Below are 144,179 nucleotides of genomic sequence, written 5' to 3'. Positions count from 1 at the left end.
TGCAATTCATCTAGATGCTCATGGTTTTGCAGCCCTTCTGGTCGTTAGTCTAGATGTGTGTGGGGATTTGTGAGGCGAGTCTTAGCACACAGGAGCTGTGGCATAATAGTAGTCTAAAGTGTAAACGAACGTGTGCCTTTGAACATTGTGCGTTTCCACCTATATCAGCATGTGAGTCAAATATTTGCAGGTGGCGGAAATAATTATGACTTAACAAATTTCAAAGGCAGAGCAGCCAAATTATTTCCTTTTGTCTCCTTCTCGGGGTTTTGAGCTCTGTGTATGGGCACATGGAACTTAGAAGTGAATAAAGACCCATTGTGTCAGGTCAAAAAGGCACAGCGAGATGTCCCCAGGGTGCGCTGCAGGCAGAGCTGGACATTCGATGCACGGCAAAGGCCCCTGATCGAGCACATTACAAAAGGGGATCTGCAGGATGGGAGTATGGTTTGGAGACAGATGATTTGGGTTCGCACCACAGATCTGTATGGACATTACACAGACCTTTTATTTATTTGTGTTTTACTTGCAGTCACCTTATTCATGTGTTCTGCAACCCGCACACCTATGGGGTTCCAGTTGGGATTTTCATTGGCTGTTCCTTAAGCTTTCTGCCACAAGCACGGCTTTGGCACATCAGCCTAGTGACCAATGACAACTATTACAATTGTCTAAGCGTTTGTCTTACTCCATAGCCCTCAAGCACTCTGAGGTGGTTTACAGTGCCACACAGACCCTACAACAGATTGTAAATACATATGCATGAACAGGCTGGCCATTTCAAAGTACATTAAGCTCTGAACAAAGGTGTCCTTTCGTGCACATAAACAGTCCAGAATGCCGATTTTAAACTCCTATGTGTGCTACAAATCACCATTTGTTTAATGATTGTTTATCTGCAGGAAGGAACACCTTCCTGCACATACACAATCATTCATGGTGATTTGCTGTTTCTATGTCTTCTGCACAATGCATCATACTTAGAAACAGCAAAAACAAGGAGAAATTAACCATTTCTCCTCGTTTCGCCATGTTAAGACCAGGTTTTCACTGGTCTTAATTTTGGCGCTGACTCCTATTTACGCCACCCTTGTAAATAGGTGGCTGCATCAAAATCAATGGGTGTTGGGGCAAACTGGCCAACGCAACACCCATTGCCCACCCCTTTCATGCTTAGTGTAGCATGAAAGAGGGCTTTATTTACAAGGCAGCGTTAAGCCACGTTAAGTGGCTTAACAGCGCCTTGTAAATAAGGGAAAGAAATTATCGCCACAGGAACATCGCAAAAAGAGACGTTCCTGTGGTGATAGGGGCTTATATATATGTCCCCTAATCTTTCTGAAATGACAGCGATATATAGCGAGGAGACACGAACATACAACATTTTAAAATGTTCCGATTATACTAAATAAGCAGCTACCTACATCATTATTATATGAAATCTCTTTATTGATGTCACAGCTACAATTTCACAATTGCCTTATTACCCTTCTCGCTTTCTCAAATTTACTTAAAAGTGCACCATTTTCCCACTCTTTTTTCAAAATTTTCCTGGGGGGGAGAAACCCCACACCCTCCCGAAAACACCTTATGATGGTCGGGTTTGCTCACTGGCCACAGGGCACTCATCCCAAACGTTTACATCACACCACTTTCACATGTCACCAGCCCCCACTGCCACATTCTTCGTATCAATTTCAATGGAAGCAGAATTGGAATGTAGTATGGGATGGCATACCGCTGTTAGCATTTGAATTTGGGTGCTTTTTTAGGAGCAAATATAAAGAACAATATCGCACTGGGGTTGAAATCAAATGTGATTCATGCAAATAACTTCTTCCTAGTTTCCCCCGAAGATGTCAGTAGAGAGTATATTTTAACCAATATATTTTTTTCTTGGTGTATGCTCTAAAACCCACCTAACAAGTCAACAATTCAATGAATATGTGATCAGGTCTATGTTTACTTTTTATTTAGGAGGAGTATACCAGAAATGGATAGTTGGACATGTTGGTAGCATTTTATTCCAAATGAATTTGAGGTGTGCCGTAGGAGTGAGGCCTATGGGGCCAATTACGATGTCAGACAGACTTGCGTCCGCCCGACACCATCACACATACGGTTCCGACCGGCCTCTGGTCGGTGGTCCCAACCCCCTAATTTTGATGCGACTGCACAAGGTGTGGGCGGAAGCTCCCCTTTTCTGTATGGGAGCTTTTGCTATGGCTGTAAACCAGCTGTACCATAAGCTCCATACAGAAAGGGAGATTGTGTTCATCGCTGCACCGTGTGGCAGACACCTCACGGTGCAGGGCCCCCAAACATGCTTTCAGACAGGCTTTCCATGTCAGAAAGCCGGGCATGGAAAGCCTGCCGGAAACCGTGCATCATGATCCGGACAGCAGAAAATGCCGTCCATATAGATTAAAAGCCGGTCTCCGACTGGCTGACGGGCTTCTTGAGCCCGTGGGAATCCAGCCGGAATGACAGTCCGGTTTCACTTCCGACCTCTTAAATTTAAATTAGACGGTCGGAAGTGAAACCCATGATCTCGGTCAGAAAGACTCCGACCTTAGATCGTAATAGGCCCCTAAGTGAGTTTTTACACAGTCTACTTAAACTCAAGTCATAGCCCCTCATTGTGAGTAGCTGAGTAATTCTATTTTGCCTGAAAAGGAATTACAAGTGGCTAGGTGTTACTGCACCTGGTATCTTGGGTGCGGTAAAATTTCATGGAATTCATACGACAAATCTGCCTACTAAAAGCAGGTGCAACGTAAACTATGAAAAAGCAGAGACTGGTGCAGTAAGATTGGAGTATGTTACTCCGCAGTCTACATAGTCTTATTGGGGGATATACCAGTGACCCTAATCGTCCTGGAATTACTAATCCTCCCGGTACCAGTAGCAAGTACATTAAAAACATGTTACACATTCCATACAGATAAAATACCTCGAATACATGTGTATAAATATGCCTAGGAACTATACTATAAATGGAAATATGAAACAGTGCAGACATATCATGTCTTTCTTGTTTCTAAAGTAAATACATTTAATAGTGTAAGGATGGTTTTTTTTTATTTACCTAAACCATAAATGTTGGTTAATTCAGTTAAAGCACACAGTGTATATATATATATATATATATATATATATATATATATATATATAGTTTTAAAACAGCAAGAAGTCGCCACAGTGAGTTCTCCTTCCTTTTATTGGGATATTTGATATCCATTAATGAGTCGTCTCTGCGTGAGAAAGCAAGCTGTTATCGGAAACGCAGGTATGTGGAAGGAGCAAAGAAAACTACACAGAGAGCGTCAAAGCTGAGAGTAATTTTGTCTAAATGGACAGAAATGCATGACTTTTTGGTTTTAAATTAAGACTTTGTTGTGATGCTGTTCCACAGTTTAAGGACTTTAATAAATCCAGTCCAGGTTTTGCAGGCAACATGAAAATGCATGATGAGACTTTTTAAGATAAAAAACGAACTGATGGACATATCTTTTTTAAACACAGCTGGTAAATAATCTCGAAGCAAGGGAACTTGCAGGACATTACTCAGTTGTGATTTCCTTTAATTTAATTGCAGATAAGTTTGTGTATTCATATAATGATAATATCCCTGCATACAAGTGCATACCTTATCACTGTGGAAGGAAGTGCATCCTCTATTTTTATTATTATATGAACTTTAAAAGAAGCACCAAAATGGCGCATAAACAGGTTGAGAAAGGCAGAGAGACTGCTGAAACGCGTCCCTGTAATGTTCGAGTGTATGATGCAACAGAGGCAATAAACGGGAGAAACCCCATGTGGTGATTCGTCAAGCGGGGGCTGAGAAAAAAGGGGGGTCCTAAAACACTTTTTCCCCATGCAATTTCCCATAGGACCTGTTGACGCAGCTACAACCCGAACTGCTGAACGGAATTACACCAAATTTGGCAGAAAGGTAGACCTTGGTTCAGAGTCGTGCCTTTTGCTTAAATGGTGTAAATCCGTTCAGTAGTTCATGAGAAAATCAAAAGTAAAATCACATATATATCTGGGCGGAGCCTAACCACACATCTCATCGTGAGATCTGATTGGCTGTCAGCACTTCTTCCAAGAAGTGTTGGCAGCCATCTTAGGACCAATCTACATAATAGTGCTGGAGCAGGTATAATAAGCTAAAGTGAAACTCCTGTTCCATTTTCGTATGTTTATATTAAAATTACTAAGTAATAATCATAATGATTAATTGTGTGATGTCGTTTTGATTAAACCAACCTTACTAACAGAAAGACTATACGTGGGAATGCATCTGCATGGCTAGAATAATAAGTAAACTAATTTTGTACGCATACTGACTAAGATATACGTTGCTTATGTGCAGCTATTGTGAATTGCGCTTAAAATAAACATGCACTAATGGCTTTAAATGTCGCATATGGCTAGATAAATGCATACACATATGGGTATTAGTTGGGGAATAACACTGTTTTAATTATTTCCATGTATTAATTATGATTTTTCGTTTGTTCTGCTTAAGTTGCCCATTGTGGCCTGCTACAAGATGGCCACCATCCGAAGCCTGTATTCGAGTAGATGATTTTTAAAAGAAAAGCGTTCTGCACTGGGTGAAACCCTGCCCTCAAGTTGAACTGAAAGCTATGTCATGGTGACTGTCTGGGAGAAGTGCCAAGACGACCCTGAACATGCAGAAAAGACAAAGATAAAGAACATTTAGAGATGTCAAACCGGACCTGTGCCGTCTAAAGAAACATTTACTAGGGTCATGTCCCTTCTGCTTGCAACATTTGTTGTTACATTAGACAAAGACAATCAAGACTTTACGTGAGAGCGAGCCTGAGAAATTTTGCACATGTTGCAGTGAAATCCGGTCACCAAATTTGTGTTAGCCAATAGGATTTACAAGAATTCGGAAATGTAACTTTAATATTGTAATTTTCTGTATAAAAATGAGTAGCTTAGAGAGGTTAAGTAGTCGTCATCCAGGAGAGAGCTGTCGTTGAATTTATGACCCGAGGTCCCGACGCTGACGGAGAGGACGGTGACGCCTATGACAGAGCCAGAGATGCTGACAGATGCTTTGAGGACCAGTTCTGACTTAGAATACGACAAATAGTCAGAATAGGTAAATACGATAAAGATGATGCTGCATTTTGCTAGGTTTAACTTGCAATTGATTTAGATAAAGAGAAAGCATTATTTAATAAATGTGTCGGGTGATTATTTTAGTGAATGATTTATTTTCAATATATTTGAGTGTATATTTTATTATCAAACCAGCAACTAGACGGTCTAGTCGCCCTATCAGAAGGAGGGACTGTTAGGATGTTTAAAAGAAGGTAGTTCTTCCTTCGGAGTGATAAATGCAGATTTGGATAGGTTTGTTGTGATTTTCCCCTTTTACAGGCACGGATAGTTTGATTAGAATGAATGTTGGTGTTATGAGCTAAAAAACGGTGATGGATTAAAACCATGATCTCTTGACTTGGTAAGAGTATTCTGCATCATTCAGAAACTCTGTCCATCACCACCCCCTTTTTCCCACATCGGTGTTATGGGCCCCACCAGCGTATGATGTGTGAGTGTGCGTGTGACTGTGAAATCATTCCGTCCGTGGAAGTAGAGGGGATTTGGAAGCTCAGATCTGCATCAATAGCACCTCATTAAAAAGCATTGCAGTTAATAGAAGGTTTTAAGACTTTAGTTACATTATAAATCATTTGTAGATGGTACCATACTCATTTTAGGAATTGTGGTATGTTCTAAGGTGATTTTATCATGTGAAAAAGCCTTCTGCTGGGATATCATGAATCATGTTTGAGAGAAAACTATTTTCACATGCTTTTCCCACAGAGGTTTGGAAGGTGATCTATAAGCTAAACTGAGAGCATATTTTCTATAAATTCACATTATCTTTCTTAGTCATGTGAGAATGAAGTCTGACATTATCAGTAAAACATGTACATCCAACAAGGGCAGAGACTGTCAGTTGATTCCTTTGTGTTCTACTGCAGCTTCCCAGAGTGTTCCAAAGAACAACTAGAGCGCTAACACTCCTACTTATGATAAACGTAGGGCACATCTGAAGCCATCTTGATTGGAATAAAGTGGTAACTCTTAAAACATTTAATTTAAAAAGGAACAAAATGAGGGGGTTCATTTTGCCATAGAATGTATGATTAGTGATGCAGAAAGAAAAATTAGGGCACATTTTGAGAGACTTCTCAAATCCTCTTCTATTTCATTAAAGAATTCTGACATGCAGAGTGAAACATGCAGTTTCAATACCAGCAGCAGACTTCCCTGGAGAGCAGTAGCTTTACTACAGTGATCTAATGAGCAACTAGAGTGCTAACATTCTGAATTTATGGCAAATGTGTGACACATCTGAATGCCTTCTTCATTGAATCAAAGTAAAAAACTAACAGTATGCCTACTGAGGAGATTTTAGTAAATGAGGAAATTAGGAAACTTCATAACAAGTCTCCCAAGATGGCCACCAGAGACAAAAGTGCCCAAATGTAGCACAAATATCACCGAGATGTAGCCCAAGTATAGCCCAATGACAGAAATCCCAGAGTGTTTTAAAGAACAACTAAAGCGCTAACCGTCTTACTTATGACAAAAGTATGGCACACCTGAAGCCATCTTGATTGGAATAAAGTGGTAACACTTAAAACATTTAATTTGCAAAGGAACAAAATGATGGGGTTCATTTTGCCATAGAAATTATGATTAGTGCTGCAGAAAGAAAAACTAGGGCACATTTTGACTTCTCAAATCCTCTTCTATTTCATTAAAAAGTTCTGACATGCAGACTGAAACATGCACTTTGAATACCAGCAGGAGACTTCCCTGGTGAGCAGTAGCTTTACTACAGTGATCTAATGAGGAACTAGAGTGCTACCATTCAGAATTTATGGAAAATGTGTGACACATCTGAATGCCTTCTTGATGGAATCACAGTAAACAAGCATTGAAAATGCAATAGGTCTCGCCCTCGTTTAAGTTAAAGCAATTCTGTTTGTAATTAGGTGGCTTTTTAGCATTGCTTGTATGAGAGTTTTTCAAACTTTCATGTACATACCATGCATATGTATGCATATATGTATATGTATATGTTTGCATGCATTTATATTTATATAGATATGCAGATTATATTTGTATGTTTATATATGTATAAATATATATATACACATACATATCTATAAATGCATATGTATATATATATATATATGTGCATATGTGTGCATGTACAGAGAGGTAGAGAGGTAGAGGTGTATAGGTAGAGGTGTAGAGGTAGAGGTAGAGAGGTAGAGAGTAGTAGAGAGCGAGGTAGAGAGAGGTAGAGAGGTAGAGAGTAGAGAGCAAATAATAGAGAGTAGAGAGTGAGTAGTAGAGAGTAGTAGAGAGTAGTAGAGAAAGTATCAGATAGTGAGTAGTAGAGAGTAGTAGAGTGAGTAGTAGAGAGTGAGTAGTAGAGAGTGAGTAGTAGAGAGTGAGTAGTAGAGAGTAGTAGAGAGTGAGTAGTAGATTGAGTAGTAGAGAGTAGTAGAGAGTGGGTAGTAGAGAGTAGTAGAGAGTGAGTAGTAGAGAGTGAGTAGTAGAGTGTAGTAGAGAGTGAGTAGCAGAGAGAGAGTAGTAGAGAGTAGTAGAGAGTGAGTAGCAGAGTGAGTAGTAGAGAGTAGTAGAGAGTGAGTAGTAGAGAGTGAGTAGTAGAGAGTAGTAGAGAGTAGTAGAGAGTGAGTAGTAGAGAGTGAGTAGTAGAGAGAGAGTAGTAGAGAGTAGTAGAGTAGTAGAGAGTAGTAGAGTAGTAGAGAGTGAGTAGTAGAGAGTAGTGGAGTAGTAGATAGTGAGTAGTAGAGAGTAGTAGAGAGTGAGTAGTAGAGTGAGTACTAGAGAGTAGTAGAGAGCGAGTAGCAGAGAGCAAGTAGCAGAGAGTGTGTAGTAGAGAGTGAGTAGTAGAGAGTAGTAGAGAGTGAGTAGTAGAGAGAGAGTAGTAGAGAGTGAGAAGTAGAGAGAGTAGTAGAGAGTGAGTAGTAGAGTGAGTAGTAGAGAGTAGTTGAGAGCGAGTAGTAGAGAATGAGTAGTGGAGAGTGAGCAGTAGAGAGTAGTAGAGAGTGAGTAGTACAGAGTGAGTAGTAGAGAGTAGTAGAGAATGAGTGGTAGAGAGTAGTAGAGTGAGTAGTAGAGAGTGAATAGTAGAGAGTAGCAGAGAGTGAGTAGTAGAGAGAGTAGTAGTAGACAGTGAGTAGTAGAGAGTAGTAGAGCGTGAGTAGTAGAGAGTGAGTAGTAGATAGTCAGTAGTAGAGAGTAGTAGCGAGTGAGTAGTAGAGAGTGAGTAGTAGAGTAGTAGAGTAGTAGAGAGTGAGTAGTAGAGAGTAGTAGAGAGTGAGTAGTAGAGAGTGAGTAGTAGAGAGAGAGTAGTAGAGAGTAGTAGAGAGTCAGTAGTAGAGTAGTAGAGAGTAGTCAGTCAGTGTCAGTCAGTGTCAGTCAGTGTCAGTCATCCAGTGTCAGTCAGTCAGTCAGTGTCAGTCAATCAGTGTCAGTCAGTGTCAGTCAATCAGTGTCAGTCAGTCAGTGTCAGTCAATCAGTGTCAGTCAGTCAGTCAGTGTCAGTCAGTCAGTGTCAGTCAATCATTGTCAGTCAGTGTCAGTGTCAGTCAATCTGTCTAAGTCAGTGTCAATCAGTCAGTGTCAGTCAGTCAGTGTCAGTCAGTCAGTGTCAGCTAGAGCAGCTCTGCTGACCTGGTTCTCTGGCTCTAAAGCAGCTCTGCTGACCTGGTTCTCTCTCTCTAAAGCAGCTCTGCTGACCTGGTTTCTCTGGCTCTAGAGCAGCTCTGCTGACCTAGTTCTTATGCTACAGAGCAGCTCTGCTGACCCAGTTCTATGGCTCTGAAGCAGTTCTGCTGACATGGTCCTCTGGCTCTAGAGCAGCTCTGCTGACCTGGTTCTCTCCCTCTAAAGCAGCTCTACTGACCTGGTTTCTCTGGCTCTGCAGCAGCTCTGCAGACCTGGTTCTCTGGCTCTAGAGAAGCTCTGTTGACCTGGTTTCTCTGGCTCTGCAGCAGCTCTGCAGACCTGGTTCTCTGGCTCTAGAGAAGCTCTGTTGACCTGGTTCTTAGGCTCTAGAGCAGCTCTACTGACCTGGTTCACTGGCTCTAAAGCAGCTCTGCTAACCTGGTTCTCTGGCTCTAAAGCAGCTCCGCTGACCCAGTTCTATGGCTCTGAAGCAGTTCTGCTGACATGGTTCTCTGGCTCTAGAGCAGCTCTGCTGACCTGGTTCTCTCCCTCTAAAGCAGCTCTACTGACCTGGTTTCTCTGGCTCTGCAGCAGCTCTGCAGACCTGGTTCTCTGGCTCTAGAGAAGCTCTGTTGACCTGGTTCTTAGGCTCGAGAGCAGCTCTACTGACCTGCTTCTCTGGCTCTAGAGCAGCTCTGCTGACCTAGTTCTTAGGCTCTAGAGCAGCTCTGCTGACCTGGTTCTCTGGCTCTACAGCAGCTCTGCTGACCTGGTTTTCTGCACTCACGATGCACGCACCCGACTTCGCGAAAATATATTTAAAAATAATATAAGTTTATTATAAGTACAAATATATTATTTTGATGAATATCTTACATAATCTCTTGCCTTAATATGTATATTAAAGACACATACATATCATTTTGGAACATAATTTTTTTTTGCGGGAGTCGCGCACCCAGCGCGCCCCAGCACATATATGATGTCACGCGGGACCCGCAACCGTGCAAACATCTCGTACCGTAATGCGCATGTGTCGCAAATGCGCGGGAGCAGGAGTCGCAGACTGGTCGCATACCAATCGCGCATATCACGTGATATTAAATGTATATGATGTAACTGAAAAACACGCAGCCGTCACACACCATACCCGGATCCTTCATGACTTTTCTAAAATGGCGGCTAGAATGTGCGCACCCACCGTGATGTGTACACTTTGAGTGAGCGAAATTGAATTTTTTTTAAAGAAAATAATATAAATATATTAAAATACAAAATGAAAACAAGAAAATTATTCAATATTTCAGTTTAAATTAAAAAAAAATTTTTTTTTGCAATTTTCAGAAAAATATATAATGTTATTTAATGAATAAAATGTTTATTAATAAACAGTTAAAAAACTGTAGAAAATCAGTACAAAAAAATAGATATAACTACTATCACACTTAAAAGTTAGCATTTAAAAAACCTTTGAAATTCACTGAAAAAAAACATAGGTATCAGAGACGTTATAGTTAGAAATTAGCATTTAAAAAACCTTAGAAATTCACAGAAAAAAACCATAGGTTTCAGGGGTGTTATAGTTAGCTGCCCATTTCACTCATACAAAACCATAGAAATTCCTCTGTTATAGTTAGTTCTGCTAACTATAACTCACGTGCCCGCAATGCACTGCTGATGATGTCACATATTGCATCATTCATGACATGGTCAGTGACATCACTGATGACATCACTGATGACATCTCAAATGACATCACTGATGACATCATCCACTTGACAATCTGATACACCTCATCATACACTAGTATAACCTTTCATCACTCACTGTAAAATAGAGTACCATATTTGAAACCATTGACACACCAATACCAGTTACTACATACCCACTCACTGATTCCTAAGTCTACACACACAACTACCCACTCAACAACAGAATCATCTATACATGCAGTCATTAATTAATAGAACACTATCAAATGCACTTATACACATATATAGACATTGACACATCAGCAGTCATCTTAGTCGGTTATGCAGTCATCCAACTCACTCATGAAAAAAATTTATCGCACTTAAATTTACTCACTTACACAATTATCCAACAACACCTCATTTATTCAAACACATAGTAACTCATCGTTAATATGTTTAAAAAGCACCATTACAATTATACACTCATTCATATAGTTACTCTCACAATCACTGACTCTTACACATACTTATTTATATACACCAACTCTCACATACAATGCCATTTATTTTTTACTTTGTTGAAGATGTACAACTAAAACATATATTCACTCACCAACACACAAATAAATACACTCAGTCACCAAAACAACTGTTTCCACATGCACTCTTAAACCTATACACCTAGTCAATCAACCATTCACACATCTATGCATAGTTACACACACCCATTCAACCACACACAAACTCAGTGTCCCATACAAATACTCACCCAACTAATCAATAAATAATATACACACTCATGTAGTTAGTGACCAACTGATGCAGCATGTTATACAACAACAGAGACAGTGCTGCACACATTCACATAGTTTAGTAACTAATCCATGTATTAAGTGAGACACTTTTAATTACTCACTTAAAAAGACAGTCAGACAGCTACTAAATCCTCCATCCAGACAGTTATATATCCACTCAATCTTCAAGACAGATTGGTATATATATGATACATATTTAAATTTCAAACTAAACCACATTCAGTGGATGATGTCATCAGTGATGTCATCAGTGATGTCATTTGAGATGTCATCAGTGATGTCACTGACCATGTCATGAATGATGCAGTATGTGACATCATCAGCAGTGCATTGCGGGCGCGTGAGTTATAGTTAGCAGAACTAACTATAACGGAGGAATTTCTATGGTTTTGTATGAGTGAAATGGGCAGCTAACTATAACACCCCTGAAACCTATGTTTTTTTCTGTGAATATATATATATATCTATCTCTAATCCTACAGTGAATGCACCTCATTAGTGATGTCAAGTGCAAAACTTTACATTAATAACGTTAGGACACATAAGTATGTAGTGCTGACACATAAGTATGTAGTGCTAAGTGCACATATAAATTGCTAATTTGTGACGTTTAAGGGTGGAGCCAAAATGATACTCCTCCATGTGCAATATTACTGCTTCTTATTTCCAGGCTACACATAAGGATGGCCACAACATTTTATTGGTTGGTCCTGGCAACCTGGACATGTCCTCTCCTGTGCCTGTCCCTTCTCCTGAGCTCACATGAAAGCACATGCCAAAAGTTAAACACTTGATGCTGACATCAGGATGATCTTCGGATCACTCTCCGAAATTTTGGCAGAGCCAATTCAAACTTTCATTCTCATGCGGTGGATACGTTGAGTATCACTACATTGGACAGTAATTACACCTGTTGCTTACAGTGCTTCAAAATAACATAAACTATGGGGACACTTTGCTCAAATTGTTTGGACACTAAACGGAGGAGTTTAGCACTGCCAACTGCCGGCTCACCTGTCTCTCACTCGGCGCCCTTCCACCTCTCGGCGCACCCGCTTCGCGGGTGCCCCTTCGCCCGTCTTGAGGAGAGGATCACACCTGACGTTTGCGAGGAGTACTGAGGAGGAAAAGCGGCATCAGGCGTGTGGCTGCAGCAGGGCTGCGAGCGTGCGGGGACTTCAATTCCCAGAAGTCCCTGCTAGACCGACGGAGAGCTTCCGGTCCGCTCTCCCTGCTGGCCCGCCCCCCGCCCTCCTGAGGATTCAAAACACCTGTTTGCAGCTAAACGAGTGGGACACTTTGCTCAAATTGTTTGGACACTAAACGGAGGAGTTTAGCACTGCCAACTGCCGGCTCACCTGTCTCTCACTCGGCGCCCTTCCACCTCTCGGCGCACCCGCTTCGCGGGTGCCCCTTCGCCCGTCTTGAGGAGAGGATCACACCTGACGTTTGCGAGGAGTACTGAGGAGGAAAAGCGGCATCAGGCGTGTGGCTGCAGCAGGGCTGCGAGCGTGCGGGGACTTCAATTCCCAGAAGTCCCTGCTAGACCGACGGAGAGCTTCCGGTCCGCTCTCCCTGCTGGCCCGCCCCCCGCCCTCCTGAGGCTTCATAACAACATCCTACTCCCGCAGCGCGGGACGCAGCCCGGGCGAAGACGGGGCAAAGACAGGGCCGTTTTAGGCCGTTAGAGACCGTGTAAGACCGGACCGGGCCATTCCTCTTGGCTTTTAAGTTTTGTGTCACATTAGTTGACCTTTTTTCCCTACTCACACACAATTGTAAAACCCCTCTCACACAATGTTCTCGCGAGAAACTAGGAGTAAGGCTACTAAGATCTCCAAAAAGGCTACAGGCACCCTAGATGATTTTATCACCAGGACCAATCTCTCAATTGATAATGAAATAACTAAACTTCAGCACAAAGTCTCAGTAGAACTTGAGAGTGCTAGGAGGCTCTCATCTGAATTTGCGCTTGGAAAAAAATCTTCTCTAGGCAGTATTGCAACCTCTAAAACGCCTGATCGCATTACTGGCACAAAACCAATTATAATTTCGGCTGAGGTTCACTCAACAGCAGATGAAATAACTCCTCTTAATTATCAGGAACCTCCTGGGCCTTCTGTTAGAGCCGAAACTGGAAGCCTATCACTGCTGAATTTTCCAAAGGAGAGTGCTGAGGATATCGTAAATGAGGAGACCTGTCAGCTACTAGCTGAGATAGAGTCTAATAAAGGCAAGTCATCTGCCAAGGTTGCACCAAAACACAAAAGAAAACGCAAACACCTAACCGCTTTTGCTAGGAAAAAAGCAAAAGTAGCTCTTAGCCATAATATCACGGGGGGAGCTCCAAGTATGCCTATTGCAACAACTGACATTGTACACGATGTAGCCCCAGCAACTGTAGAAAATACTAATGCTATCACAGATGAACAAATCTTTATCAGCATGTCTGATCACTCAGCTAGTGAGGGGCAAAGAGTCTCGTCTGATATGGCAGAACAAGATGGTGGAAGAGAAGAATTTTTAAAAATAGTTTGGGAGACCCTAAAGAGATTACTTAAACCACTAGAAGTCAGGCTTACTGACATTGAGAACCAACTTCTTGAAGTTGAGAAAAGTGTTATCACTTTGTCAAGTTTAAGCCTTAACTGTACTGATGTGCCTAGAGCCATCCAACAAACTCCAGTTCTCGCCCCGGACCTAACAATAAACACATATTCATCGATTGTGCAGCAAAAAAAGGAGGGGATAGTAGGGAATACTAAAGCCAAACAACCAATTAGTAGTACTAAAGATAAACCTAATTCAACCCCCTCAACTTCTACTGCTGTAAATGCTACCAGTAAACCTTTTCAGAAAAAGCAGGTACATAGTAAGACTTCTCAAATGCCAATTGTTCCCTCTACCCACTCCTCCAACCAGAGCGTATTAGTCCCAAATAAATCTCGACCTAATCCGCTTGCATTTTCCCATATTCCTTCTGTAAGCAATCAATCCCTGCCAGATAAATCTTCTATAAATACTACTCATAAGTCAAACCATCAGTCTAGCCACACGCATAGTAACTTTAGAGGAGGGTATATAGATCTGCCCCCAGACGCTAGTCCATTTGTAGTCGTCCTCACAGGGGTACCAGAATTGGATAGCCAATATGAAGAAAATTTTCAATCTTTAAAAAATAAAGTGATTTTTTGGCTAGACAAATATAAACCCATTCCTAACCAGATGAAAAGTAAGATTCTTATGGTTAGGAGGGTATCATGGGTAGGGCCAACGGCCAAATCAACCACGGGTGACTGTATTGTCATATCCTTCGAAGAACCCCAAAGTGCTGAACTAATATGCAATTGGAAATCGTACGGTGTGAATCCTTCCATCGAAGCTAGACCCTTACCATTTTTTTACCCTTTACCTAGACCCATTCATCATGTCCCCAAGTGGAACTATGTCAACCATTATTATGGCAGTGCTCCCAATTTGGCTAGACATGGTGATTATAATATGTGGTCTGGCATTACCACCTCCAACAGATTTAGTTGCCTTGACGCTGTCGATTGACTTGCCACTATGCCTGACTGTATCTCTAATTTATATGACACCTTCTGTAGCATGGATAAAGGTAATACCAAACTAAAAAATGTACTACATTTGCATGATGAAGATCAGACCATTAAGGTTAGGATGCATAGGACGGTCTCAAATCCCCAGAACATGGAACTATCTTACAAAGCCAGAGATGTATGTTATAGTAAAGCTAAGGGTGGCCCGGCTGGGGGATCTAATACCGTAGTGAAAGAAAGAGTCAGGGATGCAGAGAAAGACATGCTAAATTCACAGCTAGGCATTTTATCTAAACAGTGTGTAGTCAATCCCTCCAATGTCACCCAGAGTCTATCACCTCGTCTACTTATTTTATCTTGGAACATCGCAGGTGTTTGTAAGAACTTAAAAGACCCTGACTGGGCAGACTATATTGACATCTGTGATATTTGTCTGCTACAAGAAACTTGGGCGATAGAAGTTCCACAGCGGGTAGGATTTAAAACTTATGGCATTGAGGCAGTACAGTCCATTCGAGGAAGACCATCGGGGGGCCTATTAATTTGGCTAAAAATCACCTTGCCCATGCAGGTTGATCTTGTTGACACAGGCTCTCCGGATATCTTGGCCCTAAGGGTTACTCCACCCTGTGGAAACAAATGTTACATAATTAATGTTTATAACAGACCGATTGGCCACTCCAAGGTTTCACCAACATTTGAAGCCCTGGATCTCCTCTTGAAAAACGTAGTTGGAGACATCCCGGTTATCTTGGGAGGAGACTTAAATTGTAATTACGAACCTGTTCTGGGCATTTCTGATGTGTTTGAAGATGAGGACCAAGCGTATAATATCCCTCAGCTTGGTACCTCAAAATCTGTAAAATACTCCACATTGGCTAGCCAATTATTAAGACTCACCGCAGACCACGGCCTTAGAGCAGGAAACGGCCGTCTCCCATCGGACTTGCAAAAACAACCAACCTTCTCTAAAGCTAAAAGTAGTCTAGATTTTGTTCTTGTTTCTCTTAGCATCTGGCATTTTTTGATCGATCTGAAAGTAGTAAGCAGGGGGGAAAGCGATCACTATCCTTTAGAACTTTACATCAATATGAATTTGTTTAGTGATACTTCCATAACATCAACTGTAAGTACGTGTGAGGACGTCCATATAAACAACAACAGACGTGCAGTAAGATGGTCACGTGTTCTGGCGGATGGTAAGGCCTTAGCATTGGTATACTCTCTTTTTGAGCAAACGTTTGCACACACAGTTGACCATGCCTTCTTACCTGAACATTTTGATCATTTTGTTGATCTCCACAAAATCTTCTTTTCAGAACTAAAAACGTATCTATCAGATATGCCGAGAAAAAAACAACAATCTATAAGAGTGGCTAATCACGGAAAGTTATGGTATGACCACTCGTGTAGGATTGCTAAAAGAAACTTATTGCTTGCCATTAAAAACAAGACAAAAGAAGAAGTTAATCTTGCAAGGGTTGAATACAAACGTATACTTAAAACATCTAAAAGACTATGGGAAGAATCAATTTGGGCTGAAATGTTAGCTGCAGCAAACATTAATGATAATGTTGGCTTCTGGAGGCTGGTGGCTAATGGGGGGCATGCTGGGAGAGCTGTGAAAGATGCATTCCTGGATGAGATGACCTGGGTAACTCACTTTACAAATCTTTATAAACAATACGATGGCGACAGTAAAGCGAGTTTAAGGTGCCCCCCCTTTATTGATTCTCCCATTATTGAACCCCTCAATTTTACACTGGATGAGACAGTAAGGGCGATCAACGAACTTAAAAACACCAAAGCCCCTGGTCCTGATAAAATACCGGGGGATCTTTACAAACATGAAGTTGACGTCTGGGCCCCATATGTGAACCGCCTTTTTAATGCTTTATCATCAAACTGCAACTTTCCTGATAGTTGGCGTGCAGCGGAGATTGTGTTAATATTTAAAAAGGGGGATAGATTGACACCCTCTAACTACAGACCCATTAGTCTGATGGACACGCTCCAAAAATTATATGCTAAACACTTGCTATTCAGGATCAACGACTGGCTGGAAGACTCGAACATAATTTCCAAATTTCAAGCTGGTTTTAGGAGTAGGACCAGCACTATTGACCAAATTTTTCGATTTTGTTGTTTGATTTGGAAGTATGTGCACATTAAAAAAGGTCACCTGTATGTTGCCTTCGTTGACCTGAGGGCTGCATTCGATCTTGTCCCACGCAGTCTACTTTGGAAAACTCTAAGAGAAATGGGTCTACCGGGATGCCTCCTAGCCCAAATAGTCGAGCTACATGCTGATAACTTTGCAAACATTAGGTGGGGCCCTAATGGCGAGTTGACACGTAATATTCCCATTGAACGCGGGGTTCGCCAGGGATGTGTCCTGGCCCCTACCTTGTTTTCGCTGTTTATTAATGATGCTCCTGCTTATCTGAATGTCTGTGTTAACGATTCGCCGCGGCTCAATGGTGAAAGGGTGCCTGCGTTGCTCTTCGCAGATGATACATTACTTATATCTCAAACAAAAAAGGGCCTCCAGGCACTCCTTAATTCCTTCAGTCGCTATTGTCAGATAAAGGGCCTGGAAATCAATGCTGACAAAACAAAATGCATGTCATTAAATCCCAGTATGCCAGATAGAGGGTCTTTAACCCTGAATAGCCAAAAACTAGATATTGTGGAAAACTTTTCCTATCTGGGTGTTGTGCTTGATTCCAAACTTAGTTGGAAAGCCCAAATCGAGAAAAGCAAGATAACATATGCCCAAAATGCTAAGCCAATTTTATGTAAAATGAATACTAGCACGAGTAAAAGTGTAACCCCGGTTTTAGAACTTTTTAAATTCAAAATACAATCTGCTGTGCTTTATGGAGCAGAGATATGGGGCGCATGGGCCAAGAATAGCTTTCAAAATCTGGACAACAAATTCATGCGTGCCTCTGTAAGGGTCCCTAATAGTACACCTCTTTTACCTCTCCAACTTGACCTGAAAATTAAGAGAACAGACCACCTAGCTATCTTAAGACCATTAATATTCTGGGTTAGGCTTTGGTCCACCCCGGAATTGATAGAATATAGAAATGGTCTACATGAACTGATGACCCTTGATTCTTTTAATTCCATCCAATGGCTAGTGCATATTAAAAAATGGTTTACACTCCTGGGCTTATATTCCATGTGGGAGGCTCCCGACAAATTGCCCACCTCTTCTAAACTAATAGTTAAGCGAGCTTTTTGGACCCACACGAACAGAAATTTAGTGGATGGAATTAGTGTAGGCTCCGCAGTCCAGTTCTTTTTGTCATTTAAGGATGAGTTTCGTTTTGAACCATTCCTGGACGAGATAGAGCCTCCTATTGCAAAAACCCTTTATTTAAAGTTCAGATATGGGATACTTATGCTTAATTACAACACCGAAAGATGGGCACAAAAAAGAATGGGAGAAGCGAATGTTAAAAAGGGGTGTTGCCCTATGTGTTCCAATGTCTGTTCTGAGAATGAAGCTCATATGTTTTTTGTCTGTAGCGCCTACATGAATGCTAGAAAGAAATGGCTAAAACCAATGTGCAACCTTTTGGGAACCAGGTCCTGCGTTATAGCCTTTAGGATCATGAAAAGTAACTCAACCCAGTACATTGTATTTAGCATAAGTAAATTTCTATACTCTGCCTACATAACTCGTAAGAAACAAGGACAGGTACTTTGAGTTGGAAATATGTATATGTTTACAAATCTCTTACATTTTTAATATTTTTATATATTTTTAAAAATTTGAAATGAGATGAATTGTAAAAGGTATTCATTTTTTGTGCACTATTCTCTTAAATTGCTGCTATGTTTACAGTTTGATTTTTTTTAATGTATGTATGTGACTTTTATGGCCAAAATGGCCGAAATAAAGTAATAATAATAATAATAATAATAAACTATGTTTCAAGCATGATATAAAAAAATAACTATTACTTGTCCTTGTGGATTGTGGAATGTAGATTTCTAACTATGCGTTGGCATTGAATCTTCTTCAAGAGCTTCACTGGTTGACTGCAAATAAATACATGCAATTCAAAGACTTGTGCTTTATGCATAACGCTAGACATGGTACCACACCACGCTATATTCAAGATCTGGTGGTGCCTTATCAGTAGGGTGACCAGAATTGTAAAGCCAAAAACCGGGACATTTCACGAAAATAGAAGAAGGACTACAGTTTTACTTCGAACGAGCGCACTGATGGCCCCACGGGAAGTAGGGACACAGACCATTCTTCCCCCGGGGTTATTCGTGCAGGAAGGACATGCTGGGAGGTCAAGGGGTGGAGTTGGGGAGGGGTATCAGGGTGCAGGGGAGGAAGGCTCTTCCTCTTTCTGCATCCTGCACCCAGCACCATAAGGGAGGGTCGTGAGGAGTGAATTGGAGTTGTAGTGTAGGCCCAGAGTTGTTACAGCTTCCAGTCAGATGATTGGCGGACATTATTTAGGCGTTTAAGCAAGTGTCGGCGGTAGACGACGTGACTCACACTCAGGTATGTCAGCACCTGATGCGGTGGCCGTGCGGGTGGCACTGTGCGTCCTGGGGTGTTCGGGCCGAGAGGATCTGCTCCGGCCCGGCCTGGCGTTCTGCATGGGTCGGAATGGTCAAACCCTTCTGTCCGCGTCAGCAGGCATGGCTGCGGCGGTGGTGGCGCGTATGGACAAGCCACCACTGGACTGTGAAGGTACATTTGGGCAGGGGCGGGGCCTAGTGAAGAAAGAGGCAGCGAAGCGCGGGGCAGGCACCGGAGCCTGCCCTTGCCATTGACTGAGACCGCGGTGGCACTGGAAGTGCTTCCATTAGAGGCAGGGAGGCCGGGGGGCCTTCAGCTGCAGCAGCATGCTGACAGGAAGCCTCAGGAGACAACGCGGAGTGGTGGGAGGGTGCCGGCCTTGTAGAGGCTGCCTGGTGGGAGCAGGGACCGGCGAGGGGGCATGCCTGTTGTGTGTGGAGGGCAGGGGGAGAGGAGCATTTCAGCGGCCTGCAGGCCCTAAATTTTTCCAGGCACCCCACTTTGGGGCCAGAGGTGGGTCAATGGGAGGGCGCTCCCATTGATCTTACGTGGCGGGCACCTGTTCGGCAGGGGGTGGGGGTTGGGGGGCTGGTGCTGGTGCAGGAGCTTGGCCTGAGAGGGTGAGAGAGGCCCCCCCCCCCAATTTTGCCCAGGTGGGAGGGCATGTCCCTGGAGGACAAAATAAGGGAGCAGCGCAGGATCATACAGGAGACTGAGGCTATTAGATTATGGTGCAGAGAGTGACGAGCTAGAAGAGGGTGAGCTGCTTGACGATGTGACGGGATGACCGGCGGGTGGGGGGGAAAGGCAACCAGACATGTTGGTGTTTTTCAGGAGACAAGTGCGGCACAAGGCAAGGTGAAGTTGAGCAATCCGAAGAAGAGTGGCTTAAAAGGGAAGGACGGAGAGACACAAGCAAATCTGACAGGAGAGGATGCTTGGTGGGCTGCTTAGGACGGCAGTCCAAAAGGAGGGAGGAAAAAAGCCTGCAGGTCAGTGGGTGTGGGAGAGGGGTCGGTGAGGGACACGTGGTGCTACCATGCATTGCGGCGGCGCCAGTGTCAGGGGGAAAAGATGCCAGGTCCAAGAAGTTAGTGGTGGCCAGTGTCCAGACAAACAAGACAGAAGGGCCGGATGGAAAAGAGGACAAAGAGGAAGACAAATATCACAAAAAACTGCCTTACATGGGGCCGGCCATGCCGCTAGCGTCTCACTTATCGGACAAAACGAGAGGCCGGATTTGGCGACACAAATACGTGGATGTGTTCAAACTCTTGCATAGAGAGATCCAGGCAAAAGGGGGTTTTAAAGAGGAAGAATGGGAACTCACTAGGAGACCTAGGGTCCCGACTAACATGGAGAATTGGACTTCTGCGTTTCTGATAAATGCTAGCATATATTGTGAGAAGCATCTCGACAGGGCCATAGCGTTGTTCAAGTACATGGACATTATCAGGAAGGCCCAGATGCGTTTTGGGGGGTTTGCGTGGTTAAGTTATGATGAGGAGTTCAGGGCTAGAATTAGTATCAACCCGGACAAGCCTTGGGGGGAAGTCGACCAAGAACTATGGATGCAGCGGATGTCATTAACACAGTCGTCTGCCTCAACTCACACAGCTAGCGGTCTACCCATGACGTACTGGTCTTTTCCGACGTGTCCCACCCAGACAGGGGTGGGAGGAAATACCGCTAGTAACACAGGGCCACCACCGAAACAGGGGGGAGGTAACACAGGAGCCTGTTGGAATTACAAGGGCTTCTGTTCCCGATACCCTTGCAAATTTAAGCACGAATGCTCAAAATGTGGGGGGCCACATGCGCTCACGCAGTGTTTAACCTTGGCAACACCGTCTGAACAGTGGCGGGCCACTAAGGGCAGAGGACAGGCTGGGCCAAAGGGCTCCTACCCCAGTTAGAATCGAGGCCATGGGCCCGTGGCTCTCGAAGTACCCTGATAGAGAAGCTGCGCTGAAGATTCAATGGGGATTTACCGAAGGTTTCCGGGTGGGGTATCAGGGTCCTCGGGAAAGGAGGTGGGCAGAATTTTGAAGTCAGCCAAAGAATTGCCAGAAATGGTAGCAGCCAAATTGAGAAATGAGGTAGAAGAAGGCAGAATAGCGGGTCAGTTTGTCGACTGGCCTGTTGATGATCTGATTATCTCACCACTGGGGGTGGTCCCTAAGAAGGAGCCGGGCGAGTACAGGATGATACATCACTTATCCTGGCCAGAAGGGAAGTCTGTTAACTACTTCATTGCGGAGGAGGACTCGAGGGTGCTGTATGCTTGAGTGGACGACGCGATCTGCCTAGTGCGATTGTGTGGGCACAGGGCGGAAAAGGCGAAATCTGCTTTTCGTCTACTGCCTATATACCCCGCGGATTTCTCGTTGCTACGGATGCAGTTTGAAGGGGGTATTTTTGTAGACAAGGTCTTGCCTATGGGCTGCGCAATCTCCTGCGCATTGTTTGAGATATTCACATTTTAGCAGTGGGCTTTCGTGAAGATCAGTGGTCATTGGGCAGTATCTCACTACCTGGATGATTTCCTGTTTATCGACAGAGAAGGTTCAGGAGAGTGTGGGTCAGCGCTGACACGGTTTCAGGACATGCACGAAGATTTGGGGTTTCCCTGGCGCCAGAGAAAACCGCTGGTCCCAGTTGTAGGTCGACATTTCTGGGCATCGAGTTGGACTCGGTCCAGTGAATGGCCCGGTTGCCAGCAGGTAAGGTGATGGACATTCCGGCTTTCCTGTTATGGGTGATTGGGGAAAAAAAGATTGATCTGAGGGCTGTACAACAGCTCATGGGCTTCTTGAACTTTGCTTGCCGGGTGGTGAGAGCTTGGAGGAGTTTTTTCCGACGCCTCGGCATGGGCATGGCCATATCGGGGCGGTGCTGCCACATCACAGGGTCAGGATCTCTTTGGGGGTCAGGGCGGATTTGAGAGTATGGCAGACCTTTTTGACCGACTTCAATGGGGTATTGTTGGATTTTGATGACAGGACGATTTGGCAGGTGAAAATTTTCTCCGATGCGGCTGGGGTGTCTGGTTTTGGCATCGTTTGAGGTGGCCGATGGTGCGCGGAAGAGTGGCCTACCCATTGGGTGAAACAAGGGAGGAGCATCGCGTTCTTAGAGTTCTTTCCGCTGCTGGTGGCATTGGCGGTTTGGGGCACAGAGTTCCAGAACAGGTCGGTGCTGTTCCATGTTGACAACATGACGGTAGTGGAGCTTGTGAATAAACAGAGAGCAAAGGACTTGAGGGAGTTGAGGCTGCTGCGTAGTTTCATGATGAAATGCTTGCAATTGAATGTGGTTTTTCGGGTGAAGCATGTTCCAGGCGCAAGTAATGACATTGCTTACGCTCTGTCTCGTTCGCATTGGCGACGATTCTGGGGACTGGCACCTGGAGTGGAGGCATGCAAGACAGAGCTGCCGGACGGCATCTGGGGCTGGGGGGAATGAGAGTGATAGGCCTTGTTGAAAAGTCTATAGCAGAATCCACGAGATGCAGCTACAGGCTCACTTGGGTGGAATTTGGATCCTTTATGGGATGGACACTGGATAACCGGAACATTTCTCAACATGATACTGAACAGGGAGTGATACGTTTTGTTGTGAGTAGCATTGATAAAGGCATGTCACAAATAACGATAGGGGGGAAACTGGTAGAGATCTCCTTTTACAGTATTGTACATGAGGTTTGACCCTGCAAAGGGGGAGATCCTCGGCAGGATACTGAAAGGTTGGAGTCGTGAGCGGGGGGAGGGGATGGAGGGGGGCACCAAGGGAGGCGATTACATTTGAGTTACTCCAAGGTTTGCTACGGGTGTTGCCCGGTTGTTGTTTGGACGGTTATGAGGTCTTTGTGTTTCGTTTATGTATGGTGTGGATCTTTTTTGGGGCGTTTCGGGTTTTTGAGTTGTTGAGCACGAGGGGGCGGGAAGGGAGAACATATGATGACACAACACCGGAGGGGGATCGCTTTGGGATTTGGTTGGGACATTCTAAGACGGATCAGGCAGGGAGGGGAAAATGGGTGTGGTTGAATGAGAGTGGATGTGAGGGAGCGTGCCCGGTGAGGAAGTGGCGAGGTTTCTTGAACATGTCCAGCAGACAGTTGGGGGCAATATTTTGTCATGCGTCCGGGGTGAGGTTGACTGCGTTTCAGATGTTGGCGGTCTTACGTATGGCGTTGGGGTGCCTGGGTATGGACCCATCTAGATATGGCACACAATCATTTCGTATTGGGGCGGCCACGGCTGCGGCTCAACTGGTCTGGTCATGGGAGAGGATTCATCAGATTGGGAGGTGGAGGTCTCGGTGTTGTGAGCGGTATGTGCAAAAGTAGGTAGTTGGTTTTTGAGGGCAAGGGTGGGGATATGAGGATGGCGAGGGGAGTATTCTGTGCACTAACATATTTTTCTTGCCGTAGGTGGTGTGGGAGGCCCGGGGACCAAGACGGTCACCTGGATCGTTGGACATTCGTTCATACATTGGGCAGCCAGATATGCAGATCAGCAGGTATACGGCCGTAACCTGGGTCTGAAGAGCAGTCATCACGAGGTGCATTGGTGGGGAAAAGGAGGGATGCTTTGGGGGCCCTCTTGCCCTGGCTGACGAAAATGTTATCGCAAAGAGGTTGCCCTGATATGTTGGTTCTGCATTTGGGCGAAAATGACTTGATACGCTTGTCGGGTTTGGCGCTCCTACAGCTGATGCAAAGGGACCTGGAAGTCAAAAGGAACATGCCGGGGACATGCATTGTGTGGATGGAAATTCCTGCCACGAAAACAGTGGAAAGGGGCAGTGAAACATGCGGCAGTGAAAAAAGCCCGCAGGAAACTAAAAAGGGCGATTAGGGTTTTCTGTGCGACAAAGGACATTAAAGTGATTTCACATGTTGGGCTCCGGTTGGAGGTGCCTTTGTTGTTCAAAGACTATGGGGTGTCCCTTTTGCAACTTGGGAACGCATATTATATGATGGAAATGCGTGATATAATAAGCAAGTTGTGGAATGAGTCGATCTGGTGTCGCAGGGAGGTGAAGGAGTGAGGGTGAAAGGTGCACAGGACTGCAAAACGGGGTGGCACATAACCGCCCTAAAGTGGGTTCCCTGGTTGGCGGTACTTTGGAGGGGTGGGGGAGTCACTGACGGGCAAACCCATCCCTCAGGGGGGAGAAGGGTGAATGATGGGGGTGTGGGATGCATGAGTGCGATGGAAGGAGATACAGGAGAGGATGTTCGAAGATAAGTGAAGAAGTGGATAGAGAATTGAAAGGGGTCACGGAGTGGAATGGGAAGAGAGATTTGGAGCAAGGTGAAATGGTCTGAGTGAATGAAAAGTTAATGTTGGGGATTGTTTATGGTTAATTGATGTTGGGGTTAATGATTCTGTTTATACAGCCTTGTCCTAATAAATGGCCTTTTATGCTTTAAGAACAGCGTGGAGTGGTTTATTGCGCGAGGAATGACAGCGCTCCTCAGCAGACAATTACAGAACACAGACAGTTAGAACATACATAAAACATTAAAGCCAGAAGCTTGCCTGTTAATTAAATTGCTTTCTTGAAACAACTGCTAACTATCTATGCTTTGTAAAACATAAAAAAGCAGCTCCCCCCCTTTTCAGTCGACCCTCTCTAAAAACCGGGACAGGAGCTAAATTTCATGGAATCTGCCAGGACAGCTGGTGAAAAACCGGGACCGTCTGGGAAAATCCGGGACGCCGAGTCGCCCTACTTATCAGCCTGTACACCTGCTTCAGTCATCTAACCAGCCCTAGTGAAAGGTGCAGAGAATTCATTGAGCACGCATGGGGGGTGGGGGGGGAGGTCGTGTCATTTTCATACGTTGGTCCAAAGCTCTGGAATGACCTCCAAGAATCTCTGCGAAACTGCTCTGCTCTCACGGTGTTTCGCATGGGATTGGAGACTTGGCTGTTTAATTATAAGGGCTGTATTCACTCTACCTTGGTCTAGCGCAGAGAAACCCCCTGGGGTAGCAGAGCGCTTTATAAGACGTAATAAAAATAGATTGTAAAGCATCTACCATTAGAAAGAGAAGTAAAATTAGACAACTAACACAGAGACACTGCAAACAATATTACTATTCAGACAACTTTGTTATGTTGTAAGGTACTTCAGACGCTGATGAGAAGAATGCACTTCAAAGCCAACCTACATGCAGCAGCCAGTCTCATCACAGTCACTAACAAATCAAATATTCACTGACGCCTGTAGATGCAAGAATTACCTTATATAGTCCTCATAATACATAAAACGTTCTTCTCTGGCTTTCCAATCTAACAAAAGGGCAAACTACACACTACAGGAGGCAGTGAGAACATAAGAATCACTTAACCGCTTCGATGCGGCCGGAATTCCTCACCGGTGCTGGAGAATTCCACGCATGCGCGGTTTGGACGGCCCCCGGCCGTCCTCTGCACACGCCCACCGTGACGTCAGACGGCGGGCGGCCGTCCGATGCACAGTAGAGGTTAACAATCTCCGCGGATGCTCTCAAAACCCCCAAAAATAAATAAAGATTAGGTACCAAGCATTTTCCAGAAGGTGAAATCATATCCCTGAACACATAAGGCTAATACCGGATCTTATTCTTCAGAAAAATCTTGAAGACTCACCTCTCCAGATTCCACCTTCCAAGTCAAGTATTTTATTTCTCGCCTTTCCAAACCTATGGTATTTTAAAACGTAGTTCTGTGAAAAGCTTTCCGCTGCCCTTTTGTCCACCTCCACGTTGTAAAAAAATCTCTGATGAACATATTTATGACAAATAAAATGAAAGGATAAACTGAATTTCAGCTGGGTTTGGTGGCTTAGTGGACTAATATGTCCACTCTAGGGGCCTATGCTTGACCTTATGGTCACAGGTTGAAATCCTGGCGGGTTCACTCAGCCTTTCATCCTCCTAAGGTAGATCAAATGAGTACCGTTGGGTAACAATAAACATCTGTTGTTTAGTGCTAAGATGCCCATGGCGGTTTAACGTGTGCTGTACAAATACACATGTTATGTTTTCATATCAGGGATCTGCATTGACGCGCAGCGGGCGCGCCGATTGTGCGCCGAAGGTGCGCCAAAGGTAAGCCCATCTGCGCCCGTCCGCGGCCGGACCGCGCCCAGCGCCAGGACCCCTGGCCCCCGCAGACCCCACCCTACCCGCCGGACGTACGACACCGCCACCCTCAACGCACTCAACGCCGGCCGAAGCCCAGGATGCTATCGAGCCACCCCGAGACGCACCCACGGACCCTTCTGCTGCAACTCCTGCAAGTTCACCTGCATCCGGACCTGCACGACCCCAGCACCAACCAAGACCAAGACGAGCAACAGCAGCAGCCACCTGAAATGCATCCTGCTCAACACCCGCTCCGTCCACAGACACGCCGTCGAGCTATGGAACCTGCTCGACACCACAGCCCCAGACGTCGCATTCCTCACGGAAACCTGGATGAACGCCTCTTCAGCGCCCGACATCGCCATAGCCATCCCAGACGGCTACAAGATCATCCGAAGGGACCGCATCAACCAGACCGGTGGAGGCATCGCCATCATCCACAGGAACACCATCCGCATCATAACCAACACCAACGACACCCTCGCACCCGCCGAGCACCTGCACTTCCAGGTCCACATCAACCCCAAGACCACCCTCAGAGGCACCCTCATCTACAGACCCCCGGGACCACGTACACAATTCAGCGAAGACATCGCCGACTTCAACAGCCCGCACGCCCTCCCCTCCGCTGACTACATCCTCCTCGGGGACCTCAACTTCCACCTGGAGAACAACAACGACCGCAACAGCACCACCCTGCTGGACAACCTCGCCAACCTGGGACTCAAGCAGCTGGTCACCACCCCCACCCACTACGCCGGACACACACTCGACCCCGTCTTCTCATCCAGCAAGGACATCGCCTTCAGCCACACCACCGGACTCCACTGGACGGACCACAGCTGCGTCCACTTCAGCTTCAGAAGGACCACGGTCCACCACCACCAGCAACAGGTTGCACGCAGAAGCTGGAACAAGATCACAGCCGACCAGCTCGCGACCTCCCTGAGCATGAACCCTCCCACCAGCGCAACGAACCCAAGCCAGGCGGCCATCAACCTCGCGAAGTGGATCAGCAACTGCGCAGACGACCTCGCCCCTCTGAAGACCCCGCCTAGCAGACCCGCTAGCAAGAAAGCCCCATGGTTCACCGACGAACTCAAGAGCTCCAAGAAGAACTGCCGCACCCTCGAGAGAACATGGCGCAGAGACCAGACAACATGACCGCCCTCAAGCTCGCCACCTGAAAACACCACCAACTCATCCACGCCACCAAGAAAACCGCATTCAAGGAACGACTGGACAACAACGCACACAACAGCAAGGAACTCTTCAACATCGTTAAAGAGCTCTCCAACCCCAACGCCGGAAACAACGACATCACCCCTTCGCAAGACCTCTGCAACTCCCTCGCCTCCTTCTTCCACAACAAGATCGCTGACATACACAACAGCTTCAGCACTCAACCAATGCACGCCACGGCTGAACCACCGCCCCCCACCACCACCCTCCGCGCCTGGACCCCGGTTAGCACCGAAGACACCGTCCGCACGATGAACTCCATCCACTCCGGATCTCCTACCGACCCCTGCCCTCACCACGTCTTCAACAAGGCCGACGCTGTCATCGCACCCCACCTGCGGGACATTATCAACACCTCCTTCGACACCGCTACCTTCCCGGAGAGCTGGAAGCACGCCGAACTCAGCGCTCTACTAAAGAAGCCATCAGCCGACCCCACCGACCTCAAGAACTACCGTCCCATCTCACTGCTCCCGTTTCCTGCAAAAGTCATCGAGAAGACCGTCAACAAACAGCTGGCCGCCTTCCTCGAGACGAACGGCTCCCTCGACCTCTCGCAGTCGGGCTTCCGAGCCAACCACAGCACCGAGACCGCCCTGATCGCAGCCACCGATGACATCCGAACACTGCTTGACAACGGAGAAACAGCAGCCCTCATCCTCCTAGACCTCTCCGCGGCCTTCGACACTGTCTGCCACCGTACACTAGTGCAGCGTCTCAGCAACGTCCGAATCCAGGAAAAGGCATTGGAGTGGATCACCTCCTTCCTCGCAGGAAGGACACAGAGAGTCCGCCTCCCCCCGTTCAGCTCCGAAGCCACCGAAGTCATCTGCGGCGTTCCTCAAGGCTCCTCGCTCAGTCCAACCCTCTTCAACGTCTACATGAGCCCTCTCGCAGACATCGCACGCCAGCACAACCTCAACATCATCTCCTACGCCGACGACACCCAGTTGATCCGCTCCCTCACCAACGACCCCGCCACCGCCAGAGCCAACCTTCACGCAGGGATGAAAGAGGTAGCCGAATGGATGAAGAACAGCCGCCTGAAACTGAACTCGGACAAGACGGAAGTCCTCATCCTGGGGTCCTCACCCTCCGCCTGGGACGACTCATGGTGGCCCCCCGCCCTAGGCAGCGCACCCAAACCAACAGACCAGGCACGCAACCTGGGCTTCATCCTGGACTCCTCCCCCTCCATGACCAGACAAGTCAACGCCGTCTCCTCGTCGTGCTTCAACATCCTGCGCATGCTACGCAAGATCTTCCGGTGGATCCCCACTGAGACCAGGAAGACGGTCACCCAGGCCCTCGTCACCAGCCGTCTGGACTACGGCAACTCCCTCTACGCCGGAACCGCCGCCAAACTCCAGAAGAGACTCCAGTGGATCCAGAACGCCTCAGCACGACTCATCCTGGACATCCCCCGTCGCAGCCACATCTCCGGACACCTGAGAGACCTGCACTGGCTCCCGGTCAACAAGAGAATCACCTTCCGACTCCTCACCCACGCACACAAAGCCCTACACAACCAAGGCCCAGGATACCTCAACAAACGCCTCAACTTCTACGCACCCAAACGCCAGCTTCGATCGACCGGCCACGCCCTTGCCGCCGTCCCCCGCATCCAAAGAGCCACCACAGGGGGACGGTCCTTCTCCTACCTCGCCGCCAAAACTTGGAACTCCCTCCCGACCCATCTCCGCCTGACCCAGGACCACCTCGCCTTCAGGAAGCAGCTCAAGACCTGGCTGTTCGAGCAGTAGCGGACCTCCCTCCCCCAGCGCCTTGAGACCCTCTGGGTGAGTAGTGCGCTATACAAATGCTTGATTGATTGATTGATTGGTTTAGATTTTTTTCATTTTTGAACTTTCATTGGACTGCAGTATTTATGCATTTTTTTTTTCTCCATTCTTGTTTTACTGGTAAGCACATGTTAAATATGTAAGGCATTACTTGAATTTTAATGATAATGTATAAAAGCATTTTCCACTGATGATCGAATCCTAATTGTAATGAGATAACGTTTGACATTTCTGGTAAGCACGCTGGTTAATTGGTTCCTAGAATGTTTCTCTCATGAATAAGATTGATTGCATTGTGCTTCCCAAAAAGGCGTGTGACGTATCCACACATCAGTGAAATATTTATTATATATATGAGATTAATAGTTAAAACAAAACGGTGCCTTTAGAAGCACAGCAATGTTAATTATTCATTATTAGGGCTATTTGTTTCTCTTTACAGTTCTTTATCATGGATAACAAAAAGGGCAGTGATCAGAAATATGAAGATAATAGACATGTTTTGTTCTGCCTAAAGTCGTTTTTATGCATTTGGGAATGCCTGTCTGCGATTATCAAAGTCACATAACGGGTGGATATCACGTCTAATAATTGCCATGTTATTGTTGTAAGTGTGCCAAGAACAGCGCATTCTATAATTGCAAATTAACTCTGCCAAAGGATTACACGGACTTTGCACAGCTGTGCGAGGTTCTATTTTGTAGGCACGGGAATAAAGTAGGTCCCTTCTGGCAGATCAGTGATGCACAAAATCATCAGTTAAATTCAAAACAATTAATGCTAGATTTACAATTTCATTGTATCGGTTTAACCTGTACATTTGTCATGATACATTGCCTGTATTTATGTCTGCCTATTTTTGCTCTTGAAAATGCATGAATAAATAAATTTAAAAAATCACACAGCGTTTATGATGTTTGCAAGAAAGCTCCATGGCACCAAAGTTTGCCTATCATTCCAGGAGAAGGGTCACCTGTTAGCATGAGATACATCACATGACAAATATATTGCATCCACTATATCAACCACCACTATTTTATCAAGGCAAGCAGATGTGTAGTTAAGAATTGTAAATCTAAACATACCTATATACACGTACCGTAACCTTATAGTGGATGTGAAAGATATGTAAGTAGATATTGCTAACCTTGATATAGTACCATATAACCTTCCAGGTCCGCTGTAATGCAGACGTTTATGCCTAGATGGCACCAATGGTGCTCATGGCAAAACATGGCATTTGTTGATGGTAATGTTCAAATAAAGTATGAAAATAATACCAGTATGGTGTAAGGTCAGAGGTATCTAGGGTGCACTGATCAAGCATATGTAGCCTCGTCTTGCCATAGACAAAAGCAATTCATGAACGAGAATGGATCTATATTTAAGGGGAAACATCCTTAACAACGACTCCGGAACAACGAGTTCCGGAGTCACGCAAGCCGAACAACGACTTGCACAAAGAACGACTTAGCCTGAACCACGTATGTGCGTGATTCAGGCTAAGAAGGTCTAGTGTTCGGGATGGGCAGTTCCAAGAAGCGGCGGAGGAACAGGAGAGGTAAGAGGGGTTCATATTCGTTTTTATGGGGTGGGGGGAGCTCATGATAGATTTTAGGGGGTGGGAGGGGTTAGTGTTAGTTATTAGGAGGTTTTTCAGGAGTGGAAGGTGGGAGGGTATGGGGTAGATTTTAGTGAGTGAGAGGGGTTGGGAATAGATTTTATGGGGTGGGTTTACCATGCATTCCTTTATCACTAAAATTTGTGGTAAAAGAATGCGTGGTAAAAAACAAATCGTTGTTGAAATGTGGTCGTAGTGCAGCCTGCGTGGGTTAGGGAGTTGTTATTGAGGAACCTGTTGTTCCAACATACAACCATATTTCAGTGTGGGTTTTGACATCGGTGAAACAGACCCATGTCCTTTCAAATACTGGGGTAATACAGTAGGGTTTGAGTCCACCCCTTTAAACCATTGCCTCTTTTTGGCCAGCCTGTTTCTGCCAGTGGCTTGAGACTATGTCATTCACACGTTGGCCCACTCCAAAGGAGCATTTCTCATTGGGTGCTATTGGCATTTATGGTGGATCTTTCCTCTTCCAATCAAGTGCTTGCATCGAAATGGATGAGGGACTCTTTAATAACAACATCTGCAGCTTCCTAAAGTTTGGGGCTGGTTTGAACATTTTTGCCAGAGCTGATTTTGGGTTCAAGTCCACCTGGAAAAAGAAACAAGGATGGCCTGCAGACGGTAATTTCACAGTGGTCCATGAATATTCGTCAAATTATTAGTTTGCAGCAGTTCAGGCAGTTTAGACTGGGCATTTTATCCAGTTAGGGCTGCGTGGGCTGAATATCTGCCAGTTTCTCTTCTTCGCCGTCTGTATCTAACTTGCCACTCTTTAAAAAGTGCCTCAATTTAACTAATCAGTGCAAATGTTTTAAAGAACCATACACGATTATAATGTGAACTTTTTAATATTTCCTTAGGTTGGTGTGACAATTTTCATATTTTGAAAGAACATAAACAAGCTTATACACTGGTAGTGAAAGTTGTCCTTCACAGTTTCACCACTTAAAGCCGGCCATAATGACATTGAACAATATGCTGCCTTCTCACGCTGCAGTTACAGTGAAAAAATAGCTTGCGTTACAGCATCTGCATATGGACAATAAAATATAACAATGCAACAAACATAAAATAAATTAAAAGCATTTTAAACATTTCTTTCCATATACAAATATACTTTTATCCAGAAGCTTACTGTACAGGCATTTACTCCTAACTCGTCATTTACAGGCGCAGATATATTCATTTTATTTTACATGTCAAAGATCAAGCACAAAAATACATCAACAAACTTGGATAATACATATATTATACACTCAAAATAAAATAACAATGGCAATGTTATGTGGTGCTGCACAATGTTAAATCTAATGTTTAAAATGTATCCCCAGGGTATGTGATACTGGAGCTAAGGGTATGCTTTGGCTCACAGCAGTTGATAAAAATGTTCCATTCTTATACATTGTGCGATACAATCCATGGACAGATCAAGGTGCCAAGGCAAACAAAGATAAAATAATTTGCAAGGAGCACTTATTTTGCCCCAGAGTGGAAGCTGGAAATATATATACCATTAACGTTGAACACAAGAAGCTGAACTACTGGTCCTTACCATCTCCCGCACCACTGCGGAGAACGTGAATTCAAAGCCACTGAATGTACTGTATTGCTATTTATACAGTGTTTTTCATACCCCTTACTAAGCCAAAAGCTTTTTTTTTTTAAATGATTGAGTAAGTAGCTACTCCTTATGCATTATTTATATATACGCCTGACAAGGACACACAAGTTCTCTGATTTTCATCAGGTTCCTTGGCACCCTTATGGTGTATTGCTGAAAGAGTGTTGGTTGAAGCTGTGTGTATATGGGTAAAGTTTGAAGCAGAGCGTGAGATACTGAGCCCAGAGTAGAGATGTTGTAAAGTATCAACCATATATAAAGAGGTAATTCCAAAATAATTTGGAGAAGGCATGTACAGTGCCATTTGAATATGTGCCACAATGAGATTGGATGCACATCACAGAATCATGCACAAAAACTTGTTACAAATGTAAGTTGGGATAATCGACTCTGAAAGTATATCACAATCTACTGTAGGTAAAACAATAACATATATAACCTAACTGGTGAATGGAATTAAAATTACAAACTGAAAAAATAGCATGCTGCTCATTTGAGAATACAGAAATAACGAAACGTTATAAAAACTCTTATTATGAAGTTAATGACGTGTTCCCTCCTGAGCACCTCCCCATACAATCCAATTATTTTGTACTTGTTTTCCAGAAAACCCAAGTCTAGAAATGTTGGTATTGTTTTCTCTTGCTTTACTAAGGTAGATAGCCTTATATCATTATTTTATAGTTTTTTCTGCCAGTGCTGTAGTGAGGATTTGCAGCATGAAACTTAGTAACCAATGCGTCCTCACTACGCATGTGCAGGAGCTGCGGGTAGAAGGAAAAACTCCAATGAAAGTGTGTTGCCATTTTTTAATGCATGCTTCTTAGTTACCTAGAATTTCTTTTTTTTTCGTGATGCGATACATGGTATTTTTGCTGCAAACTTTACAATGAACCAATTCTGAAAACAAAAAATATTTTGGCAGGTGAATCAACATTTAAGAGACAGTGGCACAAAGCAACAGTAGGGATGTAAACTAAAGAATCAAAACTGATTTTGTCAAATTCCAAGACCGTCTAAGAAAACACAGTGTCTGGAAACTCCAACACAAACAATTAACTTTTGATCATTCACAATAGCCTCAGTGGATTCAGAACCTTTTTTACTGCTAGTATAGTAGACAAGAGGTTTCCCCAATCATGTTTAATTTCCAAGAGAGGTTGGTACCTCGTTTGCCCTGATGAAGACCCTGTTGGAGAGCAACTGTGTTGCTGGTCAAAATGCTGACCCATTTCTCACTTTAATTGATGTTTATATTAGTCATAAAACCTTTACTTTGATTGTGAGTCTGTTTGCTAATAATGTTTGACTAATTAGGTCAATATTAAGCCTTTATTGTGTTAATCACCAATGCACTCATTGTTCACCTTTGTCACAAATCCCATTCACAGCACCATTTGCTGGGGCACCTACTTTCAATCCCTGTATAGTGACCAACTGTAACAGTAATTATATATTTGGTTACTTTGTTCCTAAGCCTGTACAGTTTGTTTGCCCAGGAAGGACGGACTGATAAGCTTCTTCCAAGTGAGACCCATATTTTTTTGTGAATAGTGTATCATCATTTTGTAGGGTCATGCACCAGGCATGCCTACGCCTACAAAACGTTGCAGGAGTTTTTTTTTCTATTTAGTTACTGATCTGTTACAAAAGTTCTAACTCATAAGAGTAGGCATTCCATATGAAGGTCCCATCTGGTAACAGTAACTCTGGCTGCTGAAATTTCCACATGGCCATATGTTGTGTTAAAAAAGGCTATACTTAAATGCAAGAAGACTTACATGGCCATGCTGGGATTCTGCTAACATCTCATATCTGATGACTTTAGTTTCATTTGAACCGTTCACCCAAGTACAATGTTGAATCTTAAATGATTTGGCATATTTGTTAAAACATACAAAGCTATCACAACCCACTTCTCAGTTGCCCGGCTGGTGATTATATACAAAAAATTCCCTTTCATTCACTTTGGGCAAGATCATATCAAATGTTTGCTCCAGTCCATATTACAAAAATAATTTTGCACAACTATATAAAATTATGTAAGGGAACAAATGCAGGTTCCTTTACTTTTTTAAATGTTAAAGCTGAAATAAAGATTGAGGAAGAATCAGTAAGCTATGTTTCTTATTACAAACGTTATATTACCCAAAATGGATCATGTTTTACATTATTGAGCTGTACAAATTGATTTGCAAGCAAAAGATGTCTTGTATAGTTTTTGCAATTGTTTTGCAATTAGTTTTCTCCAATTTTCCCCCAGCAATAAAATAAATGTGTAATACTGGACCATGGCCTATTACACAGTGAGCAAATCAAGCCCATGAAGTTTTAAACCATCTCTTGATTACTTGCCCATGGTAATAATTGTTTTCAGAAGTCAGATTTAAATCACTATCCTTTTGGGTTTTGTGGATGTAAACGTTGGGTGCTGATAGATAAGATTTCCCAGTGGGAAAACAATGCACAATGACCTGGTAAAATAAAAATATCAACTGAAACCAAATTACACAATTAGGCGGCACAAATGCCCTCTTCAAAGATGCAAACAACTAAAATCAACTGGAATTTTCACGATGTAGTCGTAGGTGCCCAAAAGCCCATGTGTCAGCAATTGGGCTGAGTGAAACTAATTGTAAGTGGTTAACTAAAATCTCCCCAAGAGAGACGTGTTATGATCAATAATTCTTATTTCATTCTTAATTTCTATGCCCCTCAGGTGTAAATATTGATCCATGTAAGGATGTTTAATCAGAAAAACAGCTGAAAAAGTATTTCTATATAATTTAATGAAAAACATTAGAAGGCGTACAAGCAAAGCTAATTTGCCCTACAATTATAAGGAATTAATGGTCAAAGTATGCCCCCAGTCCAGTGATACGTTACTTTATGTCACTTGATTTAGAATCAATCGGCATACATTTATCTAAGAAGGACAAACCCTTGGGAGAACAATCATTAGAGGAAGTCAGCCTTTATAATTTATGAAGTAAAATGTGTAAAACAATTCTGCAAAGGCAGAACAGTATGAAGTCCATAAGACAATCATGAAATAGAGTTTCAGCTTTAACTACTGGCTGGCATACAACCAGATTTAATACAAAGACATTAAGGATGGTCCAAATGATTTTCAGTGTCTGATTTCGTATGAGAACTAAGGGGAATAACTTTGTGTTCACTAGATATGATATAATAGATATTGTGGTGACCCAAGTCAACATTAAGCCCCGAGTTTGTCAAGGTCACAATTCTGTAGATCCTGATGATCCAATTTGAAGGTCCTGTAGATGAAATGAGCAGTGAGAAAGTGAGTGCAATCAGGCCTCCAGATTCTGAGCTTTTTTCCAGGAATAATTGTCTAAATACAAATGGGAAAATAGGTCTGCATCAAACAGTCAGGTTAAAGAAGCAATAAGGACAATCTTTTGAGATTTTTAGTTTTATGGTATTGCCTGAAATGTATTCATCTAAAAAGAAAAAGTACTATAATTGATGATTTAAAGTGTGATTGTTGGAATGACTTAAAGAATATATTAAAGAGCAGTGAGGAATAAGACGACAAACGTGTACTACATCTTAAACAATATCTTGTAGTTTTACTTTTGTTTTAAATTATTTAGGAGGACGCTGTTGAAATGTTTGAGTCATTTTTGATCTGCAGCAGTGTTTTGTGTTGCCCTCCAAAAAACAGGTAAGAACAGTTTCCAGGCTAAATAATGTTGTGGAGTTTGTACAAATCCATTTCCTGTTTTTAGGTTTCTTTGGGAGTCTTTGCCTATGAAATTAAAATGACTAGGCTTTAAAGATGTTACAGAGGATGGTAGGTACAGGCAAACATAATGAGCATGGCAGAGAGTCAAGGAGCAATCTGAAAAGTGTGGAAACCTCAGGATCATATCAATTAAAAACATGACTTTGCAAACACATATAACAAAATCATAAGTGCTTGTAATAATACCTGGAAAAAATTGGTGGAAGAAGTAAAGATGATTATACCTGTACAAATGGACCGGTCAGAGCACTATTATTAATTTAGCCTAACTAGTGGGCTTTAGTTACTTTAAATGGGCATATGAATGCAGATAATACACCACCATTCGTCCTAGACATTAAAATCTTCTTCTTGGTACTGTGTTTGTTTCTAAAAACTAAGGGGCTCATTACAATGACGGAACGATCGCCACCGCCAGTCCAACGGTGGCGATCGTTCTGCCATCGCAATGAGAATTACCGACCGCTATATTAGGATGGTGGTGGGTATCGTGGCGGACGCAACGTCCATCCGCCGCTTTTCCACCGGTGGCAATCATAACGATTGCCTGGCGGGTGGAGCAGGGCCACTAATATGGTGGCGGTGCCTGGGAGGCACCGTCCGCCATATTAGGATTTGGGACAAGAAAGGCCTTTCCTTGGCGTCGATACCGCCATGGAAAGGCTGCTGGGGATTGGGTCTAGGGGCCCATTGTGGGCCCCCCTTGTGTCTGGGGGGTGGGGTGCACTTGAGGGGTACCTATGGTACCCCCCCTACATTTTACTGCACCAAGTGGCAGGCACAGTGTGGTGCCTGCCATATGGTGCAGTGAAATGCTAGACTTGCGATTTTAACATCGCAGTGGGTGCTGCTGTCAGCAGCACCCACCGCAATGTTAAATTGCAGAATGCGACCGCCATGGTGGCGGTTGCATCCTAATTCGTGGTGCGGGACCGCCGCTTGTCTGGCGGCCGATCCACACACCTCAGGGATGGCGGGTGGACTCAGGTCCGCCCGCCATCCTAATGAGCCCCTAGGTTCCTTGACCGTTGCTGATCAGACATATCTAAAATCCAGGTAGGTACTTTAGGGGATTACAATTTTAACATTGTAGAGAACATCATGTACACACCAATATGCACCTTCCAGAAACATCTATGTCTTTTAAAGTAATACATTTCCAATATAAAAACTGGTATGATCGATTATGAATAAATACAGTTCATATAAAAAATAAATCTAGTATTTATACGACAGCGTTAGAAAAGTCCAAAGCACTGAAGGCACATGCCTCAACATAGGGCAACATAACTAAATTATAATACCTTGAATTACACAGTGGATTTTGAAGAACCTTCCATACACTAAAACTATACAAATGAAAAGTGAATGAACTCAGTAAATGTCTTTAGGACCAATGTAAAAAGCCCTTGCCTTTGGTTATCCAAGACAGTGAGAGGGCAAGCTGTTCAAGTTGGAGAGGGGGAAGGCAGTATGCTTTCAGACATTAGCCATCTGTAAAATTATACAGGCTGCTCAGGTTCACAAAAGGTATTGGAAAAGAAAAGAAGTGCCTGCACAATGTACATATTAAAACAAAATACATAGGAGGTAGTCAGCCATAAAGAACTTTAAAGTGCACTCCAATTTCACAGAAGAACCTCCATTTACTCATATTGTGATATATTTGGATGGCATAACACTGGTTTCCAATGCACAGCGGTGTTAGTGTTGATCATGAGTGGATAGTATACTCTCTGCCAACTGCTTCAGTTGTATGCGTTTCTGCCATTTGTAGGTGTAATGTACGCATTGAAATGTTAAAACAGAAATCTGGCCAACTATCAATGTGATGATGTACTTAGCAATGGGGTTTGGTGGACGACTCAAAATAATGTACAATGAATACGTGGGAGATGATGGAAGAGCGCTCGAGTTATCTTTACCGCATGACCGAGGTGCAGGAGGAGCTCACTATCAGTAGTGGATGTGGTGCTTCTTGGAGAGACAAGTTTTCAGCAGACCATAGTATGCATTTCTACAGATTAAGTAGAGACAGACTTAATCTGAAGAAATGCTTACTATGGGCGGTTTCACAGTTGAAGGAAGCCCCCCCTGCATCTACCTAGCCTGGCCAGAGAATCAAGGTAGCTAACACCTCATGCACTGCACAGTCTGGCATTAGAGCATGGTAGTGATTGCAGGGTATGTGTAGTTTTCATTGAAAGCACAAATACCGCACATCACACTAGTTTTAATATATCTTTGCCACAAAGTGTGCCAAAATGTCCAGAAAATGTAAACTTAATTTCACTCCTGCATGAATTCTCGGCAAGCCCACACTAATATTTGTTAGCGCAGCAGAATTGCACTACTGGGCACAAATTGAGAATCCAGTTTTAGAGACAAAGTTAATCTGTAGAAATGCAGATACAAATTCCTGATTACAACCTGGGGGATACATTTGATCACTGTGCAAACGGAAGCTCTTCGATTGGAGTCCCAAGTATTGCACAGCTGCTGTGTTTCCCAGCCAAATTTCTATTTGCTGAAATTGCTGAGCGCTACATGAGGAAAGGCCAGGAAAAAAGGCAAAACAGGGATAATTCAGTGAGTTAAATACCGATTTTACATATTATGCAAAACTGGTATTTACGTTAAAAAAACTGAAAATAGGAGCTATTTTCCACAACTGGCAAATACCTCAATCCAGGCTACGGTTATTTACTGGGTGCAACAAATACCTTATCCCAATCTGACCAACTTTTAATCATGGTCAGAATGTGCAAATAAGACAATAAAAGCACACAATGTGCACTCATCCTACATCATGTATCAGAACATTGAACTGTTAGCTTCATAACTTGCTAATATAAATAGAAACAATATATGAAAATTTGCCAGACTTGAATCATGAAAAGCACACTCTAATTGGATTACTCAATATAAATAATGCCTTCTGTGTGGTTGCAATGCTGGTTGGAAGAGCTTATGCACTGACATTGAGTCAACATTATTTTTTTCTAGTAGACTACAGGCAACTTGAGCATTATGTGGAAGTGTTTGATAAATGTTAGCATGTCTCTTTCAAGGTGGGCAGAAAGATGGTACTGGTGGATGACGTTTGTGGTGTACCAAAGCATCTCCCTAAATACCTTAGGGTGTTGTATTACCACCAGTGTATGCCAGCAGCAATACATCAGGAATACATGGCGCCATGTTCTTTAACCGGCAGCAGTATATCAGAAGGCACCGGTAGCCAAAACATTTGTACTGTATTAATGCAGTCTGTCCTAAAATATAACCCCATTAGAGTTACTGATTGAAAATCAATGTCCTTGAGGAAGACATGGGGACCAAAAACATGCAGTTAGAAGTAAGACATGGTTGATTTGGGACCAGACTGCAATCAAACTAAAGGCCTGACAAATATTGTTGTGCTGAACTCCTGTCACTCAAGAATTTTATATTTTAACCTGTTCTTGCATACTGAGTGATACTTGTAATCTGCGTGGCTCTCACTAAGACCACACAAAACTCCAATTTTGAATCACTGACTTAAAGAAGATTGGAAGTGAATGAAAACATGTTAAATGTTCTAGAAGTGGATTACAGTTCATATCTGAAATAAAGCAGCATTCCTGCATTATAAATTGTGGTAATGCCGCAGATAGGGGTGCATAAATATATAATGTGTTATTTATGATAATACAGAGTGCACTTTATGACCCAAGCTCTTTTTTCAATATTTCCACACATAACTTTACAAATCATGTCCAATGTGTGGCTATGTTTTTAACATAACATAAGTCAAAGATATAGAGGCTGTGTAATGTACGGAGGTGTTACATACATTAAGAGAAAGTGAGTCACATTCATGTCAATGCGCTAATACATGTGCACAAAGGTTGAGCCCAGGAGCATTATTAGGCAAGAGAAGCCTATCCTTGAGAAAGGGCCAATATATGAGTTATTTACTATTCAATTTACTATGATTATTATCAAATGTACTTTGACTCAATCATCAGTCCACAATCATGTAAAGCAGTGATTATGAGTACACTGTTTACAAATGGGCACCCAATCTGCATTTTGATTAGCTGGGCCGAGGTAAAGGGACCTTTAGATGGGAATATCTTCGATTCTCACTATTCACGGCATATGAACCTCTGTAAGAATGGCAGGAGCATATCTTGTAATAAAGACCGCAGTCCTATGACTGTCTTTTGAAATTATACCATAAAGTATAGTAGCACCGATGAACTCCAGTCATTGAAAACTGAGCAGGCTGATAGACTGAAATAAGGGCAATGCTGGGCCAAAATGTTACAATAGATTTTCCTTCAATCAGAAAGCTCCAGTTGAAGGGCTCACACCATCCAGAAAAAATGATCAACTCATCAGCAATGTGCTACTCTCAATACCAAGCCTACATTCCTTGATGCCCTAGACCTGTGGTTCCTAATTTGGGTTCTGTGGACCCCGAGTGTCAGCAACTCCTACTCACGGGGTCTGTGAATGTTCAGAAAATTAAATAATGTTAGTAGAATAATAATGTATTCATGCAGAGGGAGAGGGAGAGGTGTGGAGCAGCAGCCAGAGTGGCCAGAGCAGCTGACTCCAGAGCGCGGGGCTCATGGCTCGAGCCCCGGCGGCAACGCAGCATCATGTGACTCGGGGCAACAGCTCAGTTAATCTCCCCTATGGCCCCCAGAGCCTTGAAACCTTAAGGGGTGATTTGGTCGTGCTTTACAAATAGGAGTTAATAATATTACACATAAAAAGCAAAATATAAAACTGAAAACTTTAAAACACGCTGTAAGTGTGAAGGAAATTGAAGGCTAAATATTACATTGGAATTCCTAAATTGATTTATGGGAGCAGCAAAGTACAACAAACATAATCTAGTATGTTCAACCGTTAGCCTATACTCAAGCACTGGTATAAGCCAAACAAAAAGCAAGGTTGCAATAGGAGCAAAAAAGCACTAAGTGGCATGGTAGTGTCAAACATATTGCTTTATCTTTCCAAATTAAACTTTTGAAAAGCTGCATACTTCCCATTCAAATAAAAATATTGATGTTTGTACTTTTTCTGTTTGTGAATTAAATGGAGTAGTTCCTAACTTCTGTACTTGTTTGACATATACAGATTTGTGTATAGGGTTTTGAAGTTCAAATTATAGAAATTCCATGGGCTGTGATCACTAGCTTCGAGTAGTGACTAAGTGAGGAGCCCCACAGTGCTAAGAGGCAACACCCGTGGCAGATATGCTTTATACAAGTATCACGACCATGACATAAAATAACCATAAAAAAGGATAAAGGTAACCTTATCACACAGTCTACAGCCAGTGGGTGGACTTGCTATAGTTAAGCCCATAAAATAAAAGTTCACAAACCCCTACATAAGACTGTGTTGAGACCTTGTGGGAGAGATGCCTGTATGTTATTTCAACACAGGCATTGCATTCACTGATACGTTTTTGTAGTTCTGTTTTCATGATGATATACATGAGTTTGAAGGTCCTCTCCTAGTATCCAGCATTCCATATGTTTTCCTTGTTCAGACATTTTTCTTTGACTCTTTTCTAATGTACAAGAAAAGCAATCCATTTCAGAGATGAATCAGGCTATGTCAGAAGACATCATTGCAGTCTGCAATGATAGCACCTCCCTTGCTGTAATGAACTCTGTAAATAGTAATGGACACAAGTAAACATACCAAAATAAATCATGAGCCCTGGGTTATGATCTCAAGAAAGAAGTGTAAATCTGACATGCTGTATTACATGTCATACAATGCGGACAAACATTTGACAAACATGGTTTTGTTGAGCTACTCAACACACATAGGGCAGCTCCATTTACATGTACCCCTTCAAAGTCAATAAAGAATTGAGAAACCAGAAGCCACCGTTCTTATCTAAATCTTTTTTTTAAACTTTGTACAAAAATAAATCAATGTGTCCTTCAACACCTTGAAGCAAAACATGTCTTTTCATTGAAAATCCATAGTATTGTCTGTTTTTCTTTCAGTTTTATCCAAAGCCATGGTCAACAATATAGTCTTTTTCAAATCCATAGCATGCAAAGTTTGTATCTGTAGCTTCTTGCAATTTTAATGTTTGTGTTTCTTGTTTATAGTTCATAGATCATTTAGAATGGAATGCAGAAGTGCAAAAACAGAAAAAACTGAAGAAATACATTTACACATCAGGTGCACTCTCAGAGGTTTTATCTGCATGCGCAGGACTCGACTGTCATATTAGGGTAGACCTTGAGTACCACGTTTTGATTTTCATCGAAGAATAAGATGCTGAGAGAAGACATTTTTTCGGGAACACAGCATGGTTCCGGGATTCCAGGCACAACGCCCACGGCTCGCACAATGCTTTGTATGGTGGCATGATTTGATGGCTTCAGTGACTGAATTAATACAGAAAGGAAAAAAAAAAGAAAAGATTATAATCAGCCCATGGGTTGACTAAAATGATCTGACAAACACAACTGTGCAGCATCAACCTATTGGAAATCAAAATAAACCAATAATTTCCACTGAAACGATTAACCACTATATGGATATTTTGAGCATTCATATGTGGTATATAGCAAATTGCAGCTGATATATTTTCTAACATGGATTTGCTATTGTTGGACCTGACCCTCTCTGCAGGGTCACCCCCAAACGTTTTGCCTCCCTGCTCCTATTTTTGCTAAATTCGTACTTTGTCACTGCTTACCAGGGCTAAATCCTTGTGCTCTCTTCTCTAAACCCTGCAATATTGGCTTTCCCCCAATTGGCATATTTAGTTTACTTATAAGTCCCTAGTAAAGTTGTACCATAGGTACTCAGGCCTGTAAACTAAAGGCTACTAGTGGGCCTGCAGCACTGATTGTGCCACCCACATAAGTAGCCCTTTCAACATGTCTCAAGCCTGCCATTGTAGAGCCTGTGTGCAGTTTTAAATGCCATTTCGACCTGGAAAATAAACCTTTTGCCAGGCCTAAACAGTCCCTTTAAATACATATGCCACCCCTAGGGTAGGTCCTGGACAACCCAGAGGGCAAGGTGCAATGTATTTGAAAATGCCCAGGAAATCAGGATTTAAGGTACTTTTTTCAGCTGGCCTAACTGGGTCCCTGTAGCTGGCCCGTGCTCCATTGTGGTTAGCCTGGACTTGTGACTTTGTCCCAGTCCAGTGCAACCACGTAGTACAGTTGGCGCATTGTGCTTTTTGGTTACATTTTTACCTAGAGCTTTAAAATTACATATCTCCGTTTCTACTATTTGAATAATTGTCGTTTTGGTCTTCCTCTATTTTTCTAACCTAGTGTGGGATCTTTTTGTGTGGTATTTTCAATGTTTTACAAATACTTTACACATTGTCTCTGACTCAAACCTGACTGCTCTGTACCTGAGGGCTGAGCACAGGTTAAATTTGGGTTTATTTGTGCCGAACGCTGACATGGCTCACCCCCAGTCAACGAGTAACCAAATTTCTTACAGCAATGCCAAGTATTTCCTTATCTTATATGTTTGTTTATTCTCTATATTTCATTAAAACTATACTTTACATTCAGTCGACAATTTGTTTCTGGAAATATTTGTGTATATTTTTTAATTTGAAGATTGGTAATCTACAATTTGATTTTAGGGGTGCATTTCATAATATCAAGTCCACTACTATCGAACTACAGTTGTATTGTGGCCATAATATTGACTCCAAAATATTGCCGAGACAAATGTAGATTTATATTATTAACTCTGTTGTGATGATATTTCAGGAGTTTATATTCTGGCCTTGTTATAACTGTGGATCAATATTTCGACTGCAGTATTGTACTTCAACACCGCCTGAGGTGTATGTATTACAATACGGTCTGGGTTTACATTCTTTTTAAATGCTACAATAAAAATGTAGTTGATCCCTGTTGCATCTTGTAGATGGGTGTTGGTTTCTATGTACAGCGGATATTTTTACGATTTTTTTTAACTGTACTCTTATAATTTAATGTTAAAAAAACAAACGGCACAACGGGATCAATTCACAGCCATTCGCAGATGAACTTGGATTTCCACATTGGCTCTTCACAGACCAGTGTATTTGTGTGCACCATTTCAATTTCCATTAACTTATCATTCTGTAAACTAAAAATGTGTGAATGGCACTTTAAATTAGCTTTCCTCAATATATTTCAGTGAACATATCAGCTTCCAAGTCAGTATGAAGGAATACATGATTACGCAACACAGCAACATGCCTCAAAAGGCAATACCAGAATCTAGGCATGCCTACTATAGTTTTATCTTTTAACATAATGAGGGTACTAAAAAGTGGAGAAAATTGACGATCTTAAATTTGAAATAAGTTTTACAGATATAATATTGATGTTTATATAGGAGAAACCAATGTTCTTTAATACTAACCAGATACCTGTATACAAAAGAAATATGGTAGGAATGGCAATGGCAGCGTTGTGATTGGCTGGGACGCCGACCGCACAGGCGTCTATGGGGAGGCAATTCTCTCCATGCAGGCTGGAGTGTGTGCATGGCTGGTTTGGTCGGCCATGGGGCCAACCAAACAGTCAGTGCCCACAACATTGGGCAAGCGACTCCTCATCGACCCGCCCACCCGCCCCCAACCAAACCCTTCTTCTGCTTTTATGTTTCTGGTTCTCACACTGCGAGATAGCAGTGGGGTGACGCTCCTCTGCCCACGTGGAGGACCCGCCCCTGGTGTATGTCTACACAGAATTATGGGTCTCGTTTTGATGAAAACTGGAGGTGCCAAAATCTCTGTCTAAGAAGGCAGCCCGTGTACCATGAGTGGGCTGCCTTCTTGGAATCAAATATCCTAACTGTGGAATGCTTACTTAAGGTCAAATACTAAATGAAGGGAGGACAGCCATGTGTAGAAATAGTTTATGGGCATCCATTAAAACTTGAGCTTGAACGTGTCAAAATAAATCACAAGAATTGATAAAGAAGAACTACAGCGAAATATGTGGTGGCTCTTTTTACATTCTTGTTAAAAAATGTCAGGTAGCCTATAAGAAGGCACTTTGGAGTAGGAAAAGGGTAATTAGAGATGCTGAATGTGAGGCTTTGTTAGCTACCAGCTCCCTGAAAGATGCCTGAGAATTCTGGCAGGTGATCAATCATCTGTATTTTAGAAACTCCACAGAGACAGGTTTTGAAACAGTTATCACGCCCGACACCTGGATAGACTATAAGGTGATACCCTTCCCCCAGATTAATTGCCTGCTAACAATATGGGACAACCTAAAGGACATAAATAGGCCACAAAAGGCACAGCCACAGGCACGGATGGGGTCTTTGCACATTTACTTAAAGAGAACATTACATAGCAGGCACCACATTTACAAACATCCTTAATGCTTTTAGCAGAAAGCGCCCTCCGAAACTGTGGTCACCTCATATTAGTACCACACTTTAAAAAGGGAAGTAAATGTGACCCAAAATGTTATTGCCCTATATCAATTCAACCTCAAAAATGATGGGTCGGATTTTATTGGAATATCGTGAAGTTTGGGTCCATGGTAAAACATTATCTTAGATGTGCTGTTCGGCTTTCGTGCTGATCTGAGCATTTTTGAGCAGTGTCTTAACCTCTACCTATTAATAAATACTCTGTAGCTTCGTTGGAGCATTTACTTAGCCTTTATAGACCTGAGATCGGCTTTTGACCATGTGAACCGCTCGAAGCTCGGGGTTATTATGATTGGCATAAGGGGGAGGACTCCAACATTGTCAATTCTTTAAGACAACTGCATGTGTGGGGTTTGGTAATAAGAGCAAGACAGAAAAACCAATTAAATTAGCAAGGGAAGTATGGCAGGGTTGTCTGCTGGTACCATATTTGTTTACACTTTACATAAATGAACTTGAACGTGGACCTTCCTTCATTGGGACTCATCCACTTCCTGTGCTACTCTACGCGGATGATGCTGGGATTATAGCCGGATCCCACTTGGGCTTCAGAAGCTACTCGACCAATTCACTATTTTATTAACAGATATAGAGTTATCTGTAAGCCAATTGAAGACCCACATATTGGTCTATGGCCCAAGGGGGAATACAAATAAGTCCTTTATTGACAACATTGGGCAAGCCACTCCACGCCCGCCCCCCTGCAACCCCAACCACACCCTTTTTCTGCTTTCTCGCAATGTGAGGAGCAGAAACATAAAATGGCATTTATACCATTTTATGTTTCTGCTTCTCACACTGCAAGAAAGCAGTGGGGCGACGCTCCTCTGCCCACGTGGAGGAGCCGCCCCTGGTGTATGTCTCCACAGAATTATGGGTCTTGTTTTGATGAATACTGGAGGTGCCAAAATCTCTGCCTAAGAAGGCAGCCCGTGTACCATGAGTGAGCTGCCTTCTTGGAATCAAATATCCTAACTGTGGAATGCTTACTTAAGGTCAAATACTAAATGAAGGGAGGACAGCGGTCATCATGGAGAGAACAGCGTCCCCATAGACACCTGTGCGGTCGTCGTCCCAGCCAATAACAATGCTGCCATTGCAGCATTGTGATTGGCTTAAGGGAGGACAGGGAGGCTGTCTGCTTCTGCTTTCTGTGAGCAGAGAGAGGAGACGCGACGTGGGACTGGAGGCGAAGGTAAGTATAATTTAAAAAAAAAAGAAATTAACACCCACCTCCCCGCACGACCCCCTTCCCCCCATCCACGAGTCATGCCGACCGCGACTTCCCCTCCTGCAGAAAAGCAAAGAGGAAAAAGCAGACCATGAAGAGACATCAATCACTTCTCCAGCCTTCAAAGTTTCCATCCGAGCGCTGCATGTGTTTGGGACATTTAGATAGAGGGGACCAGAGACTGTGAAATTAAGCTTGCCTACAGGTAAGGCTTTTTGGTTCTGCTGTGCTCCGTCTTTTGAGCTTTATTGGGTGATTATTATGGTAAATAATCGCAAAATCATGGGACGCACTATGACAGCAAATCTTGCGAGAAGTGTGGAGACACTAAGTTTGTGTTAAAATTAGACCTCAAATCTTTTGAAGAGCTGGTGGAGGTATATAAAGGGAAATGTCTATCAGCTGTAACCTACGGTTTAGGGTTATGGGGAATTAAGGATTACCCGCTAGTAAAAGAATAAATAACGGGTTTCTCAGAAGACTCTTGGCTGTCCCTCAGAGTACTGTAACATACATATGCCACACAGAATTAGGACTTGATTACAAATCAGACAATATTAGACTTCACCCACTCCTCCTTTTGTTATCAATTTGGACTAAGCCAGAAATCAGCTTTAACCATAGGGTACTGTCGGACTTTATGAAGCTAGATTATGTGATGAGGATCCCATGGCTATCTTAGATAAAAAATGTGAGCTGCAGTCTGAATATCCGTGAATTGTTTAGTAATTCGGAGGCTTGCTTGCCCTCTTGCAAATATACATTAAAGGCCTGCTTTCTGGCTTGGAATAGATATAATAGATACCACACCGAAAGTGCCAAAAGTATGATTTCATACTAAGGCCTTGAAACTGTAATCCGGGTATGGAACTATCTCTCATAGGTCTCCAATAACCATCACAGAGCTCTACACACTAGATTGAGACTGAACATGCTGCCATTTATAGTTGCTTCCCCTGGACCGGTTCTGTATGCCACAAATCTAGCAATGTGCCCATGTGATTCTTCCTCTTCTCAAACAACATTACACTTTATGTTCCATATATAAAATTTGCAAAACATAAGGAAACTATTTTTGAAACCATTTTTGAGGAAGGCGAATTTTAGACATTTTAGGCAAACTATGTTTTATATAAATGGTTACCTTCAGCCCTTATTTGCCTGGCTAATTTTATCCAGTATGCAATCATATGGAGAAAAAGTGTGGGGCAAGCTGTTGTTTGCTAATCAGTTGTACGTACTGCACATTAGTCCAAATATGAGATTATCATGATGATTTTATCAAGCCCAATAATTTTGATGTGATTTTTGTTTATTCATGAGGTGTTTTTAAAATATTACATTTTATAAATTTGCTTATTGTACAACTTGTTATACTCTTTTCTAAAACATTTGATGTGGAAAATCTGTATTATATTTTTATCTATGCATTTCACGTCTATGACCTAAAAATATAGGAAAAAAAATTAATAGGGTGGATACGTTAACTCTTGCAGACCTTCCATGCCACAGAAATCTATGCAGGTTTCCTTTTCAGATGTACCCTCCTACATTACCAAGAATGAATAACGCAAGTTTGTACAATGATAAATATCTGACAAATTTAGCACTGCTGTCACATTCTAAAGTATAAACCTGGCACTGTGTTTGGACACCATAATCATTTGATATTGTTGTCCTTCTACTATGAGGGGGCACGCTATTGGTCTCTCAAAAACGTGGTCTATTATTGGGGACACCTATAAAATTGCTAATGATTGAAAAGGCCCTTAAAGTATAAGTAAGAGAATAGGATTCTTCTGTCAACAAATTATATTCAAATGGCAACAGCTGTGATGGCATGCAATACACTCCGAAATAAAATATAATTATTAGTATCATAATCTTTCCACAGGATATGCCTTAAACCTGCACCTCTTTGTAGGTTTTGCCTGTTGTGAAATCTATTGTATTACATATAAATCTTAAAAGGGGCTTACATCCCGCCCTTACTTTTCATTTGTTCGTGTGCTTGCCACTTACTTTTCCTCCATTTTTAATGGTTGCCGCATGCCCTTTCTTGTTGTTCTTTGTGTGTTTTTCTGATCAGTGACCCATGGCCCAAGTACTACTTTTCATTTGGTTTTGTTAAACTTCTTTCTTTTTTGTGAGCAAGCATGTCAGCTCCCCTGAGCTCTTCCCCAGGCGCAGTGGCTTGACCGCCCGTGGTTTGCTCAAAAACACTAGGCATACTGGGACTCGCACTGTGAAGCCTTATAACTGAAAACACATCAGTGTAATAATCTCTGTTAGCATAATATGTGTGCAGTAGGTACACTTTTGAAAATATACTTTTATAATGCAGCAAGGGAAGCAAAAGCCAAGGGTACAAATGCTGTGTGTACGCTCCCAGTCACTACACTCACTCAAACTACCCAGAATGGTGGCAGCTAAGACGGAATGTGCCAAGACTGATTTTTGTTCCCGGGTCGGCTCTGCCTAGCAACCCCTCCAGAACTCTCAAGTTTCCCTCGCCATCGAGGATGTCCCTTTGACACACGTCATGGATTCCACAGTGGATTCCCTCAGATGAGCTGAATGTTCGTACCAGTGACCCACCTTTTAAGGGCCGAGGAAACTGGAGAGATCTGTCTTTGTTTCACTTTATTCCAAGAACCTCCTCCTCCCTCGCCCCTCCCACACATCCCCCAGGGCGGTGATCCATGTAGTGGCATTGAGCACAGGTTGCACACATTGTCAGGAGCCTGACAGCTGATTAGATATGCAAAAGACCCGAGGGAGAAGCTTGTGTTTGCATGCCAGGCCTTGCTGGAAACTTATTGGAATGGTTGGCGTTAAATATCACCGAGGCAGAACATTTCTTCAGGATCTAACATGGAGCACCATTTTTCCTAGTTTGGATATATATATTACAGTTTTGCATCTTTTGCAAGACATATGTTCAGCATTTATTACTTTATGTATTCATTTATTCATTCATGGTTTGTGTCTTACAAACTTCTGTCTACAAGACTTCAGTGCGCTTTACACAACTTAATGGATTTGGGGGTAATTACTTTAGAGGGGATGTACTGACCGCTACAACAAAAAATCTGGGACACTATTCAATTTGTTTGAAGACAGGTGTTCAAAAGGTAGCACCTTTTCGCAAGTTGTGGTTTAATCCAAGCCTGGTTCTTATATTTAAACCCTGATGTACTCTAGGCAGCATCAGATCCCCGTGCACCTGAACGCATCCATAGGAGAGCTTAGAAGCTATGTATGCAGCATGTAGGCCAGATGCCTTTGGGGAACAATGGACATGCTGCAGATGTGTGTGTAATTAAACGTTAGTGTGACTTAAAGTGTTCGTATTTTGTGTGAGGGGCATTGCTCTAGTTGCAATGATGGCTTGCGAGGTGGTGGTTTCATCAGGGGAAATCTAAGGAGTTAGCCAAAACCTTTACAGGATGGAGGATTATCTGGAGGGGACCGCAAAAACATTTTGTAAATGGGGACAGATGGTGCATTACAACACTGTCAGTATCCCATATGTTTCCTAAAAGGATATATTGTATAAGTTATACTAAGAAGGAGCTCACAAAACACCCTACCTCTTTAGGATTTGACTCAGTACCCTGGGGCATTCTCACTCCACAGCAGTGGTTTTGAGAGACGGTACTCCTAACAGTCTCTGGCAGGATGCAGCGAGATGGCTTGAGCCGAGAAGTGATGCCATTCGACTGCCAATTCTGCACAGTTTGGCCATGTTCACTAGGGTTTGTCTGTAATGCTGGGCAAGGGATGTGCTTTCTTATGCTTAGTGAGTACCCCCCAGTTACCACATTGTAGCTCTGAACCAGATTCACATTGTGCGCCGCTCCCCTCTAATCCTCTCCTCCTGATATCAGACATTGATAGACTTCTAAATTGACTCACGTTAGGTGGTAGCACTTTTACTCCCAGTGCTGCATTAAAACAGTAAAAGCAAAATGACAAGTACTCGAAGGGCATCAGCAAAAATATGAGCGAGCTGCCAGTTTCAGACACGGGATTCCTTGAGAGGTCTGCGCACGCAGAGACACCGGGAAATACACATGCATGCACCGGGTACATCATCCATGTCTAAAGTGCACACTTACACCAGGTCTTGCTTCTGTGAGGTATGTTTACAGTGAAAATATGTACATTATGTCTTTTACAGGGTCAGCAAGGCACTGGGGGGGCTGCTGATCCATCTGGGCGTGGAGATTCAGTCGAAGAGCCAGGTCTTGAGTGCTTTCCGGAATTGGGTCAGCAACGGGTATTGAATGAGGTGGAGTGCATGGTGTTCCAGGTCTTCGCAGCAAGCTAGGAGAAGGATCTTCCTCCGGTTCTGGTCTTGTGAATCCGTGGGAGGGTGGCCAGGGCAAGTTGGGTGGAACAAAGTTGTCTGGCGGGTATGTGGAATGAAAGGCGGTGGTTCAGATATGCTGATCCTGGTCGTGGAGAGCCTTGTAGGCATGTGTGAGGAGCTTGAAAGTGATCCTGGTAGCTAGTGGAGTTGTCGGAGATGTTATGTGATGTGGCTGCGACAGGGCATGTCGATGACCAGTCTGGCTGCGGCGTATTGGATGTTCTGTAGTTTCCCGAGTTGTTTCTGGGTGACGCCTGCGTAGAGTGGTTTGTCGTCGTCAAATCTGCTGGTGATGAGTGTGTGGGTGACCATCTTTCTGGATTCTGTGGGGATCCATCTGAATGTCTTTCGAAGCATGCAGAGTGTGTGGAAGTAGATGAGGATACGGCGTTGATCTGGCGGTTCATTGTGAGCGAGGAGTCCAGTATGATGCCTAGGTTACGTACGTGGTCCGTGGGGGTGGGAGGAGTTCCCAGTGCGATGGGCCACCAGGAGCTGTCCCAAGCTGGGCAGGGTACTTTGGTGTTGTCCGAGTTGAGCTGAGGTAGCTTTCTTTCATCCAGGTGGCCCCAGTCTTCATTCCGCGGTGAAAGTTGCTTCTGGTGGATGCGGGTTCATTGGTGAGGGAGAGGATCAGTTGGTGTCATTGACGTAGGAGACAATGTTGAGTCAGTGTTTTCGGACGATGGCCGCAAGGGGAGCCATGTAGGCACTGAAGAGGGTGGTGCTCAGGGAGGAGCATTGGGGCACTCTGCAGCTGATCTCTTTAGGTTCTGAAAGGAATGGAGGTAGTCTGACTCTCTGTGTTCAGCCGGAAAGGAAGGAGTAGATCCAGTCCAGGGACTTGTCGGGGATGCCGGCGTCATGGAGTCTCGTGAATAGGGTGCGGTGGGAGGCGGTTTAGAAAGGCAGCCAAAAGGTCCAGTAGGAAGAGTGCTACGGTTTTGACGTGGTCACGGAGGGAGCGGATGTCATCGGTGGCAGTGAGTAGAGCGGTCTCGGTGCAGTAGTTATTTCGGAAGCCAAATTGAGAGATGTCCTGGACGTGGTTTTCTTCAATGAACTCAGGGAGTCGGGTGTTGATGGCCTTCTCGATGACATTGGCTGGGAAGGGGAGGAGGGAGATGGATCTGAAGTTCTTGAGGTCTGTTGTGTCGGCGGATGGCTTCTTCAGCAGGTGTTGATCTCGGCATGTTTCAAGTCTTTGGGAAAGGTGGCGGTTTCGATGGAGCAGTTGACGGTGAGTGGAGATGGCTGATCTATGGAAGATGTGAAATGGGCAGGGGTCTGATGGGGCTCCAGAGTGGATGCTCTTCATGGTCTTGAGTGTGTCATCTGTGGTAAGTGGGGTCCAGTTGAGCAGAATCTGTTGGGGTGCAGCATGGTTGTGTGTGGCGGTGACGGCTGGTGTGGCAGGGTCTTGGGTATTGAAGCTGTCATAAATTTGTCTGATCTTGTGGTGGAAGAAGGTGCTGAGTTAGTTGCAGAGGTCTTGGTATGGTGGGACATCTGTGGTCTTGCTGTTGGGCCTGGTGAACTCCTTGACGATGGCAAAGAGTTCTGTGCTGTTGTGTGTGTTTGTGTTGATTCTGTCTTGGAGGGCCCTTTTCTTTGTGGGTTTGAGGAGGAGGTGGTGTGCGTTGAAGGCGGTTTTGAAAGTTGCGTGGGTTTCCGGGGTTTAATTGTTCCTCCATCTCTTCTCAAGTTGTCTGCAGGTGTGTCTGGACTCGTGGAGGGTTTGTGTGAACCAGCTGTCTTTCTTGGAGTGTTGCTTGCCTGGTGCCTTCTTGAGGTGTACCAGAGTGTCTGTACAGTTGGAGATCCATCAGTGAAGGTTGCGTGCTGAGGTGGTGGCGTCTACTGATGTCAACAGTGTGGAAGTGCTGAGGAAAATGATGAGATCATTTTCGGTGGCCTTGTTCCAGCTATAACGGGGGTGGTGAGGGCAATAGTGAACAGAGGGAGTGGTGAAGGCGAAGTGCACGCAGTGGTGGTCGGTCTAGAGGAGTTTGGTGGTGTGGCTGAAGGTGATGTTCCTGCTGGAAGGGAAGACGGAGTTGAACGTATTTCTGGCTGTGTAGGACGGAGCAGTGACTAGCTGCTTTAGTCCAATGTTGGTGAGGTTCTCCAGAAGTGATGCAGTGTTCTGGTTACTGGGGTTGTCTATGTGGAAGTTGAAGTCACCAAGTAGGATGTAATTGGTGGATGTGAAAGCCTGGGGTGCAATGAGGTCTACGATGGTGTTGGTGAAGGGCGGGCGGGGGACGGGAGGCCTGTAGACAAGGGTGCCATGGAGGGGGGTGTTGGGGTTGGTCTGGATCTGGAAAAGGAGGTGTTCCATGGTTGTCGTTGGGTCATTTGAGTGAGTGGTCAGACGGAAGGTGTTCATGTGGACGATGGCGATGCCTCCTCCTGGTCGGTAGGTGCTTTGCTTCCGGGTGATTTTGTAGCCGTCCGGGATGGCGGTAGCTATGTTCGGACCAGAGCAAGGATTAGTCCGAGTTTGTTTGAAGAAGGCGAAGTCTGGAGAGGTAGAGTTGAGGAGGTCGCAGATTTCTGTGGCATGTTTGTGGACATACTTACCTAAACTTATCATTCATTGATTCCAATGTTGTTCTAACTTACCTGCCTCTGACTGGCCAGCACATTGCCTGCACGTTATCTGCTTTCACTTCCTGCTCTGTATGCAGCCGATGCAGTGGAGCTTGTTTCAGATATGTGACGGATGTTTTTAAAACATTCTGAAGTCATCACATGTGTATATAACAAAATAATGTATAGCCTTGGTTTTACCCAAAATTCAACCACTCACCACCGTTATCCCAAGTGAAATTTGCAAACGCCACATCAGAAGAGTAATTGATTACATTTATAATTGCTCCATCCTCTCTGCCTAGTCAGAGCCTGAATAGGCCAATACGCTGACACCATCCACCTTCATCCAAGGATCGCCTCTAATAAAGGCATCCACCAACTCAAAAAAAAAATCACACTCTTAACCAAGCCTAGGTATCAAGTATGCAACTAAACTTAAGTCCAATCAAAACATAATTTTTATTCATCTCAGATGATTATAAAAAAGACAAACTGAGGAATGCCCACTGCTTTAATCCCTCATCTAGCCTTAGAGGTCAAACTTTTTTGTCTCATTAAAATTTCCAAAAGTATTCAAACAGCATGGCAAAAACACTCACTTGTAGGCTGTCAATAAATCCCATAAACATAATTTTACTACTACAGACCTGAATTTCATCCTCTGCCAACCAAAACAAAAAAAGATGTCCTCCTTTTTCATTTATTTTTAATGTGGTAACATCGACCTATGGGGTTCCTTACCAAAGTCTGAGGGTTGATGGCGTCCAGATCTTGTGACGTTCAATTAGCATCTATGAGGCTATCACTTCCTCTTGAGTCCATCCCTGTCGCTTCCACTTCCCAGTGCCAGATTCTGATCAACTTTTATAAATTAAGGCAAATGCGTCTTCCCAGCCAAAAACCCTTTATCTTATTTTATTGATGACATATAGTTTGCAAGCATTGCTGAGTGAAGCCATGAATCTTATCCCAAAGTATTTTTGTTTAGTCCAATATATGTATAGCATAAAGAGCCTCCACCTGTACCCCCAGCCATATGTGAGTTTTATAAGCTGTGACTTGATATTAGAAAAATAAATGTTGCAATCCACCATGTTATTATACACAGTACCCCTAAGAGGAGGAGCAGTAGTGCGCTAAGAACAGTGCTTAACTTGTGCAGGTGCTTGCAGATGGAAGGAATCAGTACTCTTTTATTGCACCAGGAGATATTTTTCTTTATCAGAATGTGAACAAGATAAAGGAAGATAAGAAAGAATTCTGTGTCAGCTTACTTGGTAAAATAAGGAGATGATCATGCATTCCCCTTACACCGCAGAGTCAGATAGTGTTGTGTGTGGCCTGGAAAAGAGAAAGGTTTTGAACACCAGGCATGACCTCACCAGGGTGAGCACTAAAGTCTGAACATTTTTCAACAGGAGGGCTCAGTGTCTAGCTAGCAACTCCTAGACTACAGTCTGGGGGGAAAAGGAACTCTGCAACCCCCCCCCATGTTGGCTTTGGCCTTTCGTGCAGTTTTCTGCAGAGACTTGTTGAGACTCCTCTTTCATACTGAGTATGATTGAACACTCCCCACTCTCAGTCTGTCACCACCACTTGTCAGATTATAAGCACTAATCCTTTGAAAGAGAGTCCTCTGACTGTCCTGTTAGAGCTCATGCGTAAGGAAATCCAGCATGATCTCTAGGTCTGTCTCTTTACTCCTATTTGGCACCCTGAGGGCTCTGAAAGAAGCTTCTTTGTTTTCCATATTCTCAATTTGGATCAGCAGTTGAAATGAATTTGTCACCACAGACTACTAGATAATGGAAAAGGTAGCTCTCATCTTGTCCATTTCATGCTCCTATTCTCTACAGAAGCTAACTTTAGGCTACTGTGGTACTAAAGAATCAGGAAGCATTAAACCCACAGTAGAGAATCAGCTGTCAAACAACCAGGTTGTTAGGTTTCTCTGAAATATGGTAGTCTGGTTTCTCCCCTAAGAGATGGTGGGAGGGAGTTTCACAAAATGGCACCTTGAGAGCTAAGGTTTCTGCCTTCCCACTTGAACTCTGGGACTCAAAAGAGAAGATTAATAGACGAGCAAAGGCAACAGGTTGGGGGACATTGCATTTTGATGGAAAACAGAAGGGCTAGTAGGTGTAATAAACTATATGTATCAATCAAGCTGATTTAAAAACAAACTACCTTCTTTCTTGACTGGTAATCAGTACATCTATTTTTAGCTGATAATTCTTGTGGAGAAACTTTAATGCATGGTAGGTTCTGGTATAACTTCATTTGTGCAGGTGCGGTCATCTTCATATCGTTACCTACAACTGTGGATCGGAGCTAAAAAAACAGAGGAACTTCTTGTGTATCTGCTTTCTGGTACCCATTGTTGGCCCTCTCTTTTGCCAACTGAAAAAGCTGAAGGTTTTTGAGATGTACTATAGGTGGGTATTCAGTGTGGCTCTCTCTTATTCACGTCTATTGTCACCACTCACAAAGCCTTGAACCCTCCTCAGGATTGGCGCTTAACCCTGCCATTAATCCCATTGGTCTTTACCAGGGAATATAGTCTGCCACCCACCAGGCGGAGAACATCTTCTTACGTCCTCTGCTGCATCACTCTAATCATGCTGAACACACAGCCTGCACAGCGGACACTTTGGGACTCTAGAGGGTTATGATTCCACTCACCTGCCTCACTCTCCAAGCAGTCCTGGCTTTCCTCCGCAGGCCTGGAAGGAAATTAACTAGGCCAAGGACCCTTGATCTTACAAAGTCATGCCCATTTTGGATTTCCTTTGCTTAAAATGGTGAGGCTGAGCATCTCGAAGATGCTCTCTAGGGTGAGACTGAAAATTCAACAGCAATGTGTCTTCTGGTTTCAGCAAGGTTCCCCCCTTGTGACCTTTTCCACCGTTCTCCACATGGTTTGGTTTCAGAGCACCAGGGTGGACCCCACATCCCTACAACAATGCAAGACACACCCTGTTAGCTCCATGTGTAATTCTTTGAATCGCTAAGATCATGTTAACCCTTTTCATTCCACAAACTACATTTGAAAGAAAATGATGGACATCAATTGCTTTGATCACCTTAAATACATTTATATTATTTTGCAGAATCCTCATCTGTACTTTTTCTATGTCATTGGTTCCAAAATGTCCCTTGACTACTGGTCCACCTTGCTAATAACTAAAATACCTTTATCCTTGCTGTAGGACTTCACAATCGAGCACCTGAGAGGCACATCACATTTCAGTTCAAACTATCCTTTTCAGTGATCTCCCCATCTGTATATTGTGCAACTCATGGTCAGTGAAATTGCTCTCCCCCCCTCGCAGCTCCACCATCAAGTGAGGCCTTCCCCCGAGCCCCTGCACTCTCAAGTGCTGATGTTCGAGGCCCTCCTCCACCTGCAGGTTTTACCTGTGCCTCATCCCTGGTGATCCAGTGGACCTCTGTTTTCTTTCTTTCACTCTGCTCTTTCTCTCCGTTTTCACTTGTTTTTCACTGATTTCAATCTCCCCCTTTTACTCTCCCTCTGTGTCTTTCCTCCGTTTTCACTCGTTTTTACTGATTTCAATCTCCCCCTTTCACTCCCCCTCTGTCTTTCCTCCGTTTTCACTTGTTTTTCACTGATTTAAACTTCCCCTCACTCTCCTTCTGTGTCTTTTCCCCATTTTTCTTGCACCTTTCACTGCCTCATTCTCACTCTTTCCTCCCTTTTTGCCTTTTCTGGCTGTTTTTCCCTGCCGCTGCTGCCTCCGCGGCCCCTCCCCCCAGCATGACCAACGTGACCTGCCCAATCCAGCTCCCCTCCCCGCTCCCGCCTCCCAGCTGTCCAGCCCTCCCCAACCCCTACTTAATGGAGGCTGCTGCGCGTCTGCGCAGCGGACGTGGGCAGTGGTCGCGCTGCACCAAAGGCTAGCCCATCTGCGTCCGTCTGTGACCCTACCGCGGCCAGCGCCAGGAACCCTGGACCTCCTCAGCGCCAACACTACGACCCAGCAGCACTCCACTCTCTCAACCCAGGACGCAACAACAACTGCAGGCTAGCATCACCAGCCGACACCCACGGACCCTTCAGCTGTCACCGCTGCCGGCACACCTGCGGCACCGCCAAGACCACGGACCCAGCGCAACCCACCCACAAGACCACAACCCAAACGAAGACCCTGCAATGCATCCTCCCCAACATCCGATCCCTCCACAAAAACGCCACCGAAATCTGGGACTTCCTCGACAGCACCACCCCGGACGTAGCGTTCTTCACTGAAACATGGACCAACACCACCTCGGGACCCAGACATCGCCATCGCCATTCCCCAAGGATACAAGATCTCCAGGAAGGACCACCCCACCCGCCCAGGAGGAGGAATCGCCATCGTCCACAAATCCAACCTCCACGTGAGCACACTCCCTGACGAGCTCACAGACCTGATGGAACACCTTCACTTCAAGATACTGGCCAGCCCTACCACCACCCTCCGAGGAACCCTCATCTACCGACCCCCTGGACCCCGCAGACTTTTTGCCAACTCCATCACGGACATCATTTCCCCGTGTCCACCAAGTACACCCTACTGGGAGACCTCAACTTCCACCTCGACAACCAACTGGACCCCAGCACCACATCCCTCCTGGACAACCTCCACAACATTGGACTCCGCCAGATCGTGACCAAACCCACGCACTCAGCAGGACACACTCTCGACCCCCTCTTCACAACAGGTAACTCCATCACCTTCAGCCACACCACCGAACTCCCATGGACTGACCATCGATGCATCCACTTCACCCTCAGAACACCCACCATCCACAGACACCTGCTCCCACGAAGAAACTGGACCAGAATCACAGATGACCAGCTAACCTCATCACTCAGCAACTCCACCCCAACCACCGCGGAAAACGACGACCCCAACACTGCAGCCCGAACCCTGCACAGATGGATCACCGACAGCGCCAACACCATAGCCCCCTTCAAGAGAAACAACACCCACGCCAAGAAAGCTACATGGTTTACCATCGAACTTCGAGAGTTCAGACGCACTTGCCACCGCCTCGAAAAGGCCTGGAGGAACACCAAATCCACAGAAGCCTACAACAACTTTAGAGCCGCCACCAACGCCCACCACCAACTCATTAGAAAAACGAGGAAAAAAGCGATTGAAGACAGAGGGCCCGATTCACAGAACTAACTTAAGACAAAATCCTAAACTTACTACTTTTGGTATTCACAGAAGTTAGGATTTTGTCTTAAGTTTGTCTTAAGACAGACTTAAGACAGACTTAAGACAGACTTAAGACAGACTTAAGACAGACTTAAGACAGACTTAAGTTAGGATTTTGTCTTAAGTCTGTCTTAAGTTTGTCTTAAGTTTGTCTTAAGTCTGTCTTAAGTCTGTCTTAAGTCTGTCTTAAGTCTGTCTTAAGTTTGTCTTAAGTCAAACTTAAGACAAAATCCTAACTTCTGTGAATACCAAAAGTAGTAAGTTTAGGATTTTGTCTTAAGTTAGTTCTGTGAATCGGCCCCACAATCTCCACTCACGCACACAACAGCAAAGAACTCTTCAACATCAAGGAGTTCGCCCAACCCACCAGCGAGTCCACCGACATCCCTCACTCACAAGACCTCTGTGACAAACTCAGTACCTTTTTCCACCACAAAATCAAGAGCATCTATGACAACTTCAACGAAGACAACCAACACACTGAACCCTCACCAACCCCCCCCGACACCCTGAAGCCGGCGATCGACAACTGGACAGCCCTCACCACCGAAGACACACTGAAGACGATGAAGTCAATCCACTCCGGGGCCCCCACGGACCCCTACCCCCATCACATTTTTAACAGAGCCGCTGACACCATCGCACCCATGCTCTGCCACACCATCAACCGCTCCCTGGCAACCGCCATGTTCCACGACGACTAGAAACACGCTGAGGTCAACCCCCTCCTGAAGAAACCCTCGGTGGACCCCACCGACCTCAGAAAACTACAGACCCATCCCCCTGCTCCCGTTCCAAGCAAAAGTCATCGAGAAAGCTATCAACAGCCAACTCGCCACATTCATCGAAGAGCACAACATCATTGACTCCTCCCAATCCGGCTTCAGAAAAAACCACAGTACGGAAACCACCCTCCTCACTGCAACAGACGACATCTGCACCCTACTGGACAAAGGAGAAACAGCAGCCCTCATCCTCCTCGACCTCTCAGCGGCGTTCGACACAGTCTCTCCCCGCACCCTTATACGCAGACTCCACGATGCAGGGATCCAAGACAAGGCCCTCAACTGGATCTGCTCCTTCCCCTCCGGCGGAACGCAGCTGGTCAGACTCCCCCCTTTCCTCTACGACCCTACACCTACCACCTGCGGGTCCCCCAGGGGTCCTCCCTCAGCCCTACACTTTTCAACGTATACATGGCTCCACTCGCCCCCATCGTCAGAACCCACGGACTTAACATTGTGTCATACGCAGACGACACCCAACTCATCCTCTCCAACGAACCCAATACCGCCAGACACAATTTTCAAGAAGGCATGGAAGCCGTCACCAAATGGATGAAAAACAGCTGCCTACAACTAAATACCAACAAAACAGAAGTACTCATCATGGGCCCAAACCCTGACGCATGGAACGACACCTGGTGGCCCCCCGCCCTCTGAAGCCCGCCCACCCCCACGGACCACGCACGCAACCTGGGAATCATCCTGGACTCCGAGATCAAAATGGACCTCCAGATCAACTCCGTCTCGTCCTCATGCTTCCACACCCTCCGCCTCCTACATAAGACCTTCAAATGGATCCCTCTCGAACACAGAAAGACCGTCACTCACGCCCTGGTCACCAGCAGACTCGACTAGGGCAACACACTCTACGCCGGAATAAACAAAAACCTTACCCGCAAGCTACAGAACATCCAGAACGCCGCCGCAAGACTGGTCCTCGACCTGCCAAGACACTGCCACATCTCCCAGCACCTGTGCACACTCCACTGACTACCCATCGAAGCTAGAGTCACCTTCAAGATGCTCACCCTTGCCCACAAGGCCCTCCACGACACCGGACCGGCATACCTGAACAGCCGACTCAAATTACACGCACCCCAGAGGACCCTACGATCTGCCCAGCTCTCCTACGCTGTGGTCCCACGCACCAGAAAGACGAGATCGGGAGGCCACTCCTTCTCCTTCCTTGCAGCCCGAGCCTGGAACGCCTTGCCGCTCCACCTGAGACAGACAACATAGCTCCCCATCTTTGCAAGAAACCTCAAAACCTGGTGGCTCTTCGACAGACCCCCTCCCCTTGATGGACTGGAGCCTGCTAACACCCCCCCCCCCTCCCAGCGCCTTGAGACCCTTACGGGTGAGTAGTCACGCTTAACAAACACCTGATTGATTGATTGCACTACTCCGAAAAGCTGGTGCTTGGAGATTCCTCTTCAGCCAACCCTAACCTGTGGAAAAGAGATTCCTCTGGCTACTATAGGACTTAGATAGCTCCTTGGCTACATTATTTCCAATAGGACCCCAATGTTGGTCACACGTGCGGGGGTGTATTTAATTACAAACTCCATCATTTCATGCTTGCATCCCTCTATAATAGACATTGCAAATGTCTGTTTCATTGGTGTCCAGTCCAACTGGCTCCCACCTTTGCTAATCCTGTATGAATTTCTGAAAGTTTGTTTAAGTCCATAAAATAATACATTTGCTCACACCTATCACTACGTAAACACCTTCAGATGGCCGATCAGGGAAAGCAAATTATGCAATGTTCTGCATCCAATCCAGAGATATTCCCCTCGCTTTCTTACATGTAATATATGTGGTAGGTTCGCTTTTACAATTAAGACAATTGAAGGTACGTTTCTATGGCAGACCCCCCTAACGTAAAATGCCTTCTTGGTAACATCTCTCCTTTTTCTCTGGGCTCTTACCTCTCCTTTTTCACAAAGTTAAACCGAAATTCTCAAATAGAAGTCCCAAACCCTAATTTATGCTTCGCTTGCAGGTCAAGAAGGAACAGGAATTATAGAAATTCCATAGAACGCCCAAGGAGTGTCCTGTAAGGCCTTCACAGCTCGCTTAGCTTATATTGTCCCTTCAAACCTCTTGCAGATATAGTAAGAATTAGTTTAGACACAACACTTGTTCTAGACCTTAGTAAGTGTGCAAAACGTGCCATCTACAGACACATATGCAGATCATGATTCACATAATCAGCTTTTGGAAGGTTTACACCTGCACGTGGAATATATAATTGATATCTTATGTTAACAAAACTTGTTAAAATGTACATTCACCTATGACACTAAACATGAACTGTTTAAGCAACATTGAGGGGGAAGAGCACCAATGGTTTGTTTTTAATTTTGTATTTCGATGGAGCATGAAATTGAAGCACAAGACTCTTCTGCAGGGTTGGAGCCAGGGCCGGACTGGGAACAGCAACCAGCCCTGGCAGATTGCTGCTCGACCGGCCCCGGCGCGGAGGGGAGAGTAGGGTGCTAGCTAGAAGCACCGCTCCTGCTTTTGTTACAGGGGGGCAAGATTGCAGCAGTGCTTCAAAACCGACCCTCAGTGACAAAACCGGCCCCCACTGGCACAAAACCGGCCCACCCCTTTTTGGAAGGTGGCAGGTCTGAAACATCATAGATATCAGTTACACTCCCTATTTCTTCGTGAATTGGTCCCAGCACCAAACATACCAATAGAACTGGTTCAGACTGGAAGACTCCTGATTTTTGAAGCACAAAATGACGTTACTTGAGCTGACCCCTGCCTAAAACTGTCTCTGCTTCAGTATACGTCAATGGATAAAATATGTTACCTATTTATTTACTATAAAATGTTGGTATCATGCAGCCTGTAAATAGTGGTGGGCTGTGACAGGCTATACAATAGCATGTAATTCTAGCGTACGTTCAAGTTTTGTGGATGAATAACACATTTATTGTTGCCCAACTGCTCATTGTATCTGCCTCTGAAAAGGAAAAGCTGAGAAAACCCATGGAGATTAGAACATGCAATCACTACTTTAAAACCAGGCTCCTCCATTGAATACATTAGTCCACTGCGCCACCATACCCGGATGAATGCTAAAAAAAACTCTATAAAGGAGTTCACGAGGCCCTTCTCTCATGACAGTTCAATATGACAGAAAGCAGGCGCGGGGAAAACCTCTACTTTTTTTTTACCTAGCCGATAGATTTGGAAAGGGTGTAAGTTGCACGGAATGCGGACCTGTCCGGCCCCGGTTGGTCGTGCACCTGCTAAGCTGTACGTTCTTGAGAGACGCGCTGACCTGCAGGGCCGCGTAGCAGATGCGGGAGGGGTGACGGAATGACGTCGGCGACTGGCTTCATTCCTGACGAGGGAGAGGGGCCTGGCCAGCGCGCGGGCAGCCGTCCTGTAAGTCAGCGCGCACCACTGGAGGCCGATAATTGAAATCAGCGCAAGGGAAGGGTCAGGAATTTAAGAGGAGGAAAACGAGGCCCAGCTGCTGCCGATTACCCAGCAGGTTGTTAACTTTCGCAGCCACGCCATTCTGCTCTCAAGCGGCACCCGGGGAGGCGGGTCAGCGAGAAGGGTGGGTAGAATGTAGGAGAAGATGGAATGCCTGGAGTCAAGAAAAACACCAGGCCTCGCTGCGGGGCCGCAACACCTGCGACGCGGAGAAATGCCATGCGCGCCAATACCAGGCCTTCGAGATGACTTATGCCAAGTGCCAGAAACCCTCAGAATAATAAACAGTTCCCGTATGCAGTGCATATCAGTAACACGGATTGTCCCCAAAATTCAACCTCTAGCTCCGACAAGGCTCCGTTTTAAAAAAATGTTCTTGCAACATCTGGTTTCTTGTAACCTAGGATTCCCGAGTCGTAGCGGATTAAAAAGCTGTATGGAAATTGTAAAATTAAATACTGTGGTTATTTTTCAAAGTTTGGGATTCCTTAGCGACTGTTTTATTTTTTTAGCTCTGCTACATAACGTCTATTCTTGAAAATTGTAAGTGCTTGAAATTGATTTAAAGTTTGCATTAAAACATGAACCACTCCAGTTTACATCTCACGTTAATGGAGTCCAAACCTGCAGCAAACAAATAACTACCCTGTTTTAAAAGGGAGAGTGGTAAAGCCCTGGAAAACATATCATACTGATGTTGCATGGTGTCTGAGTGGAGTAAATAGCGTTTACCACGCATGCGAGACAACGCATGCCATTACAATGCGGTCGTTACAATGGCCGCGTTGTTACATTGCATACCTTTACAACGCTAGTCAGAAAACGACTTGCGTTAGGGGGCAGAACCTGTTGGATTTAAAATCCAACACCTTCCCTACTGTTGCACAGACTGGAGTTGGAATAGTAAATTATACTATTGCAACATCCAGCACTCCTTACAGCAAGTCGTTGTTCCGACTTGCGTTGTAAAGATTTGTGATGTAACAACATGGTGGTTGTAATGACAGCATTGTAATGGCATGCGTTGTAAATGCATGAGGACTAATGTGCCATATTCCTGGGTGGACAAGGTGAGTAGTCTAGCACCCAAGTGCAGCACTTGCAGGGTACTGTGTGGGGTGAACATGGATTAGTTTTTGTGCTTCATTCAGTGGAGCAGCGAGGAGGCAATGAGCAAGAGTGACCAAGCGTCCCGGATTTGCCAGGGCGGTCCTGTTTTTGCACCAGCTGTCCCAACAGATTTCAGGAAATTTAGTTCATGGCCCGGTTTTTAAAGAGGGTGCACTAAAAACGGTGGGAGGTGCTTTTTTATGTTTTGATCCGTTAATCGCGGCGTAAATTCCGCCGCATTGCGGGTGATTTATTGCGCCACAGCACTACCGAGGTAGTGCTCACGGCGGCCGTTGGGCGACACACGCACATGAGGGGTTAAAAAGCAGGGAGAGTTAACAATTGCTTCAAGAAAGCAATTTAATTAACAGGCAAGCTACTGGGGTTAAATGTGCTCTCTTGAAGTAAAATGGTAGTCCTTCTTTTATTTTTGTCAAATGTCCCAGTTTTTGGCTTTAAAATTCTGGTCACGCTACATTGAACCCCAATGCAAACAATGGAAATGCCCCCACCCCATGCCCTGGCTTGGTAGTAAGAAACAGCACTAGCTGGGATGCAGAGGCCCCCTCTTGGCCCTGGGCCCAGATAACACCGCACTATTGATGGCCACACCCCTGGCTTCATTATGAGATGTCCGGTTATTAGACGGGGAGCTACCAGGACCAGAGTTAAAGATTCTGGCCAGTCCACCCTCTCCAATTACCAACCATCACAAGCTTTTGAACTTAGAGCTGAGAATAACAGGCTGAACCTGGATTTACTGGGCCCAACACCATGTGCAGTCCCTGATCAATGCAAGTTTGGTTTCACCAGGTGCGTTCTTGAATCCAGTAAAACCAGACTTCTGATGTGACTCAGATAGCCCGTTGAGCAATCTATATCCATGGCACGGTATCTGAAACACATTGCATACAGAGAGTGGTGCAGTTTGTGGGTGGAGCGTATTGTAGGCAGATTTTTCTGCAAATGAGATCATGTACCCGAACACGTTGCATCTGAACTGGTGCCCACATCGCGTGTAGAGCTTGATGGCCATATGATATTGGGTGTTGCACATATCACATATGGGGTGTGGAATTGATTACGTATCACAAATGGGGTGTGGTATTGATTACGTTCCAAAAATGGGGTGTGGTATTGTTTACGTTTTGGCTATGGCTCAGACAGTTTTGGCTATGGCTCAGACTGCATGTGATGTAACACACATCACTTGTGGGAATGGAAGCCATTGCCTGCAGGTTGTTGTAAAGTCTTCATATAGGTTGTGGAGCAGATTTATAATGGAGTATGAAAGCATTTCATGTGACACGCATTGCATGTGGAGCATGGCGCAGATGAAGTGGAGCAGAGTGGTCCAGACTATATGTTGTATTGGTCTGAAGCAGACAGCACACATTGGTGTGGGAATCACTGCAATTATAATACGGTGCAGTCTGTACATTGAGTGGATGGCTAAAGCAGACTGTATGGAAGAAATTGTATGTGTGGCCTGGCACTTACCGCATGTAGAGGTTGACACAGATTTGAAGTACGCTGTGCCCCAAACCTTTGAACTTTATTTTGAGAGTACTCTTTGGTCTCAGTGAGCTGTTGAGCTCTGCTGCCAGTTATTAGTAAATGCACTTGCTACCACAGCAGAAGCTTGCACGTTTCCCATTCCATTCAAGTCCACCGTGGATGCAAGTCCTGCAAGAAGTCTGGGATTCATGAGGGTGGGCTAGCCTGCTGTTTTCTTCAGTTTTCTCTCTCTTGTTGGCTTCAGCATTGGTTCCCCAGGGCCCACACATTTTTCAGGGCCCCACGCCCTTTAATTATGAGAACATGGCATGGGAGGAGCGAAGACCCTACAAATCCCTCCAACATTTACAGCTGGATTTTAAAGGAAACCCACTCTATTTAATAATGACAAGGCATCTAACATGGCTAATACCAGCATATGGCAGCAGATGCTGTGAGTTTGCTGTGCCGGGCTCCACCAAGTATTCTTAATGCCGGCCTGTATAGTAAGGTGCATGCATGCAAGACGCAGAGGGGTTCGTGATTACATGTAAAGTTATTACCCTCTGCAAATGTAAGAGGCAGTTGCGTGTGAAACGACAGGTACAAATTCACTATGTGTGCACACCAGCCCACAGAGTGCATTACTTAATGTCGAATTGCTCAGCCTTCTAAGCCGCATATTACCATTTCCTTGGTGACGATTAAAAGATGGCGGCTGGAGTTCACACATGGGTGTTTTGTGTAACTTAAAAATGTATTTACTCTATAATCGTGCAATATATTTTCATGCATACATTTACTTTCTTTTTACTTTCAGCAGTAATTGTAAACCTGCCTATCGTTTCAACTTAAACTGGAACATGCACACATTTTATCCGCAGAGCAGTACTAATAATTGGGTCTGGAAAAAATAGTCTTGCATATAAGACCAAAATGCAAATTTATAATACTAATTTCAACACCCCCTCTAACGGAAACATTTGAATATGATGATTTTAATGGTTAACAGCAATACTGTTTGTTTCTAATTAGAGGTTGGCGAGCCTACAAATTAACAGCCAACAGCTGAGCCAACAGTGTGGCTCGAATCTTTCATCACATGCACCAGAGGACCCTGAAAATGTTTTCTTCGTAAATCATACAACAAACATCACATCTAATGAAACAAAGTCTCTTCAAAATTAAAAAACAAAAAGTGTATTGACATGTGGAAGCCTTGACATTAATAAGTCACATTACACAAGGTCACATTTATATTTTAAATGCACGAGAATATTAAGTGATTTCCCTACACTCACAGGATAATGAGACAAGTCTCAAACGTGGTTCCCCAGTTCTTAAGTTGGCAGCTCTGGCCATAACGCCACAACCTGGGTAGCGGAAGGATGGCAGGCAAAAGCCACATGAAAACTCGGCTTGTTATGGACTCGAGGCTCTAACACGACCTCGAGCTGAGCCAGAGCCAGACTTCAGGCTCGAGCTCGGCTCGAGCTTTCAGTGGCTCGCCCACCCCTATTTCTTTCTAATTATCTACAATATCTGAACAGATCACAAAACTTCAACATATAGCCCTGTTCAACAGAATAATGCATAGAAGGAAACATTTGAAAAATACATCATAGGTCTTTCTACTGTACCTTTGGCATGGGGAACTGGCATGCCCCAGAACAATAATACGCATCAAAGGACTTGGGTGAAATTATCCATTCACTCCAGCCGATGTCCGCAAAGTCCACCTTGAGGTAGCGCCGAGCACAGTTTTTTGGCTCATTCCACTGCTTCCTCCTCGCCTTCTTCAGGGTCTGCTCATCAAACTGGAGTGTCTGGCTTTTCTGCCGGTTGCTCTTCTTTGGCTTCTTCTTGCCCTTTGTCCTCTCCGCAGGCTTTGTTTGCAGGGATTTGTAGGGTTTACCCTCTTCCCATGCCTCATCCTCATTGTACTGATACTCTGCGCCTGGCAGCTCATTGTTCTGCAAGGGCAAGAGAACGTCTGCGGACCGCTTCCTCCTCTGCTCAACTGCAGCTGTCTTTGAGGGTTTCTCTAGCCTCAATGGGCCAACGACCAATGAATTCCGATGCCCCTGCAAACTTGACACCACACTGTCTGGCTCAGAGATGGCAGAGTCATTTGCATACACGAGTATGTATGGCACCTGGCTGGATGACGACCTTTTCCAAAGAGGAATTCCTGGCGAAGAGATATTGACTCCAATCAGAAGCTCGTGTTTCTGGTTCGCCTCACGCAGGACCTGAGTAATGTCCTTCCACTGCCAAGGTAACGTGGTCGACATGTTTAAAACAAAATGGCCAAGGGCTCGGGTTTGGTTCTCCTCAGAAGGGAAGCCCCAGAGGGTCAGAGCGACCTGAATCCCTTGCTTCCTGGGCCCATGGCGCACGCACCCACCAGAATGAGAACACCTCCAACTCGCGTTCAAAGAATCCCCAATATGGTAATGCAGCGTAGCAGACAAAATATTTTCTGACTTTGTCAACGATGTCAGATTGAAAACGTGAACTTCTTTTCCACCAGCATTTCCTGAAATAAATGAGAGAGGTCATGAGAAAAATTACTCTTTGAGGTTTTTTTTGTATATAATTCTTCTGTTCCTCAAAACCATGTTGGCATGTCCCTAAAACAGATGACCTAATGGGCTTCATTACCTCTGTGCTCAATTCACAAAAAAGCATAAAAGATCATGCAGAGATGTCCATGATCTGAACGTATTTCTACTTTTATTTTTCAATTCACAAACATTTCAAGTAGTATACCTGGAAAATGGCACCAGACACAGGTTTACTAGTGTACTATTGGAAATGCCGGGTGCCATATCCCTCGGGGTCCTATAACTCCTATGAAGAAATATATATATAGTGTTGATTTAAGCAGAAGGCCCACTCTGCAGTTGCACATGTTTTCTGCATGGGCAAAAACATTTTCCCCGTGGTGAAATTTGTTCTTCTACACCCCCACTAAATATGGAGGTAGTAAATTCCTCTTCTTACCTTGGAATGGGCGTTTCTTCCGTCCTTGCCTGGGGAAGTGGTACTCTTGTAGTACTCTTTTTTTTTTGCAAACAGATTTTATTGAGTGTTCTAACAATCACTATCACATTTATCAATTCAACTTTAGATTCATTCGTCTAGTTCCTATTATGAGATTACAAAGAAACGCCCCACAGTGGTAAAACATTTATCAATGGCATCTAATAGCTTGGCTCCAGACTCTTGTAGTACTCTTCCACATACTCTCACATTCCTTTGTAAATTGGCTCCTAAACATCTTAAATAGGAATAGAATGCGAATACTCAAATGCAATTACAATAAAATAAAAAGGACCGTGGACTCTTTGAACTTTTCCTAATAGGAAGTTGAATGTTTCTGGGTTGATTCACAAAGGAATGTAAGAGTATGGAAATTAGTACTCCTGTAGTACTACTTCCCGCACTCGTAAATACTTTTGTGCATCTGCAGCTTTACGTCTTCAGGCAACAAGCGCTACAGCATGGAAACATGCAACATATATGGGAACACATAGAGGTTGTCAGCACATGTACTCACGATAGCTAACAGTACAGAAGAAGCATTTGTCTCTGTGATGCCCCTATGTTAACGTTTGTTCGAGTGCTAGGTAACCCTTGTGATACTTTCATCATAAGTGCCTGCAGTGAGATGCGGCCTGTTCCCTCTGCAAGGTTTTTCAACTTGGGCGCCAAGAAAAATCCAACTGGGTCTCTCCTCTGGCAATCCCTACAGAGTGCAAGATGTTTCAGATTATTTTAATGACTTCCAAAGTCAGTTTCTGAATTGCCAGCCAGGAAACAGCGGGGTGATATCCTTTCTGCATGCACACTTCTAACAGTACTTATGGTAGTGCAGCACGCACAGCAGCTTCTCGGGTGCGCGGGCGGCATGTGCTGCTGACCCACAAGCAGCTTTGTACTGGTCGACAGTAAGGTCAATGTGGAAGGTGTTTTCTGGGAAATTTTAATTATGAATCTACACCAGGTGTTGAAGAAACCTGAGTTTTTATTTGATTCATTTAATAAGTGAACTTTAAAGTGGAATGACTTAGTTAAATGCTGAGGTCAGGTTACTTTTTATATTTTTAATTTTTTTTTAGGCACTTTAGCCCAGCAGAAAGATACTCATATGGTATGTTGTAGCTTTCTTACCTATTTAATGTATTAGGTATTACCACACGTAGTGATAGGAAAGCATTGTCGTGGAAGTCAATAGTTCTTATAGTTCAGCTTTTGGGATTAAGATTTCTTCTACCTCACACATGCCTGTGGTGGTTTTAAAAGGAGGAGAAAAGGAAAATAGTGACAGATGGCAGAAAGTAGAGATGCAAAAAACCTGAATGATATAAAGAGACAGGAAGTTTAGGCTGGCGAAATAAAGAGGCATGAGGTGAAACAAGGCTAGACATTTACTGTGCACTACACGGGTTGGCTGCCCACAAAGGGCTCGTCGCAGTGCCTGACTGTAGGCGTGGCCTTTTGGCCAACCCCTGCTGTTAACGCATGGACTGTGAGGGGCGGCCCCCTGCTGCGGGCTGGGTACAGGGCCTCTCGAAGGGATGAAAACCCAGCTGCAAATGTTGAATGAATACAGCTGAAGTCTGTGCGCGGCAGCGTTTAGTCTGATGAACAGCAGCATGCAGAATATGATTTAAAAAAACTCCACAAACTCAATTAAAAAACAATGGTTAAAGTGACGTTATGGTTGGCTTAGGTTATAATGGGGTCATCTGAGATATCAGTAGTGATGTCAGCAATGATGCCATTTAACAAGTCATCAGTGATCTCATTCATATATGACATCATAACTAGCGCATAATATTTTAGGGTTTCTTGCTTTCAGTGGTTGCTTCCACCAAACGGAGCTGGAGCTTGGAGGGTGGGGAGGGGGGAGAAGCACCGCTCCCGCTTTTGTTACAAGGGGGGGTGACAAAACGGCCTCAACGGCCACAAAACCGCCCCCACCCCTCTGGCCCACCGGGGAAACACCTGGTGCCCGCTACGGCCAGCACAACCCTGATGCTTGCACGCAGGTGCAAGATACTATTGTCATAATGTTTACCACTCTCTGAGTAATAGGCGTGCGTTCAACAGACTTATTAGTTCTTCTCATTCATTTGATGCAGCTGTCGGTGGTTTGGCTCCAACATGGATCCCTTCTCAAGAAGAGTGTACACCTCTCATTCACTACAACGGTTGTATGTTCCAACCACGCTATCCCCAACCACGCGTGGCTGAACAACGCGATATTAGCAACGACCGCATCTTAACCACGCATGCCTTTACCACGTATGCCTTTACAACTAATTTGGTTGTAATGACATATTTGGTAAAGGCATATGCGTGGTTAAGGTTCTCCCCTAGCCCCGCTCTATGCCGTAAAACCTGGCCACCTCGCCTGACTTACGACCCCAGGCCTGAAAACATCCCAACCCCCCCTGCCCTGAAACCGAAATGTGGTCCCCAGCCCTAAATATGAAGTCAACCCCAGCCCTTAAAACACCCCAGCACTACGCACCCTGAGTGCTAACTACCACGGACGTCTAACCCACGCATATGTGTGGTAAAGGCATATGCAAGTTTTAGATGTCTGTGATTACGCCTGCGTTGTTCAGCCACGCTTTGTTCTGACTGCGTGGTTTAGGCTGTTTCCCACTACAACATTCTAACTACACCTCCCATCTCATTGCTCTTTTTCTGTACATCACACACATCTCTTCCACTTCCCCACACTTCCATAACCTTTTTGCTGCCTCCTTCACATAGTCTGTCTTTCTTAAGCATTGCAGCAGCAGTATTTTGTTTTCATAACATGGTACTATTAACTTACCTCTTATTAATTGCTCACTGAAGAACCCATGACCCCCTAATATGTGGACCTGTGTATCACATTAAAATGTACATTATTTTTTTATTTCACCTCACAAATTTCCATTGTCTCATCATACACCTCCTGGATCTAATTCCCATATCCATCCAGTCCTTTTTGCAAATACTTTAATAACCTTTCAGCCACTACCCATAAAGCATTCATTGAAAAGGCTCTTTTCCAGCCTGTAATCCAAACCATCGTTACCCCTAAAAACTTTGCAGATATCTTCCACCACGGCAGCCAAGGTATGGGGATTCGTGTGCATACTGACAAAACGTGGCCTGCCACTCACTGATAAGAAACATGTGTTCAATATTTGCAGCAATACGCTGCACAAACACTCCCTGAACCTTATAACTCAATGGTCTTCATGCTTTTTATACTTTCACGCCCCCCCCCCTGTAAAAGAAAATCAATGGACTCCCCCTGAATGACAAACATTGTCATAATCATTGTGTAAAACTGGAAGTTCTGGATATTTTTAATAATTCAAACATTGCAGTTATGTTCAGTTATCCCTTTTAAAAAGTATGCTTTAAAACCGGGCAGGGATTTTGAGGGCTATTTTACGCCTCCCATCCCCCACCACACTCCGACACCGACTCCCTGCCAGGACATGAGTGGAAGCAAGGCTCCAATGATGGCCCAAGACAGCGTTGCTCACTGCTGCTGTTTCCTTTCATTAAAAACGCATTCCTGTTTTAAGCATGATGTTTGTCTCTGTTCCCGAGGGGCATGATCAATTCTGTTGGTCACAGCCTGGTGCCCTCCTGAGATCAATTTAGGTCCCTTCAGGTGGGGCCATCGCCCAGTTATAAGACCTCTGTTACAACCCAATACACCATAGAAAGTGGAGTGCTGTACTGCACTATGTGCACACTGTTGACTTGGCCCTCTACTAACTAGATGACTACTGGAAACAAATACAGAACCTCCCCACCCCCAGCAACAGTTTTGTAATAGTTGTCTTCCTATTTTTCTAGTGCCGCACTAAGTGTGCCTTCTGAATGCTCTTTACTTCCAGTACTTGTAAGTGTCAATGTTCACATTAGTCTTTCTTGCTGTTCCTTGTGCTTTTTTTACTTTTTCACGATCACAGGGAACACTTCTCTCCTATATTTACTAACCAGCTGTTGACAGCAGCCACCTGAGTATCCTCTTACACACATCTCAGCATAGTGCCAATAGACTCTAGGCACTCTACTCCATGCACTACTGCGTTAGACTCATCATCTTGTGACGTTGCAGTTTGAGCCATCCATTGGACTAACATACCCTCCTGTGTCTACCTTGTACACTCCTACCTGATCCTTCTTTTGAAAGACGCCTTCGTCTTCGTGCACTGCTTAGCTAGTTACCGCCAGTGTAAGACTGCACTACCTCATGCCACCTCCTTTTGCAAAGTCAGAGTCACGCCTTAACCACAGTCAGATAACTCCTCTGTAACACTTCTGCCTCACTCGGCTCATCGCCACAAAGTCACAGTAGAACCGCAAAAGATGATTTCAACAGCATGCAGTTGAAGAACGTCTAATAACTAATAAAGTGTCACCAGGACTGGCTTTAGTGTTAGTGGCGCAGGGTGCGAGAATCATTTTTGGCGCCCCTGCACCACATGAACGCCTCCTCAGAATGTCTCACTAAGACCGGGCATAAGTGCCCCTCCTCTCTCCAATCATAAATTTTTGCTAAACAAAGCGCCCAACCCTGAGGTCGGTGCTCCCTCCACAGGTCAGCGCCCAGTGCGGCCGCACCAGTCGCACTGCCCTAAAGCTGGCCCTGAGTGTCACAAATAACAGGAACCAAAAATATTGCATGACAATCTCCAACTATGGTCCCTATACCACCCAAAGGAGCTTTTTAAAAGACCTACTATAACTGCATTCGACACGTCAAATAAGCCAATTACGATACACTTTGTACAATATATTGAAGTGAAGAAGAGAAGTGGAAACACTCTGGCCAATTCACAAGGCCACGTGTGACAGGTTGATCCTCGTGAACTGCTGATAGCCGGCCAGATGACCAGGCACCTAAACTCAACTAGCCACAACAGAGTTTCCATTGGTCAGTCAACATGCAATCATTTTGGGTAGAAGACTACATATACAAGACTCCTTCATACCAATCAGACCATGTTAAATTCTGAAACATCTGAAAACCCTCCCTTTCTGGTACACACATGATCTGAGACCCAGATTCTGAGCTGCTGCTAGCCACAATCAAGTATTCTCTATCAGAAGATGACTACGCCCCCCCCCCATGCCCTCTCTCCACCCCATTTCTTGCGACGGACACCAAACCTGCCACCCGCCAGTCAATAGTCTTTACACCTTGCCACCCTGCAATGTCTCTGTCTTCAAAATATATTAGCACCCCTATAAAAAAATGGTGCTAAAACCTGTGATGTTGAAAAGACTGTAAATAAAGATGAGGGTGTATGACCCACAATGGCAAAATGGATATATGACAGAACTACACTTGCAGTTTAACAGGAGTACTGCATGGACACAGCAAACTCCGATTTCCTTTACAGTACATCAAGTCAGGAAACAAGGGTGTGCGCTTGCGTGTTAGCATTATTCCACATTTCAAACTCGTCCGTCAGATGTCTGTGCAAAATTTATGTGAAGACATGACACAAGCGAATTAGAGCAAAGCATACAATTTTAAATTAGTGCATCGTCAACTTGATGTTGGATATGAACATCTCTTCTGATGAAGAGAAACATACCTTAAAGCATGACTCTTGCAAGTTTACTTAAAAGATAACTGTGTTGTAATTTGTATATTGAATAACAATGCAACTTTTAGGTGGAACTGGGCTTGTTGGCCCACTAAATGGCAAACACCCAATCCTGTGTTCAGAATGATCATAATGCATGCAAATTATTTACCTGAATGGTCTTGATTGTAAAATCAGCATCATACGTATTTAGTGTGGATACCCAGAAAACCTGACTAAAAAATTACTAACTAGAGACTTTTATAAGTCGGTCCTAACTTCAGGTGCAGAATATACATGGCGAAGTGTGTGGCAGCTTCCTTATTTAGCCCTCAGACCTTTCCACATATTGGATTAGGTGCTGTCTCCCTATTATGGTAATTGCCTCGCTCTCTCTGCTCATCGAAGGTAAGCCGCTCTGAGCCCGTGATAGCTGCACCGTACCCACTGGAGTTTGGGAGTATATGTCCTTCCTCTGATAAACTTTGAAAGCCTTCAAGGAACCTTCATAGGATGCCCTTTAGTCATTGGTACCTCCACTCTGTCCATACTTTGTGTAGTGGTAGCCTGAAACGTTTCCGTCAGTAGTAATGAAGCCTGGGCGGTGAACTCCGCTCATGAGTTTGCGTAGTTTTTTCTCACTCCACGAAGCTCGTGGAGTTCTGAAAAACTCCTCTCCGCGTTGTTTTCTTGTCACTTCGTGGATTTCCACGTAGCGGAACTCTGAAAACTCTGCCCAGGCTTAGTACTGATGCTATCCATAATCTTGTCCACGAGCATTAGACAGTGTTTCAGTTTCAGAGGGTGCAGCCACATTTCTTTTCACTCATTCAGCTCCAATAACACATTCTCCACTCCAGAAACTGTTTGAAACTAAACTCCTGTTCTGTTTATTTTAGGAGAAATGTACCTGTTAAACATGTAAAAAATTTTTTAGTTCATTTCCTTTTCATATACTCGTCCAGGCAGGTTGGTTGTATTCACTTAGACTCTTGATGACTGCAAGACTCCATTTTGTCAACATCTATTGGAACTACCTGTCTAACATTTGTTGCTGTGCAGCCCAAAGACATAAGAAGACAAATATGTGTGCAATATTCAACTTGCTTTATCCTGTGAAGCCAGGTTATGTGTAACCTCGTGAGCCACATGTTTTTCTATGCCTGTTTTGTAGTTCTGCTCTAGGGGCTTCCTGCCCTTGCAATTACTTGTCCTGTGTATTGTTACTTTTACTACTTCTTAACGAAGAACCTCCGGTTTAATGTTAGTTAATGACACTAGGTGTTTTCTGCTCTTGCAATGAATCCTTCTGATTATCAACGCTACTTCCACTTCTGATTCAGGGGCTTAATGCCCACATAGCACTCATTTTAGAGTTCAGCGGATGGGTTACTCCATCACAAATGTAACAGATATCTCATCCACCGTATTACAAGTGCATTGTATCCAATAGCAGTTCTTATTTTAAGATACTGGGGTGAATGTATGACATTGTTCTGCATTCTGTCCATCAACTGTTGTTTTTGCATTTGTCACCCCGAGTGGGACGGGTATGTCCAAACGTGGGCCCCGTGCTCTCCATGCCACTGGAATCAAGCTATCCTGGCTGAACAGGGGTGAAACCCCGAAACCGGTCCTAAGATGCTTCTTTCAAGTCCAGGGAGGACCTGGCTTGGCAGTTCGGGTTGGACTGTTCCCATGAGGCACAGGGTCAAGACTGATTTGCATATGGCTGGGTTCAAACTGGAATGGCATGCTGAGCAAAAAAACGATGGATTTAGGCCCAGATCTCTGTACTGGGGTGAATGTATGACATTGTTCTGCATTCTGTCCATCAACTAATGTTTTTGCATTTGTCACCGAGTGGGACAGGTATGCTCAGACGTGGGTCCCGTGCTCTCCATGCCACTGGAATCAAGCTATCCTGGCTGAAGAGGGTTGAAACCCCGAAACCGGTCCTAAGATGCTTGTTTCCAATCTAGGGAGGACCTGGCTTGGCAGTCCGGGCTGGACTGTTCCCATGAGGCACAGCGTCAAGACTGATTTGCATATGGCTGGGTTCAAACTGAAATGGCATGGTGAGCAAAAAAACGATGGATTTAGACCCAGATCTCTGTACGGGGGTGAATGTATGACATTGTTCTGCATTCTGTCCATCAACTGTTGTTTTTGCAATTGTCACCCCGAGTGGGATGGGTATGTCCAGACGTGGGCCCCGTGCTCTCCATGCCACTGGAATCAAGCTATCCTGGCTGAAGAGGGGTGAAACCCCGAAACCGCTCCTAAGATGCTTGTTTCCAGTCTAGGGAGGACTTGGCTTGGAAGTTCCGGCTGGACTGTTCCCATGAGGCACAGGGTCAAGACTGATTTGCATATGGCTGGGTTCAAACTGGAATGGCATGGTGAGCAGAAAAACGATGGATTTAGGCCCAGATCTCTGTACTGGGGTGAATGCATGACATTGTTCTGCATTCTGTCCATCGACTGTTGTTTTTGCACTTATTTTAAGATAGACAGGATATCTGTCACGTTTGTGACAGGGTAATCCGTCCGCTGAACTCTAAATCAGGCCCATAGTTACTTACATGTGAAATGTAATCTGGCACTACTTGCTTTACCAGGGCCCTGAGATACTCACTAAATCATGTCAGTTCCTGGTGCAGAAAAGTCACATTTTTACTATCTTACATGACAAACTTTCATGTCAAAGCATCACTATGCGATACCTTTTGTTACATATCTGGAAGCTAAAGAGTTGAAAGCTAAGTCCCAGTCTGACAATATTAATTCTCTCAGTCATTCTGACCTATCAGCTTTCTACGTAGAGTATCATCTCGCATTATCCCTCAAAAGTAAATGCATATGGTCACCTTTAACATTATTTCTGGATCACTCTAGTGCATGTGATAAAAGGTCCGCTTACTATTGCCGAAGAGGTTTCAAAACCTCCTTGAATATATATACATATTTTATAATGTATTTTGTACAATATTTTTCCACTTGTACTGTTTATTTTGATGCTTACAGTTTTTCATCATGACTGTTTTCTGGCTATTTGGAAATTTATATATTTTATTTTGAGGATCCCTTTCCTCTTTCTTTACACCCTAAACAGCATGCTTTATTGAAATGATATTGTAGTCATGGTTTATTTCTTTTACTTATCATTGTTCTTCTATCATACTTTACGAATGCAAATAAATTCACACGTATTTGTACTTTTACTTTGCTATCTACAATTCCGTTCATAATGTTATCAATTCATGATTCATTTTTCAATAAAGCATCTTTAAACTAACAAGCTTTGTTGGTAGTCGCTCCTAATGCACTAAGTCTTCCAGAATGTCACTTAAATCAAGGTTTCTGATGGTTCAATCTTCTCCTATAAAGATGGCGCACACCTCTCACCTGGCAGTGCCTCATTCCTCTTAAGGGTTAGTGGCCTAGATCTAGGCCAGCATTCTAGATATCTGGGACTAGCCTGGACAAGGTGTCGGGTAGTACAACTCCACCGTGGAACTCCTCCCATGAAGATCCTTCTTGGAAGAAATTTGTTACAGCGTCTCCCAGGGTTCGGGCTCCCTCCCTGTTCGAGGCTTCTCTCTCGGCTCTCTCCATCTGCTCAACTGTCCTATTGCCAAACATGTCATGAGGTGTTCTGTCAGATTCAAAACATCCAGCATTCTTTGAGTGACTCAGCTCAGACTGTTCGTAGAACACTCTTTCCAGATCACATCAAATACACAGCAGTCACAGACAACAACGGAGTAAGATATTCACAACACAGCACACTATACAGGTGCAAATACCGAGAAAACTACCCAGACAACGGGAACAAATTATATATAGTTCATATGTACTCAGTATCTATTCCGTCAAGTACTTCTTTTGCATTAATGACACAGAGCAAAGGCCTCCCTGGTGCTACAAAAGCATAAGTAGAGCCAAATTAAACAATACCTTCAGAGGCTATAGAGGAACTGGGTGTGAAACATGATATATATAATAGGACATTCGATTCTGCATTTTAACAAAACATCAGACGTGGTTATTTAACAAAAAATCTGAACCTTACGTACTAATATATTGTTACGATGAAAGCCCTTACCACTGTCTCGGCAATTAATATATGTTATGGGTCATGCAAATAGTTTCGGTGTCAGGCAAACCTAAAATCACACACACACACATAGCTGAACAACATTGCATGAAAAAGAATATTAGTTTGCACTCACAATCGGGGAAGATGAGATGAAAAATATTTTGGTACCAGAAGGTGGGGCTGTTTTCTAACAATTCGACAAAAAAAAACTCTCAAAACCTACTCCGCTGAGCTGTTATCGGCTATCCAGCATTTAAGAGCCAACAACTGCACAGAGAAATACTGCGGACCGAATTTTATGGCATTCACAAGTATGTAGGTGGAAAATTGATCTAAAACGAACTTCGATAAAGATTATTTACTTGTTTGCTGGTGGTCATATTGAAAACCCTGCTAGACTGCGCTTCTGCAATGGCGGAATTAGGCGGGTCAAAGCCACGTAACTGTTTTTTATGTACTTACTCCTCATATTTGTAGAGAGCAGACCCCCCCCGCACCTCCCCCCCCCCCAAAGTGGGAGCTGACCTGGGGAGGGGGGCACTAACCTCAGGGGCGTCCTGTGTTTAGCCATAACTTATGATTTAAAAACACCTGCTGCAGAGTTACTTGTACGTCCAGTTTTCATGCCGCATTAAAAATGTCATGATAACTCGTGATAATGTTCCTGCTAGAGAGAGAGAGCAGAGTTTTGTCTAGTGGCCGTTTTGACTCGCCATAAAGTAGCGCAGAGGGTTAATATGCCTGATGCAAAGAACCCTTATAGTGCAGATGACAGATCTGTATTTTAAGTGGATCGCTCAGTAAGTTACTGCTTTTGCCACAGAGATCCTTTTGTCACTGCAGTTCATAAGATGCAACCCTAATATAGAACAGTGTCTGTTAAGAACTGTCATCATAGAGCTGCACGCAAGCCGCATAAAATGGGTTAGGATATTTTGCCCCCCCCCCCCCTCCGTCTTTCATTATCTATTCCTAACGTTGCTGAAAAGGGTTTGTTTAGGCAGATATACATTCATTTTAGTTAAGGCAGCTTTAACCAGTGCTTTAAAACAAACTAAATGTATGTGGGAGTGTGTCTAAGGAGAGATGATGCGCACTTTTGCCCGGTGGTCATGAGGGAATCCGAGGAGGAGGCGCTAAAAATGATTACCATCAGTGCTTAATTTGAGCCGGGGCTTTCCGGTGCTAAGCACCGGCACTTAATTGGTGTCCGGTGCTCGGCACAGGCACCTCATTTTCAAAATCATAGTTAGAACAGTCCACCAGAAGGTGGCACTGCTCATCTAATTTAGAAATGAGCAGAACAACAGGAGTTTAGGAATACAATATAGATTAAAATTGCTAATATCTGCCTCCCCAGCCTTTCCTTTAGCTTTGGGGACCTGGAATAATCTGAACTGTCGCTGAGAGAGATGGTTAGTAGTTGTCTTGGCAGTGATGACAAGGGCGATAGGTGGTGCAAGCTGCAGTGACCTCCTGATCAGAGCCCTGGCAGTTAATATTTTACAAATTAAGCACCGATTACCATCTTTTCCTGCTCTAGCCGATCACGGAGAGGAACCATGCCGGCCAAAGGACCACAGCAGTCCGACCAGGTCTTCGGGCGCAAGAAAACTGCAACTGGTGTTGCTCACTGTAAAAGGGGAAATGGCCTGATAAAAGTTAACGGAAGGCCCCTGGAAATGATTGAGCCTAGAATACTTCAGTACAAGCTTCTTGAGCCGGTTCTTCTGCTAGGCAAAGAGAGATTTGCTTGTGTTGACATCAGAGACCGTGTGAAGGGTGGTGGTCATGTTGCACAAGTCTATGCTATTCACCAGTCTATTTCAAGGCGCTTGTGGCTTACTACCAGAAATATGTTCGGAAGCTTCCAAGAAGGAAATCAAGGATATATTGATCCAGTATGACAGGACCCTAATGGTAGCAGATCCTCGTCGTTGCGAGTCTAAGAAATTAGGTTGACCCGGAGCTTGTGCTTGCTACCTGAAGTCCTACCGATAAATTTGTTACGTTTCTTCGAATAAATCTGATTACCGTACTGAGCGCCAAGAGCACTAAAGCCAGCCCTGGTGGTGGTCGCTAATTGCCTTCCTGTCATTCTGGTCGCCGGAGTTGTAATGCAAGTTTTCAAGTCACACAGGGAAGACAGGCAGACATCAGGTTGCTTTAACATTTTTGTACTTTGACCATAATCTGCAGGTAGTACACTACACCAGGATCTACATTTATTAAAAGTTGCACAGGCACTCGAATGGCACGTCACAATTTTACGCTGCACTTTTTCACTGCACCAGCGGTCCGTTTTACTGGTACGAAAACTGACGTAAATCTTTCTGACACCTACCAGATTTACTATGGAATTGCATCTCCGTTGCGTCATGCAAGGCGACGGAAGCCCTTAAGTTAAATTTACTATGCCATGCAAAGCCAACTTGGTGCTCGGCAGCTAGAAGTGCACCAGTCAATCAATCAATCAGGCATTTGTTAAGCGCTACTACTCACTGTGAGGGTCTCTAGGCGCTAGGGGTGGGGGGGATGCAGGTTCCAGTCCATCAAGGAGGGGGTCTGTCGAAGAGCCAGGTTTTGAGGTTTCTTGTGAAGATGGGAAGCGATGTTAACTGTCTGAGGTGAAGCGGAAGGTCGTTCCAGGCCTTGGCCGCGAGGAAGGAGAAGGAGCGGCCTCCCGATCTCACCAGCACTGAAAGAGAGCAGGAATGTGCCATCTGTGGTGTAACATGAGCCCCCTTGCAGACCCTGCGGTGCAGGGGTCCCCAAACTCCAGGGGGTCCCCTCTGGTACTGTACATGTGCGGCAGGCCCATGGCCTGAGAGCTTATGACTGGGTCCGGAGCATTGGGGGCCTCCATGTACTTTGCAGGGGGGGCCCATCAAGTTTTGTTCCGCCGCTGTGCACCATATGTAAGTAAATGTGGTGCATTCTGCCCTCTCCATTTGACACAATGTAGCAATCTGTCTTGCCGCGGTGCACCAAATATTAGTAAATCTATCCTTCAATGCCGCTTTGCGCCACACAAACGCCATTAAACCACCCGGAGCTAGATATATTTTGCTTATCTTCCTGGCCTAGACTGCGCCAGCTCATTCATATGGGGAATACAGACATGTGATATCACAGATAAGAAGTATTTTGAGACAGATCTAGGCTCTCTCTCCTGTGCACAGAGGCAGCAGTATCCTTCAAGTGCTCTGAGGCAGGCAACCAAACATTGCCTGATGGCGGGACCGGTATTGACTAAGATCCTTACAACTACAAGAGATTGTGATTAGATACTCACCAGGCAGTGCTTTCAGTGGTCCAGTCCTGTCAGGCATTGAGCACCTGCACTTTTGTATTTTGATATTTGGGCAGGACGAGCACCTGCACTTCTCAGCAGAGGTGCAATACATTGAATTGGGCAGAACCTGTACTTCTTAGAAACAAGCAGGTACTCTGGTGAAGGGTATCTGCAATTCTACTTTTCCAATTTAAGCACTGATACCAGGCTCGAACACCCAAATTTCAAAAATGATATGTGATTCAAACAAACAACAAAACAATCTAAAATCCTTACATGTTTCGACATTATGAGCAAAGCTAGAAGGTAACTATGTGCTACTGGTCTTTGCTGAGGGCGTTAAAAGCTGTTAACATCCCTTTCTGAAGGTGCCACCCACAGTTAGTTTCCAACCCAACAATTATGGGCCAATGACAGGGTGACTACAGAGCCGGAAAGCAATTAACAGCTGTTAACACTCAGCAGTATGAAGACAGTAAGATTGTTAGAATCTGTTCCTCCAATACCATCCCCTACAGGCAGACAAACACGGCACCCCTTTCATCTGTGCCTGCATCAGCCTCCCTCTGAGCTTAAACTTCAAGAGAGCAGCAGCACAGAATGCCATATAAGTGAGACTCCTGAATGACTGAGCCAATCTCAGCATTCCATACAAGGTGCAGATGTGGCCTTATAACCTGTCGCAGAGGGCATTATAGGCCCAAGCCCATGACGAGGGTTTCTAACAAAAGACCAGGGGGCAGATTTACAATCCCCTTGCGCCACTTTTGCGTCACTTTTTCCATATTAAAAGTGACGCAAAAGTGGCGCAAGGGGCTTGTAAATCTGCCCCCAGGACTTTAATTGCCTGTATAGCTCATTGCAGTGGGCTATGAGGCAACTACAACTTTTGCTCCAATGAGGGCTGAATATTCTAATATAAAACAAAGCCTCCCAGAAGACACTAGAGGTTTGAAAGCTCCTGCAGCTCTGATGCTTCTTAGCCCTTGTTCCTCAGTTCCTGTGGTGCATGTTTAGCAATTATTACCACATACAAGGCCACAGTTGTGACTGTCAGACCTGGATAGCAGTAGCTGTGAAAGAGGCTGAAGTTAGCCTCTGAATCTCCCGCATTGCTTGTCTTCATAGAGCCAAGGGAGGTACAGAGATGAGGAGTATCCTTCCCCCATCCCTCCTTCCATAGCTCCAGTGACACCGTGGACCACTGGAGAAGTGAATGGGGACAGCCTGCTGTTTTCACCCCTCCACAGCCCCGGCCACCATTATCCCCCTGTGCAACCCACGACGCTGGAAAGGTAAAGGAGAGGGATAGTCAGGGGCTGTCGATTACGACATTGAAAAGTTGACAGCAGCAGTCTCTCGCTTTAGTTTATATCCAGCCGCTGCTCCATTGTCTTCAAAGGAGCCCTCAACATTCCTTTGTTCTAATAGCTATTGTTTCAATGTATTAATTTCCATTAGAACATTGGAATGTGGAGTACTCCATTGTAGACAATGGAGTGCTCCATGCTTCTACGGGCCGGTAAAGGCCCGCAGAGCAACATTCCAATGTTTTACAAAAGCCTCTCGAAGCTCGAGGGGATTTAAATCCCCTCGAGCTTCGAGAAGCCTTTGTTTAATTTATTAGAACATTCTGCCCTCTAGTGGCAGAATGTTCTAATAGCCTTATAGCCCTTCGTAGCAGGGCTATACCGCTATTAAAGTCCCGCTGCTTTTGTTAAAGTCCCTCACCTTCGGCTCGGGCCTTTAACGCTGCAGCGAGCCTTTAATAGCCGGTATAGCCCGCTACGGCGGGCTATAAGGCTATAATATATCCCACTGACATGAATACACAACATCTGAAAATCCTACACTGACTGTTGGCACTCTCTGCATCACACTGTCACATCGGCCGTTTTATAGATATTGGCCTACTGTTTAGGTCTGGCAAGACAAAGCAGCCTGCTGATGAACCTATTGTTACGAATTCTTGAAAATATACATAGATTGAGCGTTAGATCCACCTAGAAAAGTATTGATCTTTTACCCCATGCAGTTGGCTGCGGGGTGTTTCAATACACCTCCTAGGGCATGCTTGCATTGCAATATGAGGGGAAACATTTTACATTTCAAATATCCATTAAATCATCACACACAAAAGTCTTTATCGCAGAGATGCACTGTATACAATAATCAATATTTTTGGTTTCGTTTCACCACAGCAGGCTTTTCTAATGGTGTAAGCTAGACTCAAAATGCAAGCCAAGTTATTGATTCTTTCAATGCTTGCTTCTCTCGCAATCTCTTTGCGCTTCCATACTTTCAGAAACCATAGGTGCGTGTCCCGAAGGTGAGCCAATCGAACACTTTCCATAGGAAAGTTAGGAAACTGATCAGTCATGTACACTTAGAAATTACTTTGATGACTTGTATGTTCTGTCAGCAACTCTGTTTCAAGTACTCTTTTCAAGGCACACTACCTCACTATTGAGTTTCATACATTGTTCTACCGAAATATCATAGCCAGAATATTGATAACCAAAAGATTGTGAAAGTAGGAATACATGAGTGTGTATAGTATACATTATTTACCTCCACATCCATGTACTTAGACATGTAGTTAGAGGCAGCTGCGAATAGTATACTTACTTACTTAAACACACACACACTCATGCACGCACGCAGACAGACACATATATATATACTTACCTTCACAATATTTTGGCAGCTGGTATTTAAACAATAATATTTTAGTAGCACAATATCACAACATTGTTTTGCCTAACATACAACTCCTTTCAGGTGCTCTCTCTACACTGGAACTCACAAAGGTGACATGTGGTTTCCAACAAACCCCATTGGTCATCAGCTGCGTCATCATTAACATCTGCAACAGTGAACTCTCACAGTCCATGTATGTCCATAGGGGTTGATTTACAATCTAGGTCAAAAGCAACAGATTTCAGCTGTAGCCCCATGGGTGCAACACCCCATGCGGAGCCGAGGGCTCCCGCCCTTCATGGGAACCCCATACAGTTCAAGGCACGGCTTTAAATAGGATGAAAAAACTGGGTGGGGTTCTCAAAGGGCGTGGCCAATGTAATTAACAGTGTGGCCTAATAACACATAAGCTAAAAATCTGTGCTTAGCATAATGTGCCGCCCGACTTGTATTTTGCTGTTTCTGGCATTGGATCCAGATATATGATAAAACAAGTAACATCATACCTAGTCAGGACTATTGGCTTTGCCAATGGTTGTTAGTTGCATAAGATAAATAAGCAGCAACTGTGACTTGTATATAATATCGAAAAAGCTTCCACTTAAAGCTCTGGTGACACCACGACAATGTTGCTGCTCCTGAGTTTCAAAAAGAGAAAAGAAATCCAGAGAGGAAATGACTCTCTTTAACCCCTTCGCCGCGGCAGGAATTCCGCCGCGGTGCTGGGGGGTTTGGGGGCAGTTGCGGTGCCGCCGTGCTTGTGACGGAACCACTCCGTCATGAGTCACGGGTGAGCTGTGCTCATGACGGAATGGTTCCGTCACGACTCCGCCCACTGCGCTAATCGCCCGCACAGGCGGGTAATTAGCCCCTGCGTGGGCGGAGCGGCCGCCAACGGCCGCAGCATGACGGAACCACTCCGTCATGAGCACAACGCACCCGTGGCTCATGACGGAGTGGTTCCGTCATGAGCACGGAACGGGTTAAAGGATTTCCCTTCCGCTACAACGCTCACCTGGCATGACGTCATGCCGTAACTTCTCCACTAGTGAGAAGTGAGGAGTGCACACACTGCTGTCACTGCAGGCCGGAAAAAAACGGACCGCCTGTGCCAGGGCACAAAACAGAGCCCAATAGAGACCTGTTTCGAAGCCCCCTTTAAAAAACTGCCGGTGCTCAGCGCCGGTGAGACCCGGCCCACTTAAAGCCCTGCCAAGGCCTAATAATATAGGTCAAGTACAGGAGTGTGAGGGGGGCCTCGCCACATTCTGCACAGGGGCCACATCATCAGTTCATGTTATGCCACTGGACAGCCCTTCCATGGTCAATCACCCGCCCACAACGTGTGCCCAAATCAGCCTTCATAATGTATGTTACCGATTTCAGCAAGTGAATCATTTTCTTACACCAAGGGTTAATTATTAACAGCGATAATGAAAGGTGAAAGCAATATTGATTTGTTCAAAGGTTTACTTCTTCTTTGCACAGCAGAATTGAGTTGGATTTTTGAAAGAAGCAATATTAAACCATAGCGCTGAATAAGGAAATTGGACAGAATGTAAAATTGGCACAGAAAATACAGAAAATACAGGGTATACGAATATGCGAGGTATTTATAGTTTACATTTGAGCCAATGTGCTTCAATTTTGCACCTTCAATCAATACTAGAGACCTATATGTATAAGTACGTTCACATCAGCTTTAATATTTGGCATTAGGCAGATGTAATTCATCCCTGCTTTCTAGCAACATGAACGAGGCCTCATATCATCTGTTGGTTATAAATGTAGGTCGAGGGTCTTTTTCTTTGACATACTGTTTCTGATTATTTTTTTCTAAAATACTGTGGTGGGATATTCATAAGAGTTAGGTTTTTGTGATATTTACTGGTCAAATATGTTTTACTATATTTAACTTTTCCAATGTATTTTTTTTAAAAAATGAAACGAGGGTTATTTTTTTTCAACATTCGTTTTTTATTTGTACAGAAACAATTTGAAGACCAAGCTACCTGTACATTACCAGTAACAGAAATGTCCCAGTCTTCAGTGGCCAGCAAGAAATAATAGGGCCAGCCCACAGGTGAACACCAACCAGAGGTTTTCAGACGATGAGGACCTCCCATAACATTAATGGAATAAGCATTTTCTGACTTGATCTGCTAAAAATGTTGTTGTACTTCAAATTTCTTATTTATGACACGGTTAATGGAGTCAGACACACAGGTGCATGCGTTGGGTGAACATTGACAGGTTTGCCAGGACTCACTGGTCCCAAAACTAGCCCTGCAGTATTGGTGCCAAGTTTATCATACCTGATAACTAACAATACCACTGGGATTTTTATTTATCTGATGCAATTATGAGTTTCCCTATGGAAAAGGAGCATAACAGGCAGATGGTTTTCTGTATCAAACAAAGGATGTCCCCTTATTTACTGGTCCTTTATGAACCAGCGAATTTGGCCAGGATTGATCTGTTGAACTCTCTCGCGGGAAAAACCAGACCTTTGGATTTTAGCACACCAGATAATTACCAGGAGTGACCAAATCTGACACACATAATTCCAAACCCCATGCAAACAGGGGATTTCAAAGAATTTTAGTTAACAAGGCAGCCATAATCGAGGCATTAGAAGGGAGGGGTTCATTTTCAACACAAATGAATAAAGTTCTGACGAACGTTATTCAACTTGAATACATTGAGTGAATTATCTGTGGTTCCTTTCTTGGACTCAGAGAAGTGGATTAAATAATTGAGGAATCTTTTGCTAAATCCAAAGAGAACATGTTATCACTATAAGTATAACAACATTATCAGTAGGCCATATATGGAAGGGGCTCCATGAGGATATGGGACTTACCCACTGGGTATTTAGATATCGGGAACACAAATATGGTGGTACAAAATATCAGGTCAAAAATATCGAGGACAAAAATATTGTGACATTAAGTTTCTATAGGTAAGTAAAGTTTTACTATATATAACTCCACATATATGTAGGTTGACAATATATATATATCTTCAATGTAGATAGAGGTGGAGTTAAGAGTAGTAAATCCACACTTACCTATTTGCACTTACTTTCTTTTTTTTTTTTTTTTTTGGAAAAAGTTTTTATTGAACAATAATTCGGTTACAAGTATGGGCCTACAACCACCCGGGCCGGCCGCTAGGTACATAAGGAAATATACACATATCAAAGCTGCAATCCGTTCCCAGGGCACTGCCCCGCAGTGGCTCAAGATAGTCCTCGAGGAACAGCAAGCGTCAGTCCAACAATAACAGAAACAAAAAGAAAAACAATAAAAACAAAAGGCGAGTTACGAGGGATACCAGTGCGGTTCAGGCTGCCCCCGGGAGACTCCAGTCAGAACATTTGAGCAATCCGCTAAAGAGAGGAGTACCGGGAGGCCGGGGACGGAGGGGGGGGGGGAGGGGGTCAAGGGAGATGAACGTCCATATGTGGTTGTTACAAAAAGCGCCAGGAGCCGTCAAGGGTCAGGGGGACATGGCGATATCAGTGTCTACCAGGGGGGGCGTACAGATGCCTCCGCGATACGCATTCCATTGACCCCAAATTCTGCCCCATGCCCCCGGCTTGCCACGGGCCACATACACTGTCTTCTCCCGAAACATACACCAGTCCATATTCTCCTTCCATACAGACACGGTGGGCGGCCGTTGAGCGCCCCAATGTTACGCTATATCCCTCTTGGCAATCATGTTCCCTAGGGCCGCCCACCGAGTCTGAGCCGCGTTGTAGTCATTGGGCTCCCACACATTCAGGACACAGCGACGCACCTCCAGCAGCAGCACAACCCCGGTGACCTGTCCCATAACCGTGTGGACCCGGCGCCAGTAGTCCGCCACCTCGCGACACTCCCAAAGGATATGAAGAAAGGTGGCGCTGAGCCCGCAGCCTCGTTTACAGAGTCCGTCGTCGGAGAATCCCATCGCGACCAAGCGCGGACCCGTAACATACACCCGGTGGAGAATCTTGAGCTGTACCAACCGGAGACGAGCCGGAATGGCAACCTCCTTGGGGGACGACAGTGCAGACTGCCAGTCTTCGTCGTCCAATTCAACCCCATCCCCAGTCCAAGCCTCCCGAAGGCGCACCAGGAGATCCGCCCGGTGATTAATCAATTTTTTATAAATTAAAGAAATAGTACTATCAGGGACATGTCCGTCAAGTACGCGGTCCTCGAGGGGCGAGGAAACAGGGATCTTGGTCCCCTCCCCGAAGACCGAGAGCAGGGCGTGTCGAACCTGGGCGTAGCGGAAGAACTCCCTGTCGGTCAGCTCGTATTCGGCCTGGAGCACCGCGAAAGTCTTGACCGCGCCCTTGTGCCACAGGTCCCCCACTTTGCTGATACCAATCGTGTCCCACTGGTCAAACCCCTTGGTGGTCCACAAGCTGCCCAGGCGGTCGGAGGCAAACAAGGGAGTAGCACATGTCATTCGCTCACTCCAGCCCGTGGCCGCAGTGGCAGCCCTCCAGGTCCGCACAGCAATCTTAGTAGGACCCGTAAGGGTCCGGTCAGCCAGGCGGGAATAAAGTGCCCTGTTGTAGTTCCCGCCGGGAAGCAGGAACTTGTCCATCTCATACGCCGGATTCAAGCCGGGCGCATACGTGGCGTGGTTAATGGCAGATAGCTGCGAGGCCCAATAGTACCTGCGAATGTCAGGAAGCGCGATGCCCCCGTCATACCAGGGGAGAGTGAGCTTGGCAAGAGCAATACGCGCCCGGCCGTTCCACACCAGTCTCCTCTGCAGGCTCTCCACCTCCCGAAAGTAGGCCACTGGGATAACGTCAAAGGAGTTCTGGAGTGCGTAGAGGAACCTGGGAAGGGACATCATTTTAAACAGCGCGGCCCGACCCAGCGGGGACAGGGGCAGCCTGCACCACCGGGCCGTGTCCTCCCGCAGCCGCCGAAGTGGACGCAGAAGATTCTGCTCGTAGCGAGCCACCGGGTCCAGCGAAACGTATATCCCCAGGTACTTAAAGCCGCTCAGAGATATTTGAATCGGGAGCCGAGGCGGCAGGAGAGGAGGACCACCAGCGATGGGATAAACGCAGGATTTAGACCAATTGATCGTGAGACCCGAATTGTTCCCAAAGGAGGTCAGAACGTCAAAAAGGACGTTGAGTGACTGCCGCGGTGAGGTGAGGTACAGGAGAATGTCGTCCGCATACAGCGAGACCCGATCTTCAAAGCCCGGGCCCCACCGGAAGCACTTACTTTCTTGATATATTGGACCTTGGTGTTTTTCACATGATATTCTGTCCACACGAAATTTGTGTTTCCAATATTCTGTCAATGATCCACCCACTGCGCTGTCAATTTTCATATCAGAGCTTAAAGACCATTTACTGATTCTGAACCAGTTCATTTATTCATTTGTTTTAATTTCACTGTGCATTTATTTATCAAATGACTGAGATGATTTGTCATTATATCTACCTTAGGATATGCAAAAGAAAATGGCCATTTGTCTGCTTCCTAGAATATTTGGCACCATATCTCAATGTGCTGCATCAGTGTTGTGATATAATCAAAGAGTACACTTCCAGCTCATTTCTGGTATACAAATATTTTTTATTAACATCTTTATTCTAATTGGAAAATTCGTATATTTTCAATGTCACCAACATTCTCCTAACTAAAATGATACTATCTGCCGACTGATGTTTCCCTAGTTCAGTAGCTTTCTCAAGGTCGATAATTTATTTTGATCATCACAAACTTATATTTAAGTGTTAATTTCCTATCATTTATTGTAGGTCATGTGAAGCAAAATTAATATTTACTATTGTACCAACAATGCATATGAGCGGGTGTGGGGTCTGAGTGGTTCACACTGGATTGTATATATACATTACTGGGCAGATTCATCGATGACATCCTGATGGTCTGGACAGGGTCTATAGCTGATCTGCAGGGCTTTAAGGACATCTTAACTCTAATGTATAAATATGTAATTTATTATGAACTATGACTATAAGAGTATACAGTTCTTGGATGTAGTACTGTTCACATGTGGTTCCTTGCTAATGAGCAAGATGTTTAGAAAACAGACAGTCTGTAACACAATCCCGCCTGCAACAAGTGCTCACCTTAGACATCAGCTAAGTTCTATACCATATGGAGAAATGGTTAGGGCCAGAAGGAACTCCTGCTCAGGTACAGAATATGTTAAGCATCTGGATGACCTTGGACAGAGGTTCCCCATTTGATGTCATGACATACAGATCATTAGAATGGCCTACAATAGAGCATTGAAGCTAGACAGACAAGTTACATTAAGAGAGGGTGGGCACAGAGATCGCACGTACACAGACACCATCAGACCGATTATCACATATCGCAAGAACATAAGTGATGTCAGTAGGGTGCTCAATAGGCATTTTCACCTACTGAAGGATGGCACTAAGATTGAACCACATATTACCAGATATCCAAATATAAAGGAAGACACTCAGAGGTCTTATAAGCCGCAGTTACCCAGGTAATAAACAACATGAGAATTGGTTAAAACCACATACAAAGAGTTCCCACAAATGCAGACATTGCACAATGTGCAGAATTGCTACAGAAGCAAAGTTGTTCAAATATAACAGTAGCCCCACATTCCATATTAAGAGTTACATAAACTGCACAACATGCTATGTTGTTTACGTTTTGATATGTAAATATGATAAGATTTATGTGGGCAGTACAGCGAGAATGGTTAAGGAAAGGATGATGGACACTTTCGAGCACTGAAACAAGGGGATCCAAATATCCTTTTGCCTTACACTCATTAACATGTACACAGCAAGGCAGACATAGGACCTTTCATTTCCATGGTTTAGAAATGGTGCAGCAAGACAAAAGAGGGGGCAATCGTGAAATACAATTGAGACGACAAGAAGATATTTGGATAATGAGACTTAAAGCTGTGGATGAGGGGCTTAACATTGATCACGAATTGCATTAGTTTCTGGGAGAATAAGAAAAGATTGTATTTTCTGTGTCATTGTGAATATGTCCACTACATATCTATTATTGTATGTATAGAAGGAATACTTAACTTCGTGATGGACTATCTAATATGAATAAGCTATAACATTAATTGCTTATAATGTATAACATGACAGATGAAGAATGACTATAGCTTTCTTTATAAGACTTTTTTTTCTGTAAATTTGAGTGCACTTCTATTTTACTTTTTACTTTTCACTCTGACCTAATCTATCTTTATGAACTGGGGATTCATAGTATCACCATTACTATATAACATAGCGGACACTTGTTCATCAGCAGGCACAGCGGTATTATATACTTCAGAGATGTCTTCATCATATATAGACAATATTCCAATATGGTGCCCTTACTGGAGCCCATATGCATTGTTGGAATCCTGCTGTGGGAGATACTGTTCATTTTGCACCAAATGGTGTAGAATAGAAGAGGACCTCTAACAAGGCAACCTCAAATTAGCTTAGACTGCTATTCTTTCACTCTATCTGCATAGAATGCTATTCTTTCACTCTATCTGCAGACGCGTGGCACTGGCAGGATACGTTCCGATGACCACACTTTTAGCATCTAAACACGATGCAAGGCTCGAGCTCATATCACATGTCAATTTGACCTCACAAATTGAACCCGTAACATGGTATCGATATATTAGGTTTAGCCGAGCTATCTAAATATGTTTATTTTTATACTCAGTCTTACTACACACATATAAATGCAAGTAATAGTTGGACACACTAAGATGGGTGCTGATTTGGGCATTCCTAATGAAGGCTTTTTCACGAGCAGTCCATCGATGCGTATGTCACAGACTTGCCAAAACTCAATATTTAAGAGTGTTTCAAGATGACGCGAATTACAATGCCACACAAACTATGCATGATGGACCGGGAGTACTCTCTCTAAAGTAAATGCTCGATGAATGCTTACAGATGAGGGGACTGAACGACACTGTGATACAGGGACTACAGATATAGATGTTAAGGAGTACGTCGGGAAATAAGAGATATTTGTTAGTCTCTAAGTACGACAGCCGGAACAGAGGGAGCATGCACCAGGAGTGTCGGTCACCGTTTGGAATGCCTGAGAAATCTGTGTGGACAATAGCCATAGCAGGTCTCTAGAACACAAGAATATGGTGTTAGTGTGAACCAAGTGAGTTGGTATCATAGGTGACCAACAAAACGATCCAGCAGTGACTGTGTAAATGAGAATCTCTTCTCACTGCAAAACAGAGTGAGTGTGTATTGAGGGTGTCTGCAGGGGACAATAAGTAATAACAGGATGCTGAATATTGTCAGGGTAGTGATACTGTGACGTATTAAAATGGAGCTAGTGTGGGGGTAGGAATGGTACTACTTACCTATATAGAGTGTACCGGGTGAGCGAGTTACCATATGTATCTGACACACTGATAACAGCAGTTACAAAGAAGTTTCAAGTGTTTACAAAATGTTATGTGGAACAATGCGGATAAATAGGTGTGATGGGGAATGACTACAGCCAGGATGGTGACACTGTTACGAATTCAAGTGAGGACAGTGTGAAAGTTTGAATGGTATCGTTTACCTAGAGAGACAATAATCAGGGCTCGCTTCATGAAGCTAACATTTGGCATATATTACATTACAGAGAGAATGGCTCACCAGTAGAAGAGCGTCTTATACAGCACACATGTTAGGCGGTGCAGCACGGTAAGAGATAAATGTATAGTACCTTTAAAGCAAATCGTTTTAATATGTGGCAGCAATATAAGGTGCTCTCATTGAATTACAGATTCATTAAGACTGAAGAGAAACTAAGACTTATCACGTCTTATTATTTTGACAGGACCAGGTGAGTCCTGGGGCATATTGGAAATATGAATATGGGCCACTGCCTAAGATTAACACACGGCGATACCCGCGTTCTTACTGATTGGGTGACTGGAGAGTTTTGACACCAGTTAGGATACACTGTAGGTGGTTTGGACAATTTAACCATAGACAATACAGCACTAAAGGTATAAAAAACAATTAACCAAGACAGTTCACTTTGATTAACTTATATGGGCTGGCATTAGCTAGCTATAAAACAATATCCTTTGATTATTTGAGGGATGAAACATACGTCATAATATGTGACCATGATAGATCTCAGTAACTTTTCGAGCACAAGGTGTTTTCGGTCTCTGACTCGGGTGATGGTACATCAATCAATCATACTTAGAGACTCCTCCCTTGAACCTTGTAATATTTGTGATTGTAGCCCTAATTCCTGTGTGTTCCCCATCAAAATTAGCTCCAACAAGAGAGGGCACCTTGAGAGGGGAACCACTGTAATAGGGAGCCTACGCGGTTAGATATTTAGGGATACACATATACCACTCGAAAGAGATGTTGCTAGAGGGTAATCAGAAAACAGGGATGTGCTCACTTTCCTCTCAAATTGACCTCTGGATCACATTGCCACTCTCAGCAATGGGCCTTGTTGTGATTGCAAAAATGATTTCTAATCTGGTTTGCTATTCTGCCCATGCTAATACTGCGCAAACGATTCTGTGAGCTTGACGTGCAACTTGGTAACCTCATTTTGGGTAAGCGTGAGTTGAACAGTGGACATAACTAAACTGACCACAATAACAAACCTAGACCCAGTCGAGAGCTGCATACTAGAGATCTTTCCAAGGGGGAAAAGAGCACTGAGGGGAATTAAAATGCTTAGGTTTACTTTCATGGATTAACTGTTCATAAACAATGGACAAAGGTGAGGACCAGTGAATGTATGTGTTCCTGTAGCATCAGCCAATTACCACATAATTAGGGAGTTGCAGTTACTGCATAATTTGCCACATCATTTGCAGATTTCACACAAAAAAATTCAGAGGTGAAATGAATTAATATATACTGCCAAATAATGTTTTGCGTAATTTGGCATTTTGTCACATAATTTAAATAACCATGCCACATAATTTGGATAACCTGGCCACATAACCCTAGTGGCCTTGGCAATGATACAGCACTGCAGAGTTATTTAGGGGCTGACATGATAATGATGAATCCTATAATCCACATGGAACCATGAATTATTTCCCAAGTGAGAGTAGTAACTTGCTTCCCAGTACAATCTGGGCTTTCTTTGCCTGGCATGCACGGAGAAAAAATCATTGGTGTGGCTAGTTGCAGATTACTTGATATATTAACTATTCACTGGATTTTATAAGGTTTCGAGCAGTGACACTCTCTTGGAGATCACAACTCTATATGGGTTTATTTCCGGGAAAATGTTTGACTTATTATTACTCCTACATTTTGGTATTTTTAGAAGACATCCAACATTTGGTGGATAGCTCCCGTTTCAGGGGCGCCCGTGACTTTCCCAAGCCTCGTTGTGTTCCTCTCCTAATGCCTACTTTGTTGAGGTGTCTGCAGACATACCGCGTAGCTCACACTGCATGCCAGGCCGATAGTAATAGTAGTAATCCGGGTTGCAGGGCATCGAGACCCCCTTGCAGTCCCGCAGCAGACATTCCTCAGAAGCATACGCAGCCTCCGTGGTGATAAGTGAGAAAAGTATGAGCCTAAAGTGCATTCATCATTCAATTATCACCAGCAGCATAGCTCCAGCTGCCAACATCCAAACACACACCCGTGTGCAGCTGAAGTTAAAATGGCACCCCGAATGCCACAGACACTTTACGATTCCCTCTCACCTGGGCCCCTCTTCAGTTTCTCTTCATCGCTCCCTTCGCTGTTCTTCGACTGTCTCCTCGCGGCTGGGTTTGTAAATGTAGTTTTATTTTACAGGAAGAACCGATGTTGCCAGCCATCTTTAGTATTAGGGTCACAAGGGCAGAGCGTGTGTGAAGCTCACCTCCTGTCCCTTTACACCAGTTGTGTCCACAGAACATTGGGACAATCTTACTTTAGTCTTTAATGTAAAATGTGCACGGGGAACGCGGACAAATATCTTGATTTTACTAGCTTTAATATGCAAAATGGTCTGTCCTGCAAAGGTCCCTAAAGCGAAAGGTAGACACCGTGCGTACCTCAGCTGACTCCTCCACTCCCCGCCCTATAGCGCAATCTTCTATTGCTTAGACGCTATTATTCAAACACAACAAATAAAATCAACTAAATCATAGAACAATGGTGGCGGAAGCAGCGAGAGGGAAAAGCGGAAGTAGGACGTGAGAAAGGCAATAAGAATGTTATACAGAACGTGAGATTGAAGACTACAGTAGATATATACTAGAAAATAATGAAGTCGATATCGAAAAACACCAGACACTGGGGAAGCCTTCGAAAAATAGCTAAAAAACATAAAGTAGACACCACATGAGACTTATTACACTTTCTCCCAATTTCAGTTATCAAAATGGAAATAAATTGATCATATACACTTTCGTTTGGAGCACTGTGCACTGCAGAGTTCACCTTTTGTTCAATAACAGAAGTGAACATGGAGAAGCAGCCTCCGGTACGCGTGTCTGAAAGAGACGCCGTGCGCGAGCGTGTGTGAGCGAAATCTCCAGTCCGGGTGGGCAGGGCCTTATGCCGACAGGGCGGACACCAACCCTGCTTCCACAGAAGCCGGACACAAAAGCAACGACAATAGATCTCACCAAGGCGAAGCAGCGCATGCGCTTCATCGCAGGCAAGACCTAAAAAAGAGCAATATCAATAAAGAGTAAATCCCCACACAAAACCAGCATGGAGGAAGGAACTGAAATAGTGGACAACAGTGGAAGGGGCAGAGCGGTCTTTGGAAACAGCCCTTAGCTGGGCAATGGGAAGATATAGTTTCAATACACAAAGACATAGAGACATAGAGGGAATGGACGATGTGCTGTGACAATACATATAAATAGAAATGGAGACCACAATAATAAGCAATAGCACTGAAAGTGAAGGCCCTGCAACAACAAAGTAAGGCCAATTGCAACATCCAAATGGCAAATACTGGACAAGCTGAAGTATCAAACATAACACCACATGGTGCACCTGAAGTGTATCACAAAATTAGATTTGCACACTCCTTGTGATACTACTTGCCATGATAAACAATGCAATCGATCAGAGGGAAGCACAATTGTCAAAACATATAGAACAAATAGATAGTCCTAGAGCGTCCTGTGGAGACGCATAGGGGTGGGATATAGGGAGGGCAGCTACGTTGAGTAAAAATGAATGTCAAAGAAGTCAAACAGTGTATATGTATGTTAAAGGAGGTGAGAAGTGTAACATAACAAACCTGGGGCCTTATTACACATAGCCCACGGGGGCGAAACAGGAGAGTGCGCGCTCTTTTTGTGCCCACAGAGCACAATGGTACTACAGAGAGAGTCGCAGACTCTTGCGCAGCCTGCTCTGTAAAACCGGTAGCGCTGGAGCACATGGAGCGACAGCGGTATCTTCGGTGGGCATTGCAAATGAGGGAATAACTTTGACCCTGCACCTGTACTGTATAATGGATGGGGTGATAAGGCAAACATGCCCTTAGGAGGCACACTGAAAGTGCACCACAAAAAGGTGGTGGACTATCAGTGTGCACCATGAGGACAGCACGCTGTAATTGGGAAATGGGATCACATGAACTCCCCAGAAAACTCATTGCAGGCAGGTGCAGCCACTTACTGCACCCGCCTATAGGGGATCTGTAACCCCTCTTTAAAGCGCAGATTGCTGCCTGCACAGTGAAACACGGATCGGCTTAGAAGCAGCCACTATGTATTTCACTGAATCCGCTGTCCCATGGTAACGTGACTGTGCAGCAGCCCTGAGGGCACCACATTTATCATAATAGGATTAACTGTCCCGTTTGCATCTGGCACTTCTGTTTAAAGGTGCACTGTGGCGCAAACAAGGCCAGTGCGCCCTATCAGTAATATTTTTTACCTGTGTCACTGGAGTGAGACCTACAGGCTCACTTATTTAAAGTTCTAGCTGCTGTGTGCTTAACTCACCCTTGGCCTAAATCAGTTTGGTGTGTAGTGCTGAACAGTGCATGTCAGGTGTACATGTGCTGGATGTACGTGTGCCAGAGAATGGTACAATGCAGGGCTATTATGGTACTATGGAGTGTGTATATGTTTTAAGCATGTATTGGGTTTATGTGTGCTTGTGAGTGGTACAACACATGAAGAATGTAGTGCTGTGCAGTGTGTGTATGGTATATGCATGTGCTGGGTGTATGCATGCCTCTGAGTGGTACAAAACATGAAGGATGTGGTACAGTGCATGTATGATGTATACATGTGCTGGGTGTATGTGTGCCTGTGAATGGTACACCACATAGATGACTCTGGGTCCTATGGTTCTCCATTTTGGGAGATCCAGGGCTTCATGATGAAAGATGAGGAGGTTGAGGAATCTCCCCAGACAGATCTGTGTATTGCTGCGTGGGACACACACTGGAGAGGGGAGAGCCTGGCTCTCCGAGTACACTTCAAAGAGTGCTCTTTGATTCACTGAGAGGTCACAAGGAAGGGGTCTCAGCACAATTCAGGAAGGTGATGTGGCTGATAAGAGAATCATTAAGAGTAGGGTTGGGGCGGTGGGCTAACCTTTTGATACACATATCACTGTCGGTGACATCCAGGTGTAAACTCCTAGTCACTCCTATGGCCTGTGTTATGGGGCTATCAGCTCCGGAGTCACTCCTGCTGTGACTGACTGCTTTCTGGAGGAAGAGAGGGCAGATGAGTGGGCACTTCAAAAGGAAACAAACCTCCAACATAAACTTCAAAGATTCACCCTCTGAATCACCTTTGGTGTCTGGAAATGAACTATTAGAAGGGAAGCTTGAGACCCCACAAATGAACTGCCAAGCAGCCAGACGGGCTGTGAGACGAGGGGAAGCTCTGCTAGACTTCTGCCTGTGACCGGGACTGGGAGCCAAGCTCTACTAGTCTCCTAGCTGGGTGAGGGGACATCACCTAGGGAATCTAAAAAAAACCCTGCTCTGGATGCCTGGAGCACCAGCGCTTGCCTGCTTGCCAAGACCAGTGTGCCCTATGAGGAAGAGGAGGGTGCTGGAGGGAAAGGGGTCCAGTGGGGAATCATGTTGAATGGATTCCTTTAGCATGGTGTGAGGAGCCGACCACTGCATCAATCGGGTCGTTGCTTGTGTGCAGGGAAATCTGGTGACAATCATATGCTGTGAAATGAGCAATTATCATCAACGTGCCGAACAGGTCATCGCCTATGTGCCTATGTGCAGCAAGGAACAAGAGACTCCGTATGCCATGAGGGGCCGCCATTAAGAGATTGTCATACTGCCACCTGTGAATGGTGGAAAGCCGGCACCCCCATATGTCAAGAGGTGCCTCTGTAAAGAGAGTGATGTGCTGAGAAGGCTGTAGCCCTTGGTCAGTTTTAAGCTAGTTACCCCGTATGCCACGAGGGGCCACCATGAGGAAATCTGCTGTGTCAGTCGGTCCGGAGCCCTTGTGCAGTGGAGAGACGGTGACTCTGTATGCTAGAGGGGGCCACAAGGACCAAGCAAGAAGAGTGACATTGTCAAGGTCATCCATGGAGAAGAAAGGCCGCCGTGGGAACCCCTGCAACATGACTAGGTTAGGACCTCAGCACTACTTCTTCCCTCCACTCCCCGTGGGCAGGACCAAAGAACTTACTTAGCTTGTAGCAGCCATGAAGAACCTACTGTCGCTCCCGAAACAACCATGTGTGAGGAACTTGAGGACCGCTGAGCGCAGCCCACCCGGGCTGTGTTCAGAGAAGTTACCGGAGACAGCCGCTGCAGCTCCTGCACCTACGGAAGGGGCGTGCTCAGAGGCTCGAGCTGTTCCCATCATGGAGGTGTGGGGAAGAGTGATTTCAGGCCAGTCGGCCCAGGGTGCACTTGCTTGCCAGATAGCGCGTCAGCGCTGTAACACTTCTGACTTTAAATACAGAGTATGAGTGGGATTCCTGAGACTCAGACTACAAGTGTGGCTTTACCTGAATGTCACCTATAGTGAAGGGGGAACAACCACTACCGCTAGAGCGAGGAGGGAGTGGGACACATGGAACCACCTAAAGAAACACCAGAGCCCTGACCTCAGGGGACTGTGGAAGTTGTTTCTGAATGTTGTATTTCCCTTTGTTAGTAGCTGCAAAATGAAAGTATTTAGCTGGATCATCATTTATTGCTGCTGCAGCACGATTTTGAGTTCTGAGCCTGAGTTCACCCTTCTGTATCCACCTCCCTGCCAAGAAGCCTTGGACTGCTCGCCCCATGCTATTACTGAGAGTCGAGTGCTGAAGGAAAGCTTAGCCCACCTACTCAGGATCCACAGTAGGCCAGGCCCTGGGGCCTCGGGTGTAAAAGGCCTCGGCCCCCATGGCTGGGCCTAGTAACTCCTGCTTGCCTGTGGCCCTCTGAACGGGGTTCCGACACCAGCCATAGAATGTACAAGATGCAGACAGGCCATTGGTAACTATAGTTTACAGCTGTTGTAATATGTGTAAAAGGACAATAAAATACATTAAAAAAATTAGCGGGGGGCCTCGAAGAGCATTTTCAATTATTCACCCAAGAGCCCTCATACTCTAAGGATTGTGTCATTATTGATCAGAATCAGTTCTGAATCGGTGATCTGATTCGCCATCATCATCCCAAATCTCTGCTGCTATTCAGTGATCTAAAAATAATTCTCACACCATGGAGGAGCACTGAAAGACTGTCAAACCAGAGAAAACAAGAACATTCTAAAATAGGTAGGCTCACCAACAAATGGGCCTTCATTTGCAATAGGCACAAGAATGGGAGCCAATCAGCTTGCCGCCCTCTCCTCCCAGGAACATTTCTCATGCATCATTAATATGGAATACTGTCCACTAGCATGAGGTGTGCTGGTCATTAGGAGGAAGTGCTGACATTTTTATGGACTGCCACGTATGTCCCCTGCGCACAACGGGTTGCAATAATCAGCATTTTCGTTGGAGGACCATCGTTAGCCATCATTACATTAAATATTTCATAAAATATCAAAGCACGCAAAGCTATTACATTAGTGTAGAATGCAGCCATTTTCTAAGTGACATAAAAGGCCACAAGCATCTAACAACCATTAAGTCTCAAAATAATGAGTTTCTTGATACACTTCATTGTGTGCACAGGCGGAACTTGATAAAAACAAGAGTCCTGGCTCTGGTGCAGGCCGGCTTATCGCCGTGTTTGCCTTCTTAAGCAATTGTTATCCCTCAACTTCCTTATCCTGGTTCTCAGGAATGTAGTGACAATATTTGCTGAACACTACGACCTGGAGTGCCTTTTGGTTGACTCAGCGTCCTTAGCTATCAGTAGTACAGCAGGTGCAGTGCACCGGGGTTTAGAGGTGTTAGTGGACAATGTACTCAAATTAAAGCTATATTTTACTGTCCGGCCTGTGGACAGCGAAATATTTGCCTTAGTTGTACCAAGACCCTGGCACCGCTGCTCAGGGCCGGATTGAGTACACAACGCAGCCCTGGCAATTTTATCGGACCGGCCCCCGGAGTGAGGTGTAGAGGGGTAGGGGGAGGCTGAGGGTGCAAGTGTGGCGCACTGCTGCCAGTGTTTGATTTGTGAAAAAATTAGCCCCAAGCCCTCGTCAGGAGGCCACCGCAGTCTGCGCCACTGTATTTACATAACCACTAACAATTAGACCGCTACAAGTGTGACAATTCAGACTATTCGAGGCCGCCAAAACTTTAAGAATGGCTTGATTGGCAGATATTACTTGTTTTTAATGTATATTGAATTAACAAGCAACTGTTTTTTTGCTGTTCTTTAAATTATACAAACAGCGCCACCATGTGGCACCTGTCATAAGTGCCGGTTCCGGCAATTAAATGCTGGTGCCGGAAATTAAGTGCCTGTGCCGAGCACTGGAAACCACCGGCTCAAATTAAGCATTGACTGCTGCATAACTAAACCGGCCCCCAGCACTGCTGCTTTTGTTACTGGGGGTGATATTGCAGCACTGCCGCAAAACCAGCCCCCAGTAACAAAACTGGCCCCTACTGCTCCAAAACTAGCCCCCACCCTTCCAGTCTCTCGGGGAAACGTCTGGTGCCCGATACGGCCAGTCCAGCCCTGCCGTTGCTACACCAATAATGTGACGAACATGAAAGTTTACACAGACTGCAGGCTCCAGCGTCCCTGTGACATGCCTGGACAAGCTCCAGGAGAAGAGAAATACACCTACCAAAAGCTTTTGAAATTGCAACGTGAAAGAAAAGTAAAAATTAAAGAAAATGGCATTGGATAAAACTATGTGGTCAGCGCATTTGATTTGGGGCAGTGAGACAAAAAAGTGTGCGGGCAAGATGTTGACTAAGCTGGTGGAACGTCAGGTTCGTGCCCTTGTCTTCATGGCTCGACCTCATGGTCACAGGTTTGACTCCAGGTGAATGCCCTCTGTCTTTTATCTTGTGAGCTCGATAACATGACGACCAATGAATTGGGTAACAATAAACACCTGTTATTCATTTCAAAGATATCCCTCAGGTGGAACTTGTGTTTAACGAATGTATACGTTTTGTTATGTTATATCACACAGTTAGTAACCACTCTACCTAATGTTGAACCTGTCGAGTTTTCTTGCTAGAGGCTTGTAGATTTAAATCTCAGGTCGCAAAATACTGATCACAATTTGTGACCTGTACTTTTTGCCACCCAAAAAGAATTTTAAGAACAGACCTACGTACTGATAGGTTGGTTCTTAAAATTCTGAAACATAGTGCTTCAGAATCCGACCTATCTCATGCATATTAATGAGGTTGGTTGCAAATTCCTAGTCACAATCATTGGAGGCCATAAAAGGGGCAGTGCCCCACTGGGATCGGCACAACGCCGTGTCTGTGATTGCTTTTTAATAATGCAATTTTTTTTAATGCAGCCCGTTTTCCTTAAAGGGAATCAAACTGCATTTAAAACAAAAGTGCATTTTATTTTAAAGTTTGCTTAAGAGGAGCCAGTGATTCTCTGGACAAAAACAAACCCTTGCCTTTTGCGTATGAGTTACCAATGCCTCAATGTTTTGCAACCAGATTTCAGTCGCAAAACAATGAGACATAAATACTCATTCGGTATTTGGAAGGGGCGCCTACAACATCCCCCTTCAAGAGACTGAATGGGTATCCATCCAGAATCCTATTTCAGGAGTCCAAAACTTTTCTGACCCATAAAATAGGATTAGTAAATAACAAATAGCATTTTAATAGTCGCAAACATTGAATCCGAGCATTTTCAACCATGAAAATGCTTAGAACATCAGGCCCTAGGTTATCAAAGGAAAAAGAATAGGGTGGGGTCCCAGCTTGTCCTGATAAAAAGGGCCAATATATTTTAAAACCTTCAGTGTGCTCAGGGATGGAATGAGGGCCCTTGAGCAGCTCGGGCTATGTGCCCTGAGCAGTGTGACATGCTGTGAATATGAGGTGTTAAGTGGTGCACAGACGCTCCCTGAAAAAGCAGATTTAGAACAGCACTTTCTCCTTTGAAGATGCTAACAAAAGGAGACAGTTACCTCTAGGAGTGAAGTGGTCCTGAGGGATTAGTGGAGCATCCCTGAAGCAGCCTCTAAGTCTTTAACACAGCAGAGGCCATCCTCCATTAGACCTACTGAGACAATGGTCAAACTGCTCCTGATGACACCCCCAAGGCAATGTATACAACATTCTACACAACAGCAAGTACTGCCATGTAGGTAATGATGAAATAATCTGCTCGCAGTGTTGAAAGTGCACAGTTGAGCATAGTGGTTGTGGGGCAGGGACCCATCTCACTCCATATGATCAAGGACAGTGCCCCCAGTCCTGAACTTTCCAGCTACAAATCATTGATATCAGGTGCGGTAGTCTATACGATCCTGGACCCTTCACTTTGCCTCAATGAGTGTGATTGACTTGGCACCCTACCATGTTTCGCTACTTGGGTATACGTGTAAACCATACATCTGAAGATATTTTTGACGGCAACCTCACTTGTGCGGTGTCCTCGCTGCTGGCACAGGTGTGATTTTGGAAGTCACTGCCGCTCTCTGTAGAGGGTCGCATAGCGCTCCTCAAAATGGTCAAGCTTCCCCGTCTATCATATTTTTTTGCTCACCTCATCCTCTATATTAAAATACACTTTTTTCAATCCCTTGAGACATTGGCGCTGAAGTTTATCTGGTGCAACACATGTTGCAGGGAGGCACTACATAAGATTTACTTATCTACGAATGAGGGTGGACTTGCGGTCCCAAACTTTTTGCAATATTATTTGGCTTCGCAGCTTCGGTGGGTGACCTGATGACTGGTGGGCCATCCGACGGCCGACACCGGCACTGCCTCCCCAGCCTGTGCTTGTCTAACATTATACATCTGTTTCATACTTGCTTGACTCTCTACGTACCCATGCAGCGTCATCACTCACTCCCCTGCACCAACATTGAGAAGTGGACCTCAGCTGGCCGTGTGCACACAGGGAGTGGTCTACCCTACTGGAGAGGTCAGTCCATGTCCCACAGAATACCCGCTCTCATCTCATCCAGTTTTATGTTATTCATAGGGCCTTTCTTACTCCTAACAAGATAAAACATTACTCCCAATGCACGAATGCTGCCTGCCTCCACTGCAACCTGGACGATGTAGACTTTCTGCACATGCTGTGGGCCTGCTCATCTCTCCACCTGTATTGGCAGGGGGTCACTTCACATCTGTCAACGTGTATGGGGCGCTTCTCACTGCACACAAGGAAGGTCTGTATTAGGCCTACACTGCAGGGACAGAAAGCATAATGCCGTCTCCCATTTTCTTGACTTAGGTCTTCTGTTAGCTAAATGTCTAATTACTCCCTCCTCCATGTTCAAAGCCTGGAAGCAATCCATGACCACGTGGGCTCAGGCAGAAAGCATTGCCCTAGGCAGGGAAGACACTAAAGGCTTGCACAAACACCCCCTGGCAGCCAGTTGGTACGCCATCCTGATTGATTTCCACACTGCTTTGCAGGCCATGACCGAGCCCTCCGAATGCTCACCAGATGCCATGGTAGACACAGGTTCTCCGAAAACACATCATCAACAAGACGAATTGCAGGCATCGCACTGACCGCTCCTTATACCACTTTGTGGTTTCCTTCTACTGATGTCTTGATGTTACGTGATACACGCTAGTTCATTGGATGGGCGTGGGTCTGCTCTTTGTTTGTTGTTCCCCGTTTTATATGTTGATGTTTCATCTGGAGTTGATTGAATCCTTCTCATGCTCTTGATGGACCACCTTGAATGGTTACTCTCGTATTGAGCGTTTTTTGCTGGCTGCAAGTATCACTTTGTACAATGGGTATTGCCCTAAATAGTATCAAATGCACTGTTGCATTTGATTGTCATCCATTTCTGTGAGACAAAGCTGTTGTGGCAACGATGCCTGAAATAATGCATATGCCACTTATGAGCACTAAAGCTCAATAAACAGATTTGCACAAAAGACTCAGGTGTGGTAGTCTAATTAGTTAGTTCAATGGAAAGAAACCAAGATTACACTAACCAGGATGCATTGGGCTGAGACACACAAGCTCAGGACTAGAAACCGTGTCCGTAACGACATGGAGTGAAGTGGTCACCGTAGTGGTGGATGATGGCCAAACGTCTTTAAAACTTTTTACAGCATTGATTAGATGACAGTAACTGACTTTCAAGGTGAGAAGTAGTATCCAGTAAGCAAGTGAAACTATCAATATGTGCCAGAGGGAGGGTCTGAGGGCTCCTGTATTCTCCACCCAGAAGGCCTTCTTCACTTTAAGGTTAAGCCCTTTAGGTTAAATAATGCTCCCTTCATTTTTCAACACTCGGTCCACACTGTGTTGTCCGCCCTGGAATAGTTCTTCATGGCCTACCTGTATGAATGAGCTGTATTTAGCAATTCATGGGAGGACCATGTGAAGGACCTGGAGCTGGTGTTAGTGAAGATGAATATCAGACCACTGCGGAGTGACAGATGGGGCAGTACTCGGTGGTATGTCCTGGACATGAGGCGAGGAATGGGAAGATTGAGCTTTAGAAGCTGTACTGGACTGGGAGGCTGCCACAACTCACATTCAGCTGAGAGCTTTTCTAGGCCTCACTGGATATTACAGGAAACATGTGCCTACCTAGGAGACCATAGCTGCCCCTTTCACAGCCACATGCATAAAACAACTAGCCAGAAAACTGATCTGAACTGAGGAGTGTTAGAAGGTCTTAGATAACCTGAAATCTGCACTGTGCAATGCACCCGCTCTGAAGACTCCTGACTACAGTCAACCCTTCCTCGCACAGGGCAAAACTTCTGACAAGGGATTTGGGGTGATGCTCGCTCAGCTCACTGAAAAGGGCAAGTTACATCTGTCTCCCTTCATCAGCAGCAGCTTGCTGCATAGGGAGCAAAACTGAGCTGCCACTGAAAAAGAGTACTTTGACATAGTGCGGTCTCTCCGCAGGTTGTCTTTTCTTGTTGGAATTCTCCCAACCAATCGAAAATTCCTCAGGGGGGGAATGGCTATGGTGGCGAGAATTCCAAGTTGCTCTAGTCGTCAATCTCCTTGAAACAATTGTATTTCATCACAGACCACAAGGAATAGGAATGCAGATGGCCTTTTCCACCAGTTTCCCCAAACCCTGATTGGACTTCTACAATGGGCATCAAGGCCTTTTTGGGGTCTCTGATCTTTTTGGCGTAGTTGCCCTGGTACTTATGTTCATTTTAACAGTGCAACTACATTCAATTTGAATTTTAGTCATGCGTGCCATCCAAACCCGCATTCAATGCATTTAGTGCTTCAAAAGCAAATGATTTAAAGCATGTCATGTCTATTGTGCATGTCCATTTGATAACAGTGGTGGCGGGTACCAGTAGGGTCCTATCATATGGATCTGCATTTTTCTGAATAGCATCTAGCTCAGAAATATTGTGCAGTGATCATCTTACAATGTAGCCTGGTACAGTACGTGCACGGGGTACATTCTGGTGGGCCGATTCTAAAAAACATTCATGAGTACGGGAAGAAGTACTGCAGAAGTACCCTTTCACCTATTCTTACATGTCAATTGGGCCGAAACATCCAATTCCTATTAAAAACAGTTCAAAGAGAGCACAGTCCTTTCTATTTGTACTAATGGTATATGAATGAATATTGGCCGAATATTCCCATTTTATTCCCGTTTTAGATAATTTGTGACTAATTCTCAGAGGCATGTAAGGGTACCTAAAAGAGTACTGCAGAAGTACTATTTCAAAATGCTTTTGTGAAAAGGATCCATGGAGTTTTATAGTGTTGATTAGCAAGACCTGTGTGGTGTGCACATGCAAACAAAAAGACCAAACAAAGCACAAGCCTGGAACTGAAAAGTTACAAATACATGTGCAGGTGACACTGCACATACATGTGAGAGTGCAGAGCTAAAGCCTGTCACATTAGCGTAGATGAAGTGCCGACCCATGTGTAGCTAGCACATTTGTGTGTGAGTCCCAATTTCATAAAAGTATGCACACACACACACAATTGTGCTCATCTTTGCTGAGGCTTCCCTGGTCCCTTGTTTGGACACCAGACCTGGGTGAAAGTGCAACAGTGAGAATGTGATCTCTTTTTAATGGACTCTACACTGAGAATTGTTCTGTTTTTAATATTATTACAAGTGTAAGAATTGCAGATGTGACTTTTACGCCGAAGAACTTTGTTGCATGTGCATATGGTATAAAAACCACACCTTTTTTGTTTTATAGAGAAATCTTATTTAAAAAATGAGACACAAGAACTCGTTTGCCATTCGGCTCTGGAAGTGAAAGTTCATAAGGGAATGAACTCCTGAAGAAGGAACAGATTGAGAGCACCACAATGCACTGAGGGTTGTGTTGCCTTTAAAAATTAATTTGCGTGTTTGATGTGTGGAATGAAGAGGATAATGTTATTAAACAGGATGGTTAATTTAAACAAATCATCTAATATTCTCAGAGAGTGATTTTTTTTTTTAAATGAATTTTTGCTTGGGGCACTAAATAGTCCAGTTCCATGGCTGGATGTACAAGGTTGCAGCATTTGTTATATTTGATAAAAGACTATTAAGAAACGCTGCAATGTGGTTGGTTTGATTCTGAGTGCCAGGCTATTAGAAAGGAAGCAAATAGATTGAGGCGCTGAACACTCACCAATGAAGAGGTAAAAGTTGTGGAGGACACAGTAAAAAGGCATACCAAGCAGTTTGTTCTAAAAATGAGTAATTTCTATGCATCAAATTTGAGCGAAATGTATGATGCTATATTAAGGGTAACGTTAAGCTCTTGTGGCATTTGGTAAATAAAGAGCATGCAACATGACCCTCTAGTTTAGAGGAACACGTCCCAGAATCAAATTGGGTTAGGTTTATCTTGGAGCACTATGACAAATCCAATTATGATGGCAAAAGTGACCGTGCTAACCATCAAGACGTTGATTCTAATCTATTGCAACTATAGGGGGCAGGGTTAATCGCAGAGATAATTTCAAATTTGCAACCCACATGGGCCGGAGGTCCAGATGGGCTCCCAGCTGTTCTTCATAATTTAAATCCGTTTTGGTGGGCAAATCTATTAATCCTTCTTTCAAATGGGTTACCAATATTGCGTGTATCCCCCTCCTCATAGCAAGGTTCAATAATTAAGCTTGTACGTAAAAAGGGTTCCTGAAGTGATCCAGGAAATTATCGTTTGATTTCCTTATTGGGATGTGCTTCCAAAATTTACGCCCATTATCTTCCTAACCGTCCTGAGTCTTGGGCAGTGGTCGAATTTCCAAAGAGCAAGGAGGTTTTTGATCTAAGTACTCCAGAGTTGATCACTGCTTTACACTTTGCGGTGCTCCCAGCAGGGTAGTAATCACAGTGGGCAAACGGTGTTGTTTTGTCAACTTTAAGGTGGCATTTGATGAAGCGAATTGCAGGATCCTATGGGACAAACTTGCCAGATGGAATATCCCCAAGAATTTGCTGCTTATGATTCGTGTACTCCATGAAAATAACTGGGTACATGTTGACCTAAATGGGCCGGGAAATCTAAAATTCCTGTGAACAATGGATTAAGACAAGGTTACGTTTGAGCTCCTTTACTTTTTAGTCTTTTTATCTTCAATCCCCCAGACGTTTTAGGAGCAGTGAACTTGTTTTCCCCAAAGATTGGAAGGGGGCATACCCATTGTCTTATGTATGCAGATGACTTAGTTCTGATGGATTTGACATCTATTGGCTTGCAAAGGAAGTTGCAAGCTCTAAATGTTTATTGTGCGACAAATTCCTTGGTTTTAAATGCGGATAAAATGAAGACTATAATATTCTCAAATAGGCCAAAGGGATATTTGTGGTTCATGAACTCTTCACCCTTAGAACAAGTAGTTGAGTATAAATACCTAGGAATTACCTTTCCTTGGAGCCTGAAATGGGAAAATAATTTCATGAAGGTGAAAATTGAGTTTCGTAGTACAACAAAGGCCTGGAGGAGATTTGACCAGAAATATGGTTTTATCCGTTGACCCACTTATGAAGGCCATAGCTGGGAAGTTGATCCCCAAGGCCGTTCACAGAGCTGAATTGTTGGCTCTAGATCAGGGGGTTGACTGGGATTCCTTGGGCAGTCTTTGTTTTAACACCCTCTTGATGCTACCTAAATATGACATGCTGCAGGCAGTGAGGTTGGAGCTCAATCTTGACTCCTGGACTCCGAGTGCCAAATCAAGTGCTTTGCGACCTTACAACCTTAGACATGACGGTTCTACAGATAAATTATCATCTATTATGATGTAGGATCGAATGTTCTCTGCAAGCAAATTGCCTCTAAATTTTATAAAGACAGTGAGGGAAATTGACCCAGGATTTGATCTAGCAGATGTGGGTGATCAAATGACAGAGAATTTGCTAAAAAGAGTCCTCTGCGAGAGAGTTAAACTCTACTCACTAGCCTGTAATAAACAGTACTTTACTACAAAAAGCCAATTCTTAGAATATCTTGGAACAGGGGTGACTTTTCCTTACTTGGGTCAACTCCCGGTAAAGCGATAAAGGAGCGTTATTTTACAGTTTTGGATTGGGATTGACCCTTGATGGAGGATTTGTGGTTTTAAAAGAAGGGTGTTGGACAACAATGGTCATTGTATTTGTAATTTTCAAATTAAATATTCTGTAATTCATCTATCGTTAGACTGTTCCCTCTTTTAGGATAAAAGGAAGAAGGTCCTGTGCCATTATTTTGTGAGGTCTTGATAAAGATCACAGTATGATGGACTATTAACTTTGTTGGCAAAAAAGCAATTAGATTGTGTTACTGCCATTGCCAAGTACATATTACTAATCCAAAAAGCGGAGTTTTAAATTGAATGGGTGAAAAATAAATAATTGCAGACCTAATTGACCGTTTAATGATATAATGAAGAAGAGAAATTTTTATAATGAAGTTGTAAATAGTGTTGAATGGCTCTAAAGTTGTAGTATGAGCTATTTGAATGATACTACTCCCTTTAGAATCAGACCTCAAAAACTCAATACCCTCTCTTCGTCAGTCAGCGGCGACCAGCACAAGTGATCCAAAAGTCAGCTTGGCGACCTTTAACACTCGCAGTCCAATGACCACTCCATTAGCTACCACTCAGCTTGGTCTCCCTGATCTAGCTCCTTTAAATGTCACCCACCTGCCCTCTAATCCCCCTAAGAAACTAAAATTGTCTAGAAGGGAGAGAAAGAAACTTAAAAAAACAAACTAAAAAACAACATCTTGCAAAACGGAGATCGGGGTTGATGGGACAGGGGTCAGTATTATGCCTGTCCCTGAAGAGAGGGGGCTCTCTCACTTTCCTATTTTTAATCCTGGCTTTAAAACTTAAAATGAAAACCCAGGATTCTAGAATGGCTCTCACTGATAATAATGACCCCATCAATAACCCTCAAACATTCACTCAGGAAGCCCCCAAGGGGACCCCCCCCCCCGGCTCCCGTTGTCACCGTATTATATTCTACCATCACGAAGCACAGGTCTTCATCAACCAAAATCAAGGGGATAGCCCCTCAAGGCCAAAGTTTGGGCAGGCAAGACATCACAGCTCAGCCTTCAAGGGAAGTCTCAAACACGTGGAGCGGTCCAAATACAGAGACGGCATACTGATGGGCCCCTCTCTGTGATACCCAACAGGTGACCCGACCAAAACCCTTTGGGATTACCCCCCACAAATGCAGAAGCTTTCTCAGTCTCAATTTATGCAGGCCTCAGGAGGGCAAAGTCAATTGGAGGGGAATCATCGTCTATCCGAAGTTACACCTCTACACTTTAAGGCCCCTTTGCTTCCGCCTGAAACAGTTGGGAGTCAGAAACACCAAGGTCCTGAAAAAGATGCAGAACTTGTTTTTTCCCCCACTTTGCTCACAAGGGCCCGCATGACATACTTAACAGAAACAACCTTAATCTCTTTTTCAAGCATGTCTCGGCGCTCTCTGGGATTACTTCATCTGATTTTACAGCAGTCAAGTTTGCCTTATTCCCAGACAAAGGGGCTTCGGAAGCAACTGTCACAACGTGGTCACGAGAATCCCTAAGGGATTCAATTCTTGAGGAAGCTAGTTTCCTTGAAGACTCGGGTATAGAACTCTGGGCCCCCCCCCAACAGCAATATCTCCATGTACTTCTTCAGGATGAACAAGTGAGGTCGTACAGCGTCTTGAAAGGATCACAGGGTGCAACCCATGTTTGGCTGCCAGATGCATCAAAAGAGGATAACCTCATAAACATTTCATATAACAACAATCAACGCTTGGTGAGCTGTAAACCAAGTTTCTCTGTCTCCCATAATATTTACAGCTGCCATGGGTACTCCCATCGAGAGCCTCAAGCCCTTTGCTCCCAGCAGTATCCTTCCTAACGGTTCAGTTAAGCGGTCAGATTCTAAACTGACCATCTCCTCTTGGAATCCTGCAGGGTTAAAGTCAACTCTTTCATCCAAATCAGCAGTGGACTACTTGAGCAAAAGTGATATCATCTGTTTTCAAGAGACCTGGTCTTTGTTTCTATCGGCTCTCCATGGCTACTATGAACTCTTTCAACCAGCATCCCAGCCTAATTTTTATGGTAGACCTTCCGGGGCCTCTCCATTTTCATTAAACACAGGTGCAAGATCGCAGCTACCCCCCTCTATCGGAACCCTTTGGCAGCGCAAATTGCATTAATCACCGGTCTTTCAACTCCAACCAGGGCATTCCCTTTACTTTTAATCAACTGTTACCACAACTCAGTTAAAACATCAAAGTCACTTGCAACAGCTCTTTTGGTGAAGCATCTGGAAGAGCTTTTACTTGAGTTCGCTTCTGCCGAAGTTTTGTTATTAGGCGATTTCAACATCAGAGATCTGGGATCCAATGCTCATTTAGTCACCAAAACCAAAGAGCAAGAAGCCATGATCACTTTTTCAACCAATTTCAATTTACGTTCTGCGAAGCAAATCGCATTGGAACAGGATCCCAGTGTCCATCTATCTCCAACATTTAAGAATCTCTCGACCATTGATTATATTTTTTTATCACCATCTCTGGCAAGTAAGTTAGTTAAAATGGAGATGCCCACTCGTACAGAGAGCGATCATAACCCTTTGACCGTAACAATGGACCTGCAAGTTCCTGCTGCTGCCGAAGTAATTGAAGTGGGGCATTCAACGCAGACCGAACTCCACGCTCTAGTCAGAAGAATCAAACGGGACTCTTTAGGTGCCGATAAAGTGGGCACTTGGCTCACGGAAATAACTCAAAATTTCACTCACTATCCTCCCACAGGCTATCACCATTGGTGGGACATTGCCATTGCTAAATTACGAGACCTTCTAATAGGCCCTGAAGTTCATCACAGACTCCCCAGGCCTCTCCAGCAGCGGATTTTTGATCCAGTTTTACTCAACCAAAGGAGAGCCCTAAGGAGGGCTGTGCGCCTGCATAAATTGAAAGATACAGAGCTTACTGCCAATAATATGCCCTTAATACGTAAAGCCTATAAAAAATCAACATGGGAAGCTAAGAAACAAAAAGAACAGAACGACTGTCTAATAATATTTGCCCTGTTAAAGGAAAAAAACCTGACTCACTTTTGGAACCATATAAACAAACTTCATTCCTTGAACAAGAGCAGGGGGAACGCGGTTTCTGAAGAAGTCTGGTCTCAGTATGTAACTCAACAATACTGCTGTGATATCCTGGACCTCGCTGAGGTCGAAACCAGAGATCCTGCCGACATTACGCTGATGGAAACCCATGAGCTGACTACCTCAGCCCAGGTCTGCAAGTTTCTGAAATCCATGAAAAACGATGGTGCTCCAGTGCCCAATGGTCTCCTAGGTCTGCGCTCCACTTCCTTCAACTGATGGTCTCCAGCTAGTGAGGAGGGGGCTTGTAGACTGTGCAACTACAGGTCCGAATCATGGCTGCATCTTCTGTGCTGTTGTCCCTCCCTTGATGCTCATAGAAGACTTCTCTTAAAACCCATATATCTAAAAAGGGTCGTTAGCACATGTTGGGAGGCATCTGCTCTCTGTTTTACTTCCTCAGATATTCACGCCCTTGCAAGGAAAATATGTGAGACTCTTGGACAACCTGCTTTCTCCCTCTCCTGCCCCCGTCCAACTGGCTCCTCCTCCCCAGAAACTCATCACAGGCTATTTTTGCACTTTGCACTAATGTCTCTGCATCAAGTCATTTTATCCTTGGTTTCTGAAGCCTGTAACGTGATTACAACAGTAATTACAAGACTGCCTTGTCAGAAATAAGTGTATGAATATTGATGGTTTGCTTCGCTTTCCTTTTCATGTGGTAACAATGTTACGATTCAATTTTATTGCAATGGTTTTAATATACTGTGCTAATTTAATAAAACAAACAAACAAACAATACTAATTGTGACTTTTAGTAATTAATTTGCAAATAGTGTTGAATGGTGCCAAGTGATGTAATATACTGAATTTGTATCATTTTAGTGAATGTAAGGACCAAGTAAGGACCAAGTGTAGTGACCCGAGCGGTGTACATACGCTAAGATGTACCCTACTCTGGAATGAATTTGATTCCTCGGGGAGTCGGTACGGGTCGGCTAGGGTAGGCACAATTGCCGGTGTCCAGCTCCACATAATCGTGTTTCCTGAGCTGCCACCTCGACCCTGGCTTCCATGAGGCACGCTATTACGCGTTTTGCTATTTTCTCCTGTCTTCGAATTGGATGACAGGCCTACCTGACCGTGAGTAAATGGTTAGGTCTTGGTGATCAAGAGTAGGGTACATCTTAGCGTATGTACACCGCTCGGGTCACTACACTTGGTCCTGACGAAAACCTAAGTAATAACACCACATAGGTTGAAACATGTAGACCGTCTTTTTTTCACTTCTTTAACACATTATTTCACTTTTAGATACCAGTGGTCAATCAAACCAATGAAGGTATCTCGTTGCTGTTTTTAACATGGATCAATGACTCTAGAATAAAATTATTTTTGGCGAGTACATTTGGCCCATTTTTAATCCACTACTCACTCACTTGCACTACGAAGAACTACCAGCTCCACTGTAATCAGGTGTTGCAGCACACCTGGACGGCACTCGGCTGTTCAGGTGGGACCCCTATGATGAAGCATGTCACCAACCAGGTTGGTGAGTGAGGGGTCTTCTAAAAAGAACTAGTTCCTCTCGTAATGTGCGTGTGTTTCCCAGGTTTTCAGAGACTCTGATCAGTCTTCTGGATTTACTCCTCTTTGTGTTTTTCTGACAGGGATTTACACCCAAAAGGTACACCTCCTTGAAAAAGACACAAACAAAGAGAAAAAGTTTAATTTCTCCTAACTTTTACAACTTTGCATTTGTCTTTTACTTTATAACACATACAAAAGGGGAAACGTTTTTACCTCAGTCTATGCATGGTTCTTTGAACTGGAAGGATACTTTTCCAGTACAAAACATATGCTATTGTGGTGCAAAGGTATGTGCGTGGCGCAAGGCAGGCTGAAAGTGTGCAAGCCCTAGGGAAGGGAGCAGCAGTGCCATATCATTGTACATTAAACTCCATCCTGCTCTTTCCTTTTCGAGTAATATTGCACAGCAATGCTGGTTGCTGTACTGAACTGCATTAGAAAATAGTGCAGTTGACCCTAAGTGATTTTTCACAGAAAAAATGATTATGTAATTCCCTCGTTTTAAAATAAATTTGGATCCAAACTCAACCTGGTCACCAGACTCCTAAATGTCAAATAGTACCAAGCTAAGTGAATCCTGAAAGATGTTTCTTAAGACACCAGCAGCTAGTGGCGAGTAAAAACTCATCAGATGACCAAAAACGCCCAGTTATTTGGATTGGGATCAGACAAAATGAAGGTCAGCAATGCAGAGACTTTGAAACCTCAGAAAACCCTGCTAGGCTGATGGTGAATGGAAGCAATAGATCTGGACCAGTCAATAGTTCACGATAGTTGATCAGCATTGTTCTATTATAAATACATTTGCTTTATAGTTTCTGTTCAATTCCTACAAAAAACATTTTGCTCAGTCATGACAGGAAGCTATTATGAATTGTGATGTTGAATCCAGAGTCTTATACCAAATAGATTCCAATAATGTAAATTACATTTTTTTGCATTTTCGTATGCAGAAACAAAATTGACCATGTGACAGAATTCTTCCAAACCTAACACACTTTTCTAAAATATTTTTATAATAATAATGTCTACTTTTTCTCTAGAATACACAAACACCTAAACCGACTTGTGTGACTTTTAAAGAGTTTTTGCAGAGGTTCCATCCAACTTTACCCTATTAATGTCTCTGTTTTAAGCATAGCATTTGATTAGCCGTGAGCATCTAGATTTTCATGATGTCGTCAGCACAAACCACCCACACAAAAATCAACGACTGACTGCCACGAATGCAGTCTCAGGCGACAAGGCTTGTCCTACATTGAGAGCAATATGACCAGATCCAACCAGCCTGAAATCCACTCCACCGGGGCATTCATACAAGGAGTAAACTTATATGTCAGAAGCAGCCAGGGACACGAACACGCTTCCTTCCCAAGAGACTTCATCAAGGACAGTAGAACCACCAACCCACAAACCATTTGCAAGAAGAAATTGAAATGATAGAGACATGGGGTTGATGCCACCCTCAAAGAATAGGGCCCCAAACTCTCAGATTCTCCTAAAACAAGACATTAGAATTTTTGGGGAAATATTTAAAAACCAGTGAGCTGACTGATTGCGTTGGATAGGAGCATGCAATGGATCTCATCATCACCCCACATAACAACCATCACCACTGGCCTCCCAACTAGCCTTACCAGGAAATTGTCCAAATCAACATTCGTGACATTGGTGCCTGCGTCGAAATCCAAACTGACCACTTCAGACCCATACTGTTGCCTACACTCATCCCAGATGGTACTTCAACTGCCTGTATATCAAAGCACTCTGAAGTGGTTGCAAGAAAGCATGGGCGCCGTCATGGAAATCTCCTCACGTGAAAAAGTGTAACATTTACATTTTGATAGAGATGAGGGGGGGGGTGATTCTCTTACAGTGGTCACATATCACTGCATTTAAAATCAGCATTAAGCAGATGGTTGCCAACTATTAAATAAAAGCTAAATTCTGAAATTTCTGAAACCCAGTGCCATACTCCAGCTACTTCCTCTGTAGAAACTAGTGGTGCATCTGGAGAAAAGCTCATATTACTGTGAGATCCCATAGACTCCTGACAGCCACAGCTTTGTCTCTGGAACTAGTTTGTTATAAAAACAAGATTCCAACAGAACAGGCTGTGGTGTTTTTGTATTCATCTCACAGTATGCAAAATGGTTAAATCAGAATCACGGCTTAACTATCAACTGTCTCAAACTTTTTGCAAGGTCATTTGCATTGAATACATGGTCAATGACAACAAACCGTCACATATTAGGTCAATGACAACAAACCATCACACAGTTATGCGTGTTGAAACTATTGAAATTTGGATATCTGAGAATCTCACAAGCATTGATTAGAAAATTGGCAAACTCTTTGATCTTCTTCAAGCTTCAGTTCCGAAAAGACAAATGTGGGAAAACCGCCTTTAGTTTTTAAAAACTTTCAAAAATCCAGTTAAAATGGCCGACACCTATTAAGACTCTGACTGAGGATCCTCCTCCAGTGAAATTACCCCTTTACCAATGTTCTCCGACACTAACAACAGTAATAATCATTCTCATATACTATAGAAGCGCATGATTGGAATGCATTAAATGTTTGATTGCCTACTTACTCCTGGTGGATGAAGTATGTATTTTTTTATCGAAAGAATGAAATCCAATAGCAATTCTCTTTTCTGTACTGGTTCGCTGCTGTGACCAAAATGTGTGTTGTCAAATGTTCAGAGGGGGGGTGTTAATTTAATTTAAAAAAATATATATAATTAAACTTACCTTCCCGCCAGCTGGGTCCCTCGTCTTCTCAGCTCTCCAGGAACAGGAAGCAGAAGCAGGCAGCCAGGCTCCCTCCCTCCCCTAAGTCAATCACAACGCTGTAAGCAGCGTTGTGATTGGTTGGGACGCCACCCAGCCAGCACCTTATGGGGAGGCCATTTTCTCCATGTAGGCTGCATTTCAGTCTGGATGGAGAAGGGCAGAGACCGCATGACTGGTTGGGGCGGCCCCAGGGCCCACTCCTCCCCTTTCTTGCCCTACTCTCAGAGCAATCCCACCCATACGCCCACTGACTACCAAACATAAAATGGTAATAACGGAAAGTTATTACCATTTTATGTTTCTGCTTCTCGCACTGCGAGAACCAGTGGGGCTACGCTCCTCCGCCCTAGTGGAGGAGCCGCCCCTGCAGTCACAGGCAATGGACAGCAAAGCTAGGCAAATCTAACAAACTAATGCAGTAGCACAGGCAGGTTACACCAATCTCACAATACTCAGGCTGTAGGCTGAAGCATTGATAATATAATGTTTTTTCAGTATCGTTAATGAAATTACTCAAGATGAGTTATAAAATACCAGCTGCAACAGTAAATACTCTCCGGTAACAAGGAACCTGAATTTAGCATGAATTATTACACACGTAGGCGATTTAAATCTGCAAACATTTAAACAGATTCTAATTGCAAATACTGTTTCTGCTTATGTACCTATTTACCTTCATCCTCAAATACCTGATCTCCCTTACATTATCCTAGGGATAGTCAGAATAATGTCAAAAGTGCCCACAATGTGTTAAGAAATGGACACCATAGCAACAAGGATAGCTATAATAAATTCAAGAGTGTCCACCCATTTTAAAAGTCAACCATTATGCCAGCAGTAGTCCTATTGTTGTCAAAAATACCAAAATAGGACCAGGATTGCATCATTATGTCATGCCACCATTATGCCAGTAATGGTCACAATTATGTCAAATGTGCCTGCAACATGCCAAATAGGGCAATATTAAGCGAGGGCCATCATTATGTCAGGGTTAGCCACAGTTATGTCCAGAATACTACCAATATGCCATGGGTCAGTACTGTCGTACCAGGGTCAGCATTATGTCAGGGATAGCCACAATCATTTCAAAAGTGCCCTCAATTAGTTAAGAAAGGCACAATTATACCAGGTCAATTATAAGAGCAAGATTTGTCATACTGCTGTCCAGAATATCCCCAATATGTCAAGGAGAGTGCAAAGATGACAGATTAAACCACAAACATATCAGGTGTGCCCGCGATACGTCACTGAAAGGTACATTACAACAGGGTGATCTTTATAGGTCAAGGTGAAGGTTGTAACATGTGCCTTGACCAACATTATGCCACATCATCACCCCGAAACACATAAACAGACACACATTCTTATACTCATAGACATGCATACAAACACAACCACACACACACATACATGCCTGCAAGCATATTGACAGAAGAAGCACAAGAACTACAGTATGCTCTCACCAACCTTCAGTTTACCTGCTATCAAGGTGGGCAGTGTTGCTGCATGTGGTGCTGCAGATGCGTATCCAGCTACTTTCACGTCTCTATTCTAAACGCCAGGCGCTGGAAAGTGTGATGATTGACAGCTTCTACTACCGATTGCCCTGCCTCCCTGCAAATAGCAGTTGTTACTTCTCATGAATAAACAAAATGCCTCCATAGAATTCATTGAACGCCCTCCAAAAAAGAGGGCCCGATTCACAGAACAAACTTAAGACAAAATCCTAAACTTAGTACCATTTTGGTATTCACAGAATGCACTTACTACTTCTGGTATTCACAGAATGAACTTACTACTTTTGCGATTCACAGAATAAACTTACTACTTTTGCTATTCACAGAATGGATTTAAGACTACTAACTTTACGTCCGCACTCGGGCCGGAAATTCCGGCCTAGAGGCGGAGCTTCCGGCCTAGAGGCGGAGCTTCCGGCCCGGAGGCGGAGCTTCCGGCCCGGAGGTGGGGATTCCGGCCAGCGGCGGAGATTTAAAATCTCCACCTCTGGGCCGAAAGCTCCACCTCCGGCCCGGAAGCCCCGCCTCCGGGCCGGAAGCCCCGCCTCCGTGCCGGAAGCTCCGCCTCCAGGCCGGAATTTCCGGCCCGAGTGCGGACGTAAAGTTAGTAGTCTTAAATCCATTCTGTGAATAGCAAAAGTAGTAAGTTTATTCTGTGAATCGCAAAAGTAGTAAGTTCATTCTGTGAATACCAGAAGTAGTAAGTGCATTCTGTGAATACCAAAATGGTACTAAGTTTAGGATTTTGTCTTAAGTTTGTTCTGTGAATCGGGCCCAGAGTTTGTACTCCATTCACCTTAATGGGATCATCTTTTGCAACTGATAAGACGCCTTCTGCCAGGGCCTAAGGAAAATCCACTATAGTGTTATGCAATAAAATGGTGGGTAAACCCAGATCTGTGACTGGGGGTGAATGTTTGCATAGTTCAACATTCTGTCCCTCATCTGTTCTTTTTGCTTTTGTCGCCCCAAGTGGGAGGGGTATGCCCAGACGTGGGTCTCATGCTCACTGTGCCACTGGATGGAAGCTATACTGGCTGACATGGGGTGATACCCTGAAACCAGTCCCCGGATGCAGGGGCGGCTCCTCCGCTAAGGCGGTGGTGCGTCGCCCCACTGCTTTAAAGCAGTGCAAATGAAAAACAAAATAATAATAACGGAACGTTATTATAATTTTATTTTTAGTATTGCAGTTGCACTGCAGCGAGGTTGTTATGCAGGGGCAGGGCCAGACCCCCCTCATGTCAAGGGAGGAGGATAGGTGACTACACCTTAAGTGTGCATGAGGGTTTGGCCGGCTGTCTTGGGCCGGCCAAACCCTCATGCCCACTTTGCATGTTCTCCGCAGGCTGTATTGTACAGTCTGGGTGGAGACCATGCACAGCCTCCCAGTCCCTCTCTGAGTGCCGAACCACGGCGCTCAGACCACTCACTATGCTGCTGTAAGGCAGTGTTGTGATTGGTCAGGATTCTGGGAGGCTATGTGCTTCCTGGTTCCTGCTGAAGGAGAGGCAGCGGCTGGTGGCTGCGTCCACCAGGTACGTTTTCTTTTTTTTTCCTAACCCCCTTACCCCCCTGCCACCGTTTTCTACCAGCCGTCACAGACAGGATGCTTGTTTCTGGTCCAGGGAGGATCTGGCTTGGCAGTTCAGGCTGGACTGTTCCCATGAGGAACAGAGTCAAGACTGATTTGCATATGGCTGGGTCCAAACTGGGGTGACGTGGTAAGCAAAAAAACAATGGATTTAACCTAGATCTATACTGGGTGTGAATGTTTGCATTGTTCAGCATTCCGTCCATCATCTGTTAGTTTTACTTTTAGAAGGTTGGCATTTTCCTGCCCTCATCCCCTTGTGCCTCCACCCTGTCCTGGGCCACATGGACTGGGTGTAGCTGACAGTTAGACTTTATGAATTCCTCCTAGTCAGTCCCACAATAGAGGGATTAGGTGTGCCTAAATGGGCCATCTGCTGGCAGGTTGGGAGGCAGAGCTGAGCACAAAGGGTTTAACAACCCTGTATCGTCACTGCAGCCAGCTTGGAGCCACGGCATGGGAAGTCAAGACATTCCATGCATTTCAAAGAACCTTTCCAGAAGCTCTCCCCACTTTCCATAGGAAGGGCACCAGGGTATAAAAATAAGACCTTCAGACCCAATCTTCAGCACTCTACTGGACTCCTGAATACCTGGAAGAAGGGCTGCTATGCTGCTACATAAACTGCCACTCTGCTGGACTACTGCTCTAAATGAACTGCCGCCCTGCTGTGCTGACCTGCTGTCTGCAGCCCTCTTGCCTGGGGAAGAAGAGCTGGACCTGCAACTTCATTTTGAACACAGAGTGTCTCAAAGGGGTATTCTGCTGGTCTCCCTATCTGAGCCTCAGGTACATAATAGGCTCCCCAACAGCTACTGGACCCAGCTACAGCACGTTTCTGACCCCCAGATGGTGTCTCTAAGGTCCTGGACCATTGGTGTGGCTCTTGAGTTCTTGAAATCAAGCTTTTGGGCTCTTTGCGACCACGAACGGGCCTGTTCGCACTGGAACAGTGCCCTTCACACCAAACATTTGCTCGAGCCACCGCCAGCCTATCTCTTCGCACAGCAGCATCAACAGCCTGCAAACAGGTGCATAGTAGGGGTCTCCCCAACTAGTGGGACTTGGGTCTTTGGAGGGAGTGGGCCCTATGTACAGTCTGTACACTGAGCACAGACTGTGCATAGTACAGGCATGCCCACCTAATGGGGCTTGGGTCTCTGGAGGGAGTGGATGTATGTAAACTCTGCACACTGAGCGCAGACTGTGCGTGGTAGGAGCTTGCCCACATAATGGGTCTGACGTCTCTTAAGAGAGTGGGTTCTAAGCAAAGTGTGTGGATTGAGCACAGACTGTGCATAGTGGGAGCTTGCCCACCGAAGAAGGCTTAGATCTCTGTAGGGAATGTGGCCTAGACACATTCTGCATATCCAGTGCTGACTGTGTGTAGTGGGGGCTTGTCCATCTAATAGCTCTTTGATATCAGGAGGGAGTAGACTCTATGCACAGTCCACATACTGAGTGCAGACTGTGTGTAGTAAGGCCTTGCTCACCTAATGGGGCTTAGGTCTCTGGAGGAAATGGACTCTACTCACAATCTCTGCACTGAGCACTGACCACACATAGAAAGCTCTTGCACACCTAATGGGGCTTGCGGGTCTAGAGGGAGTGAGCTCTATGCACAGGCAGCACAATGAGAACAGACTGTGCATAGTAGGGGCTTGCCCATCTAATGGGGCTTGCATCTCTGAAGGACGACTATGCACTGAACGAGATGCCCACCTAATGGGTATTGCGTGCCCGGGGAGATTGGGCTGTATGTACAGTCTGTGCATTCAGCCAAGGCTGCGCGTAATAAGGGCTTGCCAAACATATGGAGCTTGGGTCTCTGTAGGGAATGGGCTGTATGCACAGTCTGCACACTGAGCTCAGACTGTGCATAGTAGATGCTTGACCAAGGAATGGGGCTTATGTCTCTTGAGGCAGTGAGCTCTCAGCACGGGCTGCACACACAGTGCTGACTGTACATAGTAGGGGCTTTCCCACTTAATAGCTCTTACATGTCTGGAGCTCTTTGGGCTTATGTCTGTGCAGGGAGTGGGCTCTACGCACAGTCTCCAAACTGAGCGCTGACTATGCTTAGTACGGGCTTACCCATCTAATGGGGCTTATGTGTCTGGAAGGAGTGAGCTCTATACACAGTCTGCGGACTGAGTGCAGACTGTGCGCAGTAATGGTTTCCCCTTCAGTAGGGCTTGTGTCTCTTGTGGAAGTGGGCTATATGCACAGTCTGCACACCGACCTCTAACTGTTCCTAGTTGCGACTTGCCCACCTAATAGCATTTGCATGTCTGAAGGCCGTGGGCTCTAAACACAGTCTGTACACTGAGTGTAGACCGTGCATAGTAGGGACTTGCCCACCTAATGAGGTTTAGGTCCCAGAAGGGTGTGAGCTCTGTGCGCAGTCTGTGCACTGAGCACAGACTGTCCATAGTGGGGCTTCACAATGTATTGGCAGTGCAGTCTCCATAAAGAGCTTTGCCTAGCCCAAAAGCTGCAATTTTTGGGGGGTCTCTCTCAGTCCCATGGAAGTGCATTCGGACTCTTACGGGACCACACAAGGGCCCCACCGAGTCCTACAGGAGTCCAGCTGGACTATGAAAACATAAAAAGTTGTTTTCTTAAATTTCGGCCCCAGTAGGGGGGTAGCCCCCCCCCCCACACACACAATGGCTAGGAGGTCACTGTATCCTATCCCTGACCCTGTATGTCCTTATTCTTGCATTTTTCGGATTCAGGGACCAAGTCCCTGTATCCTGCATGTTGGCTGCAACATTTTTCTTCATGCTGTAGCCAGCCAATGAGTTTTTGCTTTTTGCAATGGGAGTCCCACTGTAACAGATATCTATACATGTTGAACCTGAATTTCTCGAAAACGTCTGAACAGGTTCATACCAAATCACGAAAAGCAACCTCTCTGGGTAAAGATCTAGCTTTCTGCCAAACTTGGTTTATTTCTGTTCAACCGTTTTTACCTGTATTGTTGTCTAATTTTCCATATGGAAATTGCACGGAGAAAAAGCGTTTTGGAATGCACCATTTTTCTTGGCCCCCACCAATGCCAAACCTACTGGCTTTGAAAATGATTGTTTTCCAAAGCACACTTTACAGCATCCCTGCAGTTCGGATCACTGCACCCAGCAGGTGCCACTGCACCCAGCTGAATGCGACACTCGTTTCATTGACCTTGGGGGAGGAAAAGGCTGATCAGCTTGCCAGTGGCTGAACCTGTGACTTGTAAATTGCACACAGACATCTACAGCAGACATATTAATGCCCTGAGCGGTTTTACCAGCACGAAAATCTAGAGAGCTGCTCAACTCTAGATGTTTCCCTGCCTCTTTGTCCAAGTCTATCAAAACTATAAACCAAGGGACGAGGGGAAAGTCCAGATGCTGGCAAAGTGCCAGTCGGCGCTTGCTGCAGTACTTGGGAGTTCACAGCTTTCCAGGGACTCCATAACCCCCAACCCCACTCCCCCTCCCCTTTCCTGCACAGACCTGTCTCCTAAAGATCAAAGAGGCCTCTGTCTTCCCAGCTGCAGGCTTCACTTGCAAATGTTAGCTTAAGTGTACTGCAGGGAGAGCTGCCTAAAACTCACACCCAACCCTCTCTGAATTCTGTTTTGATTGCCTGACAGAAAAGATTCCTTTTGCACACTTAATTGCTCGGATAGCAAAACGGTTAGCTCCAGTGCATTGCAAATTTACAGGTGTGGAAGATAACGCGTCAGTTATACCAAACATCTTGCTGTTGTGCAGTGTAGTGCTCTGAGACTGTTAGATGTGAGAAGAATTGACAGCCTGTTAGTCAAATGTTCTAAGAAAATACCAAACTTTTAATACCGACTTTCACTTACTTCGACTTCACGATATTGAGAACCAACATATACTCAAGGTATGTAGGTGTCGAGCTAAGAAATCTATACTTCTTGAAATGGGGTCTCTAGTTGGCAGTGAGTTACGCGATGTCCAAGTAGGGACCCTCACTCTGGTCAGCGCAAGTAAGTTACACCCTAAGAATAACCTGTGCTTACCTCCTTGGTAGCTTGGCAAGAGCAGTCACGCATATCCACAGGGGCGAGGTGTAAAGTATTTGTACACATGCACAGTAAGACAGTGAAAACACCACAAAAGGACTCCACACCAGATGAAAACAAGACCAAAACAACAAAAATCTAACAACCACAGCTCAAGATATGAATTTTCAAAGTTAAATAAAGCTAAACTTCCTTAGTAATCAATGGTTGCTCTTGACCAGTACAAAATACCTTAAATGGTTAAAATCAAAGAGGATGCATGACGTAGGGTAGGTGATGCGTCACAAAGGCAGGTAATGCATTGGTTCCTTACTGCTATGCAGGTAAGTGGCCCGTTGGTGCTCGGGGACAATGCGTTGCACCAAGGAGGTGATGTGCTGCTGTAGGCAGCGATGCATCTGTTCCTTAAGGCAGTGCAGAGTCTTTGAGACCCTAACGCCGGGTGACATTGCGTGGCGAGGGGAGGTGATGGAGCGTTTGCGGGCAAGATACCTTGGTTTCTTACTGTGGTGCTGTATCGTTGATTAAATCAGCACCCAGAGACGATGTGTCAGTGATGCATTGAAAGTCAAGTTGCACTGCGTCAATTCCACAGCAGTGAAGCATGGCTCTGTCTGAGGCAGAACGGTGCGTCACAGACTTTGGTGATGCGGTGCTCGAGACTCAAACAGAGGTGGTTCTTCAGAGGCGCTACGGCGAAAAGTCAGGGCCTGTGTTACAAGTTGTGGTCATTGTGTTGAGCGGGGATTACGCTTTGGTGCCGGCAACGGCGATGCATGGAGTTTTGCAATGATGCGCCAGTTCTGAATGATGCAGGGAGTCGATGTGTTGATTTCTTTCCATGTTGCACAGGAACTCACTTCCAAGGGCCCATGAACTGGATTTGGCACCACTTTGCAAGGCAGGGCTCTCAGTTGTGCTGGCAGATTAAGTCTTTGATAGATCTGAGACTTTTTAACAGGAGGTAAGCTCAGAACAAGTCCTTGGAGAACCTCAGAAAGCAGGATATAGAAAGCAAAGTCCAGTACTTTCTCTCTAAGGACAGAAGCAGCAAGCCAGCACAGCAAAGCAAACATCAAAGTGACAGTCCCTCCTGAAGCAACACAGTTCTTCTTCCTTGTAGAATGTCCCCAATCCAGAAGTGTTCTGAGTATATGGTGTCAGAGGTCTGGTACTTATACCCATTTTAGCCTTTGAAGTGGGCAACCTTCAAAGAAAAGTCTCTGTAGTGCACAGGACCCTGCCCTTCCTGGTCCTGGCTCCAGACACACTATAAGGGGGCGGAGACTTCCTTGAGAGGGGACAGACACAGTCCTATTCAGGTGCAAGTGTCAACTTCTCCCACCACTCTAGCTCAGGCAGACCCATCAGCCTGGTGATGGGCCATCACCAAATGCAGGGAACACCTCAGCTCTCTTTATGTGAGACTGTCTAGAGTGAATGCACTATGTCCAACTGTCATCCAACCCAAATGGGTATTCTAGGGAAAGGCACAAGCACAGAATGGTTAAGCAAGAACATGGCAACTTTCTAAAAGTGCCATTTTCAGACCTGCAATTTGAAAACCAACTTAACAGAAAGATGTATTTTTTAAATTGTGATTCCAAAGACATAAAACTCCAATTTTCTATCAGCTACTAACTGGAAGATACACCTGTAAGGTGTTACAAGGAAGCTCCAATGCTAACCTATGGGAGAGGTAGGCTGTGCTGTAGCGAAAAATAAAATTAGCTACATTTCACTACCAAGACATGTAAAACATCACAGTGCATGTCCTACTTTTTAAATAAACTGAACCCTGCCCAGGGGGACTACATTGGGTCTACCTCAGGGGTGCCTTACATGTACTGAAAGAAAAGGTTTAAGCATGGCAAGCGGGTGAACTTGCCAGGTCGTCATGGCAGTTTAAAACTGCACACACAGGCTCTGCAGTGGGAGGCCTGAGACATGGTTGAAAAGCTAATTATGTGGGTGGTACATTCGATGCTGCAGGCCCACTAGTAGCATTTGATTTACAGGCTCTGGGCACATGTAGTGCACTGTACTAGGGATTTACTAGTAAATCAAATATGCCAATCATAGAGAAATCATTCATACCATGTTTTAGAGGAGAAAGCATGTGCACTTTAGCACTGGTCAGCAGTAGTAAAGTGCCCAGAGTCCTAAAGCCAACAAGAATGTCAGAAAAATAGGAGGCAGAAGGCAAAAATGTTTAGTGATAACCCTGCAAAAAGGGCCAGGTCCAAAACATTTGTGTGCTTATCTTGTCAATATGTTGGTGGTTGACCCTCTGGAGTAGAAATATATACAGGTCGATAATATTAATGTCAACATTTGACATACAACTGTTTGGGTTACTCAAAAAAGCTACAATTCTTACATTTTGTTGTTTTTCATCTGCTTCTGTAGGCAGTTTCTGTTTTTTTTGGTGCGATTAAAACTTTTTGGCTGACCTCCAAGGTGTCAGAGCAGTATTTACTACCTCCACCTAAAGTCGTGGCATCAAATCGCATCTAGGCCACCGTGTTTGTAAATGGTTATACCCACCTTCACTTGCCTGTATACCTTGGATGTACGCTGGCTTTTCGCTCACTTTACCAGGTGCGCTGCTGATGCCTTAGTCCCTGACGTTGCTTTTCCGATTTCAACATTTCCATTGGCCACTACCTTTGATGTATTCAAAGCCCTGTCACTACCTCTTGAATTTTGACATTTGGGTAACTGCACTCTATTCCAACACATGCATGCTTTCATCCACACAACAGAACTTTTATGGAGATACTGTTACCTTATCTGCTGCAGGATTACTTCTGACACAGTTTTTACCTTGATGAAGTCCAGATAAAAGGCGCTAGAAGTATTGAAGTATGTATCTGCTCTCCAAATTCCAACATGGAAATAATATCTGCAGTTGTTGACAGATCGCTCCTTGTAAATGCATAAATGCCCGTTTACTTTGACATCCAACGCCAATATATTTTCAGGCCAAACATAACTATATTGTCTCATTATCTAAAGTATATCAGTGCTGTATAAAAAGGAAGCGTTCCGATGGTGCAACAGGCATATGGCCCAACTCTGTGCACCCCATGAGAAGGGTCCAAAGACACTTGTGCGGCCCCTTTTGTAATACAAATCGTGCTGGCACTAGTAACGGCCTGGTGCAATCTCAAGGTGGCTTCCCTCTTGCAATGAGGAAAGACTTTAGCTCTGTGCCCATGCGTTGAAGCACAGTCAGTGTGCTGCCCGAGGGCGACCCTTGTAAGGTACAAAAGGGGTTCAATTGATACCAGATGTCCCCTTGCTGCCATGTGCGGTCACTCACTGCACCCAACTGCAGGGGGATATCCACCACCCTTGAAAGTTAAAGAATATTGAGAGGCAACAAAACAAAGTGTATAAAAGAAAAGTTAATGCAAGAAGCACAGAGGACAAGAGTGATGGATCCCTTTTGTTTATGTTTGTCTTTTATTCATGCTCTTCTTCAGAATGCATACATGCAGTCAGTCAACGCATTTCGCCTATCACAGGCTTCCTCAGGGCTGCAAATATGCAAGAAACACAAATGTGAAAAATGTGCATGCCCATTAAAAGGCACAAACCCTTTGATGCATGTTACAAAATAACCAATATTGTAAAAACACAGACCAATCATCATACAAACACAATACAGAGACAAGATATTTCACAGAAACAAGAGAAGGGTCATTACACATAATACCACAAAACATACCAAATTTTGATCCGTCAGACATACACACGTTGGTCTAGTCTAGAGATTTACATAACACAACATTACAGCATGCCAATCTCTATCAAACATTATAAATATGTGCAAGCATACAGAAATATTAAACAAATAGTAAATAGAAAATCAGTATAAATAAGAGCAAAAAAATAGTGCAGGACACATACAAAAAACATAGTGTACACATTAAATGAGTTAAGGGGATACACACAATATGTGGTAAAACAGGAAAAATGAAAAGAAACTGTGAATAGGTACAAGAGAAACATAAAATTAGATATTCAAATTTAAAAAACGTTCCAAAATGTTTAAAAGAGGCCAATAAAAACCCTACTGTTGGGACTGTAGACTTTCACTTTATGTGTGCAATGGCCACAACCAAGAATGCCAGTAAAATAGTGAAAGATGTGTAAATATTGCACTTCACAATTCCAGATTAAGGATAGTAATATATACAAAGCACCCAAAACCTTGGCTCCCATCACCACAACACCCAATAACTCGATACCACCCTTTTCACAAACCAGTTCTCTGCTGAATACAATGACAACCACCACACTGATAACCATCACTTTGACACCCAAACGTTGGACAACAACCACACACACATCTACCTCACTAGCACCCGCCACACAAAGAGCCAACACACTAACATCCACCACCTTCACACCCATCACAACAATATCACCACTTCAACACTCATCAATTGGACATCCACCAACTGACAAACATAACTTTGGTCAAAACAAATATCAATATTCTCATCTATGTCACCTCTCTATTCAATACCCACCACATTTACAAGCAGCAAACTAACAATCACTACATTGAAACCCACCACCTCAACACCCACAGCCTCAGTGATACCACATCAACCAATTTGATACCCATCAAGTCAAAATCCACCTCATCAACTACCAATAACCTGACAACCACCATTTTAACACCCTCCAAATTAAGACTCATAGCCTTGATATCCATCATGTCACCACAAGCATAAGCAGTGCTGCCACTTCAATGCTCATCAGATCTGAAATCTACCACTGCCATACCCACCTCTTTGACGCCAGTGGCATAGCATAGGTTCCCGTAGCCCCTGCGATGTGTGGGCCCCCAAGCTCCAGGGGCCCCCTCAGCACAGTATCCAGACCTGAGAGCTCCTGATTAAGATTGGGGGCCTCCATGTACCTTGGAGGGGGCCCCTTCAAGCTTTGTTACGCCACTGTTTGACGCAACCACCAATATACCCACTGCAGTGTCCGCCTTGACATCCTCAATGTCTACACCCAACACTACAACCGCCCATTAGTTGAAAGTTCTCACGGCTATCTTCACTACTTATACACAAAAAGTCAAAAAATCACCACTTCATCAGCAACCACTTTGACACATAACACTTTAAGATCCACAGTGTCTATACCCACCGTTACAATTCCCATTTTTACAACTGCCACGTGTGTCATCATGTTCCACTTATGATGATTTCAAGCATCCATGGTGGCACCAGCCGCCTGTCTTAAAATCAGACTTCATTACCTGTGCTGTGCGAACAGAGACAAACAAACTATGTGATACAAAGAAATCCAAAGAAGTGCAGTGTGCTGCGAGTCAGATGTGTCTTATATGGTCCAACCAAGCAACAAACACGACCAACAGAAGCCATGGACCAGTAGCACGTGATTGAGCCAGAGTGGAGGGTCCCCATCCCCGAACACACTTCATTCTGTATAAATAACCAAACGCAGCCGGCAACACATCACCTCTGGGCTCGGCCTGGCTAACTTCCAGGTCCCAGCAGACTCTGGGTCTCTTATCATGTGGCCTTTAATCACCAATCTGCCTAAAAATATGTAAATTATTGGAGATGTGAATAGCTTCCCAGGTCTCTTTCGGCCTGGTTTCCAGAATGTCATGTCTTGTAAGGTGTTTGTTTAGAGCTGATAGCCATCCCCTGGCATCTTCCTGAAACACGGAAGGAGAAGAGGGAACAGGAAACATTAAAGCAATACATTCAGTGCTTAAAATGGAGAAATAGAAGTGCTGTTACTCTCTACCAGAGTACCTGCTACAATTGAAAGTATTACATTTCTTTGAGAAGTGCCGGTACTCTCCTTCTCTAAATGAAAAATTGCCGAGCCTCAGTACCGGACAGTACCGACCAATTTAAAGCACTGAATGTAAATGTAGTGCATTTATATAGCACTCCGCCAAAAGGGTCTCTCAGGCGCTGTGCACATACCGCTGTGGAACCCTTCCTGGCCTTTCCCTGTGAAGTGCCCACTCCTGGGCACCCCCAAGGTGAAGCCAGGCATCCTAGCGCTTTTTGGGGCTGTTGTGGAGATTAAGCAAGCTATTGCCCAGAGTTGCAGAGTGGGACCCATGATTAGAATAGGCACCAAGGTGAGAATTATCAGGTCCGGGGAAATTGAGCCCAAGACCTGCCGAGGAAGGAATTGAACCCTGGTCCAGGCCAGACCTCTGCATCAGGGTCTGCTGCTCTAACCATTGAGCCACACTTCTCCACTGAATACATTGAAGCAGTGGTGGTGTGGACAGGCAACACGAGAACATAGTGTGCTTGTAAAGTCATGTCAGAGGTCTGTTTAGTGTTTAACCATGCCATTAGAGAGAGGCCAAAAGAGGAATCTTATAGTCGCCTTTGACCAGTCCCTTTGGTATGGTTTGGGCCGCAGGGCTGGCTTTAGCGCTGGTGGCGCCCGGTGGGACTATCACTTTTGGTGCCCCCACGTCCCATGACTGCCTCCTCAGATTCTCTTACTACCACCAGCAAATGTGCCCCTCATTGCTCACATCATAAGATATTGCTAAACACAGCGCCCCCCCTGAGGTCACAGTGCCCCCCTCCACAGATCAGCACCCAGTGCGGCCGCACCAGTTGCACTGCCCTAAAGCCGGCCCTGTTGGGCCATCACTGTCCCACCACAAATGTGTAGGTTGCCAGGAAGGGTCACCTTGCTCTGACCAGGCGCGTGCAGCATCGCTGGTTGGTTTACTGAAACCGCCCAACACCACCAGCTGCGAGCACTCTCAGGTTCTTGAGGGACACTTATGGAGGGGTGGGGAGGTGTTTAAAAGTAAGCAATTACCTCACAGCTCCCAGAGCAGCTCTCTGACGAGCACGCACAGCGCGCCGGAGTGAGCCCAATAAATGCAGCCCGGGGTGAGGGATTCCTTGTTGGGGAAGTGTGTGTGTAGGGGCGGGGACGCGGGCAGGTTATCCGTAGACATCAGCTTCTAAGCGGTGCTCGCGGTGTGGTCTGTACGCCATGTTTACACTGAGTATCCCCGGGCTCCGAGTGATGGATGGCTTCTTGAGGGCCGGCACTGTAACAGGTGAGAGGGACGAGGCGACTGTCACTGCAGCCAAAGGGCGCTGACCAGAGACCCTCTCATGTCTCTTCTTCCCGCCAAAAGCAGGGCTGGAAATGAAAAAACAAAAGTGCAGGTACTCCGTACCAGAGTACCTGATTGTTTCTGAGAAGTGCAGGTACTCTCCTATTAAAAGCAGTACGTCACTCTAGAAAAGTGCCGGTACTCTCCCTCTCAAAATAAAAACGTGCCGGTACTCTGTACCGGCCCATTTAAAGCACTGGCCAAAAGCATCCATCCAGTGAGGGTCACCACATTTACTCGTAGCCCTAGCACCCATGGGTGTTTTTCAATCAGTGGTGCAACAGGTGCAGTGGCACCGGAGCCAATCGGTCTGACTAACCTCCCATGCACCCTGATTACGGCTGCCTTGCAACGCATTTGAGGAAAGGGAGGTCCGTTTCCTCCCTTGCATGGGGTCCCACTGACGCTTGTTACGCCGCTGCCACCTCTACTGAACCGGTGAAACCCAGGGCGGGGGCCAGTGGGTGCCAAAACACGCCGGGGGGATGGACAGCTCTTATAGGATAATTGGGGAAAGGCAGCAGCCTCTTTATCAACTCAAACACCCCCATGCATTCTCAAGAGCCGAGTTGTAATCCCCCTGCTGCACGAAATCCCCTTCATACGCCCTAAGGCACTTGCCAACCAACGCTCTCCTGGCGGCTGAGCGCCGGCCGGTGGTGGTTCAAAGAACAGGCCGGGGCAGGCACCTGTTCAGAGAGATATAGAGGCAGGCAAGGTGCGGGGTCTCGGGGAATGTAATGAGGAGTGGAACCGTGGGGGAGGGGGTCGACCTCCGTGCCCTCCTCTTGACACGGGAACATCTGGACCAAAAAGTACGCAGTTTTTTTTAACGACAGAAAGGCACTTCATGATAAATCATTAGTAGCAACTGGAACACGCAGGGAAACATTAACCTGGACACGCACAACACACTCATACACGCAGACACACAAACGCATAGATGCACACTCCCCAGACACAAATACCTCCACACACAGTCCTAAAGACTCCCACCCAAACTCAAATACTCGCGCGCACACAAAGACACAGTAGGCACTAGGCAGGCACGCACTCAAATGCATCTAGATAGAACCGCACACACTTACATACAGGCAAAAGACATACACACACTCGCGCACATTCATACAGACCCACACACAGGTGCACTTTATGCAAACACGCGGAAACACAGACACACATTACATCGTTGTCGTACTCATAGATGCACACACTCACACAGACCCAAGGCATGCAGGCGTACATAAAGACAGGCGGGCAGATATATAGGCACCGAAACACCACACGCCAAACACAAAGATACGCCACGCACACAGACTTACAAACTCACACAGGTACACGCCACACACACAGACAAAAAAGAGATGGATAAACGCCCAGAGTAATGACAAAAGACAGGTACATAAACAGGCATGCGACACACGGCCTCCCTTTCCTGGAAGCCAGCGCTGAGTGGGTGTTCCTCGCTAAGATATCACGCCGCCACCAAGGTGGTCACAACGATTGGCAGGACTGTGTACATTCCCACCCTTGAATGTGCATGTCTACAAGAAAACTTCAGACACCGTAACCCTGCAGTAGATTCGATTTCCTAATTCATAAAGAATTCGGATATCGCTCCCACTATCCCACTAGAGGAACATTTCCGGTCCCCTAGGACATTGAGGCAACCGGGAGAAATATATCCGCTTGCTCAAGATCACGCAACTTGCTGCAGTGAGAAAGAAGCTGGGATTCGAACCTATTAGACGACTGGAAAATATCCAACAGGTTCGAATCTCGGCTTCTTTCACACTTCAGCAAGTGTGTGTAGGATCCTACTTATGGGAAATCAGAGGTCTGCAAAAATCTAATCTCTAGTATCATAGGTGACCCGAAACCCCGAAACCTCCCTCACTTGGCTTCAGCTCACTCTGTCAAGTCACTGCCCCCCCCCCCCTCTCCATGCCCCCTTTACCCTCCTCCGCACAGGTGCCCCTGGTCTGCTGCAGCACTTACCGCGGGCGGGCAGGGCTCGGAAGCTGCGCACCGTGTTGCCGTCCCGTAGTTGTTGCCGGAGCCCCCCAGGGCCCTGCTGCTGTCGCCCCCCGCTGTAGCGTTCGTAGAGTCGCAGCATGTGCTCTGACACCGTGTCCCCGGGGGGCAGCCCTCGCCCGGCTCGCACAGCGCCCTGTCCCAACGGGAGGCCCAGGCACCCCAGCAAGAGCCAGAGCCAGGGCAGCGCCATCCCGGCAGCCGCGACGGGGACAGGTGAAAAGTTCCGGAACAGGGGCAAAGCAAAACCCTCGAAATGCCCGAATCTGGCAGCTCCTCCCTTCGGCGATTGGTGGCTTCACACTGAAGGATGCACAATATCAGCCTCAGAGTAAAGTTTGACGCTCTTTCTGAAAGTTTGCTAAAGTTCGGCACCTAGCGGTGACAGCGCGCCTGTGAAACACGGTGGGTTCTGCCCGGCTGAGCTCCTGGCCGTAGAGTAAGTATCCCTGGTCCCTGCGCCGCTCCCTCTCGCCGTCTGTGGCCGGGCAGCGCTAGGATAGTGCTGGGGGCGGCCCCGCCGCTGGCTGCGGCTGTGGGAGCGGCGGAGGCTGCACCTCCGCGGCAGCCAATGGCAGCGCCGCCCGCTCGGGGCCCGGCTTCCCCTGGCGCCCCTCCCCGCGCCGGTGCCGGACAGCGAGCCCCCGAGGCACCTGTGGCGCTGCCCTCTCATTAGACCAGGACGCGGCCGTGCGGCAGGATGTGTCCCTTGTAATGGGCATATTGTAGGCATTCCTCCCATGGGCTCTCAGGGTAGACCAGAGGGGCTGGGATATCTAAGGAGTCGATGTCTAGGTATTGGGTGACTGGTAGGGACTTCCATTCAAGATCAGTTGAGTGCGATCTTTAAAAGATGCTCCGTTATTAGATTAGGAGACATTCCTTTTGTAGCTGCTGGTACACCCGGTGTTATTTCAAATGCCAATATGTGTTGTCGGTGCTTTAAATGGGCAGGTGCTGTCCGTACTGAGCACCTGCACTTCTTTAATTTCAAAGGGAGATCACCTGCACTTTTCAGCTCTGCTGGAATATAATGGGAGAGTACGCAATTCTCAGGAGAAAATAGGTGCGCTGAATAGAGAGTACCTGCACTTCTGTATTTCAATTTAAAGCACTTAGGACCTGATGTGCGTAGGTAATCGTTTGAAATTACCAAATAGCGCATTTTTGCGATTCGCTATTTGGTAATCGCAAACACCCATGTACAAATATGTGGTTTACATATTTTGCAATTCCCAGTGGGGTGCAAATAGACCTACCTCATAAATATTAATGAGTTAGGGCTTGGTCTGCGAACCATTGGGAATAGCAACAAGCATTGGCATAGCCAATAGGTCTCGCCTTTGGGACCTTATAAGTGTTTAGCCATACAACAGTTGCATAACTAAATACTTATATGGTCCCAAAAGCGAGACCTATTGGCTATGCAAAGCGGCCGTGCGGCCGCGAAAGTGAAAGTGATCGCGATCACGGTCAAACATCAAAGCGGCCATGCGGCCGCGAAACCGAAAGTAATGGCGGTAAAGCGCGGCTCGCGCGCCCGCGCACATGCACTGTGGCTCTAGGCTGGCCTGGTAGCACTTTTTGGAGCCCTCTCAATAAGTCTCGCCAGACCAGCGCATGCGCTGGGTCAGGCAAAACCTAAAAATCACACAGATGGTGGGCTGCTGGGGTAATCAGACCATAATGCCCCATAAGCTTGATTGATGTTCTACAGAAGCTGTTTGCCCGAGTCCTTTTATCCAGATTGCAGTCCTGGATGGAGGATCAACAAATTCTAACCTCCCTCCAGGCGGGGTTCCGTGCAAAGGTTTCCACCATCGATCAATTATTTAGATTACTATTGATCTATTGGAAGTCAGTCAGCATGGGTGCTGGTAACCTTTATTTGATTTTTGTGGACCTTCGGTCCGCTTTTGATATGGTCCAAAGGGAAAAACTATGGGCCCTTTTGTTAGAGATGGGTGCTCCCCCCTACCTTTGCCACTTATTTAAACGCCTCCACTCTGGCACCTATGCAAGGGTGAGATATGGGAGATGTGGGGAAATTTCTGGGCCATTCCCGGTTGAAAAGGGTGTGAGGCAGGGCTGTGTCCTGGCCCCCACTCTTTTCTCCCTTTTTATCAACGGGTTGATTGAGTATCTCTTGCGCTCCGCTAACTTGGACTCCCCTGTACTGGCGGGGCGTAAGGTCCCGGCCCTAATGTTCGCGGATGACACGCTTTTGTTATCTAAATCTTACATGGGCATCCAGCGTACATTAGAGGCCTTCTGCTCCTTCTGTAAAATCAGGGATTTGGAACTGAATCTTTCCAAAACTAAATTTATGGTTTACGGTTCCAACTCATTTAATTGCCCCCACCCTAAGCTGGGAGATGTTGAGCTGGATAGGGTTGCCACTTTTGAGTATCTGGGGGTGACCCTAAATGATAAAATGAATTGGGGGTCCCATTTGGCGAAGGCCAATTTGAAATTAGCTCAATCAGTGGGGGGTATCCTGAAGGTGTTTAACAATACCTCTTTTAAACCTTTGGGCTCCCCCCATGGAAATTTATAAATCGCAAGCTAGAGGAGGAGCGCTCTATGGCGCTGAACTATGGGGATATTCCATTCCCGCTTCCCTCTCTTCTACTGAAAATTCCTTTATTAGGAGATTGCTGAAACTACCTGTCAGCACTCCATTAACCCCCTTGAGATGGGATCTGGGTCTGGTCCCCATAGAAGAGATTGCCCTGAACCGTCCTCTCCAGTTCTGGAGGCGTCTCTGGTCAACGCCTGAGTTGGTAAGCTATAGGTATGATCTTGGTGATATATTGGCAAGGGGAAAATCGGATAAGATCCCTTGGCTTACCTATATAAAGAACCTCTGCTACTTAATTGGGATGGGGAACCTATGGTCCGCCCCAGAAGAGACCTGCCGTGCACTTTCGAAGAATTCATTACGGGAGGTCTTGAAAGCATATCGGAAGGGAATTCTATTCCACTCCTCTCTGGGTAGGCTTACTGACACCTTTCTGGATATTAAGTTTAGTCCCCAGTTTGAAGTTTTCCTGGACGTTATCCAACCACCTTTGGCAAAGAAACTCTACATCCAGTTCAGACATGGCTCGCTACCGCTGAGGGATCTCACACATAGATGGTCCAATGTTTCGGATCCCGTAAGCACGTGTCCTTTATGTACTGTTACCTGTGAAACAGAGTTGCATGTTGTCCTTTTCTGCCCTTTATATATCATTGCAAGAAAAAAGTGGATCGTCCAGTTATGCAAGTCTAGGGGTCTCAGGGACCACAAGGAGGTGTTTAGAATTTTGAAATATGATACTACCCCACTGATAGTGTTTGCAATGGCCAAATTTCTCCTCTCAATGTGGTTTACAAGGTCCAAATTTATGATTTCTGCTACCCACCTCCCCTGATTTTAGTATTACCTACATTGCCACTACAGTACTTTGAGGTGTAGTGAGTATATCTTTGGCCCTGGATACAATTTTTAACAATTTGTCTCTGTGGAAAAACCACGTTCCTTCACTGTGTATTTTTATGTAATAATTTTAATGTTTTAATGGATTACACTCTACACAATGTTTATTTAATCTTGTTTTAATGTATATTTCTATTTATGTCTTTTTATGGTATTTTACCGAAATAAAAGCTTTGACTGACTGACTGGCAATTCCCAGTGGGGTGCAAATAGACCTACCTCATAAATATTAATGAGTTAGGGCTTGGTCTGCGAACCATTGGGAATAGCAACAAGCATTGGCATAGCCAATAGGTCTCGCCTTTGGGACCTTATAAGTGTTTAGCCATACAACAGTTGCATAACTAAATACTTATATGGTCCCAAAAGCGAGACCTATTGGCTATGCAAAGCGGCTGTGCGGCCGCGAAAGTGAAAGTGATCGCGATCACGATCAAACATCAAAGCGGCCATGCGGCCGCGAAACCGAAAGTAATGGCGGTAAAGCGCGGCTCGCGCGCCCGCGCACATGCACTGTGGCTCTAGGCTGGCCTGGTAGCACTTTTTGGAGCCCTCTCAATAAGTCTCGCCAGACCAGCGCATGCGCTGGGTCAGGCGAAACCTAAAAATCACACAGATGGTGGGCTGCTGGGGTAATCAGACCATAATGTCTGTGATTGCTTTTAAATAAACAGTGGTTCATTTGTGAAAAAATAAGTGCTAGGGTTCTCGCCAGGAGGCAGCTTGCACCAGCACATAACAGAACCAAATACTAACCATGAAACCCTACAAGTGGGGAGAGAAGGTGGTGTAATGGCCAGAGCTGCTGACATTGGAGCTGGTGAACCAGGTTCGAGCCTCGGCGTAGGGTCAACATCCTGTGATTCTGAGCAAATCACGTACAGTGGCGTAACACAGGCCCCCGCAGCCCCCGCAGTGCGGGGGGACCCTAAGCTCCAGGGGACCCCCTCAGCACAGTACTCTACCAGAGAGCTCCTAATTTAGTCCCGAGGGGTAGGGGTCCCTCCACATGCCTTGGCGGAGGGCCCCCTCAAGTTTCGTTCCACCACCGATCACATAATCTTCCTGTGCCTCTCCAAAATGAATGTGTCCTTAACTGGTGCTCATGAAGCTCCAATACCTTTGGGTCGAGTTTACACTATAAGTGCCGGTATTGACGATTAAGTGCCGGTGCTGAGCATCGGAAACCACAGGCTCAAATTAGCACAATAAATAAAGCAAACTTTTTGTTGAAATGCGGCCCGTTTTCCTCAAAGGAAAACAGGATGTGTTTCAAAAAGAAAAATGAAAAGTTTTCTTTTCAGTTTTTTAAGAGCAAGCACTGGACCGTTGGACCACTGCCTGCTCTTAAAAAGTGTTTTCACAAACATTCACAAAGGGTCTCTTGGGGACCACTTCCCATTTGCGAATGAGTTATCACCTACTTGAAGAAGGTAATAAAATGCAAATGTTTTGTGACTGCATTTCGCTCACAAAACCTTCACAAATAGTACTGCAATTTGGTATTAGGAAGGGACGCCCTAAACACGCCCCTTCCTAATAGCGAATCACAAACCCAATTTGCGATTTGATAATAGGATACCGAATCGTAAATAGGGATTTGCACATTTCAAAAAGCCTTTTTGCGTTTGTTTCAAAACAGGCCGATTCTGTGAATCTGCCCGTTTGCGTACCCAAAAACACTTTGGGGCTCATTTTTGAGCCCCTGCATCACTTTTGCGCCACCGGTGCGTCACTTTTTGTGACGCACAAGTGGCGTAAAACATGCACCATGTTGAGCCATATTTACGCAGTGTTGCATCTAGGTAGATGCGTCACTTCGTAAACCCCTGCGCTACATTATACCTGCGCCAGGTATAATGTATGCAGGGTGGGCGTACCCCCGCAAAAAAGGGTTCTATGAGATTTCGCTGCACCACTTCTAGGACGCCAATCCGTAAAAACCTTATGCCTGCCTCATGGCAGGCATAAGGGTGACACAGGCCCTTTCACATGGGGCGTGCCCCATGTGAAAGGAACATTGCTGGAGTTGCGTCAGGCTTCCGACACAACTCCAGCAATGCGCCACTTTTTGCACTGACAGATACGTCAGTTATACTGACGTATCTGTCCTTCCTTGCGACATGATGCGTCATTAGTCTCAGCCTACCACATCATTCCATGAGCAAATAGCAGCACATCATATCTGGAGGGCCTCCTAACACTGTGTCTGGAGGATCACAGAACCGAACTAGGATATAATGCCTCTTCTCTCCATCAGCTCTGCCCCATTTCTCGCAGCAGAGGTGACTTTGCACCCCCCCCCCTCCCCCCTGACCTCCAGGGTTACTGAACAGTACTGAAGGTGCTTAGACTTCCATTACTACCTCTGCTAGGGAATTAAATCAGTGAGTTTTTTTTTGAGTGACAACATTTTACTAGAAGTAATGGAACTTATTAACAAAGGGCTTGAGACCCTCACTGGCGAGTTGCCGTGCTTTATACATTCTGATTGATTGATTAATTGATTGAGCTTTCTGTTATCGCATCCAGACGTATCACAAAATAACGGGGACACACCTAAAATAAACCAGACCTATTTTTTTTTTTAGATTTATGTAGCGCGAACTAGATACAAAAGCATCAGAGCGCTTAACGTGAGCACCAGTTGCGTTACAGACAAACACAATCATTTTTAAAAAATATTTTTTTGTTAGGCACTGGGAGATTAAGTGATTTGCCCAGAATCACGGGATGTTGAGTGTCCCTGCCAAAACTCAAACCCAGTTTCCCAGCTTTGAGGTCGACCGCCCTAGCCATTAAGGATATATAACAGGCGGTGAGATTCTGTAAGGTTATCAGGGGCCGGAATCCGTAAGGTAATTTTTATATAATACAAAAGCCTCTGACACCGTAAATCAAGATTTTTACTTTTCTCAGCAAGACTATTTATTGACTGCGAGTTATAGTTCAATTATAACAATTATTAATTCTTTGAAGCAGACAGAACACTTCTTCATTGCAACAAGTATATGTCCTTTACATAAAAACATTAAGAACATTACATTTTTTCTTCAACAAATCAACAAACATAAACAAAATGTTTTGCACAAACGAGTAAATCTGTTACACTACAATACTCAGATATCCTATCTTGTACAGTGTGGGAACTTGAAAATATTGTTGCCCCAACGTTAGCTACTTATTGTGGTCCTATGCAGGGTCAGAGAGGAATATTCCGTAATATTTGTTAAGAGCATTGATTATATATGTTGTTTTACGCTCTTGAGGACGTTGTTGTCTAATTTTTATCTCAAACGTGTCTCTTTCTCTGTTAGCCCTAGCAATCAAGCCACATCCTCTCCCCTATTGGATTTACAAATGCTTATTAGTAGTATCGGATAAACGAGTAACAACAATGATTTTGTTATAAATAATTAGAATTGAAAATGTTTCAATTCTGCAAATAAGAGAGCGTCTTTCTCTCCAAGAACCACGCAAGTACAGATTCTGGTGTACTACACATTTTATTGAAGTAGAACATGAAGCGGCCGACAGAGCCGAGTGCACAACTGCAACTGCCCAGCATTCAAAACACAACTGTCCATATCTGATTCTAGACCAGAACCCAACACATCTTGAACCTCACAATCAGACAAAATAAAACATGTTAAAAAATGTTAGGGAATGGAAAAAATCTTTACAGATTACACACAATCATGTAGCTTTACTTGAGGTTTCCTCTACAGATAGGTTCTCAGGTAGCTGTCAGCGAAACGTTGAGAACCCATGGTCATATCACTTCCAGGTACAGATAACCTGTTTTTGAAGAGACAATTTTTCTTTGTTCTACCACATTCTGTCTTCAAGCATTGCTAATTTGTACCTGCACCACTCTTTTAGGAATTGAAAACTTGGAATGGATCCTTCTCTACAATGCCAGGTATTTTGATCCTGACTCAATCCCCGCTTTTACAGGCAGTTGAAGTTTTCACTTTGCTATACACGCATACTTCTTTTGGCCCTTATCACAAATGTGCCTTACAGACATCAGCTTCTCTTCAGACACATTCATATCACCTATCCATGGACGCACCAATTTAATATCAGGCACACAACCCCACAGAAGGTCAAAAGGAGAGAGATCAGTGAAAGCTTTGAGTGTAGTGCATAAAGCCCACAGTAACTCATTCAGTTCTTTACACCGCACAAAATCATTGGCAATTGATAAGTGCCCATTGTCCTTGATTACTCTATTGCACCTCTCCACCAAGCCATTGCTCCTGGTATAATATACCAACATAGTTACATGCATTATACCCCAATGCACCAGAAACCTTTCAAACTCCTTAGAGGTGAATTGTATACCATAGTCAGGTATTAACTCAGCCGGAGCTCCTTCGCTCAGAAACAAAGTTTAAAAAAAACTCAGGGCCTCATTTATGAGACCCCTTGCGGCACCAGAACATCACTTTGTGTGACGTGTGACGTGTGGCGCAGGAGCCTGCTCCATATTTGCTTGGCAACACTAAGCCACTTTTTTGGCTTAATTCCGCCTCCTAAATATGGCTCCCTTTAACGCAGTTTTCTGAGTTAAAGGAGCATGCAATGGGTGTTGCTGGGGGTGTTCCTAGCAACATCCATGGCTTTTTGACACTGTCCCAGATTTACATGTAATCATAAATCTGAGGCAGCTCAAAAACGTACCCCTCCACAGGGGAGGCGTAAGGGAGTCACAACGAGGAGAAATATCTTTATTTCTCCTCGTTTTTCCTTTTTCTATGTGTGCTGCATTCTTCAGCACACATGGTGCAAAGGTGCCTGCGTTGGCGCACGGCAGCCTATTGAGCGCCGGTGCAGGGGAAATGCACAGGAATGCACCATATATGATAGATACAGCGTATTCCTGCCATTTTCTTTCACCGTAAGGCAGTTATCTTACCAGTATTGGCGGACATTATAAACTTCAACATGGGCCAACCAGAAAAGTAATCAACAAATCCGATTATATACCTGCAACTTTCCTTAAGCACCTTCACAGGACCAATGACATCAATACCTAGTTTAATCTAAGGTTTGTTCTCCCTCACACAGGGCCCGATTCACAGAACTAACTTAAGACAAAATCCTAAACTTACTACCATTTTCGTATTCACAGAAGGCACTTACTCATTTTGGTATTCACAGAAGACACTTAATGTTCAACATCCCTATCCATTCTCGGCCACCAGAAATTGTTCCTAATTCTCCTTTTCATAGCTCTCATGCCCACATGACCCTGGTGTGCCAGTCTCAACATTTTGGCACAAACAGCACATGGAACCACTAACAAATCTGATCACCTATATATCCCACCAGAAACATTAGGCTCAGTGAACACATGCTTGAATGAGTTGAGAGACTCACTTTTATTATGTTTTGGTCACCCTTTGTTAATAAGTTCATTTACTTCAAGTAAAACGTTGTCAGTCAAAAAGGCAGTTTTCCTCACTTTTTTATATACTGCCTTCCATAAAAATAAATGTGAGGCCAACCATGCTGAAATCCCCTTTTTGCATATCCTTTTTTTCTCACTTGGAATATCTGAAACTCTTGCAGTCTATATTGCCATTTGGCATTTTGAGGAATGGGCTTACTAGCACCTCTGGTGATGAAAACATTGATTAAAGGTTTGTGATCCATGTGAATGGTAAACTCCACACCCCACAAATAACTTCTAAAGTGATTGACACCCCAACAGTAAGCTAGGGGTTCATGTTCAATAAGAAAATAGGGGACCCTGGCTCCTCAAAGAGCCCATGATGCAAGAGCAACGCATTTGTCCTTGCTTCCACAAGTTTGAAGCAAAACAGTTTCCAAACCATATTGGCTTGCATCAATTACTATCACACAGAGCTGTGTCAAAAGGCTTGAGAGAAATGGCATTGGAAGCATTCAGGTTCACAGCATTGAATTCTCTACCGACTTTCTCACACCACACAAATCTTTAATTTTCTCGAGGACCACATGTAATGCATTTTTTGGCACATTTAGGAATGAATCAGGAATATGATTCCAACATAAAAAAAAGATTGCAACTGGTTTGTGTTCTCTGGAGAAGGAAACCCTGCAAGAGCGCAAACCAAACCCCTTTTAGGTTCTAGATACTGGACCGGTAATTTATAACCAAGATAGTCCATGTAGTCCTCTGCAAACTTGCATTTACTGGCCCTCAAGGTAAGCCCTATCTCCTCTCCTTCAGAATGGATCAAACGTTTGCCAGAGACCTGTCTTGAGACTCCATATCATGAACAAAAAACAAAAGAGCAACCTGAAAGCATTTGACATTACGAACATCCTTCAATAAAGTTTCTACCACACACTGAAAAACTGGTGAGGCTGAAGCCAAACCAAAAGGCATTCGTTTAAATCTATCAGTCCTTTAGGGTGTGATAAAGTATGTTAAGTGATGAGAATCACAATGTAAAGTTATCTGGTGATAACGTATGTCATGTCTAAGGTTATAAAAACCTTAGGACGCTTGAGTATGCTAAGCATTTCTGTAATGTTACGTAGATGATATCTGCCCTTCCAAAGTCTGGTATTCAGGTCTCTATGGTCTATGCATATCCTCAAAGATCTCTTGGTCTTCCTTGCCCACACCTCTGGAGATAACAACTAGGAACTCTGTATTGGTTTGATAATGCCTTGGCCACTTAAGTTCCCCAATTCTTTTTTTAGGTCATCCCTCTTGGAAATGGGTCCATAGTGTACTTTGTGTACCACTGGAAGAGCACTGGGTTTCAAAATAACTTGATGAGTGAAACCCTTAAGTTGTACTAATTTTTCTGCAAAACCATCAGGAAAGGCATTGACCCAAGCACATGCAT

At 44.7% G+C, this 144,179-nt stretch overlaps 1 protein-coding gene and 1 pseudogene across 1 annotated transcript; one reads left to right on the top strand and one right to left on the bottom strand.

The window, feature by feature from the left end:
• Nucleotides 1-32,025: 32,025 nt before the first annotated feature.
• Nucleotides 32,026-134,329, bottom strand: BMP3 (bone morphogenetic protein 3). Its single transcript, XM_085641084.1, has 3 exons — nucleotides 133,815-134,329; nucleotides 67,942-68,840; nucleotides 32,026-42,996 (listed from the first exon to the last, which is right to left on the bottom strand). The coding sequence occupies exons 1-3, from the start codon at nucleotides 134,041-134,043 to the stop codon at nucleotides 42,805-42,807; spliced, it is 1,320 nt and encodes a 439-aa protein (XP_085497210.1). The 5' UTR covers nucleotides 134,044-134,329; the 3' UTR covers nucleotides 32,026-42,804.
• LOC146861913 (small ribosomal subunit protein uS9 pseudogene) lies at nucleotides 80,558-81,025 on the top strand (annotated as a pseudogene).
• Nucleotides 134,330-144,179: the final 9,850 nt, after the last annotated feature.

Source organism: Triturus cristatus, chromosome 2_2 (genome assembly GCF_964204655.1).
Source record: "Triturus cristatus chromosome 2_2, aTriCri1.1, whole genome shotgun sequence".
Classification (NCBI taxonomy): Eukaryota; Metazoa; Chordata; class Amphibia; order Caudata; family Salamandridae; genus Triturus; species Triturus cristatus.
Note: the sequence above shows the minus strand (reverse complement) of the source record. Positions and strands in the feature narration are given on the sequence as shown.

What these genes read in the sequence shown, in the direction of transcription:
- BMP3 (XM_085641084.1), bottom strand. Translation starts at nt 134,043, where the DNA reads ATGGCGCTGCCCTGGCTCTGGCTCTTGCTGGGGTGCCTGGGCCTCCCG. An exon ending in CCGAGCCCTGCCCGCCCGCG is followed by an intron (nt 68,841 to 133,814) that starts GTAAGTGCTGCA and finishes CATTTATTTCAG; the next exon opens with GAAATGCTGGTGGAAAAGAA. An exon ending in GCCAGTTCCCCATGCCAAAG is followed by an intron (nt 42,997 to 67,941) that starts GTACAGTAGAAA and finishes GTATTAATTCAG; the next exon opens with TCACTGAAGCCATCAAATCA.